Here is a 139,628-nt window from a genome sequence, read left to right on the forward strand (position 1 = left end):
AGCACCCCGTCCCAGGGCAGGGAAGGATGACTCCACGGCCCAAAGGCAGCCCCAGGCTGAGAGCCACAAGCCAAGAGGAGCTGCAAGCCTGTCCCAAGTGGCAGAGAGAAAGGAGTTTGAGTGTAAAGAATGAAGGTGGTAGCTGTGATCCTTCAGCCTCCAGAGGTATTACAGGAGAACAGAAATAGCTGTGAGAAATGATAGGAAAGAGGTAGGGGACCGGGAAAAAGAAAAAGCAATGTTGTCTGAACTCTGTGGACTGGGAGTTCAGTGGGGAATGTTTTTGCTTCTGAGGTGTTCACAGACCTATGCTGGCTCGCAGCTACCAAGCACAGGACCTCTGTTGACCCTACAGCTCCAGGTCAGAGCCAGGGTACAGGACTCTCAGTGGGACGGAACAGATACTGGACTCCATCCTGCAGACCACGTCCCACCCTGTGGCAATGAGCCCCCAGCCTGGGCACAGCAGCATCTTCTCACATCCCCTGCAGCAGCACTGCTGGGGAGCAGGAGTCACTCACCTGTGTTGAAGAGCTCGATTTCCTTCCTGTTGAGAGTTTTGTAGCCAATGGAGCAGATTCCCCTTGCTTTGAACTGAGGGGAGAAAGCAAAGATATCTGTCACGCTGAGCTCCCCTGCCTTTCTCTGAGGCCAAAGCTGGCCTTCCTCCTCACAGAGGAAAGCCTTCCTGCTCCTGATGGCTCCCAGAGAGCAGCCTGCAGCTCCCATTGCTGGACAGAGCAGCTTTATCACCAGCTTTGCACTACACATTGGGATGCCGAGACATTTTTTTGCTCCCTTTCCCCAAGCCAGGGATGCCAATGGATGATAGCTTTGGCTGCCTGCCATATACCAGCTGTGGGGTGGTGCCTCCTCAGACAGGAAGGGTGGTGCAGGGCTTCTCCTACCTTTTGCTTTCCAAGGCAAATGCATCCTCGGGTGCTTGGCGGATGTGGAATTTGAAGTTGAGCATGCCTTTGTTCTTCAGCACAAGAGTCCGGGTCTTCTTGGTGCCCTTGATCATGCTACCAAAGTCGGTGGGTGAGGCAGGCTCAATGCTGTACTTGCTGTACTCAGCTTTTGCTGACACCTTCACTGGGATGTTGGCAACAGCCTGGCCTCCTTCACCTGAGCTGGCATCTATCACCTGTGTCCACAGGAAGGGTGGTAAACAAAGCAAAGAGGCCAGCCTCTACCCCAGCCCCCAGCCTCCATCTGTTTACCCCTCCCTGTTTAAGGACCTCCTCCAGAGTCAGATTCTCAGCTGCACTTAGGAAGCCTCCCAAATGGTTTTGAAAGCCTTTGTTTGTGTACGTAGGAGAGAGGATTCTCCAGTTAAAGCTCTCCTTCCGTTAGACACCTATCCTGTATATGCTCCCAGAACACCGTGTGATAACGCAGCCTGGCCCAGGCAGCTCACCTGGCAGTACAGGATGGGCTTGTTCTTGAGGAGGATTTCACTTGTGGGGTGGAAGAGCATCTCAATATTCACATCAGGCTGGGAGGCAGTCAGCATGCCTGACTGAGGCTCAACAGTGAAGTAGGATGCCACGTTTTGCATCCTGGGACCTGCACCCTTCAGCATGAAACTGGGGAGAAAGGGAAGGAATGGAGATCTCTGCAGTTAAAAGTATAGGTGCCACCAGCACAGCCAGGACTTTGCATAGGACCAGAAAAAAAGAAAAGGGAGAGTCCATCTCTGCTCAGGGAATCCTGGATCTTGACAGAGAGTGCAGACAATCACGAGGTTACTGCAAGAAACCTTGAGACCCAAATTTTTCATTCACTCCTTTACAGAGTCTCAGAAAGAGAAAGGAGGTGACCATCAAAGAAAGGCAATGAATCTCAGCATTTCAGTGGCTGAAATTTCTGGGGCTCTCCTTTGGGCTCCAGCTGAGCTGTGAAGAACTGCTGGTTTGGGGCTAGATTCTCTGGTAGAATAATTGAGATTAGAGAGCCCAGGTTTTGTATTTACCATGAGGTAGCCAGCATGGAAACAGGTTCTAGCCATTGACAGAGGGAGAACACAGGCCTGGGAACCTGAGGAAATGCTCACTACCAGGCAGCTGGACTCACCTGTACTCAATGTTGTATACCCCTTTGTTCTTCAGACTCAGGACCTTCTTCACATTATCCAGGACGTGAATGGTTCCAAATTCCAAGCTTCCATCTGGACCTGCAGAAAACCCACAGACCAAGGTCAAACACAGTTTTTGTGGCATTTGTGAGCTGCTGCAGAATACACCAGGTCACAAGCTACATGGAGGTCTCGGCACAAAACCCTTTTCAGCAAGTTTCCATTCTTGGAAGTGTTTTCCAGCTACTTGTCTGCCCTTTCTCTTCCCACTCAAAATATCTGCAGGCTCAGCAGCTAATGAGCTCGGCTCCCATTTCCTCACTTCCAAGCATAAATCCAATTACTTTATACGCTGTGCTGAGCCTGTGGGGGTTGCCAACTGCCTGTTCACGTCACTGTTGCTTCAAAGCCCCCAAATCCAATCTGCACATGGAGCTGCACACTTCAAAGTTCAGAGGGGAGAGACTTAAGGCTGTCAGTGCACTGACATCCCATCCCATCCCAAGTGCTTTGGTTGCCCACCTCCCAAGGTAATGCAGTGCACCTGGACTGCTTTGTTTGGGAAGTATCCACTGACCTTCAGGCATATCGAGGCTCAGAGAAATGTCATAGACCTCTGCAGAGATTTCGATGTTTTCAGTTTGAACAATCCCCAGGATGTTTTCTGTATCTGAAACCTGAGGCAGCAAGAAACAAAGACTGGTCAGATTATTCTTTTGGTAGACAGCCTGTAAGTCCTTGTCTCTGCTGGCTGCTTCCCCTATGGCCTCCCCGGCTTCACAAGCGTTGGAGGACTCCCAAGCTTTGCTAACCTGTTCATCTCATGGGCTGCCCCAGTGGGATTCTGCTGCAGTAAAAAACCCTATCAACCCAACTCTGCACTCTCACAGCAGGGAATGTTGCTGCTGAAGCATCCTTGAGAGGCACAGGGATGTAAGAACAACCACAAGAAGTGTGAGATGTCTCAGAGCAGGTGGCATTGACAACCCTCTCCAATCACCTAGCACCCTCTCTGAAATGCAGCCCATAAACCATGGGGAACAAAATCCCACAGGGAGAGTTTGTTGCACTGTGCAAGAGCTTCAGACAAAGTCCAGGAGGAATGTAGAGATCACACTGCAGTCTGTACAACCACACAACAACCTTCAACCATTCACAGGGACAAGGTGGTTGTGGTACAGGCTCAGGATGCAGCGTCTGGTTATCTGGGGGGATGTGGATGCACTGCACGTTTTGGCAAACGCTGTGTAGAGGCAGAAGCACCCTTGTGTCTGTCAGGTGCAGCTCTTCCTGACCCTGTCCCTAGGAGCACACGGCTGCTCACTGTGCCCTGCTCTGCTAGGCAGGGCACAGCCCCTCTCACCTCTAGTCGGAGGCTCTTCTTAATGCTGCCAATCTGCCCGGCCTCGAAATGCACTGTCACTTCAAACTCTGAGCGGGGATCGATGGTGCCGTTATCTTGTGACAAGGAGAAGTCCTCAACAAGGTCATCCAGCCCACTGAGCTGCCAGGCCATGGGCAGCAGGGTGTTGTTTCTCAGGACCAAGGTCCTGCTGTCAGTCCTGCAGAGACAGGAAGGCACTTGGCATCAGCTGCTGGATGCTCACACCAGCCTCGCCACTGAATGCACCTTGGAGCAGCTCCATCCGTGCCCTGGAAACCAGAGTCAAACATTTTCTCTTTGTCACAAGTTTTGGAGTGCTTGTGGGATGACTGACCTGTGCAGAAGCAGCTTGTCAAAAGACAGCTCCAGGGGGCTGACGTCCAGCTTCATGTGCACCCCGCGGCAGCACAGGCTGAAGACCACTGGGTCTGGGTTCTTCCCAATGCTGCAGATGAGTCTGTCTTCCAGGAAGCCAGGGGAAGTGGGGTATGCCCAAATGGTCAGCTCCTGGGCCCAGCCACACAGAAAGAAATCAAAAGAGCTCTGTGTGAGAGGAGGGGGAGCAGCCTCTGGGTACTTCTATGGCCCCAGGCCACTGCTCTGCCTGCCCTTCTCCTACCTGCTTCTCCTTTGGTTTCAGTGCCATGCTGGGAGGGTCCAAAAGGAACGTCTCTGCTTCCCCAGCATTCTCAAAGGAGAACTGGACCTCTGCGTCCACAGGGGAGTTGTTGAGGATGGTTATATTCTCTGAGTTGCTGGGACAGTTCTGGGCCTCGTACCTGTCCACAAAAACGGAAAAGGCTGCAGAGCAGACTGTTGCCTTTGCCACACATCAAGGAGAGCACCGTGTGCACCCGAGGAAGTGGTGCTGCAAGACCCTGCTCTAACAAACAAGTGAGGGAAATGGATCCCAGTCAGGGGCATGGGCGTGTGCTCATTCTTGCCTTACTCTGATGCCTTCCCCTGGACTTGGTGCCTCCAGCCCAGAAGCCTGATGATGCTCAGGCCACTTTGAGAGTTTTTAATACAACATAAATTCAAAGGTGCCTAGAAAAATAACAGCACACCAGGCACATGGGTTCTTTCCCCTTCTTTCTTGGGATGCCTTCCCTGCAGGGTATAAAGAAAGGCTTTTGGAAAAAGAGGTTAGCTAATCTTTTTCATAAAAGTCATGAAACTGCTTTGAACTTCATGGGTTAGCTCAAAGTCTGAGAAAGAAATATAAAGCAACAATTCCCAAAAGGATAGCAAAAAGATAACAAATGACTCTTCTCTCAGGTGTGGAAATGACTTTGGAGTGAAAGGGTAAAAGAGGCAAACAGAAATCCCAGACCATCCATCAATCTGGCTAATGATTGTCTGTTTTTTTAAATTATTTTGATTTCATTTCCTTGGGTTGTCAAAATAGACCTAGCCCTCCAGAGCTCCTATAGAGACAAGAACTTAAATATTATTATAAAAACGAGTGACAGTAAAAGTAGAAATACACAATAGCTTCAATGGCAATATGTTTAGGCAGACTTTATCCAGCAGTGAGGATGCAATGTCATTACAGGAAAATGTAATTCCTGCTGTACGTTCCCTCCAATGTCAGAACCCAGAATGTCCCTTGGACACTCTTGGATGTTCCGGGCCCAGGTCAAAAGCATTTGAGACCCTGGAATGCAGCCACAGACCCCTGTGGCTTTGAACCTGATCCATGGAACAATTTACCAACTTTTAAGATAGAACAAGAAATCACAAAAGTTTAGATATTATAGTAGAAGTAGTCACAAAGTGAGAGGAAGAAATTTTGAGTGCTGTACAGGGGGATTTTAGGCCTTGTACAGAGGGGTCTGAGTTTTGTACATGGGGGTCAGAAGTTCTAAGATGGAGGAATTTGGGTGTGCCCTGTCCTCTTTCTTTCTCCTTCCTAACCTCCATGTTCTTGGTGATGTTGGCACTCACAGATTGGTTTAGAGTAGAAAGTCACCGTTCAATATAGGTGATGGGCATTGGGGGAAAACTGTAAACATCTAATACGTAATATATGATATAAAAGAGGGCACCAGCCCCCTGGGTGTCGGAGTGTGCCTTTGCCTGACTGCTGAACGGACCGCAGCAGCTCAGGGAGAAATCTTTTAGATAACATACAATAAACTACCTTGAGACCGGACGACTGAAGACTACTGAGCCTTTCTTTGGAAGCTTGGGTTGGAGGAGAGACTTTTCTACCTTTCCGGGCCATCCCAATCAGGGAGTGAGGCCCGACAACAACAGACCCCCGCACCCCAACACCCATTGGCAGGTCAACCATAAAATCTTATTAATAATTACAGATTAATGAAAGGTTTACAAAACCATCTACAGAATAATTGCTAGATCAGGCTACCTGCAGAGCTCAAAGCACTTCAAAAATCACCAAGTTAATTTCCTAAGGGGTGAAGCTGAGATGTGGAGGGGGACAGAAGGTGCCCCTGAATCACCTTTGGACTGGCAGCAGCATGCGGCTCTGGCCACCAAGGCAGCCACCAAGGCACCCACTGGGCAGGGAGAGCAGCTCCTCCAAGGCTCATTTGCCTCTTATCTGTTCAAGTTCACATCTGTGGTCCTTCAAACCCATGTGTCTCCCAGGACTCTGCCCGGGACTGCCCTGGATGGTGCCACCAGGACAGCCTGTCTCTCCAGGCATGTCCAGAAAAGTACAAGGCCCAGCAGGGAGCACATACCATTCTCTTGATTTCCCACACAGCAGTGGTCCAAAGTGGAATTGCTTTGTGCTCTCAACATATTCCTTGAAGATGATTTCATCTTCCTCCATGGTCTCCCTCCACTGTGGAAACACCACCCTGGGCAGAGAAAGTGGGGAAGGAGGAGCTATGAGATGCTCTGAGTAGGAAATGTAGTCAGAAAGCCATAACCCTTCCTGGTGGCTGAGGTACCATCTGCCTTCCCAGCTCCCAGCACAGGAGGAGGTGCTGGGCGACCTCAGGCAGCACGATCTGCCCAGGCCAGAAGCCCCAAGGGGCAGCCCTGGCTGTGGTTCAGGAGCAGCTGTGGTGTGGGAGGCTGCCAGGGGCCAGCCTTACCGTGGGTTCAGGCTGATGCTGGGGTACAGGCCGGTGCCACTGCAGGGCAGCTCGTACTGGCGCTTCGACTGCACGAGCTCAAACCTCAGTGTCTGCTCAAACATCCTTGGCTTTTTGGCAGAGAAGTGGACCTTCAGGTCCACCTCACCGTGGGCAGGCACTATCCACCGGTACCGTTTCAGCCTGGCAATTAAAGAGGAGGCTTCAGACATTGCTGAGGAGCAAACGAAGCAAGGAGGGTGCACTCGCCATCCCATGGAGGCACTGGCACCGGGTCGCTGTGGAGCTGGGGACGATGGACCTTGTTTGGCAAGAGGACCAAAGAAGCAGAGACATCACCTCCTCCTGTGTGGCTCACCTGAGGAATTCTGTGGGGACTGAGGCACTTTCCAGTGTACTTCTGGATATTGCTGCAGAGGAATCCTGGGGACTTTCTGTTCTCTGTGTGGAGATCTGCTTCTCCTTTGCAGAGCTGTCTCTGCTGGCTGCTTTGCCTGTCTTTGGTTGGCCCTCAGCAGAACTGCCCTTCACATCAGAGGCCTTGGCCTAAGGGGAGAGAGAAAAGGGAGGGAGAGGTGAGCCCTGAGACATCCCCATCCTGGAAAGCAAAATGGGGGTTTCTTCACCAATGGAAGAGAGAATAAATAAATAAGTCCACCTGCCCATGGACTTGGTCTTCCTTATTGGTGCTTGTTTTGCCTAGGACACTCCTTCTCACTCACACCCTCTCCTCAAAGGAAGTTCATGGTTGTAAGTGATTTTTTACCTCTTGTCTTACAGAACTGCTCTGTCTCCAGCAGAGCTGCCTCTTTTGTCCCATCCCTGACAGAAAGGAGACCTGCAGACACGAGGCCCCATCACATCTTCACTACCTCTCCACAATGCTCTCTTTCCATCCAACCTGTGCCCCTTGTCCCCATCTAGCCTGGTCCCTGCCCTGGCACCTTCGGTGCCGGCACCACTGGAGCACCCACCAGATTGTCTTCCACAGCAGCACCTCCCGGTGCCACAATGGTGAAGGGCTCCTCACGCTCTGCAGGGCCCAGCCACTCCTCTGGGTACTCGACTGTGGAGAGCACAGCAGCAGGGGGAAGGGGAGGGCTGTTGGGATGCAGTCCCAGATGTTTCAGCATCTAAAACAGAAGAGAAAATGCTGCTTGTACTTCTGTCACCTTCATCCTCACAACTCCTTTTTTAAAGGCACTGAGCTTTTGGCAATGGGGTTTTTGACCTTTATGAAGTATAAGTGTTTTGTTATGCCCAGTGGGGTGAGCAGGCTCCAGAGCAGAGGCAAGAGCTACAAGCAGGACCGGGAGAGAAACCTCTCCCAAGTGACTCAGCTGAAGAAAACAATGACTATGAGCTGCCCTGTCCTGGAACTGTTTATAATGATTTCCAGGCTGGGAAGCTCTGAACAGATGGGATACTTGTACACAAAGCACTCCCACTTCCTGTCCAGCTGAGGGATGGTGATAACCTCCCCATCCACACAGTTGCTACAGAGTCATTGTGGAACATCATCAGGGGCCAGGACAATGCTCTGAGCCATTATCACCTGGGGGGACACAATGCTCCAGGGCCCACGACCACGGCAAGCTCAAGATCTGAGCCTTGCAGGGTTCTACCTGGTCTTCCGTTGGCAGCTTCCCATCCCACAGGATCTCCCCGATCATGGCCTTCGGATCTGAGACCTGGATGTCCAGGCATGGCACCCCGACATGCTCGTCTCTGACTGCCCCTTCTGCAGCTTCACTTTGCGTCCCCAGCTGAGATGACTGAAGACTCCTTTGGCCTCCATGTTCATGTTCAGGCTTCTTCACCTTCTCCTGAGGCTTACTGGTCTTATTTAGACCTTTGTTTTCACCTGAAGGCTGGGACTTGTGTCCCTTTTGGATCACAGGTAACTGCACGGTACCCCGAACCCTGTCCCAGTAGGAGAAAACCTCTGCGACGTTCTGCTGTGATGACTCATAGATCTGAAACCTCAAGATCAAGTTCTTCTCCATCTCAGCTGGGTCCTCTGGGATTTCAGTTCTCCCTTCCTCTGGGGCTTTCGTTTCCCCCTTCTTTGGGGCTTTAGTTTCTCCCTTCTCTGGGGCTTTGGTTTCCTTCTTCTCTGGTTTTGCAGGCTGCTTCCCCACGGAGACACCCTTCTTTTCCTTCTTCTGCTTCTCTTCCTCCTTCTGCCTCTCTTCCTCCTCTAAAGGTTTTGCCTCCTCTTCAAGCTTTTGGGCCAGCTCCTTCAGCTCCCTTCAGCAAACAAAGTAGAAAACATTGCTGAGAGTCACTGTTGTGGTGTGTTTTTATTTCATAGCTTGTTAGATGAGTTAATATCAATGGTCTGTTCCGGTTCATCCCTGTATTTTACTTTTCCCCAAGTTAGACGGTTCCCAAGTTATATACCTCCCCTTTTTACCCTTCAATCACCGTAATCCCCACCCTGTATTCTAGTGCCTTCCCTATTCATCCCTGTAAACTCTGCCCCTTTTTTAGACCCTTCCCTGTTAGTCTCCTGTAAACCTTTCCCCTGCCAGTTCTGCCCCTCTGGAATTTCCCTAATGTAGGACACCCCATTGGTCCATGTGACCTACCCTCTGCATCCCTTTATTCCCATTGTTCCCTGAATTATATTCCCCTCCTTTCACTCCCCACTCCTTTCACTCCTCCCTCCCAGATTCCCTATTGGTTCAGAAATTGTACCCACCCCCGGTCCTAGTGCTGTACAAAATCCCGAGCACACCAGTGTTAGGGCTCTTTGGTCCCTGTTCCCTTCAAGGAATAAGTCTTCCTCAGAATTACACACCAAAAGCCTCCCTCTCCTCTTTTGTCTGCTCCCTGATGCTGACAACCATTCGAGCTGTAGAGCAGGCGACTCTAAGGTTCAGCTCTCCTCATTTCAGGGGGAGGCTGTTCCCCATTCATGGCACCGCGTTGCCCCTGAGCTAGCTGTGGACTCCACCGCAGTGTCAAGTCACCACCGGAAACTTGGGCTCGCTAGTCCTGGCTGGCCCCGCACTTCATTCCTTGACCCTGAGGCCAGGCAGAACCATGAGACCATTTCCATGAATCTTCCTCAACCCACAGAGGTTGGGAACATCCCAAGTGAGCGCAATGGTGGAAGGGGACCTCCAGGACCAGCCAAACCTAAGCCTTGCCATTGTAAAGTCTTGACTGCAACCTCCCTCTTAAGGCACAGCCAGACACCCCCAGCCCACTGCCAAAGGCTGATCCACCAACTCTGCGCTGATGCCTGAAAATGCTCTTGGTCTCTTGATTTCCCAGTTTAAAGCAGAACACAGATTGCTAACATCTGCTTATCCCTCCTACAATTCTTCCTCTGCTCATTCAGCCCTCTTCTCCCTGGGCATAGCCTGCTCCTTAATGAGAATAATCCTATCAGTCAGAAAGCAAAGGCTGCAGGAACTCCTCTCCTGCAAGACAGGCTCTTGTCAGCCTGATTTCCTGCTGGAACCCAGTTGTGACTGAGCCAAACTAGTGCTATCTGCCATGGAAACAATTTGAAGCAGCCTCATCCATCTCCTCCCCATGAAACCAACTTCAGCCTGGGCTGAAAGAAGTCCTGATGCACAGGCTTGCTTTAAGCAGCCTCCCCTCCCAGCTCCACACTTTGCCTATGTGTCCTGAGCTGGGCTGCCTGGCTGGAGCAGAACTTCTCCTGTGCTTGCCTACTGCTGCAGCTGAAGGGGAGCCTAAAGGACATGAGCTTTTATGGGTGGTGTCCCACCATAAGGAGAACCCTGGCAACTCAGCATTGCAAGGACTTCATCTGTGCCAGGACCAGGACCCAAACCAAGGGTTTGTCTGTGCCCCACACCTGCCCATAGCACAATCCCGCTGTTTTGGGGAAGAAGGGAGATGATGAAGAAGGCACGAATCAGCATAGTGGATTTGAAGAGACTTCTACAGGCAGTGCCAAGGCAAGCCCAGAGCCCAGCTCCCTGCAGGCAGCATCTAAGCTGGGAGGGCTCACCACTAAAATAGAGAAGATGATGTTCTGTCTCAACAGAAGAAGGTCCTTTCTCTCTTAGTAGACAGGGAGCTAAGAGTGGCCATCCTTGTGTTGCTTCTGACCTTTGCTATCCAACACCTCTGAGCTCAGAGTCCTTGGAGCAGGGAGACCCTCTAGGGACCCTGAGCAGTAACCCATGGAAGGCTTACTCACCCCTCTGGCTGTATACTCTTCATTTCCAGTATTATTTTATCCACTTCTGGGTTTTTCTCCTCAGGGAGGATGTCATACTCGTCCTCATCCATTTCCAAGACACGTTCTGTGTTCCTCATAATAGCTTTTTCCTGCAGCGGTTCTTTAGCACAAACCAGAAGAGAAACCATGAGTGACTGCAAGCAGAGCTGGGTGCTCTGGGTGAGCTGTAAGGATTCACAGCTTTTCCTGACCCAGCCTATCATACCAGGAGATATTGGGGAGCTCATATCCCTGCTCCAGAATTCAGACAATCCCCCAAACTATGGCTGGGCAGTGTGGTTCCTGGGCTTTGCCTGGCTTAAGTGCACCAAGGCTGAGGACAGTCGTTTGTCACTGAGCTACAGCAGCTGACACTTGTGCCCAAGATTTAATGTTAGAGATTAAGGTGAGTCTTTAAACCTCAGATCTCCTGCAGCTCTGAGATGAGTGCTGGTTACACTGAGGCAGAAGGTAAACAGATTAATAAAAACATTTCTTACAAGCTCTGCTGCAAATCCAGATACACAGAGATAAGGTTGAGGGCTTGAGAGAGAAGATTTGAGAAGAGATATCTCACCTTCCTTCTCTCTTTCAGCTTCCTTCCTCTTTCTTTCAGCTTCATCCTTGGCTTTCCAAGAAGCATAATCCTGATGCAGGTTCACCATGTAGATATGATGACAATTCTTGACAGCTCTGAGTACACAGAGCAGAGAAGATTCCAGGCTGCTTGCAAAGAGGGTCTCCAAGCCATCAAAGACCACTCCCTTGTAGCAGTCTTTACACTGTGAATAAAGGGAAGAGTAAGTCAGCCACTGCACGCAGGGGGCTCGCAGCTGCACCGTAAACCCAGATGACACCAGCTATCCTTGTTCCAAGTGCAGTAGCTAAGAGCAGCTTGGATCTGTCCTTAGGCTCTGCCAACTAAGGGCAGCTGCAGCTTCCCCCAGGGCTCCCTGCACACAGTCCAGGATCCTCCAGCAGCATGTACAGACCTCCTCCTCCTCCTCTCCAAGTTGTACCCCAGTGCTGTCTCTCCGAAGCAGGAATGTCTCCATTTCCCCCACCCCACACACCTTCAGCCTCTCACAGAGGACGTCCACCAGCAGGTCCTTGGGCAGCACACAGCTCAAGCAGTTCAGCTCTTCCCCATGACTGCTGATGATGTTCAGCTGCTGCGGCGCAGGAGCAGTGGAAACTGTGAACTGCAATGTGAACCATTGTAAGGAAAAGAAACCATGGTGGAAAGCCCTGAACAACTCCCACTGTTGGGCTTGGAGCTGGGGTTCCTCCCTGGTGGAACCTAGAACAACCCTGCAGTGCAGGCTGGGGGCTCCAGGGGATGGTCCTGGAGGGACCATCCCTTGGCCAGCAGACACCCAAGCTTGCAAGCCCCCAGTGCAGCCTCCCAGCACTTTGCTCGCTGCCTGCAGCCACACTAGCCAGGACTGCACTTTGCCAGCAAACCACTGACAACCAGCGGAGCTGTCTGCCAGAGCACATTCCCAGCCCAAGTCACGGCACTATGGACCAGGCACTATACCAGGCCCTGGCTGGCACAGAGCCTCTGCTCATCTCAAAGACAATGCAAAGGTCCCAGGCATCAACCAGGGCAGATCATGTTTACCTTGGTGTCCTTTATGTCGGGTTTGCTGGCTGGCTCCTTCTTTTGTGCTGGAAGGTTCTTGCCTTTGGCATCATTCCTGTTGATCTTTTCCCCAGAGGCTTGTTTATTTTTGGTCTGAGCAGTGAGCTGAGGCTTTTTACCTGCACAGGGGACAGATGGCTCAAAGGAGCTTTGTAAAGCAAATAGGCACCTTTCCCTACAACAGGCATAACCTTGGGCCCTGGAAGGAACACAGCACATTTTCCCCAGTCTGCTGGGCACTGGCAGCACTGTTTCCCAGAAGCATCTCCTTCCCTGCTTCTCCTACCAGCAGGTAAAGCACACCATCCCATATTTGATTTTAAAGCCAGCACCATGTCCTTCCTAACAACTGTGCCCGCAGGTGATGCGGCTCACATGGCAGCTCCCCTGCGGATCAAGCCAAAGATTCGTCCTCCAGGAGTATTGTTTCCATACACTGCACCCATCCAGCATTCTCCTGTGGAGACCTGCAGCCCTGCCCCACTTGCATCACCCATCTCCACTGAAGCTAAATCCTTCTTGTGGGAAAAGCCCAGTTGGGACCCAGACTCTTCTCCCTTCCACCAGCTCCCAGCCCAGCCAGGTTCAAAACTGAGCAATGCAAAACTTCCCCCTGCACTGAGCCAGGTCTGGCCTCACCCTGCAGGGCTCAGGGTACCAACTGCCCAGGAAGTTTCATAGAAGTCTCCAGTCTCACATGGAGAACAGCCCAACGAGCTGTGTAACCTGACAGTGGCCATAGGTAAATCTCTGGAGAAAAGAGCTCATCTGGAGCATGTCTCTCATTGGAAATTCTTCTGGGAGGCTGTCCTTCCCTTCCTCTCGTTTGCAAGGTTACACTCATAGTCAGTCTTCCTGTGGCTTAATGAGCCACTTCAGAAGGCTTTTTCTTTGTTAAAGTGGGCAGCAGTTCTGCCTGCTGCCCATGAGGAGCAAGCTCGATTCAGCTTTGAGGAAATACAAATCCTTGGGAAAGAGACAGGTTCACTACCCCTAGAAAAACAACCATGTGCCAAGAATGGCAGCAAAGGGGGCTACAAAAGAACCCCTGACTAAGCCCTTAAAATTGAATTTTTTTCTTTTTTAGACAAGCCAGAGATGCACTTCAGCCATGTTCCCTAAGAGACCCAAGGACTGAAAAACTGCTGCTGTGAGTAAGCAGAAGTGGACAGTCATGGTGGGTTTCTGAAGCACTGGCTCTGGGTTCTTAGCAGCATTACCTTTGTCTTTGCCTTTTGGCTCCATGGCAGCCTTGGTGCAGAGCTCCCGGGCACAGAGCCCTGCTGGGCTCCCATCGTTGGCCATGGCCTCTTTCACCACGGTGTCAATGGACACGTAAGCAGCATCATAATACTGACACAGGCCTGCTGCTATCTCTGTCTTTCCTGAGAGAGAGAGGGGGACTGCTTGGTGACACTGGCACAGGAGGCACTACAGGGACAGGCCCTGGAAAACTCTCCAACAAGATTTCAAAGTTAAAAGGGCAGTGGGAAAGCAAGTGTCCCTCCAGGGGAGGCCATGGGGGAGGCAGCTGGAGCGTGGGTACAAGCTCTGAATTCTAAAGCCAAGAGGATCTACTCCACCTCCTGTTCAGCTGAGGACTTTGCCTTAAGCACCATGGCCCACCAGGACGCATTCCTCCTGCTTGCCCCTCTCCCTGCAGCCCTGGGCTGCAGCTGACGTACCTGCCCGGGGTGGCCCATGGACGATGACAACAATCCCTCTGTGCTGCTGCGCTTCACGCCTCTCTGAAGATGGGTCAGTGCCCAGGTGGCGCATGACAGCCCGAGAGACAGGACTGCCAGTCACGTTCACCATGGACTCCGTCCTGTGATATGCTGCAGTGCAAAACCAGGGGGAAAAGTCAGCTTCCTGCCTACCTTAGATCCTCACCATTTCCCCCATCTCCTCAGATCCCAGAAAGGAAACTTGGTGAAAGTAACATGTGCTTATTCTTTTGTTGCTAGGAAGGTGCAAATATCAAAGAGCCAGTGATATTAGACCTGGTCCTACTGGCTGAAGAACTCATCCAATCCTGGTCTTTGTGACTAAGGGACACAAGGGAATATCCTGATTATTTGCCCAGTCTGTGGCAGGCAGATAGGAGCTTGTTTTGGCTACACTCAGGGTTGGTAAAGGATGCCACAGCCCCTCACCCAAGAGCTCCTTCACCAAGCTGGGAAACAGGCAGCTGCTAAAAGCATGGGCTTTCCCTGGAGAGCAAGGTGACAGAGAGTTCAGGGTGTGTGGGCTGGAGTCCCAGCTGTGACCACAGTCAAAACAGACACGGCCAAACCCTCACTGTTTTTCTGACCTGCTGCTGCCTCGTCCTTGGCCTCAGCCTCAGCCTCAGTCCTGGCCTTGGCCTCTGCCATGGCCTTGAACTCTGCCTGTTGAGCCTTCAGCCTCTTCTGTGCTTCATGGTCCTCCAGCACCTCTGGTGACAGCGTCTCACCCATAGCACATGGAGGCATTAAAAAGCTCTTTTGGTACTCAGACCCCACTGCCATCCGCAGGATCTGTGTGTGTAGGGAAGAGAAACCATACACAAGATTCCTCTTCTTGCCTTTCATCACACAGACTCAACAAACCCATTTTCTGTCTCCTCCCTTCCTCCCAACAACACAAACTATTTAGGTCCTCCCACAGCATGTCAGCAGAGTTGGCTTTGCCCTGGGGATTGCCTCCATCCCCTGGCACAAGCCTGGGAATGCTGGAGTGCTGTGAAGCTTGGGCAGCATGTACATGGGGACCAGACCTGCCTCCTCACCTCCTCCTCCTCAAGGTACTGCTCATCAAAATCCAGGGAGTAAAACTCAATGGGGAAGTTGCATGGGTTCTTCACCACCACTGTGGCCTCAACCCCATCGCTGTCCACCAGCACCCGTCCCATCTTTAGTGCTGGGGGACTGAACTCCAACCGTGGCTCCAGACTTTGTCCTGACAGGTGCAGGTTTAAGTGATTGCTGCTCCCACGAATGTTAAGCTTCAGCTCATTCTTGTAAGACCTCTGAAAAGAGGAAAGTGCAGGAAACTCATCCATGAAGTTCCAGGTGACTGGACCCCAAATACAACAATGCTTGCCCCACGGTCAGGGTGTTATCAGTCCCTCCAAGGTGAATGGAAACCAGATATTTACTTCTGCTAGGGACTACAGCATCTCTAGTAGTCTGGGTCTGAGTAACTGGGATGAATCCTGGTGTGCACTGTAACTGGGTATTTGGTAGCAGGTGGATGTACAATGGACTGTCGGGTGTTTTCACCTAGTCATGCAGTCCTGGCACTGCTGCATCAGGCAAACACCAGCTCCAGGAGAGAGTCAAATGAGCTCTCGCTGGCTAGAAATAAGGGTCATCTTCTCTGCTTAGTGTTTGGCTCTGGTCCAAGCCAGACACAAGATGGTTATGCCTCTTGAGCAATTAAAAGATCCTTGGGACTGTTTGTGAGCACAGAAGCACTTGTGTCCATGCTGGTACACACTGCCAGTTTCCGAGACCCAGCGGCCACAGGCAAACGACTTTTGGGAATGCTCCATCCTTTAAAAGTTTAATCTCCAGCTGCATGGGAATGTGCAGGCAGGCCAGAGCCCCAGGCACTGCTGGCAGCACACCACTACAGGTGTCTGTCCCGCTGTGCCCAGGAAGGTGTCTGGTGGCTGTTTTGTCTGTCAGTCCTGCAGCAGGATGAGCCTAGACTGGCCATTCCAGGATTATACTCTGCGAGTGGGCGGCTGCTCTGCACTGAGTGTCGCAGCTGCAAATACAGCCAGGCAAGGGGGAGGCTGAGGGGAGTTGGGCACATCCCCCCCATGTGCTGAGAGGCAGCCCTGATGCTCTCTGTGCAAGCTCCCTGTGGGGATTTCAAAGCACATCTCACAGGAGTGCTCTGTGGGGTGAACTGAGCCACGCTGGGTATGGGCCTTGCAGAAAGCTCCCTGTGAAGGCAGAGCTCATACCCCACATTCTCTGCACCAGGCCCTCATTTCCAGATAGCCCTGACAGACCTCCCGGGCTGACACCTGCCAATCTCACCTCCTCCTTGGGTGTAAACCGGATTTGCAAGTTCTGCCACCTTCCTGCACCAAGGGTTCCTTTGGAGGGCGTCACTTCAAAGGGACAGGGCTCATCCTCCAGCGGCTGCCGCTTCTGACGTACGGCTGATGTCATGTATTTGAGGTGATTGTTCTGGGCACAGAAACCAATTGTGTGAGGTCTCCTCATGCTCTGAGACACTGATACGGTGCTGAGAGCACCCACAGCCAAAGCAAGTGTGGCCCCAAAGCCCAGAGCTGGAGGGAAGCCCTGTAGACAAGGCAGGCAGATAGGGAACTACTGTCCTCAGAGGAGGAGGAATGGGTGAAGATGGCAGAAAAGCAAAGCATCAGCTAATGGAACAGGTCCAGGCAAACCAGCCTTGACCCAGACCCTCAGAAGCTTCCTCAAACACGCTGTAGACCCAAGTGCTCAGGCAGCCACAGCAGCAGAAAGGGCAAGAGTCACAAAGAAAACGCAACCAAGAAGTTACATGTTCAATGTCGCCTGTGCTTTACCTTCAGAACAGGCTTGATGGACCATTTGCAGGGTACTCGGAACCAGTTGTAGAGTTGGATTGTCTCAGCCTTGCACTGCCCAACGAGGATGTCAGAGAAGTGCAGTCTGTTCTTGGAGAGTTCGAGCAACAGTTCAGACACAGTGGCATGGAGGCGGATGTTATATGTGGGGCCTTTTGTCAGCTGGAGAAGGACAGAGAATTCAGTGGAGGGTGCAGGTGACATCTGTTGCTGTGCCCAGCCTGCTGGCAGCCCCAAGAGCTGTGGTACCTTTAAGGGCAGCAGCACATCCACATCACCCCGTGGCTGCTGGGCACTTTCAAAGCGCACATCAAACGTCTTGGTGTAGCTGTGGGGCAGGTCCTGCACCTGCTCCATGCTGAAACCTTGAAGAGGTGAAAATAAAGCAGCTGAGATGCATGAGAAACACAAAATGTGTCATAAGCATGTTAAGGCCTTACAGGTGTCCTGGCCGAGAGGTCTGGGGAAAAACCCCATGCCATGCTGTGACCTGGACAAAAACTTAAGAGTGCACCTGAACACCCCTCAGACACAGTGAGCCACTGTGTGATGGAAGTGCAGCCTTGCCTCAAGGCCTCTTTTGGAAGCCTCTTTTGATCCACCAGAGGATCTCACAGGCTGTTTCCTCAATAAAGGCTGAATACAGGAGCTGTGACAGTGTGAACTCCAAACAAAGCACTTCCAAAACACAGCAGACCCCACTGGTTGCCAAAACAAGCCCACGGAGTGCTCATAGAAACTTGATGCTCATGGGAGCCAAGGGCAGAAGATGCTGAGAGGTGACCAGGGTGATGAGCCCATCTGGCCTCTGCACAGAAGCATCAGGGCAGCCACAGGCAGGCCAGGTCCCTGGGCATGGCTGGCCAAATGGAGCCTCTAAAGCTCCCAGCAGGGGCACTGAGAAGAAAAAGCTCAGAAACCTCCCCAAGTTCAGTGGCTTAAGTTAATCTGTCTGAGACACCTCCTTCAAGCCCGCAGGAAGTGTCTCTAGCATGCTTACCTGTGTCCTGCAGGACAGACAGATCAACCTGGAAGGACACTGGGATCTGCTCAGGGTTGGTGATCTCCAGAGTTCTTCTCTCAGTGTAACCTTTATGGACAGCGCCCATGTCCAGGACATACTCGGGCGGCTCAACTCTGCAAGGAGGAGTAAGGACAGTCCTTAAACCACAGCCTGGCTACACATCCAAGTGGATGGAGGATACAAATACAGTGGCTGTTTCTTTATTCACTGCTGCAAAAACTTAGCTCAAACCCATGAAACCCATGGCCTGACCACCTGGCAATGACTTTGGGAAGTAAGGAGGAGTGCAGGTCCTAGGTTTTATCACCTACTAATGGTACCTGAAAATAAAATTAGTTTAAAATGGACACTGGCCACAGCTGCTCTGCCATGAAAAGCCAGTATAGGCGAGTCCACTGGGCTTCCACTGGTCTCAATGAAACTGCTTAGTCTGGTGTACAGCCTGAGCCTGAAATTGCTTTGGGGCCTAGGAACAAGATTTGCCTGCACAGGAAATCTTCATTGCTCTGCAACCAGATCACATGATCTGTTCTGCAGAGCATCTTCTTCCTGAATTGAAGCCTCCCATGTTTGTGCTGCATCATGATGGTGCAAAGAGATGGACCAAGTTACCTAGATAAGCCCTGCCACCCCACCAGGATTCAAACCATCTGATTTTGGGTTTTAGAGGGTTTGCTGACGTGTGCAGTTCCCTTCTGCTTTTGTTTAGTGTACTCTGTTAGTTGGAACCAAGACATCAGCAAGGAGCTGTCTCTTTCAGAGCTAGTCAGCAGGGACAGAATTTATGCTGTCTGGAAGGGCTTGAAGGTCTGCACTGGGTCCCCCAGCTCTAAGGACAGAACCCCACACCTGTGGGGAGCTGAGCAGTCCAAAGCTTCAGCGTGGTGCTGGGGAAGGGAGGACACTCTGCTGCTCCCATGTAGCGTGTCACAGCCACTGGGACCAGACCCTTTCTTGAGTCCAGGCTATTCCCAGCTCTGCAGACACAAGGAGCTCTCAGCAGAAGGGGACATGGCTGGGTGTTCCCCACGGGGCACCTGGAGATGGGGATGGGAGTCCCTACTCACTTGACAAGACTCTGGCACAGCTCCTCATCAGGGAACATGCTCTTTGGGGGATGGCATGTGAGCTTTTGCTGCAGCTCCTGAGAAGCCTTCTCTATCAGCATCCTCACCGTGTTCACCTGCAGCTGAGGGCTTGGCTGAGGAAAGGGAAGAGAGTGGCTGCTTAGCAAAGGTCCTTCCCAAGGCCCAGCTTGCACCTGAGAAAGGATCCCACCCTGCTCTCGTTGAGAGAGGGTGTGGGGTCCTCCTGTCCGACTGCTCAGTGTCTGTGACACCTCCTGCTCTCTTAGGTAGGACCTCATCTCCAGGGAAGTAACTCCAGCACCTTTGCCTGCCCAGACACTGTTAGCAAAGCTGATCTGGCCAGGCAGACAGACCAACCAGGAATCTTCCAGAGCTCCAGAAACTTGCCTGCCTCCAGCCAGTACCAAGGCAGCTTGGACAAAAGCTGTTTTGAAAGGGAACCAGGACCAAGCTGGTGCCTCTTGGAGATGAGCACCACCAGCACAGCCCCAGGGCACAATCAGGCAGCTGCTGATGAGGTCTGTAACTCTGGCAGGGCTTGGGTTGGGACCAACAAACTCCCCAGCAATGACCTGCATCTCCTTCAAAGCACCATCAACTCCAACCTTTGAGCATGGCCTTCAGGACCTCTCCCTGGGGTAGCCAGGAAGCTGGTGCAGCCCCAGAAGAGACCATGACCAGAGTGGCAGCCCTAGGGGCAATGCTGAGGCGACACAAGGTTGTAGGTGGGCAGGGAGGTCCCAGGTGCCATCAGGGCACCGGGGAGGTGCTGTGGGCTGCAAGGGGCTCAGGTGACATGGGGAGGGTGGCATGTGCCAAACGGGGCTGCAGCTGTTCTTACTACAATGCCAGAGCCAAGCACACAGGGCTTCAGGTTCTGAGTCTTCGGAATCAGAGTCTTCAAGGTCTGAGTCGTCGGGGTCTGAGACTTCAAGGTCTTGGTCTTCAGGCTCTGAGTCTTCTTCCGAACAACTGATTTATTCCTCTCATTGTAGAGTTGCCGACGTTTTATGAGCTGTTTCGGAGGTTTCTCATATTTTTCATTTCCTGAAAGAAGAAAACATCCCCAAAGAGAAGTGTGAGCAAAGTGCCAGTCCTATTTCAGCTGGGAAGTCCCCGCCTCCCAAAACTGGTTTCTTCCAGAAAGAAATCCCTCAAGCCCCCTCTGGAAAGTGGATGCTGCTGTTCCTCTCTGAATCTCATCCCCTGCAATGTCACACAAATCCAACCCTGCCTGAAGCCCTGCCAGCCTCTCTTAGAGCTTTCCCAAGCCTTTCACTCTAGCCATCATCCTTCAGGACCCTGCCAGATGTGCTGACAAGCTCTGCAGGATGGTTCCTGGGACAAAGCCCACATGGGATCCTCTGCTCAAGACTCATGAAGCAACCAGGGGGCTTGACTTGGTCTGGGAGTCCCGCAACCCTCCAGGCTTGGTGGAGGTGAGCATGAACTGCCCTATGGGCATATGATAGGGAACAAAACCAGAGGGGCCCTTCCTGGGGGCAGACAGGCAGTGCCCACCTTTGGCGTTCCAGGGCAGGTTCACAGTGATCATGGGACAGGATGCTTCTCCTTTCAGGAGGATATTTTCCAGGTCCAGGTCACCCACTTTAAGCTGGTAAGTCCTGCTGAAGGCTCCTGGTAATCCCGGCATGTAAGAGAATTTCAGCACTTGTTTCTCGCCAGGTGCAATGGAGCCCTGCAGGGACAGGAGAAGAGGGAGGCAATGCATCAGTGTTTGATGGGGGATGGCTCAGGGGACAGACAGGTTCTCATCTAGAAGAAGCCATCGGACCACATCGCCTTCGTGATAAATATATTGCAGTATTGGCTTTCACAATTGTTAAATACTATATGTTCTATAACGTTGACTTTTGTAAAAGAAGTTTTGCTAAAGTTTAGAGTTCTTTTAATGAGAACATTGTGTTGTGATACCAATGTTGGTGAAGAGTTCTTGTAATATTAACATTTAACCAATGAAGGAATGGAAACCTGTTGAATGTGTCGAAGAGTAACAAATGACCATCACTAGGACAACTGCACATGCTCCAAAAAGCTGGGACAGAGGAGGAACTATGTTAAAATATTTCAATATGTATAAGCATTTATAAATATGTATTAGGCTGATGCAATACCCAGGGTATATAAGGGGTCTTGCTGTGTTGACTGGTGTGTGCCTCTGGCTGTGGCTAAGCACCCAAGCGAGGCAGCAAGCACTGTTACTTCTGCTTTGTTGACTTTGTCCCCTATTGTCTCTTATTACATTTTCTTTAAATTTTAACTGAAGAGTGGCCTTTGTTTCTCATGCCTTCTTATTGCAGTATGTTTTAGTATATATTATTATTCCAAATGGTTTGTTCTGTTTCCCCCCCTATACAGCTGGTTTATCCTTAAGCTGTATCCTTCCACCTCCCCTGTCCATCTTATCCCGAACCAGCTTCTTTTCCCAGAATGTTCAACGTTCCTCCTCCCCACACCTGTTAATCCCTCCTCATGCCTATCCCTTTTTCCAGAGACTTCCCTGTCATTTCTGTATCCTTCGAAGCCCCAGTGGTTTGTTGGATCTGTTCCCCTCCCCCCAGTTCTCCCTATTGGTTAGAAGGTTGTAAACCCCATCTTGTGTTTCTCCCCAGCTTTCCCCCAATTGGTTGAAGGTCTGTACCCTCCCCTTGAACCTCCCCCATATATAAGCTCCTGCACAGCTTGAGATTTTGTCTTCTGTCCCTGGACCCTCCTGAGACTAAAGCTCTCTGCAACCCATACAGAAGACCTGTCCCTCATTCTTACCTCCCCCTCGTGCTGGATTACACACCTATGCTGAAGAGCCTTCTCCCCAGCTAAGCTGAACCCTGGATATTAAACTTTTGGGATTCAGCCCACTCCTTGGCCCAGTGCTGTGGAGAAGGCGATGCAGTGCTGCAGGGTTGAGACCAGCACTGTGTCACCTTCCACCTTCCTTGTGCCCAAAAAGTCGAGCCTCTGACCCCAGGGTGCCGTGTGTCGTCCCCAGGGCTCGTAAGGCTGGTGCCCCAGCACAGCCTGATGTGAGCACAGCTCTGCTGCTCTGGCTTTGCCCTCTGCCAGCAAGAGCCCGCCTCATCATAAAAAGGCTCTTCTGCTGCCACTGGGGAAGGGAAGTCCCCGCACTAAGAAGGGCCAGCAGCTCCTCTCGTCCCTTGTAGGAGACAGGCATGAAGAAATGGGAAAGCCAATTAGCTTCCTCTTCCCACTGCAAGGAGGGACGAAGGCAGGAGTGCTGCTTCAGCTCTAAGACATCCAGGCAGGACTGAGAAGCTTGGACTGCAGTGGGATGCTGCTAATTTTTCTCCCTGCTCTTCCAGCCCTGCTGCTCCCTGGCCCCCTCACTGCCCCACAAAGCCGCTGCACAGCAACAAAGCTGGAGGAGGCAGGGACCAGCAAGCCAATGAAACAGAGTGAAAATTTAACAGGGTAGAAATCCATTTGGATTTAGGTGAAATGTGTTGCTTTGAGCTTGCTAGCATAAGTACAATATGCTGTTTAGTCTGGTAACTCTGCAGCACTAGTTAAACTGCCCCAGCTGAAGAGAAAGAATGCGAATTTCTAAGCTGAAGAGATAAGAGAAGCTCCTGGAACCTTGAAACAGACAGGGCAGAGTGACCCAGGAGTTCTTTCTGTACTTTCTGATAAAAAACTAGCTACATATGTAACTAGCTGTAACGCAAAATCAGCAGAATGAATATGCATGAACCTATTATGAAATTCTATGCACATGTAAACTAGTGAAGAAGAATAAAAAGGGATCAGGAGTTCTCAAGGGCATGCATGTCCTTTGAAGGGGAACGATCCCCACATGCGTCCAGCGCTGTAATATACACACCGTCCCTACAAATCTTTATAGGAATTGTGGGGTTGTGATTTTTTGTCCGTGTTTCACCTACGTAAGGGATATGTGATCACACAGGCGGGGTAAGGTGACCCTCAGAAATGCTCCAGTGCCAGCACAGCCTGAGATCTCAGCCGTCGGGGTCCCCAGAGTGACTGTGAGCAACCAATTAAATTTTTAGTTATGCCACAACATACATTATAAAAACACTTTCTGACATGGGGTGAAAAATTACTATAGGGGCTGTAGACATGTAAAGGAGATTGCTGGGAGACAATGCAGGCAGGCTCCGTGTCTGGGGGGCTGCAAGAGACCTCCCCCTTGGAGGCAGGCAGACCCCAAAGCCCAGGAAAATTTTGCCCATGTGACCAATCTTCTAAAAATTTTGCCCGTGTGACCAATAGTCTTCCTAAGAGTTATGGGAGGAATCTTAGCATATACAAGCAGTTAACATTGCCAGTTTTTCCCTGCCATTTTTGGTTTTTTGTTGGGCTGGGAGCACCTGTGAAACATGGGGTCAGAAACTAGAGGATATATATATATTAATCACAGAAATTAGAAGGTATTGATTAAGAGCAGGCACATACATTATGGACATTGCCTAATATTTGCTGCATACTTAGTCACGTGAGAAAGGAAAGGACTAGGTGCAAAACAGCAAGAAAGAATGCAAGGATGCTTGATAAGGGGTAGGATGTTTATCAAGAATAGGATACAGTATGCAAGGATACTGAGATAACGAGGCTCCTTGGGCCCCTGAAACCAGATAAATCTGGACTCCTGGCTTGGACAGCAGCCAAAAGATCAGTAAGCATGCGCAGGGCATCAAGGTCAGAAAGTCAACCCTGAGGAAGACAACTTTACTTCATCCCCTACAACCCCAGAGATGACCACCAGAGACAACTGTGTAGGCACAAAGGACTGATAAGATGATTAGCATACGAAGTGGAGGGGGAGGGGAGCCAGGAAATGATCTATAGTGAAACTTGATACATATGTACCATTCTAGGGGATAAAAAAAAATGTGTGTGTACAAGGGGTACGCATGTCTTTGTGGAGATATCCCCATGGGTCCAGCCGAATAAAAGCATACCTACTTTAAAACTCATTTTGTCTTTGAGTTTTAGAGTCTCCCTCCACGTGTCACCTGGAGGATCCAGCTCCCTGCAAAGCCACTTCTTCCCTGTCTGTCTATGCTGCTGTCGCCGCTTCCCGCTCGGCAACCCAGTGCTCCGCTGCTTCCCCAAGGGAACAGCCGCCGCGCCCCAACCATGACAAGCCGCAGCTGCTGAACCCGGTGGCCACAGCCCGCAGGACAGCTGCAGCGCTGCCACTGCGGATCGCGCCTGCCCCGGTGCAGCCCACGGGACAGCTGGCCCCGTTGCCGGCGGATGGAGCCCGGCCCGCGGGACAGCCGCGCCGCTGCCGGCGGATGGAGCCCGGCCCGCGGGACAGCCGCGCCGCTGCCGCTGCGGATGGTGCCCCTGCACCGCACGCTCGGTGCGGCTGGCAGCACACTTGCTCCACCAGCTGCTGAGCAGGACCCGACAGAGCGGACCAGCATTCTAGCAGTAACGCTCTGCCCCTCTTTCCATTTCTCATTTTCTCTCTCTGCTCTTTTCTATCCCCTTCTGGTTGGGACCGTACCCTTTTTCTTTATCAATAAATAGTTTTCAGATATAACACTTGCTGCATTTGTGCCTTCTTTTCATCTGAGAAATCTATCAAATAGAATTCTCCTCTACAACCCTTACAGTGAGACCAGTGACCAACACACTTGTGCCTCCCACCAGTGACTGCCCTGTGACAGCAGAGCCACCCACCAGTCACGGCCATGGGGGAGTCTATCAGGAGAGCCCTTGTTTGACCTTCTCTGCCCCCAGCAGAAATTGCTTACAGCCCTGTCTCTCTCATGGCTGGGTTTGTGGTTTTCCCCTCTGACTTTTTTCCCCCTTTCTGCCCCACCCCCTCTTTCTTCCCTTTAACACTCCTGGGCCACCTGGCACAGGGCTAGGGTCAGTCATTTGTGCTACTTACAGCTGTGGGCTTGACCAGAAACACACCAGGCAGATGCTGGTCTGCAGTGCTAGGGTTTAGCACCCAGTTGAATTCAATCCTGCAAGTGTTCTCCAGGGTGACTGTGCTGTGACCAATTTCATTAAACATCTGGAGAGAAGAGACAGGAGTGGGAAGTTACAGACCCAGGCCTGCTGCTGGGAATCTCCTTCCTCTCTCCTGGGCTTGGAAGCAGACACATGATGGGAGAAGGGAGCAGGGAGCAGGGAGGAGATGGGGGCACTTGGGAACCTGGGGAACCCCCAGGCACAGGGCACCTGCACAGGACCAGGGAGCTCTGGCAGCACACAGAGGTGTGGTAACAACCATGTGAGGGTCAACAATAAATGAACCAGGGGACACAGGCCCTCTGCACTCTGAGGGGTCACCAAGAGCCAGGAGAAACAGAGACAGCACTGAGGCATTCCAGGAGAAAAGGCACCTGCATGCAAGTATTGGCAAGCAACATACATGCAACAAGGGAGTCCCACAGGGCAACACACACAGGGCCAGCAGCTGGAAATATCTGTGGGCTTTCAACTGGAAAAGAGTGAACTGGGGATTATTCTGGGACAGTCTCTCTAAATATAGTGACTGGAAGCCTAACTTCTTCCCTTGATTGTTGTGTGGATTAAGCAAGAGCTTTTGACAAGAGCATCTCCTTGGAGGTCAGGCTTTAGGTGTGGATCAGCAGAGGGATGTCTCATGGACACACCCCTCAGAGCACCCCCACTGGGACCCTGCCTGCCCCAGGAGGCACTGTTAGGTACCCTGAAAAAGAGGCACTCCCAGCATTTTGGAGAGGGTTGGAGATGGCCATTGTAAACCAGCTTGGATGTCAGATGTGTCTTTCAAAGGTTGGACTTCCAAGCCCCAGGGCCAACAAAGGGGCTGGGAAGGGGAGGGAGCCCTGGACCGAGGTGGGCAGGAAACTGCTGGCCGTGGTCCCAAGGCAAGGAGCTGTGCCAGGGGACATGTGTGGTACCTGAGAGCCACAGTTGATCTCCCGGAGGCTCAGGGAGTAGCTGACACGTGAGGCCTCCCCGGTCACCACCACCTCATAGGTGGGGCCTCCCTCCACGTGGCACAGCGCTCTCACGCTGGTGATGGTGTTGAGGTGGCCAAAGAAGGTGAAGGAGACCTGCTGGCTCTCTCCTGGCTGCAGCACACCTGACACTGGCACAATACTGAAAGCCTGGAGGAGGACAGGAGAGATCGAGGTGTTGAGCATGGAAATGGATGCAGAAGAGCATCTTGGAGCAAAGTGCAGCTGTAGCCGCTGCACAAACATGGCCACAATCACCCTAATCTGATCCTGCATCTGTGCCACTGACCAATGGAGGGACCATAGGGAAAATCTTCTCCCATACTCAGAGATCAATGCATTAATTAATACATTACATTACAGTGAACTGGGATGTCTCCTGGCAGTAGAAATTCTCTCTTCCCTTTAAAAAGCATTTCTTAACTGCTTTTAGAAAAGGAGAAGACTCAGAATGAGAGCTCTTGGAGCTCAGGGAAGGACTCCAGCCCAGCTCATCTGACTCCTGAGGCTTTTCCCCTCTCTCTCTGATTTAAATGCTGCTTTCTCAAGGTGCCTCAGCAAAAGCTTCTGCAAAAATTTCCTATGAGATTAGGTCAAGGGGGAGCAATGCCCTCCACAGGTGCTGCACAGCATCCTTGGGCAGCCCTACAACATGTCCTGCACGGCCCTTCCAAGAACCAGTTGCTTCAGCAGCACTTTGTGATGGGCCTGGAGGGACGTGAGGCCCCTCTGTGGGCAGTGCTGAGGGCCACCAGTGGGACTGGGAGCTACAGCCCTGCTTGCCACACTGACAATGGGCAAGTGAGACAGATTCCCTCTTACCTTCTCTGTTTCAAGGGGAGTGTGAGGTACATCCACGGAGCTCCTGAATCCCGCCAAGCCTAGTGCGAGTTGAGGGTTTTCAGGAGTTTGTGGTGGCACCTGAAAAACAAGCCATTTTCTATGCTAGGAGGAAGAGACAGCCACTTTGCAAAGTCTCAGTTTGTAAGACAGCTTCAGGGCCACCAGTGCAATACCAGCTCTTGGGTGAAAGCAGAGACTTGGAAACAGGTAGTCTGGCTGGGTTGGGAAAAGGGTACATGGAGATCAGCACTCATCACAGCTTGCTATGGGAAGGAAGCTGGAGGTCTTACCATCACGCTGCAGATAAAAGCCTCATCTTACATTGTGAAGGAAACAAGGCAAAACAATCCCACACTCAGTGGAGGCCTGTAGGATCTGACCAAGCTTCTCCAAGGAAAACTCTCCTATTTCTCCCTCTCACACACCTCATTGTCCAGCCACTGGCCCTGCTGCCCGGCCAACTCTCAGAGCACAGGACAGCAGGGCAGCAAAAGGAGAGGTCAGCACGAGTGTGACTTGTTGGTGGCAGGCTGGGGAGGCAACACAAGCACTAGGTGTACAAGAAAATCTACCTCTGCTCCTAAAGATTGAGTAAAATCCTGCACTTCTTTCAGGGCTGTGACTGCCTCCTCCTTTTTAATCTTGAAGTGTCTCCATCGAGATGCCGGGCAATCCAAACAGGTTCTCTTCTCCTTTGGTGGTTGGGGTTTGAATTTAGGTGGGTAAAGCTCATATCTGAAAAACAGCATAACTATGAACAGGGACCGCAGTGGGAAGAAGGGAGGGACACCTGCACGAACAGCTCCTGCTCAGGATGCAGCCCTGGGTGGGTGCTGGCACACTGAACTGAGAAATGGTTTGATCCAGCCCTTCCCAATCCATGCTGGAGCAGGTCCATCCTAAAGGCAGCCCAGGGATGACACTGAGGTAGCAGTAGTGAATGCAGCTGCAACTGCTTGCATTGAGGAACTACAGAGGACAGGGATTAACACCTTGTGGGGATGCAAAAAGCACAGTGGGAGAGGAAAGACAGAGAAGGAAAGCAAAAAGGTGAGATTTGAGACACCGAGGGGCAGACCCAGCCACTGACAAACCAGCACAGCCCCCCGCCAATGCCCAACGCCAGAAACTCTGCAGCTCCACCAGGTATTTATCAGGAATGTTTCCCTGACAGTGTTGGGGGGTTGGTTGATATTTTCCAACACTTCCAGGTGACTCAGGTCACATTCCCCATTTTAAATTGAAGCAGGTGCTCAGGGTAACTCTGCTTGTGTTTCTAATGCCACGTGAGGGACACAGTTGAGCCGTGCCTGCCTGTCACCCTGCTGAGCTGCAAGTGCTCCCCACACAGCCAAACACGACCTGGGTGCTCCATTCCCAGACAGGCATTCCGGGCCTGTAATGACCTGCTCCCCAAAGAATCACTGCCTTTAGCTTTGTAGCTTGTTACCTAAGGCTGGGTTTCATTTCTGGATGAGGGGCTCTCTCATCATAACCCCCAAGAGACCCCTAATCATCTATTCCACTGTCTTTAGTTTTAATGAATGGTTTGAGGCAACTTCCCAGGAGCATGGTGCCCAGACAATTACATTTTTCCCTCTAAAGTAGAAACTCTCTGGGAGGCAGGGATAGGAGATGATGTGATGAACAAATCCTGCTGCCAAGCAGTACAGAACCCATAAGGGACATGTTGCAGAGTGGAAAAGTCAAAATGAGTAACAAGTGTCACAAAAAAAGGGAGTGAAGAATCACTGAAAGCTGACCCCTGGGAAGGAAATCATCCTGGCAGTAAAGGAGTTGTCTCAGAAAAGAAGGAAAGGGAAGGTAACAAGATGTTCAGCATCAGCCCAGGCACTAAGTAACTCTTTCCCTGGTGTTGGGACTTTCTGGGCATCCTCCAGCACAATGCAAGGGAGGAAGGCAAGGAGCAGAGAGCAGCTCCTGCAGAGAGGACCCATCCCAAAGCAGAGGGGCCAGAAGGGCCTCCAGCAGCACTGTGGGAGCTGGGACTAGGAGCCCTTCATCAAGGTGGACATTGCCTCAGGCCACAGAGGTCTGAGAAAGCAGTTTTCACCCCAACTTTCCTTCCCAGGGGAAACCACTATGGGGGCTACACAGCACCAAATTGGTGGAAAACCTATTCCCTGAGCATCCAGCCTGACCACAGCTGGTCAGAGTTATTTGCACAAGAAAAAGTCGGAAGCAGTCTATCAGATCCTAGGCAAACAGCTTTGTTCTTTGCCAAGTACAAACAGGACACCAGCAAGAAGAGCTTCAGGGAGAGGACAAAGGTGCACATACCTCAACTTGTTCACCTGGTTGTCCGAATGGAATGACCAGCGGTACTCGACGGGAAGTGGACTGCAGTTGGTGATCTCCAGAGAACGCACTTCTTCAGTGCCAGCCACAATGCAGCCAAAGTCCAGGGTGCTGGGCTGGATTTGGAGATTTGGGAAGTGGACTTCTCCCCGAAGGGTGATACGCTCCACATAAGGATGGCCCCTGACCATGCCTATCTTCAGAACCTTCTCTGTTTTCCAGCTCTTAAAATCCAGTTCATAGGCTGGATCAAATGCGATGTAGAGATGACAGGTCTCCCCTACATCCACTGTCACAGGCTGCAAGGAGATGAGCAGTAATTATTCACCTGTGAGATGATGTCCCAAGGTCTGACAGCAAAACCAGTAAATGTTCAAAGTGACCCCACCATGTGCTTCTCAGTTCATTTCTTTACAGCAGGGGTCTGACTGCAGGCACCACAGTCTAGTCCAGGATTCCCTCAGGCCATTTCTGTGCTCAGCCCCAATAGAAGGGGGTGGCTTCTGGAGAGCTGGAATGCTTTCCAGGAGAAACCTTTACTGCATGGCTTGCCCAGACCCAGTTGCCTGCTCCCTTCTCCCTGTGCCTTAAAGCCGGGATGGATCTTCTCAATTCAGATAAGATTTCGATTCCTTCAGCAGCTCTGCTGATGCAGCTCAGGCCAGCCCACTGCTGATGCTACAGAATAAACTTCTTGACTCAAGGAGCTCCCAACAGAAAGGCAACACCACATCCCTCCTCTTCAGACCCCACTGCAGGAGTCCAGGGCTGCTCACCTGGCCATCTGGGAGGGGCTTCTGGTCCTCATCACAGACCAGAAATGGCTGCTCCAAGTCCAGCATAAGGTCCAGTGGCAGCAGGCAGGTGTTTTTTAAAGCCAAAGGCTGGTACTGCAGCGTCAGGACATCACTGGGTTTCTATAGAAACAGGAGAGAAGGAAAACAGCCTCAACTAGCTATAGAGCTCCTTCTGCTTCTGCTGCAACTCACATTTTTCAGCCCCAGAAGTGCATACACCTCTATTTACCCTTTCTATTTGTTTCTACCCTTTCAGGAGGTTTTTCTTTATAGCAGATGCTTCTCATGTTTAGAAACCACAGCATCCTCTGGGGGACAGGGAAACACTCCCACGTACAGATGAGGGAATAGGCCCCTGAGAGGAGGTGGCTGCTTGAACAAGATCTAAAGCAGAAAGTGAATCCAGACCATTTGTCTCCAGTTTTGTCCTTCTATTGGGCAGAACAGCACTAGATGGTCTTCACTGGCATACAGTCATTTCTCACAACCTTATTGGCTCTAGCAGCCTCATAAAAGCCTAAGCTCTTCCTTCCTGTCTATGCATTGTGCTGGGCTTCCTGCACGGTTTTAGAGAAACCAGAGATTTGGGAAACTACTTCTGGATGCACTGACATCAAACAGGTGCTGTGCCATAATATGCCATAAATCAGTTTGTGTGAGTGACATCGAGCAGAACCCAGGTAGAACCAGAGACAGCGGAAGAGCTTCTAATTACATCTGAAATGCCTGTTCCAGGGGGGATTCTGTACTTCAGTGGAAGCCTGGGAACCAGAGGAGAGGCCCGAAACTACAGAAACCAAAGGATAAAATGTCTTCTCTTTTTCAGACAACTTGCAGGAGAGGGAAGGATGATGCTGGAGTTGGGATCCAGAGACTAAAGGGCACCTGCTCTGCCTCAGTGTTATCATCACTGCAGCTGCAGGATGTCTGGGGGTCCTTTGAAGCAGGTGAGGCTTAGGAAATGCACAGAGCTGTATCATATGGCTATACCATAAAGCATCCATGCCAACAGCAGAGAAGGCAAAGAGACACAGGAGATGATGGGTTTTTCCTTGTCAGCCTGAGGAATTCACAGGAATCTCCATTTTTCCCAGCTTCCATACAGCATCATTGTACAGACATCACTGTGCTTTGGAGGATCCTCAAAAGCCTCCCTTTACAGTGAGCAGAGAAACTGGCATTTCTCTGGAAGTGCCACGATCCCCCTTGGCAGTGCAGCTGTAACTGCAGTTTTACTTTGGGGAAGTCAAATACCAGTCTCATCTCTAAAAGCATCTTCACTCACTTTACAGAGTGCATCAGGAAGGGTAAAGAGGGGCTTTAACACAAGCACACAGCCCCCTCAGCCATGCTGTTAAATGCCAGGATGCAATCCAGAGACTTACCTTCTCCACATAGAAAGAGAATTGTCTGGCTGATGCTTCTATAGAGGGGTGAATAAACTTGCAGGTAATGGTTGTTTCTATTATCTTCTGTGTCATTCTGCTTGTCCCAATGACAGCTTCACACAACACATAATCCTGCACCTCCTGCATGCAAGAATCACTTGTCACCAGTGGGTGGTGGCAGGGCATCCAGCAAATGCCCTGCATTGGCTCAGCACCCACCACTGGCCTCATTCCTGCCACAGAGTTACGGTCACTGCCCCCTTTTCTTCCTGTGATGCAGCTTATTTATTCTGTGCTCAATTGTCTGCATCACTGCACCCCAATAACCACAAAAGACACTTGTGAGAAACTCCCTCCCTTCACATGGCTTTTGTTTTACTCCATGCTTACCCCAGATAAAACACTTGGCACTTCTTTAATTCTCTTTCTTTTTGGGCTCCTAGTCTAAGTGTAACTTATTTCTCTGCCCTTCTTTGCTGACTAAGCATGCAACAGTGTTTGCCCCAAAAAGTCAATATTTCCTTCCACCCCTACTTTGGGATCAGCACTGGGTTTTGGTAGCTGTGGAATCACAATAAAGTCTTAGCTGGTCTGATGGTGGCCAGCAAGGAAAGCAACTGGTGCTGCCACAGAAACGTGTGGTCTTAAACCAGTTTATTGAAGGCCTCTGCTCATTTCCCCAAGCAAATGTCAAGGGACTGTGGAACAAGCCCAGGGGAGGGGATCTGATGGTTCCCCAGGCTCAGCCCCTGGTGGGCACCTCACCTGCGCGATGCGGGAGAAGCCTCGCAGCACCATGTCCACAGACTCGCCTGGCTGCAGGTCCTTCGACAGTGGCTCCAGCCCAAACACGGGGGTGGCACGTTTGGGGCTTTGGGAATCATCTTTAGGGCTACTGAGGGCTGAGATGCCCTGGCCCTCCTCCTCAGGTGGGCTGCAGCATCCCACGCTCCAAAAGAGCCGATGGAAATGGTGGCCCCCGTTTGTTACTTTGAACCGATGAATACAGGGAAGGAGGCTAGAATAGAAGGCAGGATGGAAAATAATATGGGAATAGCTATTTCCCTGGTCATCAGATTGCTCCCAGTGAGCAACCTGACATGTTAATTGCTTGGAGACTGTCTTAATTTCCAGCTCTTAATGTGGACCAGAAACAGTGTCTGATGAGCTGCCCTTCTGATGTCATTATTGCAAAGGGAAATATGTTTATAATGGTAATGTAGCATTTTCCAGGCGAGGCTAACAGGACCTGGTGTTTTCCTCCAAAATGTTTGTTCTGGGGTGATTCATACTGTTACTGTATTTTGTATTAATCTGTGAAACTGCAACTCAATCTTTGAGATCCTGCACTTGGTGACCTTGTGTGTGGGGGTATGATTGCAGGCATTTCGCAAAGCCGGCTTGGAGGCAGTTTCTGGATGATCCCAGCAAGCTGGTAAAAATTGTCTGCCTGCTCCTGGAGAGGAAACCAGGGCAGCAGGGCCTCTCTTGTTCATAGCAGCCTTGGTTTTGCATTGGTAGCCATTTGTAGAAATTTCATTTTGGAATTAGAAACTGTTTGGAAGTGAACTTTGCAAACTCTGCTGGCAGCAAAATATCGAGCGAGGTCCTGGGCAGAGCAGGGCAGCAGCAGAGCCCACGAGCAGCATGAGGAAGCAGTGACAGTGGCAGTGCAGACCCCGCACAAACAGAGAGTTTCCATCTGCCTCTGGAACTGCTCTGTGGGCTCCTGCCTTCCCGGTAGGGATTGTCACCCTCCTGTCTCTTTGTTCCCGGGGCCCCTGCTTGCCATTTTGGAAGGGAAGGGTGTGATGCCATCTTCCCTTGGTCCCTCAACCACATGGAGGGACCACCTCACCAGGGCACCCTTTTGGGAACCTTTTGTTCTGGGGGAGCCTGCCATCATCACTTGATCATTACTTACTGTCCTGCTGACAGACATTTATGTCTTCACTTGATCAAGTAATGATCAAGACATTAGAACTAAAGACAATTCAATGGCAATTTAGCTACTTGTTTCCCTGTCAGTGGCTTTTGAGGATGCCTAACAACTATCAACTGGCCATCACATGTTTCTAAAGGAATCTCTCTGCCTTCAGGGAAGGAGTCAGGGCTTTGAACACTGAAGGAGACATTGCCTGAAGGACTACAGCAAACCTGCTCCTTGTTGAGACAGGAGGAGAGGTGGGAATGGAGAGATCTCCTACCTGAATTGGTATCCCAGGTTGAGCTCTGGAGCAAATGGCTTGTCTATGACAATTGTGGTGCCAGTGCCCAAAGCCACGAGCCCACAGGCGGTGCGAAGGCTGTTCCCAATGGACAGCTGGATAGCGCTACCAAAAATCTCTGTGTCATCCAGGCTTGCTGTGACAGTCACAGGCACCTCACCCCTAGCGGGGATCACTCCTTCTCTGGGTTCAATGGCATAGCAGTGGGGTTTGCAAAGCTGTAAGACAAGCATAATATGCATTCGGGACAGAAACAATACACCCTGCTCTCTTGTGGGATACAAGAAAAGGAAAGGCTAAAGAGGGGATGATAAAAATCATAAAGGCTTAAAATCCCTAAAATACAGTATCGGGCAACAGCAGAGCTCATACAACCTGTATTTTCCCCTCCTTTAACAGACTCACCTAATTAACCCACTTTTGCCCAACCCAAAGGATGCTTATCCTCAGGAGACTGTTCCTTCCCCAGTCTTTCTCTGGAGTGTGGGCCAAGGAAAGCTGCTTTCTCTCTCCTGGCTTCTCACAAAGGCTCAAGGCCAGAGGAAGCTAGGTCCGCTCAAATCCCACTCCAGATACCACACGGCTGGAGGATACTGCTGAGAACCTGAAGAGTATCTCTGCAAAACCAGTTGTGCAAAACCACAGCACCAAACTATTCTTTCCCAAGGGGCCATCAGTGCTTCTCAACATCCCCTAAAGGACTGAAGCCCTCACTTCCCACCAATCATCAGCTGTAGAGAGGTGCCCCAGTGCCCTCTGCTTTGGAAAAGTCACCTCTAAATGCTTATAGCAGGGCAGGAAAGCAGGAAGCAGAAAGAAAACTGGACAACATGTGCTCTTTGGGCATGGGCCACTCATCTGAAAAACTCTTGTCATCTGTTTTCTCACAGACTTGGGCAAGATGGGGCAAGAGAGCTGGAAGCTGCCCCGAGGAGGGAGGAAAGGCCTTGCACCAGCACAGCTGTACAGCCACAGCTCTGCAGGTCTGGCCCTGGTCCGAGCATGTGAAACCCATCTGTTACACACCACGACCACCCAGCCAAGGTGCACTGCTCTCTGCAGAGGCTGAAAGCAGAATTCCATTGTGGAGTTAGAGAAAGCTGTCCTGGAAAAATCCCTCACTTTGAGGTTACATTTATCCCCCAGACAGCTGGAATAGCAGCAAGAGGAAAATTCACACCCCTCCTGCTTGGCCCAGGAGGCTGTGGCTGGACTCTCCCACACGACCTGATGCTTTACCCACAGCCACAAACAAGTCCTTAATATCAGGTTTTATCCAACTCCACAAGTTCAACACACCCAGCATGAAGAAGAACAAACCTCAAGCCCCTCACAGATCTCCCCTTCCAGCAGACATCCCACCCAGACCCAGGCCCAGCCTGCAAACCCTTCCTGGCTGCACCAGCCCTGCTTCCCCTGCCAGGGGAGCAGCCCCAGCTCCTTCTGCCCTTTGCAGTCTCCGTGGATTAAACGGCCTTTCTCTGCAGCTGGTCCCCAAAGATTCTCTTCAACGGCACAGAGATCACAGGCTGTGGGGGTGCCCACCCCCCCACATCTTTGTGTGGACAGCCCAGCTGGCTTGACCCCCAGGAGGAGTGAAAATTGCCTCCCCACGAGCAGTCTGAGGACAGACCTCACACCCTGCTCTCTACTAGTAACAGCAGTTTGGCACAAAGCAAGTGTAGATGGAACAGGGAAACCATAGGGAAATCCACATTCTCTAGGGAGCAAAGGACCACAGGTTTCTCTTGATCTCAGAGCTCCAAAAATGTGACACGCACTGCTAAAGACCAAAAATAAAATTAAGGGAGAACTTGTCAACACAATCCAGACTAATTTCTGCTCCAACATCTCTGCACCTGATTTCACTGAGGGGTGCCCCAGCTAATACCACTCCAGAGCCAGGTTCCTCTAGTCCCGCTCAGATGGAGTATTGGAGTATCTTGCCTCCTCTCACACAGGGCAATATGGAAATCTTCCATATAAAAACCAAGTCATGGCTGCTACTGACCAGTCAATTTCCCTGGAAAACAGCCCCACAGATACTTACGATCTCTAGCCTGAAGTCTGTAGGGACGAGACTGTTGTTGAAGAGGGTAAAGCTTTGTGAAGTAGGCTGTAGCGCTGGGATCTTGCCAAACTCTATCAGCCTTGGACTTGGGTAGATTTTTGCCAGCCGTCCAGAGCTCCATAATTCTGTTCTCTGTTCCAGGAAGCAGGCAAGAAAGATTTTTTAAAAAACAAAACAAACCACAACAGGGAAAGCTAAAAAAGCTTAAACAGCTCAACTGTGCTCAAGTTATTTCTTTAGGGACAGCTACCACTCTCCAGCTGAAATGCTGGACTTTTGGGGAAAAAAAAATTACATATTCACCTCCAAATTAAAAAGGATTAAGGTACAAGAAACTTTTAAACCACGTATTACTGGCCCAAAGGTAAAAGCTTTGAAAGAAATCTCTAGTTAAGACCAGGTTGACAGTTAAACAACTGGTTATTCTGGTGGGGAGAAACCCTCCTCTTTAAGGTAAGCAGCCTGATTGTTGAAAGCAACTGTTTTGTCAAACTTCAGGCTCCCTGGCACAGCTTGCACTGCCTGTCCGTCCTGTTGACTGATTTACATGCAGTGCCACAATGGCCCAGGTTCAGTGTTTGGTGCCATCCAGGGAATTTGACACCATCATTTCCTTATGTTTTAATATAAGTTAAGGTCCTTGCAACTACTCTTCAGATGCCTGCTCTCCTTTCTTTTACAGAAAGCTCAAGTCTTTTGAGCTTTCTGTAAAAGAAGTCTTCTGACATTCTCTTTTGTGCTCAGAGAGATGACAAGACATTTTAAAACAAGTATTTCCAGTTAATAGCATTTTAAAGATTAATTAACTAAAATTATCCTCGATTCCAGCTTAGATGAGCTACCTTCTGTGTCAGACACTGAGATTACCACCTATAAGGCATGAGCTGTTTGTGCCACCGATCCCTCCTGTCCTTCTCCTCAGCAGCCTGTGTTTCTTTTCCCCGCAAGAATCCCTGTACGCTTTGCAGCCTGCCAGGAGCAGCTGCACAAAGGTACACATCTCCCCTTGCACTCACCAGTGGGTTTCTCTCATCCCCAAACACGCCGATAAGAACGTCGGTGCGATGCTTGACCAGTGTTTGGACTTCAATTATAACCGGAATCTCTGCAACGCTGTGAGGCTGGACAATCCCACAGGGTTTGGGGCTGGAGTAGAACACAGGAGAGTCCTCCTCGCGTTTCTGGAAGGGACAGAATCAAATGCAACTTCAGCGGGACCTCTGAAGAAACTTTAGACTCCTTAACATCCACCGCAACAGCAGCTTACACACATTTTTTAAAAATCCCCAGGACAAAGGTAAGAGGCACAAACAAGATGCAAGAATTGTAGGCTTAGCATTCTCAGGGGGTCCTGCAAAGAGGCTGCCAGCACAGGCGTTGGTGTCTGTGGATGCAGCAGCTTTTCACAACCCTCTAAGATCTCCCACAAGAAAACACCCTGAAGACTAGAACATAAACTCTTTCCTCAGGAAGTTAAACTGCATCCTAAAGTTTACATTCAGGTAGGATCCTGTTCTCAGCAGATCTTAAAGACTGAATAGAAACCAGCAAGGCCTTATCCAAACCCTTTTTTTCCCTAATAATCTCCTCAATAATATTTGAGAGGTGGAAGTGGATGCGATGCCAAACCTGGGGAATAAGCCCATAGCAGCCGGGAAGGTCGGTGTTATTTGCAATAAGGAACTTCCTCTGGTATGGCACCTTCAGCTGGCACTCATCGTAAAACAGGATTCTAGGGTACACTTGCAGCTCAGGAACGAGACACCTGGCCAAAGAGAAGACCCCAAGAGAATCAGAGATACTGAGAGAATGGAGAACGTTTACTCCCAAAGGTTGTGAAATGGAGCATAACACACTTGTCACTGTCAAATGGACATTTAACAGCCCTACAGTGATAAATTGCCTTCAAAGCCTTCCCACTCAAACATGTCTTGTCAAGGAGGGGCAAACCCTGAGAGGCAGCACCCAGAGGCTGCCAGGTGCCCCAGGCAGAGCACTTTGTCCCACAGCTGCCTCAGCTCCTCCTTTACGCGAGAAGGATTTCAAGGACTCCTGTAGCAGTCCCAGTGATCCATGAGCTCCGTGGGAGCCTTCCCAACAGGGATCAGTGCTCACTAGGGCTCAAGGAACACACAACTCTAGTCATAGTCTCAGTAAAAATGACTCCCTTCTCTCCCACGGTGCTGTTGCCCTGCCTGAGAACTCAGCTGTTTGCCCCAGCCTTGGAGGGCACGAGACACCCCCTGCCCTACAGAGTGGGTGATCACCCCCTCCCAGGTCCTACAGCTCCCTCGGTCCTTCACTCCACAGGTCCATGCACTGACTGCCCCCAGTTGCACTTGCTTGACAAAATGGCAGCCCAGGCACTGACTGGATGGCTCTGCCTGGGACAGGGAACAGCACCAGGGAACTGCATCCCTCTTGTCATTAAACTGACACCCACCGCAGCATAGCAGGATGGAATTCTGCTGCAGCAAGAACGACTTTTGCTTTAAGTCTGAGAACGTTAAAGCTCAAAATGGGAAGCAGAGGGAAGGAGAAAAACTAGAGCTGACCGGCCACATCAAGGGCTGTTTTCCCCTTGTAAGATCTTACCCTCACCACTCTTGCTGTGAGCCACTTCCCCCTGTCACATGCCCTCATTAACAGAAGCAGACCCTGACTCCCAGCAGGCTGCTTGGTGTGTCCCAAACCAATGCAGGGTGGTCACAATCCAGCACAACTCCACCTCTTGCAGGAAGAAGGAGAGGAGGCCCTTGGGAAATTTGTTCCAGCTCAAGCACCAAAAGCCAGGCCAATAAATGATATCATTCCTGGTCCCTTTAGAAAAAGGCCCAGGACCGTGCTTGGCTGTGAGCAGGGGTGCTTTTCACCACAGGCTGCTGTCCAAGCACTGCTGTTCTCATGTCCAGCAGGGCACAACATGAGGTCATTAAACAGCACTTCTCCTTGGGAGCTGCAGCCAGCAAACCCTGTGCAAGGCAGTGGCTGGGGGAGGCCAGGGAAGGGCTGGTACCTGGCTGTGATGGTCAGTGATGCCACTCCCTTGCCAATACCCTCCAGGTCCACCAGCATTTTCTGGTAAAATTCCATCACGGTATTGGAACACAGGGTCACCTGTGGAAGAGAAGAGCAGTAAGTTCTTCCTTACAAAAGCCAGTTACCCACGTGTGATATCCTCCAGTTCTTGTATCATGGTAAGGAAAGGGCAGATTTTGCCTTAATTCTTCTGCTGGGCCATGTGTAGAGCACAGTCTCTGAGAGTAGCAAAAGCCTTCTGACAAGACCAGATTTGTTAAACACACCTTGGAATCAGGGCATAGGTCAGCCAAATTGAAACATTAGACTAAAGCTCTACACACCACTGTATTCAAATTAATGGGCCAATTTTTCCTCTGACTGCAATGACATAAATGCAGAGGAAATCTGACTTGAAGAGAATGAGTTCAGCTTTACAGCAGGAAGCTGGGGGCAAAGTGTGACCCAGCAGGTGCTGGGCAGTTCATGGCTGCAGTTTTTTGTCTCCACTGGAGATCCCTGCAGTGAACACAAATCATTCTGCTCCCCAGGAGAGGAGAAATGAGACCAAGAAGAAAAGCTAACTGCTTTTTACAATGACATCCCTCTAACAGCCACCTTCTGTCCTCATCCTTGCTCTGCCCACTTGCAATCAAAGAAATCTCTCTCTAAAACACAAGAAGGGCTTTAGTACTTGACCATATGCTATGTGATCTCAGTGTATGATTTTGGAAACAAAACGGTGCTCCTTGAGGAACGTCCCGAGGAACCCAGCTAGCAGAGGCCTCTCGCCAGTGCAGATCTCTCACTCACACGATGCTCAAAGCTGGCACCAGAGCTAAAGCCCTCCCACGCTCCAGGGAAGCTTCAGCCCTGGTGCTGAAGCGTCTGTGGCTGGGCTCTTCCCATACCTCAATATCCTGGTGTCCCTGGGGGAGGATGGTCCCTTGGCTAGGATTCATTGTAAACTCCCTTGGCTTCACGTAAAAATTAATTCCCTCCCTCCAGGATGGGTCACTGTCGCTGCGTATTTGATCAAAGCTGTTCACAGCAGGCTGCGTGCCCTCGTCCAACATGCGGAGCTTGAACGTCACAGGCACCGGGCAGGTGTTAGTCAGGCGACAGCTCTGGGTGTAGGGAAAGCCTAGGAAAGGACACAAATATCCATTTAGGCACCAATTATGGCACGACTCCTGGTGTGAATATCCTGGTAGGATGAAAGTGTCACGGGAGTTTAGCTCTTTATTATCTGAACTACAGCTCACCGAGAAGCTGCATGAGGAATTAATCGTCACTTAGTTCCCTTAGACACTGATTCCAGACTGCAGCCTTAAAAATGCCCACTCCTAGCCCTGCTGAACACTGCAAGCGTCTCTCCTTCAGATGGCAAGGAGCTTCCTCACCTGGCCCAAACCAGCAGGTTATTTCTCAGTGATGAGTGTGCACCCAGACCGAGCATTTACTCGGGCAATTCAAGCTGTAAAATTCCCTGTTAAGGCTGCCAACACTCCCACCATTTTCAAGATCTATAAACAGTGAGTTGTCATTGAGAAGAAGCTACAGCAAAAGAAAGTGAGGATGGAATCAGGAACTAGAACATGATGCAAAGCACCCTAATGCAATTTCTCTCTGCAGGAACCTTAAGGCAGCTCTTGGTTTGGGCCAAACAGACTGAGCACGTGACAGCTCAGAGCCCACTCAACTGGAGGCAAACCCAAGCCTTGCTTCAAGATTAGCAATTAGGAACCATGTCCCACCTCACCCAACAAATGGGGACATCACAGCCATGCTGCTCACTGTGATTGCAAGGGTTTACCCCACTTGAGCTCTGAGATTTGCTCTCCATACCGGAAAGCCAGAGATACAGCCAGGCATGGTGGGGACGTCCTGCAGAGGCCGAACAGCAGCCACAACCTGCTCTGCAGAGGACATCTGGCTGGGCTGGCCAGCTCTGGGGGGAGGAGAATTCTCCCTGGGCCTGCTCACCAAGAGTCATTGGAAACAGATGGGGAGAAAAAACAACTGCAGGTACAGCCCAGAGCTTCTCTGTGCCCATCAACAGTGACCATTGCCAGCTCCAGCAGTGACTTCAGCAGGGAGGCAAGAGAGGCACAAAAAGGACAAACACAGATGTCAAAACCTCAAATGAGACAGAGGTCACCACATGCAGACAACAATCAATAGTTTAAAAGAAGCAGATACAACAGCTGCCTTCAGCTGAAGAGACTTTAGGAATGAAATCGGATTAAGTAGGATGAATCTCCTGTTTCAGAACCATATTTCTACCTGTTGCCTTTCTTGTTTCATTTATTCAAAAGGCAACTTAACAAGTGTCTCAGTGGTGATGCAGGGTGGGGAAGAAGCAGCTCAGGAAAGGCAATTCGTTTTCTTTAAAAGTTTGTGAACTTCATTGTTATGGGTTTAGGCTTTGTACTGAATTTTCCCCTTGGGCTGGGAAGGGGGATAGGGGTTGTGGGGGGTTTTGGCTGCGGGGGTGGGCTTTTCCATTCGGGGTTTTTGGGAGTTGTGGCGTGATGCCGTGGGCGGCTGTGAGGTCGGACCTGACCTCAGGTTCGGCAGGGAGCGGAGCTTCCCTTCCTCCCGCTCGGGGATCGAAGGGCGGCCGCGTGCTGCTGCGGGAGGTTGTGTGCTTGGCCCCAGGACTGCCCTGGCTGCGGCTCAGCACTGGGATCCAGCCCGCCTGCCTTCCCCGCTCCTGCCTGCTGCTGTTGGGCAGTGCCGAGATCCCCACAGCTCCTCCTGCCTGTGATCATAACTACACCAAAGGGGAAAAACACTATTTGGTGGTCTGGAAACTTCTGTTTATTGTGTTGTTGTTTGTGCTGATATATTCTAGTAAAGAACTGCCATTCCTTTTCCCATATTTTTTTGCCTGGAAGCTGTGTAATTTAAAAGGTAAAATAATTTGGAGGGAGGGGGTCATCTTTCCATTCTAGGAAGACTCCTACCTTCCTTGGCAGACATCTGTCTTTTAAAGCAGGACAGAAACACCAGAAAATACTGACTTTCTATGCCTTGGTTCTGTTTGATCTCACAATGGCAAAAGGCTACCTGAGGCACCAGCAGCCCTGGAGTTCACACCCTGAGGCTGCTGTGGCAGAACGTGAGTGAGGGATGCTTGTATGTTCAAGTGCTCCATTTTGGAACGCACAGATGCCCCACGCTGTGTCCCAGCCCAGGACACTCACCAAAGGAGATGTCCCCGAAGCTGAGCTCATCGACATCGAAGTGTAAAGTTGATCCAGTGACACACCCCCTGCGATGGCGAGACAGAGGAGGAAAAGGCTTGGTTAAAGGGAATTGCAAAGGTCTGGCAGTCGTGGCTTGGGGGCATAAAACCTGGCGTCAGGGCACGGAGGGGCTCAAACCAACACACCGCCATGCGCTCAGCACAGTGCCCATGTGGACAGGAGGCAGCTAAAGCCAAGTGGCCAGCAGCCAACAGCCACTGATGGGGCTTTGGGCACAGGGCAGGCAGGAAAAGCCCCCGGGTTGCTGGTGGTCCCATGAAGGACCCTGAACACACAGCCAGACATGGCTCCGTGCCTCAGTTTCCCCATCTGTAAAGTGATAGATATAAAGGTGTCCCTAGAAACTTCTGTACTTTCCAGCCACAGGTTCCCTGCTTTGCTACTTCTTAGCTGTAACCGCTACTCCCATGGAGGGGCTTTCTCTGGAGACTTTGACCCACACAATCATTACAGAGAGAGTTCTGAGACATGAAGTCAGAGGAGCCCCAAACATCCTCTGAAAAGAGCAGCAACAGTTCTACACAGTGGACAGATGAATCCTAGAGGAAAGGACCAGCTTGTCACCGGTGCACCAGCTGGCACTGCCAAGAGCAATAGCTTAAACAACCAAACAGGGGTGTCCTGAATCTAGCACACCACCTCACGTGTCCTTGAACTCAGCAGACAGACCCCAAAAGTCACCATCTGAAAATCAGCACTTGAAGCTGCACAACACTCACAAGTTTATTTCATGGTTGATGCCAGTCAATGCCCACTCTGCATTTTGGTTAAAAATCAAGGACCTTGATTTTTACTGTGCCTTCTATTGTTTTCACAGAACTGCCCCTGGCTCTGCTCTACACCTCTCAACAGAGACACCTGCCCTTGCTCAAGGAGAAAGCTGCTTATGTAATAAAATTCCATGACAGTCTGGGGAAGGGACAGAGGAGAATCAATTATTTGATGGTAAAAGGTTCCCTCTTGATTTCCAAAATAGAAAAGCAGCACTTTTCCTCCAAAAACAAAGCCAGCATAATTGTTTCTCCACTATGGGCAGACCTACTCACCACTTTTCTCTTGCTAATAACTTTCTTGTTCTTTTTTATCCATCTCCCTTATCTCATTGGTATAACTGACTGCAGATTGCTGTCATTTCTTTACTGCCTCGATTCAGTGCCTCCCAACAGCAGCAGCCTAGCTCCAAAGCTCCAGAGCAGCCAGCATCAGCTCTTCTGCTTACCCTACATTATCCTAGCAGCACATGGCTCAGGCTAGCAGGGACAAGCCCTCATGTGCTGTGGTCCTGAGGACTGAGCTCTGCCTCCCCTATTATCAGCCCTTCTCACTTTTGCTGGGCCAGGATTGTCTCTTGCCGTGGCACCAGCCCACGGGATGACACCCCTGTCCTTGGGACAGTTCCTGCTGCACAGTTCCCTGTCTCCCACATCAGCCCTTTCCCCGCTGTGGAAAGGAGGTAGCGGAGCACTCTGTGCACAGGAGCTGGGAGCACGGCTTGTGCCCCACAGCATGGCCGTGAGAGGTGAGGTGAGGCTGCTGCTGCCCATCTGGGATGGATTATTAATGGAAGTTTTTACAAACACTGCTGCTGGTGCAGAATCACCCAGGCTGGCCCACCTCCAAAGCCCTGGGGACCTTGCTGGCTGTTCAGGTGGGACATCCCAGAGCAGCTACTGCCCAAAGCTGATCCATCCCACTGCCTGCCATGGCCCAAGGCAGAGGGAGATCCCTGCAGGGAGGAGTCATTCCAGCTCCTGGGTACCACACAGGCCAGGAGGCACCCTCACACTAAGGCAATACCAGGATCAGAGCAGAGATTATGACCTCAGGAAACACCTTTTTTCTCTGCTCAACCCCAAAATGAGGTAGGTGGGGGATGTCCTAGAGACAGCTACAGATGTGCCCACCAAGCTCCCACAGTCCTTACTTGATGGTCAGGATTGCAGGCGTAGGAGATCCAGCCACACGGAACTGGAATTCTTCCTCAAACGTCCCCAACACGCTGGCATTGAAGCAGATCTGAATAGTCTGGATCCCACCTGGTGCAATGATGCCTTCCTCGGGTGCAAACTTGAAGCAGTAGCCCGCATTTGTGGTTGAAGGGATATAGGTGAAGGGAGCATCGATAGCTACTTGGTTAATCAGCTTCACCTGCAGCAGCAAGAGAGCAAAATGGAAATACATGTGGAATCTTCCCTTCTTGTGAGTTATTTTCTAATGATGCAATTAACACCCAGGAAAGGCAGAAGATGCTTTGTGCTGCTGAATGGCAGAAGTCAAAAAATACAAGAGGACAAGGTCTGCCTTTGGGTTTTCATGCAAAGCTGTGCTAACTCCACATAACTGCAGTCACCCTGGGGTTGTCCCACGGACACAGAGCAGTCCACCTCTGGTCAGCATCACCAAGCTCATTCAGACCTGGCTCTGAGAGCAACGTGGGGTGATTGCAGCTGCATAGTGCATCACTGTGCCCCAGCTAGCACAGCTCCAGCAGTACCATCTACTCATTCACCTTTTCCCATACCATGAAAACAATACATTGATAATGAGGCACCAGCATCTAAATGCATAGACAGCACCATCTTTTGGTAAGAAAACTCAGTGTGTTTTCCACAGTGTGTTTTCCTTCCCCAGCCAAGCTTTTGTGTCTGGCATGATGTAGTGCCTCATTTTCTACCTCTTTCAGTTGCTCTCTCTTGATTTTTTTTGCAAACTTGACACTTTTGATGGGGGGAGGCAAATAGGTAGAAAAATCCTTTGCTTTATCCCAGGAACACTTTTCTCTTTCTAGAGTCAGAGATACACCAAGGCCGAAGTGTGGTGAGGGTGTGACTGGTCAGCAAGGGAAAGAATTCCCAAGTCCTTTGCAAGGGCCAGCACTGAGCCAGGAGGCTGGATGGCTTTCCTGTGACTTCCAGGAATAAGCAGGAGACACTTGACTGGAAGCTGTTTGCAGTGGACTGAAGCGCAAATGCAGCCAGTGTGTTCCAGCTGCTTCTCAACAGCCCAGTACAAAGGTGCCTTGTGTCTGGCACTGCCACAAAAGCCTCTGAACGTGCAGCTTTTTGACCCACTGTTGCTTTCATATGCCAAGGAAGCAGGAAGCCTCCCAGCTGATCCCTGAGGAAGGCTGCCCAAATGCAGGGACCAGGGCTTCATGAACAATAGAAACACCTTTCTGATTCACCCAGATTTGACCAGGATGTCAAATATTCCCTGCTCACAACTGCCCAGGTTGTCAGGAATTCCACAGCTCCACCAGGCTTGCTGCTGCCTCAGGAGCCATCAGGATCCATCCCAAGCCCTGCTGCTCACCTCATAGACATGGGGGGTGTTGACAAAAACGTTCCCAAGGTTCAGTGTATGACGGCTGAGTTTAACCAAAGGTCCTTGTCCTTCCCCTTTGAGGTGCAGGGGCAGCCTGCTCTCACGGCCTGGGGAGAGATGTCCATTTCAGTACAATAATTCCCTCTGTTACACTGCATTTTCCAGGCTGCCTCAGTGCTAGTCCCTGACTCTGAGCTGGATGCAACCAGCTCCTGATGCTGCAGAAGAAGATATGGACCCTTCTCTTCCCTCAGGAGATATCCCTTGGGGCTGACTTGTAGTTTCTAACCCATTCCTTGGGCTGGTTTCCAATTTTAGCCACCAGTCTGCTGAGGGTAAAACATCTCTGAAGTCCTGTAGTGGCAGGCCAAGGAGTAATGGGTATAAATTGAAAGAAAGGAAATTTAGGTTAGATATTAGGAAGAAATTTGTTACTGTGGGGGTGGTGAGACACTGGAGCAGATTCCCCAGGGGTGTTGTGGAGGTTCCAGCCCCCAAAGTGTTCAAAGCCAGGCTGGATGGGGGTTGGAGCTACCTGGTCTAGTGGGAGGGGACTAGATGATCTTTAAGGTCAATTCCATCCTTAACATACTATGATTCTGTGGTTTCCTTCCCATGCACTTAGAGGAGCTCTGAAATCCATTCAGTGCAGGCACAAAGCTCATGAAGAGTTTGCCAATTACCAAACTACCTGGCCCAGTAGTACATGACTTTGTTGCCAAAATCTTCAACTTCTGGCACTCTGGATTGTGTTCTATTTCCACAGACTGAGCTGCAAGGTGACAATTCCCACACAGGGACAGAAGCAGGTGCTGGCCAAGGGTGCTCCTTCTACAAACACCCTGGGCTCAGTGGGGCTCAGCCACTCTGGTCTGGCGGTGTCTGGGCAGTGGCAGGTGATCCAGGGTCAGGGAGCACATTTCTAACTCAGCTGCTAGCACCTGATGATGGAGCCATGTCAAATGGACCCATCCTGGAGGTCAGTGGTCTCTAGAGGGGCTTAGTGCTTGTTCACTAAAGCTGTTCTGCTCTGTAGCTCTTTGGCCTTTGAGGAAATGCTGGCAAAGCCATGGCATGAAAACCTCTCCCTGCACTGCCTGGGTTGTTCTGGAATCAGTAACCCAGACACAGGATTCTGAGCCCTGCCCTTGCACAGGAGACTCCCTGGAAGCTGCAGGGCCAGTGGGGATGTGCCAGCACTGCCCTGCTGACCAGGGACTCTTCCCAGCAGTTACAGGGGAGCCCAGTGGGCTCAGGCTTGCACTGTGGCTGCACTGAGGGTGAGAGAGGCAGGGGAAAGGAGCTGTACCTGAGATGCTGCAGTAAGCCACACTTTGGTACTCCAGTGCCTCTAGGGGTTTGAAGGTCACCTTGATTTCAGCCCAACTATTTGGCCCAATTTCTCCCTCCTAAAACAGAAAGGGACAGCAAAACATTTCTCTTGAAACTGCACATTTCTTGTTTTCAACCACAGTCCTGTAAGCCTTTACTTAGAGCATCAGTGATGAGTGAACAACACAAGGAGCCCAAGGAAACACTCCAAACCCAGCTCAACACACCACTGGAAGCTCTCAATGCTCAGCTGATCAGCTCCCACTCTCCACAATATTGCTACTGCTCTGACACAAGCCCTTGGTCACATCATGCTGCTGTCAGCTACAGTGGGATGTAACTGCCACTGTGCACTGGTGGCTCTTCACAAGGAGGGAACATGATCCCCTTCCTTGGAAATAAAAATCTTAATTTAACCTGCTTTGAAAGAAAGCAGAGGTTGGGATTATTCTGGGGTTTACTCCAAGATGAGAAGGGATTTTGCACTGTGCAGACACCAGGCATTCACCATCTCTCACAATGCCAGGACTCAGAATCGGGGCTCTGGTTGGTGGGAGGACACGGCAGTTTGTTGCACAAACAGAAAAGGAAAAGGTTTTCTGTCTGTGTGTGCAGGAGAACTCAAAAGGCCCATTTAAACCTTCCACCCTTGTGTCCAGGCTCTCAGATGACACTGGAAGGGACACTCAGAAATAGTGCAAGGCGTGGTTACAGGAGGGGATTGGCATTTCTGTGATTAACCTTGGGCTGAATTTGGCATCCTTTTCCCAGAAAACCATTGCAAGCTTCAGGTCAGTATGTGAACTGGCAGAGCTCCAACACCCTCTGCTGAACCCCAGGCACCACGGGGGAGCCTCTGCCTACAAGAACTGCTCCCTGTGGACACTGCAAGGACACGCACGGAGCGCCCTTGAGTTCGAGCCCTGGCAGCAGAGCTCGGCTTTGTCAGGCTCCCAGCCCTGCCCTGAGCCTGCAGGGCAGAAATGCTTTCAGCAGGGAGCTCTGCAGCCGCACCAGAAACTCCGTATCTTCCCCCTCAGCACATCCAGCCAGCTGAGGATCTGCCGAGTGCCCGCATCTGGGGGAAGGGGGGCGGGAATAGGATGGGTGGGAGAATGAAGAGGAAGAGGAGGAGGAGGAAGAGGAGGAAGAGGAGGAAAATGGGGTTCTCCGCTATCACTTACCACTGGCTCAATGAAAAAAATGTCACTGGAGAACAGCATGGGGTCTTGTTGCATCTTTGCCACCTCCTCTTGGAACATGTTCCTCAGGAGGGCAGTGTGATCTTCACAAGAGCGCTTCTTCTTTATTTTTTTCTTCTCTGTGAAGTTTTCTAGCTGCCGCAAACACTGCCTGCAGCCACAGGGAGAGACAAAGCCAGCAGATCGTTTAATAAGCCACATATTTGCAGAGAGAAGTAGAGAAGTGTGAGTGCAGGAGGGCAAAGCACTTGGGGAGGAGCAGCAGCAGCTCCCCAGCAAAGGCTGACCCCAAGCCGTGGGGTCCCACATGGATCAGAGGATAACTTGCTGCTCACTGGCACAGCAGGTAGTTTTACTTCACACTTGCAAGCTCGGGAGACGTTTCCAAAGCCAGCAGCCCTCAAGAGAACCTCCTGGCTCAAAGGCTCTGCCAAAACTGAGGGAGAATCCACCAGGCACTTCAAGTGAGCTTTTCCTACCACTGAGCTGCCTGGGAGAGGCAGATAAAGATCATAGAGCAGGACTTCCCTGGGAAGGGGAGATGAAGCTGGGCTGCAGCTACATGTTACCAGCATCACTCTTTGTTTCTGCCATTTTGGACCTGCCCTGTTCCCTACTCTGCCTTGCACAAGAGCATCCCAGAGCACTTCCAAAGGAAATTGATGAATTCAGGCACCGCATCCCTACAGTGACAATCAAGGTTTTATATGTAATATGCATGAAAACAGGGGCTCTGAGAGGGGAAGGGGCTTTGTTGTGCCAGAGGGAGACAGCAAACTCCTGGAGAGGCCTTTTCACAATCCAGAGCTTTTTGGGTCCCATCCCAGTGCATGGTAGTAGAATGTCCTGAGAGGGAAAGGGTCCTGCACTATCTCCTCTCATTAAAAAGTCCTCTCTGCTCTGAGATCTCAAAAGCTTCTCTGACAGCAGGACAGTGGCCTTGGAGCTAAAACCATCCCTAAGACTGGAAGTAAGGAAGAACAAAATGTCCTGGTGACAGTCTAGGACACAAACTGGCATGAAAACAGATGTAATTGGAAGAAACCCCACAAAATCAAAACCAGGTTGAAGTTTACTTTGGGGAAACCTAGTTGCTTCTGAGGGAAAAGTGGATCACCTGGGGTCCAGGCTGAGGCAGGCAAGTGGGAAAAAATGGAAATAAACAGCCCGGGCAAGTAGCCAGAGAAGGAATTTCTTTTAACACACAGAGCTTGTATGGAAGTCAGACACTGTGTAAGGAGATAGAGAACAGAGGAAAACCAAGAAGCCCAGGGCACAAAAGGACCCCGTAGCCAGCCATTCAAGCAGGGAGGGTCGATCTCCTGGCCTTTTGCAGGCAATTTAAAATGGCCCTGGGCAGTGCGAGCGACCTGGCCCGCAGCAACCAGGGGCTTGCCACGGCAGTTTTGGCACAGCAGTTTTGGCACAGCATTTTTTCAGTTTTTGCGTGGCAGTTCACGCAAGCAGGCTGAGCAAAAAGGGTGCAGCCAGCCACCCTCCTTGTGTAGTGGGTTGTGTCTTTTGGCTGGTTGTGAGGCGCTTGCCTTTTTTTTTTTTTTTTTCTTTCTTTCTGGGTTGGTTTTTTTTTTTTTTTCCCAGCAATGGTTTACAAATGATGAAAAGCCATTGCTGCTGCTGCTGCCAGCAGGAGTGTACTAACTCAAACAGAACCCTCCAGGGAGGACACAGCTGTCCAGGCCCCTGGCTGCAGGGAGGGTCTGAGCCTGGTGTTAATATCAGAGGACAGTGTGAAAGACACCTGCGTGTGGTGTGAGCAGGTGAATGATCTGCTCTGTCCGGTGGCAGAGCTTAAGGAAGAAGTGGAAAGGCTGAGGAGCATTAGGGAGAGCGAAACAGAAATAAAGTGGTGGAGTTACACCTGCCCAACCCTGAGAGAAGCTCAGCAGGAGCCAGAGGAGCCCTGCCCTTCTTGTGATCAGGCAGAAGGAGGAGACCTAAGGGACAGTGGGGAATGGAAATGGGTCTCTGCTGGGGAGGTAATAAAATTCTGTCCTGACCCCCATCACCTACCCAGGTGTCCTGACAGAATAGGGTATGAGGCCCTGGATCCAGAGGGTCTGGCAGATGATACTAAAGAAAAAATTCTGTCTGGAGAGTCTCCCAGCTGCACTTGGTCTGTCAGACAGATCACTGCCTCAAGTATTAAGAAGAAAAGAAGGGTAGTGGTAGTAAGTGACTCCCTTCTAAGGGGAGCTGAGGGCCCTGTACATTGACTGGATCCATTCCACAGGGAAGTGTGCTGCCTCCCTGGGATCCAGTACTGGATATCACAAGGGGATTCCCTAATAACTAAATGAACTTCATCTGTTCACCACTGTCTGGGGTACAGTGATCATGAAATAATAGAGTTCTCAATATCTGGTGAAACAAGGAGGGGCATCAACAAAACTTCCACTCTGGACTTCTGGAGGGCAGCTTCGGCCTGTTCAAGAGACTGATTTGGAGAGTACCTTGGGAAACAGCACTTAAAAACAAAGGGGTCCAGGAAGGATGGATATACTTCAAGAAAGAAGTCTTGAAGCCACAGGAACAAACTGTCCCTGTGTGCTGAAAGGCAAGCAGATGGGGAAGACAAGTAGTTTGGATGGGCAAGGAGCTCTTGAAGGAACTAAGGGAAAAAAAGAGGGTGTATCACCTTTGGAAAGTGGGGCTAGCAACTCCAGAACTGTTTAAGGATGTCGCCAGATCATGTAGGAAGGCAAAAGCCCAATCAGAACTTGAAATCCAGTCATTGCAATCAACCTTTCCTTCCCAAAATGCCATCCTTGGCTGGAGTATAAATGGAACTGGAATGCTAAGTGCTGAGCTCCTGAAGCCCAGGGACACACACCCTAGTGCCAGGGATGGTTTACTTGGCCTAAACCATTCAAAAGCACCAACACCCCCCTGAGGCCACACGTCAGTTTTAGTCTTGGGCCATGTATCTCACTGAAATGCATCTTTCAAACCAACCTCCTCTTCTCTTCATTCTCGTCTTCCTCAGTAGGAAAAGTCTTCCACTGGAAGTGGGCTGTGATGTTACTCCTGTTTTCGATGAACACGGTTGTGGGGTTTGACATGGTGATGAAAGTCTTCTCAACCTCCACGGAATTTGTGCTCAACCCAATGTTGAGATCTACAGCTTCTCCATGGAGGTTTGTGTGGATACTTTCTTCACCTGGAACAAAGCAAAGAGGAGTCTTTACTCAGCTCACTGGCTGATGGACGCACAAGGAACAGAGCAAACCACAGGTCACAGAAGAAGGTATCACAGTTTTTAGCTGAATGAGCAGTTCCATGGAGCAGTACACTTATCACATCCTGACAGCTCTGTGTGTACAGCGTGAGGATGTCCTGGGCACCTCCTTAAACACCTTATTTCTGAGTGTGTTTCTAGAGATTTGGCCCCAAGGTGACAGTATGTACAGTGAGATTTGTCAATGTGCTCCAGTGACTCACTCAGATCAGAAAGTGGGTCACTCAGGGATTTCTGCATCAAAGTCCTTCAGGTGATGCTGAGGAGCCCTGTTCAGTTCTGGCCCAGAGTCTCCCCTGGGCATCCCACACGACTCGTGCCTCTCCTGATCCCTTGGATCCCTTACTACTGACGAGAACATATGCCTGGGGGCATGTGGGCAGAAAAAGGAGACCCAGAGGAATAAATGAAGGGACAGCCCACAGCAGGAGGGGACACAGGTGAAGAAACACAACTAGCCTGGCTCTGTAATATGACAAACCACTACAAAATGAACACCATGAAAATAATCATCATCATCCTGTCCAAACCCACAGCCACATCAGTCTTGAAGTACTTTATCTTGTTCTGATCTCAAAAACCAAGCTGGAGCATTTCAAATTAAATAAAAAAGGGAAAACAGAAAGATTAGTATGTACAGAGCAGCTTCTCTATGAAGACTGAATGGGATTCCTCAGTCTAGAAATCAAATGGGAGATAGATGTGAGAGGTTTGCAACAGCGTGAACGTCCTTAGAAATGGGGTCGAGGAAAAATTTGTCTTGATTTGTCACCAAACAGGAACTCGAGGGCTTGAAAATGTTACTCGACAGAAACTACATATATGTGTAGAGAGCAACAAGAAAAAGGCTCTGTGACAAGCCAATGGAGAAGCAGCATATGGGATAGAGGTGTGCAAGAAATACATTGCTGTAGAGGAATTTCTCATGGAACAAGGGCATGATATCCTTGATGTTATTTCTTTGCAGGAACTGGACAACCCTGGTCTGCAGATTACAGAGATACTTTAGTTACTTTAGAAGTATTTAGGACATCCTTGAGAAGACAATAAGCTTTGTATGAATACAATAGTCAATGCTGGACGCTGAAAAGTGTCACGTACCATAACCTGATCAGACGCTTGTAGTATAACAGCCAATCAGTAAGTGATCTGTATATGTAATCATATTATGTTAGCCAATGAATGTTAATTAGCTATTGTATTATGTAAGGCAATAAGGTATAAAATATGGATAAATTAGACAATAAAGGAGGATGACATCTAGCCATATTGGTTTGAGTGTCATTACTCTGGCCGGCTCTCCGTGTGGGACCCTCTTCACATTGCATTGGAGAGAGTCTGATGGAAACCTCACACCTCACATACAGCACTACCCAGGAATAAAATAAAACTTCACCCAGGCATAGCCACATGACAGTGGAGAATCAGGGATCCTCCTTCCTCCACTCAGCAACTCCCAGCAAAACAGGAGTCCAAAAATCCCCTGTTAGAGGGGATCCACTTTATCAACCCCTAAACACCAAGGACTTCTCAGTTTTCTCGGGGGTAAAGCTGAACAGGGGAGGTACATCTGGAGGGAACTGAGGGGGACGGGACAACAGGGAGCGACGGTGGAGAACTGTCCTGTGCCCCGTGCAGGGCCGAGCACTCACCTGTGTTGCAGCACAGTGACCCGGAATGGTCACCGGTCGTCAGCGGCTGAAATCCCACTGTCACCCGCATGCTGTCACCAGCGCCCAGAGTTCCCGTGGCCGGAACCACGAAGAAAGGACTGCAACACAGAGAGAGGGATCAGGACTCGGGGGGACACCTGGGGATGATATTCCTTCTGCAGTGCAGCAGCAAACCAACCACGGTCAACAGAAGACAGACAGAACAGACAGGATCAGAAACAGCCACTGACCCACTTCTGAGAAGATCCAGCCCTCACAAGATCCTGCGGGATAAAATTACTTCGTGTCCCCCATACTCTGCATCCAGCCCTCTGCAATGAGACTCAAGGGTCCGACTGCCAGCAATCCCATCAGAGAATGGTTTGTGAAAAGGGTTCAGAGTTATCTGCATGCACAACTTGACACTGGCTGCCTCAGGAATTTCTCTCTACCTGCTGCCTATAAACCTCATCTCAAGAGATGCAAATGTTAGGACGCTACCTGTCCTGTGAGATTACAGCCTAGGAGTCAGACAGGGAGAAGGAGCTTTTCCTTGAAGACCAAGGAATAATTACTGTTGAGTTTGCAGTGTGGTTCTTTGGTTTATTTTACCTTGAAAACGTGCTGTTTTAGCCTAGAAAGGGCACATTTTATCAGCATTTCAATGAAAGCTGCTCTAAGAAAAGGAGCAGCCAAAACTCTGAAAGAGTGCAAATACAGATTAGAGCAACACAGTGACATGGAAACCCAAAAGGAGGATGCCATTTACAGTCTGAAGGATCCAATCCCAGCTAAATGAATCACCATTAGCAGGAGCACATCAAGGAAGCAGAACAGGAGGTTTCTGTGTATTTACCAGCAATGCCATCTGAGACTCTGGGTTGTCCTGCAGGCTGGTAACTGTTTGCTTGGCCCAGCAAAGAAACTCTGTGCAATGTGTTCTATAATTGCAAATAATTATGCAAATGTGTTGGTGCACTTTGGACTTAACAGGAGCAATTCGGATTGGTCACCAGGTAAACAGCTCTTGCCTGACAAACGCAAGACTCCGTGCTTTGATGCTCAGGGACAGCTCAGGGGAAATGTGCTTCTGCCCAGCAGCAGCGGAGCTTCGTGCTCTTCTACAGCCCCACGGAGGAAACAAAAGTTCCTGGCCTTAGTGCTTTGCCGGTGGTCAATCCGTCACTTAAAAGTGTGTTCTGAGGAGTTTGGTGATGAATGCATCACACGCAAAAATAAAGAGAATATCTGGCAAGCTGAACTTTATTCATGTCAGTAGTGACAGCTGATGAACTTGCTTCAGGCTCAGCTCATTAAGGACCTATTGCTGCAATTATGGGCCTGACCTGTTCCCAATACCACTAGTGGGAACATCACTACTGGCTGATGGAGAAGTCTTGGGCCAGCAATGTTTATGTGCTGGACGTGAGACTTTGGAGAGAGGGGAGGAAAGACAAGGCCCCAGCAGCCCCAGAGCCAGATTAGTGTACGTGCTCCTGCGTCTGCCCCAGGGGTGATGCCAGGACTGCTGCAGGTCTCTGCTGGGGCTTGGGGTGATCAGTGCCTGGTGTGGGCAAGGCACAGGATTTTTTTCCTATTCTCTTGCCAGAAATTTCATCAGAACAGAGAAGCTGCCAGTTAAGGGAATCCCTGGCCACACTTCAGCACTACATTCCATTCCATTCCATTCCATTCCATTCCATTCCATTCCATTCCGTTCCATTCCGTTCCGTTCCATTCCCACTGCTGCCCCATGTTACATGCTCATGCCCTCAGATGGCAGGATGGGAATAACACTCCTGGGGGTGACTTCAGGGATTGCCTGAGAAAGAAGGTGTCTTCTTATTTTCAAATTATCAGGAGAAGAGGATCCAGCCAAGTTCAGGACTCAGTTGTCAGGACTGAAAAACTGACTGCAAATCAGCCCCTGCATCTTCTACATCCCTGGGCTGTACCCAGCAGACTCCTCTGTTACTGCTGTAGCAGTCATCTCTCACACAGACCTGGCTCCCCAAGATCCAAGGACGCAAGCTCTACAGCTAAACTTAACTCCTCTGAATTTCAGCCAACACCACTAAGCTGTTCCTTGAGCCCACAGATAGAAGAGCTGTGAAGGAGACATCCCTGACACTGTAATAACCAAATGAAAACCACTGGCAAGAGATGGGGCTGGCAGGCTAATTTTTGGCCTTTTATCTGTAAATTGTCAGCTGTTCCTTAAGACAGTTCTCATCCTATTAGATCTGCCCTTTCAGTGAATCACTGCTGTACCAACAGGCAGAAAAAGATAAGGTATGGAGGGGGTTTTAATAGGTTGCTTTCTTCTGCTTTTTAACTAGGTCCATTTGTATGTTTGTTTCCTTGTATAGCATCTAAAGACAGGTCCAATCCAGATCAGATCTCCCAATGGCACCTTGATCCCCCGACACTGGTCTTGCTTTGAGCACTGTGTCTGCTCAGATGATTTCCAGAGGTCCCCTCCAGCAAAAGTTATTCTAGATTTTTATCTTCTAAATCAGCCCAATTGCTTTTCACATATTCCCTAAATGTCTCCTATTTCCTATAGACCTGTGCATGTACCTATGGGCATGTGGTATATTGACAGGCATTAGAGGAGCTCGACCTTCATGAAAGTTCCCAGTGAAGAATTCAAGATCTTCTGGCAAACATTTAACACAAACCAAAATGAAAAAACAGCAGAAGCAGAGGAACTTCAGAGTATTTAAAAAGAAATCTCAATGAAAGGGGGCACAACCTTATTCAGAGATTTAAATCATCTGTTTGAAAGTTTAAACTGGCTTTCAAAGGTTTATCATGGAACAGAAGAGGTGACTGATGCCCTCAGCTGACAAGGGAAATCAGATCAGCTTTAAGTAACAGGAACTGCACCAGCTGCCTGCAGCACAGCTCAGGTTGGGCATCTGATGCGGGGACCACTGGAAAGCCACGTGCCTGTGGCCTTCCAGAGAACGGCTCTATTTGGCTGACAGTGGTGAGTAAGCATTTCAGAAGCTGCTTGTGCTCAGGAGGGTGCAAGCCAGCTACTAACATGTTCCAGCACCCTCCAGGAAATCTGGGACAGAGAAAGCTCAAAGGCTGCATCCTGCTTAAAACATGAGAATCAACAGCAAACCCCACACATCCTGCCCATTTCCAGCCAGGGCTGCAGGGCAGCAGCTGCAATACTCTGGTTCCTTTGCTCCTCTTTCCCAGCCCTGTTATCACCCAAAGGTGTTTCGGGCTGCCTCACCTCTGGGTGCTCAGCTGGTAACGAGCTGCCCGGTTACCGACATTGCGAACCAGCAGAGTCTTCTGGGTGCTGTACTTGACTGGACACACCGGGAAGTCCAGCTGGTCAGGGAAGTCCAGGATAGCTCGAGCAGCAATGGCCCGAATTGGCACAACTATCCTTTCCTTTGCAATGATGCAGACGAGCTCATGGGAATAATCCTGCAGGAAAAGAAACTAGCTCAGCACAGGACATTTAGTGCCATCCCCATGGCAGAAGAAAAACTGTTTCCTGTAACTCATCAATGGCATCCATTTACCTATTCCTCCCTAAAATGAACACTAAGTTCTACTAATATGTCACATTTTAAAGGCACCAGTGCACATCTGTGTGGCATTAAGCTCTTGTGTCACTTGGGTCATACAGAGAACTGCCCTAGGCCACCATATTTTTTACTCTAAATTTTAATGATGTTAAATAATTCCTAAGTCCCTTCTAAGGAACATGGAGCTAGGGAACACAGGACATTCCTCTTCAGGTTTCTATATTCCTGCTGTCTAAGAATAAGACAAAGTGTTAAACTGACTCTAAACAGCAAAAGGAAGATGAGAAAACAGCTGCACCCAAAGAGCTCCTGCACCTCTGGCCTGGTGTAGAAACATCAGTTGGCTCAGAACTCCCCTCTAACTTTGCCACTTTGCCTCTCCAACCAAGTCAGGAGAAGAACAGTGCTAAGAGGTAGCAGGATGCTGTCGGAAAGAGCCTCTGTTTCCCTGCAAAGCTTCCTCCCTTCCATGCCATGTCCTAAACCCTTCTGTATGAACAAGCCTCCGGATCACAGCACTGAGATCAGACTTGCCAGGGCCCCAGCACTGGTGCTCAAACCTCCCCACAAAAGCAGGTTTGGCACGGAATGGGTGCCAGTTGACAGAGCCACCACAGTGACAGGCATGAAGACAGAGCCACAGCAGCATCACTGCCACAGGCCCTGGGCTCACAGGTCTGCCTGCAGGTTGTATCTGCCCTACATGAGCTCTTCCAGGCAGGTGTCCAAGTCCCCTGCTGTAGCAGCCAGAGGCCCTGCAAGGCCTCTCTAGCGGTCACTTGCCTAAGATAAGAAATGCCTAGTCATGATGACTGGACCAAAGTAGCCCCTCTTCCGCATTCAAACCCTTGTTATCTCTCTGTAAGACCATAGGTCATATTTGCCTCGACCCTTACTATTGGACAATTTCCAAAACCCCTGTACCCTATATAAAACCCCATTTCTGCCCAGTTCGGCAGAAGAGCTGCCACTGAAACCCTTCGCAGGAGCTGCCAATAAAGACACCACTGTGGAACCTCATACAGCCTTCTCCTCTCTCTCCCTACACGTCTGCTGAGGCACTTAGCAAGTAAAGAGCCAAAATCACTAAAGAGCTGAATTCACCAAAGAGCTGATCTCACTTAAGAGCTGAGCTGCTTGCTAAGATTGCCCGTGGCTGGGAGCTTGCCTGAGGGACCTGGACAGGTTGTGCTTATCAGCCCAGTACTATCCGGGACACCTACGGCAGCTGGGGTCAGATGGACCCCAGGAACCCCAGGCCATAAGACCCTGCAGCTCACAAACCTCCTGCTGATTTAAGGGCACCTAGAGCCCAGTGTGCCTGTGCCATCACATCACAGCACATCTTCTGCCCTGGCCCTGCAGCTGTATCATGGTCAGTTGTGCTCTGGGACAGCACAGCTGCAAGGCTGGAGAACACACAATGTGAAAAAGCATCATCTTTGCTCCAGCCCAGGGTGAGGCAGAGAAGCTGTTGCCAGTCAGGAAGAAGGAAAGCTCTCTGACCTCTTAATTCCTCTGGTATTTTCCATAATAATTAAGCTCCTTTCACTGTACCTAGAGATGGCTGAGTATCTTGTCAACACCCCCTTGTCATTTTCATACTGCTCCCTGTGCATCTTCCCTTGGGAATGCTCAGGAATGTGCAGGGAGGGCAAGCAGAGCCTGTCAGGCCTGGGTGCAGCGCACATGCCAAGGTGTGACTGGCGGCAGGCTGCCTGCCCACAGCCTGGAGCCAAGCTCACAGCATGGAATGGGCTGTACCCAGGGAGCAGGGAACAGTGGCTTTGGAGATATTTCTGTGTTTGGGCTCCTCCAGTCTCACCTTGTTCTCATCAGGGGTGAAGCGGATGCGCACAGGGACAGACGTTTCTGGTGGCACGACACGGTACGCATTGTTGGAGCACGCGAGCTGGAAATAAGGTGAGCTCTCCATGGAGACCTTCACCACCTGAGGAATCTGCAGGAAAGACATGAAATGATGATTTTGCCACTTGTGGAAACAGGACGAGAGGAGACCTGTCTGTGACCTGGTGACATCCCTCCTTGACCCCTTTCCAAAGCACTTTCAGCTGTGGAGGCACAGGCACATAATTCACAAGGGTGAACTTGAATCCCTTCTGTCTGGGTCCAGCATTTTGGCCAGCATTGGGGCAGTAGGGCAGTGCCTGGTGGGAAGGAAGGGCCAAGCAGGTCAGCATCAGCAGGATGGAGACAGAGCACCTGAACCAAGTCATCTGCATATTCAACAAGGCCAAAAAACCTGCTGGCTTCTGCCAGCACACAGCCATTCCAGAGGGGGAATGTGCTACCTGAAAGCAAACCAGCACATTATCCTGGGGGAAGGAAGAAAATCGCTTCTAGCAGACCAGGTTTGGGTAGGGCAGTTCTGGGGATACGGACAGGCAGACAGACCAGCAAGAGAGGAGACCAAACACTGTGGCCTTACTGGGAATAAAAGCAAACAAAGGAACACAGCAAGACAATCCCTAAAACAGGGAGATGACAAAGAGAATTTAAATGGGCAGTAAAGCAGCAAGGAAGAATCATAAAACCATGAGAGCAATCAGCTTGCCAAAAGTGACAGAAACACAGACAGGCTGTGCCTATCGACTACGGGCTTTGAAGGCACTTTCTGCCTGGATAAACATGACCAGCACTGACTCACAGTGTGGTTCCAGTATTAAAAGCCAATCTTGGCTCTCCAGCAGTTCTTGCTGCCTGTGCAGGCAAGCTGGGCTGCTGGGCATTCCTGCCTGCAGCCAGCAGGCCAGGTTCTGCCCTCTGGGATACACAGACACAGCAAACATGCATTTTCTAGCACACAGATATCAACCCCTGAGCACCAAAATGCTCTCCAGAAGTCTAAACCAGATGCTTTTGACTGGTTCTGCCCTCTGGGATACACAGACACAGCAAACATGCGTTTTCCAGCACACAGATATCAACCCCTGAGCACCAAAATGCTCTCCAAAAGTCAAAACCACATTATTTTGATTCCCTCCTGTCTCTTCCCACCAGCCCACTCTTGGCACAAGTCTCATTTGAGAAAATGTTTCCCTGACTGAAATTCAATTGGTCTCAGTTTTCCTCTTTACAGTGGAACACAACTGCTGACATTTTTCAACTTTTTCCCTCTCAACTCTCTTGGCAAACGGCAAAACAATCCCAATTTCTTCAAGTGAACATGAAAACCTCCAGGAGCACATGGCTTTGGATGTGCTGTGGTTCTCCAAAGGAAAAGCAGAGCACCATGTTGCTTTTGGAAAACCTGAGCAGAGCTGGATGAAGTTTAGCAGGAGCCTGAAGTGGCACCTAAAGGCCTCCTGATGCTTCTGCTACATCAGCCCGATTCCAGAGCTGTTTCGGAACACATTTCCTGCAGTGCCAAAGCCATTAATAATAAGGGATTCCAGCATAAAGTGGAGAAGGCTCAGCCCCTGAGCTTTGACTGTGAGCTGCACAAAGGGAGACAAACAGGCTGAGAGAAGCAGAGATTCCTACCAATTTTAGGAGCCAAGATTACCCAAGGAGACACAGGATGCGGTACAGACTCAAGGCAAAGCATGAGAGCAGGTAAGAACTGTACAGTTCTCAACATTCCTATCAATCCAGAGCTTTCGAGAGAAGGAAACTCCTTTGAGATAGATACCATCAACGCATGGCCAAAATCAGGGGACAATTCCCAGCACCAGAAGATTTCCAGCATCTTGCAGAACAAAGGTGCTGAGACATTTTCTTCTGCATGTGCTGCAGCAGATAACTTGCTTTGCTGTACACTATGGGAATCACACCACTCTCCTCTTCCAGCACAGTGTTAAAGCTTCACGTCCCAGCACTTACCTTGTCCTTATTAATGAGAGACAGCACCATTTCAGAGACCTCATGGACGACGAAGTTCTGAAATACCACCTCTGGTGAGGAAATCTGAAACAAGTTCTGCTTCAGGGGAGCTGATGGCAGCTGGAGAGGAAAGAGAGAGCAGGGAGAGGTTCAGCTGCTGGGAGGAAGGTTCATGAAGGTCAATTTTACACTGATCCCCAGTGAAGTACAGACTCTGGGTGAGCACATCTGCCAGCCCACACTGGGCAAACAGTAGCTCACCTACCTCTGCTCTGAGCTGACCAAGAGCTGCTGGGCCACACAGAGTAGGTTCAAGGCAAGCTGCTCTTTTGGCATGTATTTCTCCAGGTTTCCTTCTCCAGAATGCCAGGCAGAAATTACCTTAAGCACAGCCCTGTGCCCATGTGGTCACAGAGCTCTGGGGCACTCATGAAGTAAGAAAAACCCATGGATTTACAAGAGACTCCATGGGAAGCAATTCTGGGATGTCCTTTACTCTGAGACAGGGAAACCCAAGGCCCACACAACTACAAATATCTTTTTTGCTCTAGAACTTGGACATCAGAAGAAGAGAACAGTACTAGAGGAGGTGTGAGAGATGAGGTGATATTTTCCTAAAGCCAAAAGGTTATCAAGCAAAAGAATGGAATTTGCTGATTCTATGTGTTGTTTGTAGATTGGATTTGTTCAGGTTGGTTTGCTGGGTGTCGCAGTGAGGAGGATGGGGTTGAAGACCTCACCAAAAGGAAGTAGGATGAGAGGGGAGGGGACAGAAAAGTTGGTGGTCAGTAGAGAATGGAGGCTCCTGAGTACCCATCCAATGGGAAAGGGGACAGGGACTGCCCCAGCTGGGTTTAGAGGGGATAAAAAAGATTGCCATTTTCTCCGAGGGTGTGTTTGCTTGTCTCCAGGGGGAGGTACACACGCCCAGCTCAGCTGAATCATTACTAATAAACAGTTTTCTTTTACTTCAATGATTTTGTCCCCTTTACTTGTACTTAAAAGATAGTGCATTTCAAACAGAGGGAAAGGCAAGAATAAAAAGACAAATGAGGTGAATGCTGAATGAGGATAAGGTTCAGCGGTTTTCTCAGCAACTTGGGTAAAAGTAGAGTTGGTATGTCCTTTTTCCATGTGCTTTAAATGGGTGCTTTCTGGTAATTATTGCTATCTTATTTAATACCATTATAGATGCACATCTAGAATGACACAACAATGGCAAATGTTTCTGGAGCAGAGGCATTGCTTTGAGAAAACTCTCCCCTGCTTTGTCTGCCTTCTCCCGCCACACTGCTGTCACTCCAGAGACACAAGCAGTTCTCCTGTGTGACTTCACGGGAGGCAGAGTCTGCTGATGGGAGTGGCTGCAGCACCCTGTCCCTTAGCTGTGCCCTTCTCTGAGGTGTTCCCAATGCACCTCTCCAGGCCAATCCTTAACCAGCGTGTTACATGTCTCTTGCTGCCAATTTCCTGCTCAACAGCCCACCTCAGTCACCTAACCATTTGGACTGTGCTTTATACTGAGCCAGACCTGCCAGAAAAGCAGCTTTAAACACACCTCTATGTAGGCACTGATCCAGATAAAGCACATCCATTCCCCTCTGCCCAGAGCGAGTCCCCTGTACATCTGGCAGCCTGCAAAATCTAACACCCCGTCAGGGTCCAACACATTGTTCCAACCCAGAGCATAAATGCAATTTGTTTTGTAAAATCTGAAGCAATTACTGCAGGTCCTTGGCCTTCAAAGGCCAACGCTGCCACTCTGGAGGGAATCCTGTGACCCCAAGCATTTCATGGTGACCACACCAAAGCAAGAGGTGGCTATTTCAGTAGGAGAATGGCAAATGGCAATTTTGTGCCTTTGTGTCCCCAGCCTTCCTCCCATGAGCAATGGCAGCTACACTCTAGCACACCCCAGCAGCTTCAGCAGAGGTTATTTGTGTTGGTTAGCGCAGACCAGGACTCCCAGTCCACCACTCCCAGCAGTTTGCAATGACAACAGGACCTGGACACGGAGGTATTTTGCTGAAGGCAAGCCTGTCACAAGCACACACCCTCCTCAAACTTCACATTAAACAGAAAGGAAAAGAGCAGGAAAAGGCTACCTTTCGATGAGGCCCACTCATGTCTAGAAATGCGCCAATTCTGGGCAGAACACTCCCCCCAGTGCTGGCCTTCGTCATGCTGACAAACTTCTCCCTCAGGAACTTCGAGGGAAGCAGCTGAAAGGCAAAAATACACCAGCTAGAGCCTCAGAGATACCCTTGTTCAGAAAGGCTTTTCTTGAACAAGTGGCACTGGTGAATAATTTGTGCTCACAGCCACTAGGACAGTCCTGGAAGTTTCCTGCTGAAATACTTAGCATCAGTAAATTAATAATACAAAGTGGAATACACATATTCCAATCACATGGCTCTGTCCCATTAGCTTCTTCATGACCTGAAGTGACATGTGTGGGGATTTCTGCTCTTTGGGCATTTGTTTCCTCTTTAGTTTCATTGGATTGAAGCAGTGACCTTTCCAGAGAGTGGGGAGGAGCTCTCAGAACTCCCCTAACTCCATCCCTGCACAACACTCAGAACTCACAGCAAGGAGGTAACACTGCTGGATGAGTCCAAGAGAAGCAAGAAAGGAACACTGTACCAAGAGTGAGGTGCACAGGAAGGTGTCCAAATTTTAGTTCTCTCTGTTAATTAGTATTTGTTTTCTCTGTCTGGGCTCACAGGCCCCTCTACAGAAGAAAACAGAGGGTCTCCTTGACAGAGCCTCAGCAGTGGGGCATCTTCAGTCAAGTGAGCTCCAGACACCAAGGGACCTTTGTGGCCCTGACTCCAGTGCTGTCTGCAGGGCTGGATCTGTGCCCACACAGGAGATGAGAGAGAACAGCTGGCTTGGAAGCTCTTCCAGCTGGGACCAGCCGTGTCTCTCAAGGCTTTGGGCAGAGTTTGAGCTTTCCCCCCCTTCTCCCCACCCATGCCCAGGTGCCCAAGGGCAGGTTGGTCAGAGCTGCACAGGTGAGTGCCCAGCCTGACAGGAGGAATTGCTGTGGCAAAGGGAAAGGGACAGAACACACGCTCAGGGCTTCAGCTGCACATTGGTTTCTCTTGGCTCCAGTGGCACAGCCAGGCAGGATGCTGGACTGTCCCTGAAACATCACACATTGTTCCCTACGGCACCAGGACAGCCCCCACCAACAGGAGCAGGGCACAAAGAGGTGGGGAGGGGGTCTGCAGCTTCACAGGCTGCTGACAACAGGGGCAGGGAGAGGAGGGACACGAGGGGAGTTTCCAGCCTTAACACAGCCCCAGTGGGTACTCACAGTAAAAGATTTCAGCATTTCCCGGGACAAAAGACGAGGTGACGGTGTCTTTCTTGGCAATCCAGAAGCCATTTTCAAGGCAGGAGGTGACGGTGTCTTTCTTGGCAATCCAGAAGCCATTTTCAAGGCAGGATGTCACAGATGAGTGACAATGCCTCAACAAAACTGGAAGGAGCATCAATGGAACTCTGAAAATCCAGAACCCAAGTCATGGCAGATTCAAGGGATATACTGGTGCTAAAAATTTTATCTGATTTGAAAGTAGCTGAGTGCTTGTTTGGCGTAAGTACCTAGTATTGTTAGGCCTCTAGTTGGACTATATTTGAACTATATAGCTATGTTGTGCAATTCAAAGATGCATCATACTGAAACCTGGAGCTAAAAAGCTGAATATTAATAATAGTTAGAACAGACAAAGCTGTAGCTTAAATATTACTTAAAAATAGCTCGAGTGGACCTCCTCTTCTTTAGGCTAAACAACCCCTGCTCTCTCAGCTGCTCCTCACAGGACTTGTGAGAGACTGGAATGTTATGGCTAATGGCTTAAATATCATTATGAAGGACTTTTTGCCCATTGTGACAAAACTGCATAAAGAAGCTGCAACCACTGAAGCCCACCCCTCCCTGAAAACACCTCCTGACTGGAACTTGGGACTGTGAGTTAAGCCACCTAAGGGGACTTGAGACAAGATAAAGGTGACACTATTGTCCTCTTATCACGGGTCTAGGGAGAAGCAAACAAGGCTAAGGGAGAAAAATGTATCCACAATAAAGCCAAAACCAGCAGCTGTCCTGAAAATCAGCTCTGTCTGCCTGCAGGCTGGGGAAGTCATAGCCACAGACTCGTCTGCTGAGGCCAGGTTTGCACACAAACCTCCCATCAACAGAGGGGAAGGAGGAAATTTTGGGGGTGCGGCGTAACCTCTGGTAAGAGGCAGTGGACACCCATCCTCCCTCACACAAACTGGCTCAGCTCTCAAACCCCCACCCCCAGAAGGCCACATCCAGGGCACATTCCCATGAGGGGCAGCTGAGGGGCTGTCATAACCCATCAAAGACCTCCAAAGTGCCCCCAGACCCATCCCTGAGGCCTTGCACCAGATGGCTGCATGGCATGCCACGTAACACAACAGACCTGAAAATCCACAACCCAGTTCAAGGCAGACTCCAAGGATATACTGGCGCTCAAGATTTTACATTATTTGAAATTAGCAAGAGACAAAGTCCAACTTGCCCCACCCCAGGGAGGTACCTGGGCAGTCTCACCTTGCCCAAATCTGCATTGATCCATTGGGGTCTTAAGTCTTGCGAGACCTCACCACAGAGAAGACCAGAAGAGGATTTCATGGTTTCCAGTGGGATCCACGCAATGGTGATACTTTCTACTTAATGTGTCACTCTCTTTCTCTCCCTCTCCCAACTGCCTTCTCTATTTCTCTCTCTTTCTTCCTCACATTTACTGTTACATAAAATCTAGACTATTGACTTTGGCATATGGTCTCGTTTGCACCTTAATTCAGGGGCATCTCCCTAATCATTTTAATAACCAAATCATAACAGCCCACTGAAACTTGAACAGAACTCATTCACCTTTAAGCAGTTTAAGTAATCGCTATAGGAAAAGAAATGCATAAAGTAGTAGACTTAGGAAATTTTGCATTTCTTCAGTGAAAAAAACCCACAATCAGTAAACCATATATGGTTCATCCACTCAGCTGTATATGCCACTGAACTGCTGTAGCAGAAGACTGGCATTATCACATCCTGTATTTCCCTTTGGAATTCTCTTTCAGAGCACAATGTGACAAAACCAAAAGTACAACTTTAGTCAATCTTTACCTTCAAACGAAATTCAGGACACCCCCGCAGACACCAATGGTCTGCGAGTTCAGGACTCTCTCGCGGAGAACCAATCTCTGCGAACAATTCACTTGGCGAACCGCCGAGTGCAGCCGCCTGCACGAGCCCAGGCTGAGAACAACCAGCCAGGAGAGCGCTCTGCGGCAACTGAGGTCGCGTCGTTGCCACAGACGCTGCGGGCCCGTTCGCGGTTACCCGGCAACCGCGGCACCCGATTGTCGGGGGCGGTGACGCTGGGCGGGCCTCGGTCCCCGCTCGTTCCAGCCTTGGTGCCCCCTCGGCCGCTGGGCGGAATCCGCTCCGGGGCCCGGAACGTCACGGGCCAGACCCTCGCCCTCAGCTCCGGGCTGCTCCTTCTCAACGGGAAAAACCCAGGGTCTCAACAGTTTGTGTTCAGCGCATAGTAGAAGTGGGAATCAGCCAGCTGCAGGTCCTGGGCGCTAACATTTAGCTTCTCGTTCTTCTTAGGGACACACAGGGAGCAGAAGTGATTTCCTGGTGTAATGGTTTATCACCGAATCAGCAGCCAGGAATTAGTGCTCCAGAAGAGGGACGTTATCACATCCTGTATTTCTCTTTGGCATTCTCTTTCAGAATGCAGATGTGCTAAAAGGAAAAAACAAATCTACAATATTTATCAACCTCTATCTTCAAATGAAATGCAAGACTTTCAGTGGTATTCCCAGCATTGTAATAAAAACACACTAGAATCATAATTGTTGCAAGTTTCCTACTTGCAGTAAACTCAAGATTTCAATATTCTTTCCAAGTTTATCTGTAATATATAGGTTTATATATTCTAAAGAACTTAGGTTTGTTAAATTACTGCATACGCCTTCATGTTGCTGAGCAATAGCACAGTTTGTGTCTTCAGCAGAACTGGTTTGTCTTAGTAAAAAGACTTAGAAGTGAAAAACTTTCCGAGTTAACCAGAATTAAGAAAGTATTTTGAAAACAAAGGAGGGAAAAAAGACCAACCCTATTAGTTTATGATGTTTCTAAGTCTACTACTCTGTGCAGCCTAAGGAAGCTGTAATGGAATAAGGGAAAAGAGATCTTACAGCCATGTTATCCGTAAGTGTTATGGAAAACCTTCACAGAGAGTCCCTGCATGGCCGCTTTAAAGATCTGGTGACAGAAAAGCAACACAGGATTGAACTAAAACAGACAAATATCCAATTAAAGTCAAATTACAAGTTATTTTATTTTCAGATGGGGCCGCAGATTGTATCCTGCTCGCTATCCTGGGGGTTCAGAATGTCCTGCAGCATGGCTGAGCCATGAGACTTGTGGAGCAGAATTATGAAAAGGTGAAGCACAAACATTTCTTATGCACCTATATGGCATTACCAAGTCAATTTACATCTCTGAAGCATTCATTAGAGTCAAGAGCATATCCAACCACAAATTTACCTGGAATTTCAAAGCCTGTGTCTGTAAGAAAACACAGTTCTTTTTATACTTCAGTGGTGTAAGTAGCTTGTAAGAGCACAGGTGGTATTCAACACATACTTGAGCTAAGAGTAATAGGCATCATCGCTTTCAGGGTGCTTCCTTAAGAATCTGAGCTGTAAATTGATGACAGAGGTTAAAATCCAAACCATTCCCATGAGTCAGTAATATAATTAAGGTGTTAAGAGAATGATTCTTATTAACAAAATAATTGTTTAAAACCTAGTTATGAGTTAGTCCTGGGAGAGGAGAAAAGGAGTGAGATTCTACTTGAGTGAAAGTAGATGAACTGTGATTCAGTAGGACTTTGCAGTTTGGATACAAGGCAAGTTTAATAACATGGAGTCAAAACAAATGCCCTCTAGGGTCAAAGCAAAGCAAAACACAGTTAAGGTTCGATCCTGTTTCTGCTATCTAAATAGTTAAATTTGTATATCAAATAGCTAAACCTGCACTCAGGCCAACCAGGGGAAAAAAAGAAGGTGGTCATGAGGTCTCAGGATAGCATAGCTGGTCATTAGCTTTTTATGTAGTTTCTCCCCATTTCTCTTGGCCTTCATGAAACTTAGGTGCCAGCTGTCAGATGTGCTGCCTGTTCAGATTAGCAGTGCTTATAATATATGCAGTATAAATGACATCATTTTTTCTAAAATGCACTTTTTCCAGTTTTCTGCTTTTACTCTGTCATCTCACACACACACAGTTTAATGTATTCTTGTATGGCAAAGTTTTCCTTTGGAAATACAGTATTTTATAATAACCCTGCATTTCTAACTAACAGGTTATCATCTTTTGAAAGTGGACGTTCTGCAGAAATCAGGTAATTCCATGTTACCACTGAGGGGCACTGTCAGTAAAGAATATCCCCTGCTCTGTGTCACTGATCACAGCAAAGCTGATCCAGTTTTCCTAACGAGAGTGGCCAACTTTGCCATCAGCCAACAACTGGCACTAAGACCAAGTAATGTTACTTAGGGCATGAGCACTATAAAACACTCAGCCTCCTGCTGCTCAAGGAGCCACCAAACCATCAGCATTGCTCTGGCAGTACTGATCAAACCAAAGGCTATGAGCAGAGACATATTCCTTACAGTGAGAACTCATTTAAATTCACCAAAGACATTGTCACATTACATGAACCACGTAACCCACAAAACCCCACAGCATTGATTCTTCACAAACCCAACGTGGCAGCCCCTGAGAGCAGAGCAGCAGAGTGACATTCCGCTTTGGAGGCAGAAAGATGCTCCCTCAAACATGCCCCAAGTCCCAAACACAGAAGGCTGATGCAAGCATCACAGCAACCTATTACAAGTTCTCAAAAAATTACTTCGCTCCAGGTAGAAACTTTAAATCAGTGCTGAGTCCAGCTTAATAATGGATTCGTTTTCCTTCTCAAAGTGGAGCAAAGGCTCGAAGCAGAGTCATTGGCATCTTAATGAAGACAGCCAGCCCTGCTTTCTCTTTGGAGCTACTGATCGCCCCCATTCCTTTGCTGCTTCCGTTAGAGAGGGAGAATTGAGAGAGTTCATCTCCCTGCAGCCTTTCAGAAGTGAGAACAGACATGCATTTCATTTTCCTGCAAATCCAACCCTGCCACAACAAGGAAAAGCTTGCGAGCCTTCCTCACCTCTTTTTGTCCTACTGCCACCACCCCGCCAGCTTAAGAAAAAACAAAAGCCACCCAAACAAAAGGAAGGCCGTAAACATGAGTTCACTCTGGAGCTAATTGCATTTCAGGAGAGTTTAATTTAATACATGTTTATACAATTATACAATATAGGAAGCACAAAGGGTTTAAAACTGTATGTATACAAGGACACATCCTGACCTTACTTGATCTTTTTCATTTTTGCAACCTACACAAAATAGTATTTATAAGCCAGCCTACATTAATTAGTTGCAAATACCTCACCTCGGCTGTTGCATCACAGGGCAAGGTGGAAAGATAAGAAACTAGATTTACTTCAACAAACATCGGGCGAATGTTGCATACAAAACTCTTCTCCATCAGTTATGGAAAATAACCCAGTAACATCGCTTCAAACCTCAGAAACCACTCCTGGAGAAGTGCAGATCTGTCCATGTGTGTGCTCAGCAGCGCTAGAGCACATGGCTGGCACGGTCAGACCAGCCAGCCTCGGCGGGACTCATCCTTCGAAACCCAGGGACCAAAGCCCAGAGGGGAGAAGTGCGGGTTGTTAGTGTCCTGTGGAAACCAAACGCCACAGCAGCAGCTGAGGCCGTGAGGACGCTGCGCTGTGGAACAGGACTTGGGAGTGTCCTGGCCTATTTCAGCTCCCTCGCACCCTCCTCCCTCAGATGAGCCGTGTGTGATTTACAGCTCATTATCAGAGCTCCACTTTGAAGTCTTAGCAACCACTCCAGATCAGCCCAAATATAAAAGGGAAAGAACATACGAAAAATTTAAAATAAAAAGGGGGTGGGGGAAGGTAACAGTCTAAAGATGAAACAGCAGCTGCATTCTGTGGGAGGGCTGGGCAGTCCCGAGGGGGGAAATGGGGCACAGCTCACGGGTACCTGAGATCCGGCGGCGCGGGTGGCTCCGGGCAGACCCCAAGGCGAGGCGGGTGCCCCCTGCCGAGCGCTGCCTGGCTGAGGGCTGGGATCTGCGGGCTGAGGGGTTGGATCGCCGGGCTGAGGGATAGGATCGCCGGGCTGAGGGCTGGGATCTGCGGGCTGAGGGGTGGGATCTGCGGGCTGAGGGGTTGGATCGCCGGGCTGAGGGATAGGATCGCCGGGCTGAGGGATAGGATCGCCGGGCTGAGGGATAGGATCGCCGGGCTGAGGGCTGGGATCTGCGGGCTGAGGGGTTGGATCGCCGGGCTGAGGGATAGGATCGCCGGGCTGAGGGCTGGGATCTGCGGACTGAGGGGTTGGATCGCCGGGCTGAGGGGCAGCGGAGGCTCCGCCGGGCTGAGGGGTGGGATCGCCGGGCTGAGGGGTGGGATCTGCGGGCTGAGGGGTGGGATCGCCGGGCTGAGGGGCTGGATCGCCGGGCTGAGGGGTTGGATCGCCAGGCTGAAGGGCAGCGGAGGCTCCGCCGGGCTGAGGGGCTCGATCGCCGGACTGAGGGGTGGGATCTCGCGGAGCTGAGGGCAGCGCCCGGCCCGGCCCCTCAGGAGACGCCGCAGCCGCAGCCGCAGCCGCAGCCGCAGCCGCAGCCGCAGCCGCAGCCGCAGCCGCAGCCGCAGCCGCAGCCGCAGCCGCAGCCGCAGCCGCAGCCGCAGCGTCGCCCGAGCGCCTGAGGACTCGGGACAGCTCCGAGCCTCCCCGTCAGCCAGGCGGGGAGCACTTGGAAGTGTAGAACTGTCAGGGGTGATAGAGATCCTTAAGACCATCCAGTTCAACGTCAGCCCAGTACTGCCGCTGCAAACCCTAAACCACTAAACCATTTCCCAGTGTCAGATCCAGAGGCCTCTTTAACACCTCTAGGGATGGCAACTCCAGCACCTCCCTGGGCAACCTATTCCCAGGCCTGAACACTGGAACAGTGAATTTTTTTATTTTTTTTTCTAAATCTGACCTGAATTTCCTCTCAACGTGAGGCCACTTCCTCTGGTTCTCACTGCAGGCCCAGCAGCAGAGAGCGGCCCCACCTCACTGCACGCTCCTGTCAGGGAGTGTGAGGTCCCTCCCTCTTCTCCAGACTGTACAAAACCAGCGCCCTCAGCTCCTCCTCATGGGGCATGTTTTCTAGACCCTTCGTGAGCCTTGTTGCCCTTCTCTGGACACACTCAGCCCCTCAGTGTCCTTTTTCACGAGGGGCCCAGAGCTGGGCACAGCACTCGAGGTGTGGCCTCAGCAGTGCCCAGCACAGAGGGGCAGGCACTGCCCTGGTCCTGCTGCCCACACTGCTGCTGACACAGGCCAGGTGCCATTGGCCCCTTGCCCCCTTGGGCACACTTTGGCTCACACTGAGGCGGCTGGTGACCTGCAGGATGTGCCACTTGGCCTTGTGGAACCTCACCTCCTTGTCCTTGGCCCAGTGATGGAGTCTGTCCAAGTCTCACTGCAGAGCCTTCCCCTCCTCCAGCAGATCCACACTCCCACCCAACTGGGCATCTGCAAATTTACTGAGGGTGCTCTCAATCCCCACCTCCAGATCATCAATAAAGATGTTAACCAGGACCAGCCCCAAAACTGAGCCCTGGAGAACACCTTTCAATGCAGCTCAATTTGCCTACTCTGCAGCTGGAGGCTGCAATGCCCCCACAACAGAAAGAGCTGCCATCCTTTGGCATTGGCCACACACACAGGTGCAGGAAGAAAGCCTTTTACTAGGTTGTTATAAACGCCAATCACTTGGTTTTTAAAATTTTAAAAGTTTAATAATAATGAAATAATTATAAAAATAGTAATACAATTAGAGTAATGAAAATTTAGAGTTAGGACAATTACAAGACAATAAAAAGCAAAGAATTACGGACGTCCGGCTGCTCTCGGGCACTTAAGCCCAATAAGCATGCCTTGTGAACAAAGGAATAACCTTTAAAAGCAATAGCCTGTTGCATATTCATATATCTCATACATGATGCATAAATTCCTTGCAAATTAAGAACTTTTCTGGTTTTTGTCAACTTCTTCCCTTTAATCCTGGTGGTTCCATAAAGACGAAGAGAAGGTGGAAGAATGTTTGTCTTTTCCGATAAGGAGGCAGTAATTCTTTATGGGCCCCCATCATTGTCATCTCTGTGTGAAGAGTTTCTTCATTATCTCATCTCTTGCTTGAGCTAGTAAAAAAAACCCACATACACAGGTTCTATTTTAACTACAAAACTACATTTACCATACTATTAAAATGTTAATACAACACTTCTAATCAATATAACATAATACATATAGTATTCAATTTAGTATTTGCGAAAAGCCAATCATAAAATATGCAGTTTTCACATAGGTGAATATGGCTGACAGAACTGAGCTTTCAGGCACACACTCCCTTTCCCTAATGACCCTGAACTCATTAAAAGATATTTCACCTTCCAGCTCTTTGCACCATTGGATCCTCAGACCATCAGAGCTCCACCAGCCTCTCTCATTCTTTTGCGCCTTCTCCCCACTCAAGCTGATGAGCAGCTTTTATAAGAAAAAATGCAGTTCTACTGCCAACAAGGTGAGCCAATTTGCAAATGCAACCTGCCAAAAACAGCTACTGCCTTTTTCTTTCAGAAATGAGTCATGAGAAGTAATGAAAATGTGTTGCACTTTAAACCAAAGAGGAAAAGAAAGGAAAGCACTCGCAGAGGATTCAGCAAAGCCAATATGGCTTATCCTGCTGGCTGCTCAGTTATTGCTGCCTGTTACTACCGTTGCTACTTTACCATTTGTCTTGTTTGGAGATTGTGCTCAGATAATTCAGTGATGGGTACAAGAGAAATTAAATAAATCATAGCTGGTCGTGAAATAATGCACCTTAGGAAAATTTAAAGTATTTACATCATGGTGATGACAGTTATCACATAGAGACCAAAATAAGCCCTTTTAACAAAATTTAATTTATATCCTTGTTCCCCAAGCCCTACTATCAATTTGTTTGGCTGATGCTGTATAATGTAAAAATACTGTTCAATATCTTGTACTGTTTATACTTGCCAGCACTTCTGTTGTGTTTTCTAAAAGCTCTGAGTATTTTTTTAGTTTGAAAAAAATATATATTATTTTGGTAGTGACATTGCAGTTCTGTATTTCCTTTTGGTACTCAGCTGAAGAGATAAAGAAAAAAAAAAGAGCAGAAAAAACTGCAGAGGTGTATAGTAGATCACAAGGAGCAAAGTTACAAGAGATGAGTACATTACTAGTGCCACTGCTTAAGAGCATCTCTCACAAAAAGCAGATTGGCTACATTGTCCCCACTCCATCATTTCAACTCTCCATGACTTGTTTCCTGCTTTGTAAAGCTGAGTTGAGCCATTTTTGCCTCATATGAATAACAACTATAATACACACTTACAGTTCTCTTGTATTACTGCACCAGCACTGGGTACCCTTAGAATTTTTCAGGGTATTGGAATGCTATCCTTTAATTTAAACAGGTTCAAGATATTATTTGTAGCTTATTCTTTAATTTGTAGCAAAAGTAAAAAAATCATTGCCCATGGTCAGTAATTGGACTGTTAAGTGTATGGGATGCACGTGATGATTTAAGTACTGCTTCATTCTGTGTGACTCCAGGCTTTGAGAAAGAGTAATCCCACTTGGCATTTTGACTCAATTTGTTCTCAGTAATTATGGATCCAGAGTAACTTGTTAGAAGCTTGTGAAAAAAATGTCTCTGAAGTTTATAGCAGAGCTGAAGTGTAAAAAAGGATGAGAATTCAATGAATAATTCAATGCATACTAAGTTTGAAAAGCATATCCAGTTATCCTACTGGCTATGTCCAATTGTTACCCAATGTTACAGTACAGTGCACAATATCATCAGGAAAATTGTGAATGTCATCTTCAGACCGATCTATTAACACATTTTAGTTTTGATCAAAGTTACATTCTACAAATTATCAAGCTGTTTTGCCTTTTTGAATCTCTCGTTTTTTTCCGTGTTAAGTATTTACATGTATAATACAGGTGGTTGCTGAATCTTCTTGAGGAACCCAAAATGAGCTTTTAGGTTTTCTAAGCTGCAGTCCAGGAATAGTGACAGAAAGGTTGCTGGTCTGGGAGCAGGGATGCTTCTATCTTGAATTTAAACCTGAAGGCATTGTACCAATTTACAGCTCTTACCAGAACTCTGTCACTGCACAGAATTTCCATAGGCATTACAACTCTCCTTCAACAAAGAACTCTCCTTCCCCCCACAAGCTCTTGATGCAGCTTTCTGTGTCACCCTGGTTATGCCCTCTGTGATGGGCCTCTTGCAGAAAGAAGAAGGATACTTTTTAGCATAATTGTGTTTTCTGTGGAGTGTTTTGTCGCTACTGAGTAAGAAACAACACAGACTCTCCAGAAGGCTGGTTTGCATAAAGCACGAATCTTTACTATGGATCCTCTTTTTATACATTGTTCTGATACAGATAGACCTGGTTGGTCAATTAATCAATACTTTTCACCTGATTGGCTAATTAACAAGATGTCTTTCTTATAAACAATCTTTGAGAAAAACAAGAAAACAGAGAGTAGGAAAACACCACCTCCAGGTTGTTTATGATAATAAGCTATCATTGTTTCTCTTCAACTCCCTAAAGTCTCTCAGACCGATTCTGGGAAAATTTATCTAGTTTTCTTGCTCTCTGACCAGGCTGTCACATCCACAGGTCTTTCTTTTTGTTTAAAGGAGGAGGCGGTGTTTGTAATCTCCTGTGAGGATCCTTGCAGAAAGGAGAACAAACACAGCTCCAGAGGTTCCTCTAGCAGTTGCTATTTATCACTGAGAACCTCAATCGGACGCCATTTTGAAATTGTCAGAGAGATCAAATCTTGTGATTCCCTCTTACAAGAAATACACTATTAATCTTAAAATATGTTACCTATTCTAATACAATCTCAATACTAAATCTAATACAGTAACAACTTATCATTAATTTGTTCAAAGAACTGACAGTCTTAGCCTGTCAACAGTCCTTTCTCAGAAACAAAGAAAGGATGGAATGTTCACTCCCCACTCGTGGAGGGGCCATCTGATTGATGGTGGACAAACATCTCGATCATCATTCAGAGGTTGCCTGTTGGCCACATTCTCAGAGCTGGATCTGAGGTGGGCTGGCACCCAGCAGAATTCAGGGTACATGTCATCTGTGGTCGCTGAGCAGAAACATCTGCAGACCAGAAGACTTGTGGGTAGTCCCATGGATTCGAAGCCACCATTCCCACGAGTCCACTGGCAAGTCCTGGGGACACATGACTGAAAAGACACAAGTTAAGCAATCCGAGTCCCTGCTGGAATAGTGACGGGGGGGCGGACGTGGAAATCGTAGCACAAATTTGACCTGAAAAGCCAGAGTTAATGACACCTGGGTGAACAAAGATTCCTTGGTGGGTGACACTAGATCTTCCCACCAGCAGTGCACCCAGTCCTTGTCCCAAAGGTCTGAACATATCCAAAGGAACCTTATGTTCATGACAGGATTCTAAGGTGACCATGGACACAGTATGTACATCTACCCTGGTGGAGCCATGGGTGCTGCCTCCGAGCTGGCTGGGCAGACCTGAGCCAGTGCCGTGCCCTGAGGAATCACTTGTGTCAGAACGCAATTCCCCTGTGTGTTCATCCGCCCATTTCCCCAGACCTACCAAAGATTAGCCATTAGTATGGTACTTAGACTTATATTGGTTTGCATAGTGACCTGCCTTTAGGCATCTAGAGCACAAGGAATTGGTATTGGGCCTGTTCACTTGTGCGTTCCTTGCTTTTTCTTGCCCTTATTTTTGCTCTTCTTCTGTTGTCCACCCCCTGAGGATTTCTGGCCTGGATGTAAAGCAACTGTCAGAGCAGACACTTTGTGGTCTACAGCACCTATTTTGGCACATGCGTTGACCATGTCTGTTAGTGTTGGGTCACCTGGAAGAGCATCTATGATCTTCCAGCACTTACTGTTTGCATTGTCCCGAGCTATCTGCTTGCATAAAACCTGTCTCAAGTCACCATCCTCAACCTGTTTCTCCAGGGCAGCTGTAGGCTTCTCGACAAATGGCAAAAAAGGTTCATCTGCTCCTTGAGTATATCGTGGCTTGGGGGAGGCCATCTCAATAGTTGTTAGCAATACATTAAATCCTACCTTTTGACTCTGCTTGAGAACAGCAGACTCCTAGGCAGCCTGAAAATCAAGATTGGAAAAGGCCTGCTCTCCAAGGAGAGCACCCATCCCCACACAAAACTTAGGATCCTCCTTGAGGCAAATGCCTGTTGCCTGCTGCGACCCTTTCAGCGGCCTGCCCCCAGTTGTCCAGAAAAACCCTAAAATGTACAGGTTGGAACAGTGCTGGAGCTGTATGTCTAATATCAAATGGAGCAAGCAGGTCTGTGTTTAGCACCCTGAGAACGTGCATAACTTGTACGGAGCCAAGGCCATATTCTGCAAACTTATCTTGCAGATCTTGGGCCACCCGCTAGGCAATCACATCATGCCTGTCAGCATGTCCGGAGTTTGGGACAGCTTTATACATGGGATAAGCTTAAACCTCGCCTTGTGGCGGAACTGTCTTCCTGAACCACCTGTGTCTTCTCCACTGATGCTAGATTAACTATCTGACCAGCATATGTGGCTCCTTCCCTCGAACCTAGTGTGGTGTCAGCTTCACACTTCAGCATCCCCACCTTGTCCAACAGGTCCCAACCCCCAGTTTCTGAAGCTCGCATCTTAACTGCTTCCCAAAAGCGGCGAGGGTTCTTAGGGCACATGGTCACCCAACAGGGGGGCAAAGTCCAGCGATTACTCAGGGATGATGATGCCGGCTGTCAGTGCTGGCATTCTGCTGCCAGGGCAGACCCCCGCCAGGGGACTGGCCGTTGGCATTCATTGCTGTCGCTGTCCCCATGCAGGGATGGGGAGCAGAGCCTGCAGGCAGCAGGGAGTGGTGGGCTGGCCGAAGGCTCCGAAGTTGAGGGGCCAACTGCGGACTGCGGAGCTGAGGGGCTGGTTACAAGCCCAGACGCAGGGGTGGCCGGGGGCCCAGCCACAGATGACTTGGCTGGAGGCGTGGCGGCGGGCAGCGTGGCCGCGGCTGGCGACACTGCTGCCGTCACTGCAGGCTGCAATGGCGAAGCTGCAAAAGGGATAACATCCCCAAATCTACCCCAAGAGTCCTGCTATCTCTGTGTTGCAGCACTTTCTCTGTCCTTCCGGCCACGGGAGCTCTGGGTGTCAGTGACACCATGCAGGTGACAGTGGGATTTCAGCCACTGCAGACTGGTGATGGTTCCAGGTCCCTTGTCATGCACTTCGACACAGGTGAGTGCTGGGCACTGCACAGGGCACTCTTTGCATCCCTCAGAGCAGAGCCCTTTCGAAGCAGAAAGGCTGCTGTGGCCATGGGTTTAAAGAGGGAGATGATGATAGTTTTCATGGTGTTCATTTTGGAGTCATCTAGTTTGTAGCCATGTAGTTTGTCATCTTGATCACTGTAGAGCTCCTTATAAATGCCATTTCTAAGAGAGCATGTCTGGTATTTGTTGTTTGCATCCCACCTGGGAAACGCTCACCTGCAACAGGAATGGTGAGCTTGAAGTCTGAGCCCAGATGAATCCCAGAAGTTGGTCGGGAATAATGGAGCTTTGAAAGCTCTGGAAATGAGGGAGCCTTTGGTAGGGGTCTGTTCTAGAGGGTGAAATGCTGGCAGGTTGTCCAGGACATCGTCATGCTGTGCACATGCAGCTCTCAGCTTGTGATAAATGTACTAATCCAAGGAACTGCTCATTCAGCTAAAAGCTGTGACACTTTCTTCTGTTATTTGTGGTTTGCTTTGTTCCAAGTGAAGACACCCACACAAGCCTTCATGCAAGAGCTGTGGATGCCCACATCCGGCTGGACAGGAGTACTGTGACCCTTGAGAAGACATACAGCACCATGTCAAACCACACAGCTGTGCTCATCCACAACCACAGTAATATCACAGCCCACTTCCAGTGGAAGGCTGTTGATACTGGGGAAGAGGAGGATCAGCTGGAGCTGAGGTAGGTTTGAAAGATCCATTTCAGTGACATATCTTGCCCAAGGGTAAAACAAATGTATGGCTTCAGGAGATACTGGTGCTTTTGAATGGCTTAAGGTAAGTAAACCATCCCATCTCTAGCTGCCTCCCCCAAGCAGTTCTGTTTCAGAAAAAGCTGCCTGAGGTGGCTGGTGGATTCTCCCTCAGCTGTGGCAGAGGCTTTGAGCCAGGAGGTTCTCTTGAGGGCTGCTGGCTTTAGAAACCTTTCCTGAGTTTGCAAGTGTGGAGTGAACAAGTGATTCTCTGATCCATTTGGGACCCCATGTCTCAGGGTCAGCTCTTTGCTGTGGAGCTGATCCTGCACTTCCACTTCTCTCTGCAAAGATGTGGGACTTATTAAACAGCCTGCTGGGTTTGTCTCTCCTGTGGCTGCAGGCTGTGTCAGGAGGAAAAGGACAAGTTGTCTGATTTTCTGAAGGAGTGCAGAGTGGACATCACTCGCCGAGAACGCTTTGTGCTTCCCACCTGCAGCCTCCAGAGTGAGAGGGCAAAGGTGCGAGGAGATCCCATGCTGTTCTACAATGACATTTTCTCCCTTGAGCCAAAGGGAAATGATGGCTGAGAACCTCTCTTCCTGCTTCTCTTCTTCCTCTTCCTCCTCATCCCTGAATAAGGTCACTTGACTGATCTCTGCCTCAGCTGGCTTTGTGTGCCAAGAGAGAAGTAATCTGCATTCTGGTGAGGTCAGAGAGCTGGTTGCAAAAAGCGGTTCTGCCCTGTGGGCTCCTGGCAGGCAGCAGGAGCCTGACTAAAGCTTCCAAACTCTGTTCTCAGTGTTATTGGTGAGTGTTACTCACTCCTTGCTTGTCACTGATGCTCTAAAGAACGGCTTACAGGACCGTGGTTGAACCCAAGAAAATGTGATGTCTGAAGAGAAATGTTTTGCCGTCTCCTTCTGCTTTAGGAGGGCGAGATCGGGCCGAATCGTTCGGCTGAGATCAGCGTGTCCTTCAAGTCCCAGTAAGCCCGGGTCTATGAGCGAGCAGTTTACTGTGACATCTCAGGTACGGCTCCTTCCCCTGCCTCTCTCACCACAGTGAAGGTGAGGTGCAAATTATCCCCCAGCTCACTGGGCTCCTGTGTCATTGCTGGCAAGGGTCCGTGGTCAGCAGGGCAGTGCTGGCACATGCCCACTGTCCCTGCAGCTTCCAGGGCATCTCCTCTAGTTTGACTTCTTTCCTTGTAGGCTGTTCTGAATGCTGCCTGTATTTAGTGTGCTCCTCCTCCCTTGGGAAAAACACTCACTCCTCCCAGAAGGAGGAAGAACAAATTTTTCTGGCATTTCCTTCAGTTCTACTATCTCCAAAGTTCCACGTGATTTCCAAATGGCCTTACTCATAATAGTTCTCATTTACTTTTCTTATTGGTGTGTGATTCCATTAAACATTTCTCTCCCGTTCTGGATTACAGACGTTAAACAGAAAAATTTGTTCTTTAAAAAAAAACCCCACAACTTTGCCTATTTCTATAGCTGTATGAAGGGAATGATGTGGTTTCTTCTCCAGTGATACTGCTGACCTTGCGAATTCAGCTGAGGATAAAGAAACTGAATCATTCATATATTCTTCAGAAGAAAAACCTTGAGAAGTTCAGTCCTGAAATTCTTTCTGAAACTGGGACACTCTTTGAAGAACCTACTGAGGGATAAGAACCTTGAGGATTGGCATTGGCACAGCTTGTTTACCAATAAAGCAGGGAAACTAATGTCCCATGTGAAGAAATCTGTGAAGGCTGAGCACTCTACCCAGGTATGGTGCTAATTTCATGAGATCCTGCACAGTCTTTTCCCAGATGACGCTTTTCAGGACAGAGAACTGGGTTCAGTCCACCTCTGTCGAGCACCTGGAGCTTTTATAGCCAGCCTTAACCACTACTTGAAGTCCCACCATGTCCCTTTGCCACTGGAATTGGATAGCTAATACTCTAAATCCATATCATGAAGGCAATGACAGCCTTATAATAATCATGGATGACAGTCTGATAGCAAACGCATTACCTTGGTGGTACTTTGGCCCAGATAACACTGGGGATTATAGTGGCAGACTTATAGAGAGAAGACTCTTGGTCAGGTGTGAGATGTGTGACACTGATGATGTGGAACATTATGACTAAACGTATTGCTAATACAGTAGTTACATATTGTCAATGCAATAATGTGGTAGTGTGTTTCCGAGGTTTATTTGTTTAAGAGATGGTCTGATGTTTTTGTAATGGTTTGTTCCTTTGTACCCCAGTTTTCATAAAAATGGTTTAGTCCTATGTTAAATCCTTCCCCTATACCTACCCATCAGCCCAAGTACCCACCCCCTTTTCCAGCTTCTTCAATGTCAGTCCATGAAACCCTGCCCCTACTCCCTGTCCATCATTGTAAACCCTTCCCCTTTCTCCAGAACGTACCCTATCAGTCATGTAATTCCTAGATTCCCACTGGTTGTACAAGGATATTCTCCTCCCCTTTATCCCCTTATTGGTCACTGTGGATTTTAGTCACACCTTGTGCTCCTCCCCTGAGACTCCCTGGTTCGTCTGTGTGTAATCCCCTCCCCTGTTACCTCCTCCCTTTATAAATTGCTGTACAGCCAGTTTGAGGCCCCGATCTCTGCCTCCCTCCGAGTGTGCCTCTGTCTGTTACAGTGTGTCATCTTCTCTCTCTCCCCCTGTTCGGGGATGGAATAAAGGCAGCTTGGAGACACAGACAATGGCCCTTCTCTTTTCCTTTACCACAACCCTTGGTGTGAATTGCTTCATCAGCCAACTTCGGCAATAAGGGATCCCGACTTGTGGATGAACCGCTGGGAGTGGCCACTTGTGACAGGTGTCTGAGGGAGGAAGCACTGGAGCTAGCCGGCTGGAAGGCTTCCTACCCCGGGATCAGACGCAGTGTCACAGTAAAAAATATAAATAGGTCTAAAGGGCTATAATATGAGCAGGTTTGGCTAGAAACCTACAGGTTTACAGTTTTTGGCACGGCAGAAACTCACAGGGACAAAGCTACAAAGCTCCTATGGAGCTACTTCAGGATTTTATCTCCAGACATGACTGGATCTTAGTTGGATCTGCAGTCAGAGGCACCAGGAAGCCTGCTGGGGCATGCAAGGAGCTCAAGTGACCCAGGGGGAGGGTGTCATGATGTTGTCAGTCACTCCTTACACCGGACGCTAATTGAATAGAGGGTGTCAGTCTCTTACCTAAAAACTTTCATGCCTTTCCCCTGACTGCCAGTGGACTCAAAAGGCTGGCACCGAAGACGGTAGCAAACATCAGCAGTGTATTAAAGCCTTCTGCCTTTTCTCTGCTGCAATCCCACAAGCAGCACCACACAATACAGACCCCTTCTTCTCACAGCACGACCTGCTAGCTCCAACACCACCACCTCTCTCCTCCTAGCTCTTTATACCTTTTCTCTCACATGCATAACACGTGTGTGCCCCTTTACTCTTTTGTGGTTGAACTGAGGGGCCTAGAACTGGACACAGTACTCCAGGCTCTGGCAGACCTGTGATCCTATTTATCTCACTGCAAGCAAGGAAATCTTCAAGCTTTTGAACAAAGCACACTTTTGCTCAGAATAAATCTAGAATTCACCATGTCTACTTTTCTAATGGACAACTTAACACAGCAGTGTCTGTATCTCTGGAACTGATTTCCACCAGCTGCAGATCTGATTCACAGTGCCCAAATCTAAATGAAATGTCTTTATATCCTGAGCTCCACAACCAGCACACATCTCCAGCAACCATAGGACTGCCCAGAAAATTGTGAACCATCTCCCTGCCCTGCTTAATAAGCCTTAATGTTTAGTAAGTAAATGAAGTATTTAACATTTACAGAAATCAGGCTGCACCACTGCCAAATGCAAAATGGCCAACAGAGTGTGCACAGCTGCATTTCTGCCTCTGTAGATGGAGCTGAGGAACTCTCTGATGCCAGACGCTTTCCGCAATCAGTATTTCTTAATGAGCAACCTTCATGAGCAGAAAGTCAAAACTAGGATAAATACCACAGCAAATTCTAATCATTAAAATTATGTTATAGATTTAAATGACAGGAATATATTTGGAAGACAGCTCTAAGAGCAAAGAGATCTAAGTAGCTGTCACCTTTACTTTGCAGCCCTGCAGAGCTCCTTCCGGCTAAGAGGCTCTCACAGATCCAGAGGTCTTAATGCATTTTAGCCCTTTTTAGCCTGACAATTGTAGAGAATGTGCTTCATCCCCTGTACGCACCTTATTTCTTTTCCTAAGGTAAGGAGCCGGTTGATGCCAGCCATATAACATCAATTTCCGTTCTTTTAACAGTATTCCACACACTGATGAGTCTTCATTTACATATATTGTTCATTCATCAATTGCTGCATTACTAATTTAATAGTTAATAGCTGAGGTCCACTCAGCTATTCATGCATTTTGTAGGACTTCCATTTTTATCACTGAAACCTGGCAATAAACCATAGCAATCCAATTTTAATAAGTTTGCTTCCCATAAATGCTGCAAGTCAGTACTGTGGGTGATCTAGAAAGATGTTGCTTTTAGATTTAAAGTTACATGCCAATAATTTTAAGAACAATTAAGAATATAGTCTAAGCTTTAAGGTCACTTCCCATCCAAACCATTCTGTGAGTCTGTGATCTTCAGTACAAGTTATGTTCAAATGTAATAGAGTGGAGAGCAAGAGACACAGGCCAATAAATAGTCATCATGGGACACTCTAAATGATTACAGATCCCAAGACCAGAAGAGGCAAATATGCCCAAAATAAAAATTCTGTTGCTACTCAGAGAACAGTGGTTCCCCTTGCGGCACATTCTGAAAAACAGGATGATTATTCTTCATTAATGTTTCATTAATACTTATATATCTTCCTTCCAAGTAATTGTATTTATATTTTGAAGAGAAAACAAAACCTACATGGAGTCTGAAATGCTAAGTAACAGGCAATTACATAACACAGTACATTTAATTAACATCACAACACATAAAGAAATGTATGTTGAAACTCAGAATCACATACACTGACCATTCTGACCACAGAATGACAGATTCTACAAGGGATCAGAACCAAATAAGGTTCCTTTTTTCTTTTATTTCTTCAATTACATTTTGCAAGAGGCAAGGTTAGAGGGATAGAGGGGGTTACCTAATGGCCCTTTTTACCATAACTACTTTTTTTTTTTTTTTTAAATTGGAGATGATTTAACATGTACTGCTGTAAGAGCTGCATTGCTAAGGCAGCTTTCTAAAAAAAAAAAAAAAAAATACTGTAAGGTGCATCACACACATATTGACCTGGAAGCAGTCATATGAATTTCTTAATGAGAAACAGAAACATCTCCAGATTTTTTTGTTTCATATACGTGAATTAAGGCACAGGCTGAATCAAAGTAATTTCCTTTCTTAAATATATCGTCACCTACCTCTAATTTCTCTAAGCCGTGACTCAACAGTTTGGTGCCAGCCCGGCCCCATGGCAGTGGCCCGCTGGGCACCGCGGGGCCCTCACGGCTGTGGCGGGAGCTCCTCGCTCAGAAATAGATTTTAGTAAATAGATTTAGTAGTATTCAGATATAATTGAAGGAGTAGTAAGAGAGACCCCTTTGAAGTTTACTTTGGTTAGGAGAGGTGCTCAGGTTGAAGGATTAATGTTCTCCTTCCTGGCCCAAAAACCGTGGAAGTATTTTATCCGAAGATTGCCCAAGGAAAGAATTTCCCATGAGTAAATGTGTGACTTGCAGAATTGCAGTTTTACTTACAAACACTTAAATTATTTTTGTGCTCAAAGTAGTTTTTTGGGCACTCAAATCCCAGATAGATATCTAAATAAAGAATGAGTGTTTTGAGTTAAAAAAGTGCTTTCGATATATCCAAACTAATGTCAATAACATTGTGTAGGATGCACAATGACAAGCACGAAGCCACAGTGGTTTTATTGAAAATCACTCTGCTAACTTCTGTTTTTCAACTGGTCCAAATGGTTGATTGGATTAAAAAATGAAGACTATTTACATTTGCTAAAAGGAGCAATGTGGGAGACAGTCTTGGGGAAGACAGGGTCAGGATGCCTTGGGAAAGTAACATCATTTAACATAGGGTGAGAGACTGGTGCAACTTCCCACAATTCCCTGCTTTTTCAGGCAAATGTATGGTTGTCAGTCACCAGTCATTCACTCCCCGGATCTCGAAAATACTGTATCCCCTGTCCCCCCCATTGGTCCTCCCTGGAAAAACACTCCCTCCTCACTTCCCCATTGGTACAGTTCAAGTCACCCCACTCCAACTCCTCCCTGACTCCTCTCCCCATTGGATTATTTGTATCCTGCCCCTTCCCACCTCCCCTCAGTTATACACCCTAACTCCTCCCCTGTTCCTGGCTCTTTGGCACAAGTTCTCTTCAGCAGAGATTGTGTTCCTGCCCCACGTGCTCCTGCTTCTACCCTGTCTCCATGGATTTTACCCACTCCTACCCTGCCTGGACCCTCGGATTTCTCCTTAATAAACCCCTGCTGGATTTTGCCACTGTCGTGGTTTGACATGGAAGTGAATTCTTTCAGGAAGTTGGGTCAAACCAATCAGTGGTCAAGTTTGGATATTGGCACCTGAAGTGACCACTGAGGATAGGGATATGCCTCTGAGAACACAGGAGGTTAAAAGCAGGAACTCCCAAGAGCTCGCTCTCTTTGGTTCCTGTCAGGGTGCAGTGCAGAGCTCCCCTGCCCAGCCATGGGGCTGGGTGGGGGAGGGGAAGCCATGAGGCCTGGTCGAGGTGAGCCGAGGGGTAGAAGGACTGGAACGGAGCCAGCTCCTGTGGATGGAAGGGTGGAGAGAAGCCGAGATGCCTTTGTCATCCCCCCCCAGAGGGTTGAGACAGAGAGTCCGGACGGCACCTGTAACTTTGCCAGCGCGGAGGAGAAGGAAGGGGGGGAAGGCGCCCAGCCTTGGCCTTGGGAATCGGCTGCTGGGCAGAGATATCAGCTGTCCAGGGAGTCTGAGCTTTTAACCCTTTCCTGAGAAATGAAGGCTTTGTAAAATATTACTCCTCCTTGATTTGAAGTAGAAGAGAGACAGTCTGGGATTTGAGATGATGGAAGAATAAATTGTTGAGTTAGAAGGAGATGATGGAGTGGCTTGTGGCTGGACTTTTCTTGTTAGCCATAGACTAAACCAAATTCTCCTGACAGAGGCTGCACTTAGGGGGGTGCGTTGGTGAACCAAGAGACCTGTTTCAGTGATTACCAACAGAAGAGTGGAGAGAACAGAGGAGAGTTGAAGAAGGTGTGGAGAAGCCCTCTGTCTTCAAAGAAGAAGAAGAAGAAGAAGAAGAAGAAGAAGAGAAGAAGACCTCTGTTCTTGGACCCTCAGCCCCAGGGGAAAATGGTGGGGGGGACTGTAGTCCCAAGATGAGAAACTGAACTGTTGTCTCTTTTGGTCCATGGCAAAGCATCCTTAAAGGAGCCCTATGAGCAGTCTGTCCATGCACGGTGGTGGGAGCACTGTGACATGGAAAGGAGAGTGTCACCATGGCAGATTTTCTCTGAGCAGTTGCCATGTGTGACATGGAAACACAAGGGTGGCAATTGTGTTCCCTGGGGGGTCTATGGCACAGAAGAGACTCCTGTCTCCCTTGAAGGACTGAGTATTTGATGAAAGGTAGCAACTTGATCAGGATCCCGGGTGGTGTCTCACTATTGAGTTTGTTTGGAAGTTAGGTGGGAGGAGGAGGGGTGTTTTGGAAGGTCTTCATCCAGGATTTAGTGTTTGCAGGTTTCATAGTAGTAGTAGTTTAATAAAGTTATTTTCTTTGTTATTAAGCTTGGGCCTGCTCTGCTCTGTTCCTGATCACATCTCACAGCAGTTATTCAGAAAAGTACATTTTCATGGGGGCGCTGGCATCGTGCCAGTGTCAAACCATGACAGCCACGTGAAGAGCCCTCTCGTCATTCTGGTGGGGCTTTCATTGCACCATCTGGGCTCGGGCGTCTGGTGGGCTGGGGGAGTTGCCAACCCAGGCCGAAGCGGGGATGCTCTCGGTGCCGCAGGCACCCCGACAGCACCTGCCCGGCCTGGGGAAACTACCTTAAGCCACCCACAGAGCAACAGTTGAACTGCTGCTGCTGTGCTGACAGTTCCCACCTGATAATGTTTAAAGTAGGGTATTAAAGCCAAATAGCAGTTTGAATTTACAATATGTACAATTTCTGTGCAGATCAGGTTGAGAAATGAAAAAGCTGGGAGCAGAGTATGTTAATAATTGGTCTCTTGGTACCTGTTTTGTTTAACAATGAAAGGTCTAATTGTTTTATTTTAGTTTAAAATATTCTTATTTTAATTACTTACTTTTCCTGCATACATTAGCAGTGGGAGAAAGCATTGAGGGTGCACCTAATATATGATGAAGAGTTTAAAGTCAAGTTTCTAAAACTTTGCTTTAATAATTTCACAAGCACTTAATAATGAAAATCCCCCCCTGTTCTTCATACATGTGGCTTCTACTTCTCCAAGGATTTTATCCTAGCCAAAGCAACCAGGTCTTCTTTTCTTTTAACTTAAAAAGTCCACTGATATCAAACATAATGAATGCAGGATATTAACAACATAACATTAGCCAAGAGAGCTCATACAGGAATAGGAAAGGTTTGATGGCAGGCACTGCACGTGCACAGGAACTGCCATCAGCTTTTCTTTATTACTTTTGCATCTGTTAGTGACTGAAGCAGGGGCAGCACAAGTGCCAAAAGCCACAGGAACAGCTGAGGGTTTTCCTTTATCTTACTCGAGCCTTGCCCTAGGGCCCAAGATTCTGAGAGACACCGAATGCATTCAGCTCACCATGGGATTCAGATCAGCTGTTCAGGCTGAGTGACACCTGGAGCTGTGCAGCAGCTCTCAAATCCAGACTAAAGTACTTGAGCTTTTAAAAACATCACCATTTGCAGTAAAGTCCTGAGCACTGTGAATGAGCTGCTAGTTCAGCAGCAAAGAGGGAACAAGGATTTCCAGCACAAGGAGCACCACGTGTCTGACGCTGCCAGGGTTCCTGCTCAACTGCACATAAGCATTTTTGTCCTTGTGAATCCTCACCTCCACTTTTCTGTCCTGGAGAACACTCCTGCCACCAGCTGAGTGAGGTTTGATAAGAAGACAGTGAGGGACAAACTTTAGTCCTGTTGCCAGTATCCTAAGTTTTCCATAGCCTACAGAATTGCCTTGTGAGAAATGTTAAATTAACCAGGATTAACTGCACATTTTAACCCATCCTCTTCCCTCCACAAGCCCAAGCAAAACAAAACAAGATTGTGAAAGCACCTGAAACCTTTTGTATTTTTATTGTGCCTTCTGTAAGTGCTTAAAGATACCACACAAGACTGTATGGATCACATTGTCCATGTATGGCACGTGCAAGAGGCAGACAGATCCCCAGAAGTTTTCATAGGTTAACTCAAACTGGCACAAATTACATCAAGTAGTATTCTCTCATTATAGACAAGGCAAAACACAGAAACACACAGAACAAGGCACTGAAACTGAGAAGGAACTGAAACAGACCTTTTGAAAGTCTGTTTCACAAAAATATTGTGTGCCTCTCGCAGCTCTTGAAAGAGATAAAAAAATCTATTAATCTAGGTAGGGATTGTCAACTTGAAGTTCCCAATTCAGAAGAAACTCAAGTGTAGCTTTCAAAAAAGTAGGTACAAAGGAAATAAACCAACCTCCTTTTTCCTCTTTCAAAATAAATTAATTGCCAGACCAAGTTGTCACCGATTACTCTTCTTTCTTTCATATATAGATGCATACAAATTAATGAAGTTTTTCTTGGAGGATGAAATTAAGTTGTCAAGATCATAATCCACTTCAAAGGTACGTCTCTCTCCAAAAATTACAAGAGCAAGAAATACAGCAAAGTGGGCAGTCAGTCTCCACATCCTGAATGCCCTTTTATGTTCCTGGTCATCCTATGTAAAGCAGTGTATCTGAGTTAAGTAACCTGAGGAGGTTTTATAAGCAAAGGTGTTGTAATTTAAGGGCTTGACAAAGTACTCCAAAGGCACAACAAAAACCTCGCTCACTTCATCTGGATTAGGAGTGACCTGGAATGTATCTTCCACAAATCCTACAACTGGTGTCACCAAGTTACTCATCTAAAAAGAAGAAAAAACCCAATAAAGAAGTAAATTTTAAAATATCAACAAAACCCTCAAACACTTAGGTTTGTACCAAGTAAAAATGTTCATTATTAAAAAAAAAAATTCATTGTTGCAAAATGAGTAGAAGGTGGCTAAGAACTATTTTCAACTGCAGTGCAATTTAGTCCCCCTAATGGCAAGCTGTTTAATTTGACTTGAAAAATTTGAAATCATATTTTTGTATTTGTCAAAATTGATTTTACAAATATCCTGTTCATCCTGTATAATCACAGAGCAGCTAAAAAGGCTTGCCAGTTTGCTAGAGAAGTAAAAAAGCACGCGTGCTTTCTCATGGGTTGTATCTGCGCGCTGCGGTCACAGGGAAGATGTTCTCCAGCCAGCTCACTCCCCAAAACTGATGTGCAGTCATGAGAGCGGCCGCCCCCGGATCTCTACTGAGACCCGCCCGGGTGGTGGTGCTTACAGGGCCTCGCAGCTTCCTGCAGCAGATGGCTGTGGCGTGGGTGACACAGCAGCAACCCAATACCAGGGACCAAGGCAAAGGAATAGAGAGGGATCACCTGTCTGAGTTCCAAGGAAGGTTTATTTCCCCAGAGGATCCAGGAACAAGCTGACGATAGCTGAGGGCAAACAAACTGCTTTTAAGGAGGGGCGGGGATAAGGGAAGGGCACAACCTTTTACCAGCAGGAAGGCATTAGGGGAAGAATGCAGGGTAAGGGCTATCCAATAGAAGCCAACAAGGGGAAGGAGCAAACCTTGCAATCCAATCTTGCTTCAAGGAAGGGATGAAGGACAGGGAACATTCCAGAAAGGAACTAGGGAGGTACAAGGAGATTGACAGGTGGATTGACAGACACTTGGTGGGAAAATCTTGGGGTAAACAACTCAGGAATGAACCATTACATTAGGGAAGCCAAATGGGGTACATGGAATGAACCATTGAAAACTTTTAACAAGGAATATTTAAAACCTACTACAGAAGAACAAACTGTAAAATATCAGACTACCACAATGGGTCTTCCTTATTTACTTTTTAAAATTCTGATTTTAATCCAGATTTTCCATATCCTTCATCATATTTCTGTATGGTTTTCCCAGGATACATATGAATTTTCCAGAATATGGAAGTATTTTTCTGTAGGTGTAGAAATATTATTGCAGTATATTTAGCCATAAAATGTAACACTTTTTGAAGCACTTTATTTATGGACATTTTAATTTTAAATGTAATCCCTTCTTATTAAGTGAGGTCACCACGTGTCACACGGGGTCAGTGGTTTGAGACAGCGACGACACAAACTCTCAGAGCTCCATGCAACAACATTGAGTTTTATTGTTCGAACTCACTTTATGTAGGGGGTCTGAAACGCCCTGGTCTAAACCACTGATTGGTCTGATTTTCACATAGCCCAGCTCTTTGAGCTGTGAGATGCCTGCAGCTTAGGATGGAACACGATTGTGGGTGAAGTCTCTGTTTAGGTTTGCCTGTATCCTATCCTTATTCACCCAGGGACCAGTTTATGGAACCGGGCTGGTTTCTTATTTATTGCCAAATTAATTGCCAGACTAGCTGTGACACTGTAGTGGTTTTGGCTCGCCAATTTAAGATTTTCCCAATTTTGAGATTTTCCCAGCCAACGCACCAAAGAATGTGGCGAGTTTGGTGCTGGCCAATCACCGATGCACTCACTTCCTGCTGTGAGATAGGATTAGGAGAAAGGCAAAGCAGGCTCAAAACTTTAAAAGGGTATAAAGAAAATGTTGTTATAAGTAACTAGAAGGAAAAAAAAGTAGTAACAATCAAAACAAACCCTTCAGAACACTTCTCCTCCCCCCACAACCTTTTCTTTCCCACTGACAATGTAAAGAAACCATACCTAAGATTTCCAGTCAGTTTACCACCTCTAAAATAGTCTTTCTTCAGTTCACTGAGGGAGAGAAGTCCCTCTTGTTTAGGTTATGGAGACTTCTCCACAACTGGAAAAAACAGTTCTCTCGTGGTTCTCAATGTTGTCACAAATAGCAGCCGCCCAGGGAACCCTGCCATTGTGAAACCCTTCCCATGTCCACAAGCCTTCCCACAGCTTGTCAATGGGCCATGTCGACTTACGGAGTATTGTTTTAAATATGAGCTGTTCAAAGGCAAAAGTTCTCATTGTCTGTTTCTAAAATCATCTTCATCCCTGGGAACAGAGATCTTCTCTGGGAAACACAGGACTGCCCGCTTTCTCAGTTCAAACTTCTCATGGGATCACAGCTATTTCACCATCTGCTTATCTTAGCATGGAGGCTTTTGCTCAATATCAGTTTGAACACTTTCACCTCCCCATAGTTTTGTTATAGATGGATAATGAGATGATTGGATCTTACAATTAAGGAATAACTATTGTGTGACGAGTAAGAGAAGCTTTATTGATGTATAATTACGTTATTGTAGTTTAGATGTCCTCTGTCCTCCCCATAGTCCCCTTTCCCCCCCCCCGTATTGTTCCCACCAGACAGCCTGGGTTGTCTAGGACGGGTAGAAAGAAGGTGAGCACATGTGCCCCTTCCACTGGGCAGCTGGGAATGGAAGAGCTTGTTGCTCAGGGGGTGCGGCATGACAACACCTGACCTCCAAGCAAGTTACAAGAAAGCAATCTCCACTGATAAATGGCAAAGAGCTGCCTGACAGACGTCAGGAGGGGCCAGGCTTGGCTGGTGCAACCCCCAGGGGTATAAAAGACTGAGCATCCATCTTGAAGATGAACTGACCACGTGGTGTCCACGAGGGCAGTTCCCAGCGCTGCAAATTTTTCCTTATGTAGTCCTTTTGTTGTATTTTTGTTAAAGTTTAATAAACCTTTTACATTTTTCAAAGCGAGCAGTTGTTTCTCACAGTTTCATGTGTTATAAGGAAAAAAGAGTCTTTTCTCCATAGCTTACAAGAGGATTTCAGCTCCAAAGCAAGCCTGTCCTCATCCCTCCCATCTGGGACTTAACTCCTTCGTCACTGACCACGACGTCTTCATGCTGTTCTTGTTCTTCATCTTGTTCTTTTCTCTCAGTCGAGGAAGGATTGAATCACTGAAAGGGTTAACATCCCCCCTGAGTCCTACCTGACCGGCCTCAAAGTTGGTCTTTGGTTTTCTGCACGGGCTGCAGACGTCTCTGGTCTCAGCCGCGCTGGGGGAAGGGGGTCTGATGATCGTCACAACCGCAGCCAGCCTGGCTCTGGCCAGGGCTCCGCAGCCTCCCCCGCCTTCCTGCCCGGCAGCTGCTGGGGCCCGGCCCGGCCAGACTGGCGAGCGGCCCGGGGGAAGGCAGGGAAAGGGGCCCGGCCCACGGCAGGACCGCCCGGCGCAGCGTGGCCGAGACGGAGGGCCGGTGCCGGCCGGGGGCCCGCCACCTCCTCAGCGACCGCAAAGGAAAGAGACAGGTCCCGGCTATTTTGTCTTCAACATGTGTGTTTCACAGAGGAGTGTCCGGCTTCTCAGTGGTTCAACAGACTGGCAGTTACACAAAAAAGCTTTGCATCACTTCCCTGCATTTCCTCCCATTACCAAACCAGGACAGACACCTTCTTCCACAGGAAGGCAAAATCTACTGAAATCATAGTTTGTATCAAAATTCTTTAGGATACATTGCTAGTTCTGTTTATTCACACTAACAAAGACTGTTGTTGTGTAGAAAAGAGGAAGAGCAAAACAGTGTTTGTGGTATTTGATTCAAGTCTGGAAAGACTCCGTCCAAGTCAGAAGCACCTGGAACGTATATATTGAGGAGCCAGAGTGTGGGAATCCTTAAAATTAGAGGGTTTTGGGCACGTTGCAAAAGGCAGGCCTCAGAGACAGCAGAACTGCAATTAGAGCTAAGCAGTAGCCGTAAGATTTGTCAGCAGAAAAATTATATAAGAAGTAGAAAAGTAAGGATAAATAGAACAATGGTCAGTGTATTAACACTTGGCTAGAATAACTCCCTAAGCTACAGAAAAGTATATCTAGCGAGATATTAGGAAGTTCTAAGCTTAATAATGGAGCTCTGTGCATTGTATCTTAAGGCTTACAAACAGGTATTGTATTGGAAATAAGCGAGCATTGTTTTAACTAAAGGTACGTGTGCTCATAGTGGTTGGATGGAACTACTGTCAATATGCTTTTGCTTTGTGTGATTGGTCAAAAAGCTTTTAAAGTAAGTTGTAACATTGAGTTCCGTAACATTGAGTTCCTTGTCTGCTGCCGGGGATGTGAGCTGCTGGCATCTTCCCGTTGTCATAACCATATAATGAGGCTGATGCTGGAAAATAAACAGCTCGAGATGTGTTCCTCAGCAGTCTCATCCTGTTCGTGTTTTGTACACAGTCCCCTGGTTGGCGATACCAGAGTATCATCTGACGTGTGATATTCGTGGTTTGAAACCCACATCATGTCTCCTGACGTAATTGGCTGGAAAACAGGGAAAATTTGATCCTTTTTACACACTGCCTCTGAACTATGTGGCTTTAAGGTTATCTGTACAGAAATTATAATTTAAGAAGTTAATTAAAGCTTTTTGCAATACATTTTCAGAAGTAGTTCTTTCCTTTTTTCATGGAGAGAGGCTATTTCTTTATTTGTAGGGTGGCTTGTTGTCTTAGGGGTTCTTTGTAGGTAATTCTTGTTACTAGCTCTTATGGGAGTTTCATCTTTGCTTATTAGGTGAGGTAATCTTCTTCTTGTATAGTCCACCATTTTAGTAGGAGCAGCAGGGGTAATACCTGATGGTAAGGGGATTTAATTAACAATGGAATTATTGAACAAACAACCACTTTGTAACTGACATTGGAACTTCACATAATGATAGAGTATCTAACAGGTAATTAATATTGAAACTTTATATCGACTCTCTTAACAATGTATTATGTATTCTCTACAATGGGAGTGTAAAAATAGCTGGCTATGCCTTTCGGAACAAAGGGCAGGACTGAGGATGTGCAGGTGCCAAGAGGGTGCACACCAATGGTTCCCCGGGAAGGATCGAGCCCCTCGGAGCCCCCCCGGTACCTGCATGGAGCGGACGGTGAGCAGCAGGTGCAGCCGCCCCCCTCGCACCACAAGCGGCAGCAGCACGGTGGCTCTGGGCAGCGTCAAGCAGGAGAACTTGTCCCTGACATAGAACTCCCTCAGGCGGTGTTGGGCATTCTCCATTACCCCCTGCTTAGGAGTGGGCAGAGCGGAGCACCGGCACCCTCTGACCATACCCCGCTCATCCCCCGTGACCCCTGGGCAGGGACAGGGACAGGGGCCTGGCTCCTCTTCCCGCTCTGCCGCCATCTCTGGCACCGCCAGCGGCTGCGCCCTGCCCGGCCCCCGCCCTGAGCACCGACGTGACTGACTCTGCCAGTCAGTGCTCGATCGTTCCCTTTCCCTTTTCTTTTCCCTTTCCCACACCCGGGTGCGTCCCTGGGCTGGGAGCCAAGGGGCCGCTGGCTTCCTGGCCAACGCGGGGCCCCCACTGCCCCAGACATGTGGTGGTTCCATTGATTCCATCCAGTCCTGCCTGAACTCCAGGACCAGAGGAGCTTGCGGTGGGAGAAGGACCGTGAAAGTGCTGCATTTGTGCCCAGTCACAGAATCATAGAACATGGAAGGGACCTTAAAGATCACCTTTTTCCTCCTCCATGGTGCTAGAACTGCACTAACTTTTAGATACAATTCAATGGGAACAAATTGATGAAGCAACACAAAACTCTTTTATTAGTAACGATTCTGCTGAGCCAGCTGTTGGCCTCCCTTCCCCAAGAGACGAACACACACCCCCTCTGAGAAAATGGTTTCTTTTTATATCCTTTCCTGGCTGGGGTGGTCCCTGTCCCCTTTCCCATTGGATGGGTACGCGGGAACTTCCATTCTCTCCCAACTGCCAAATTTTCACAGAATCACAGAATGAATTATGTTGGAAAAGATCTTTAAGATCATCTAGTACAACCTATGACCTAACACCTTCTCACCAACTAAACCATGGCACTGAGTGCCATGTCCAGTCTTTTTTTAAACATGTCCAGGGTTGGCAACTCCATCACCTCCCTGGGCAGGCAATTCCAGCATGCAGTCACTCTTTCAGTTTTTTTTCTAATGTCTAACCTAAACTTCCCCTGGCACAGCTTAAGACTGTGTCCTCTTGTTCTGTCAGTTGTTGCCTGGGAGCAGAGACCGACCCCCACCTGACTACAACCACCTTTCAGGGAGTTGTAGAGAGTGATGAGGTCACTCTGAGTCTCCTTTTCTCCAGGCTGAACAACCCCAGCTCCCTCAGTCGTTCCTCACAGGACTCGTGTTCCAAGCCCCTCACGAGCCTTGTTGTCTCCTCTGGATGCGCTCAAGAGTCTCAACGTTCTTCCCAAACTGAGGGGCCAGAATTGGACACAGCACCCAAGGTGTGGCCTCACCAGTGCCAAGCATAACGAAAGAATGACCTCCCTGCTGCTGCTGGCCACACTATTCCTGATCCAGGCCAGGAGCCATTGGCCTTCTTGGCCACCAGGGCACACTGCTGGCTCATGTTCAGCTGGCTGTCGGCCAGTATCCCCTGGTGCCTTTCTGCCTGGGCACTGTCCAGCCACTCTGTCCCCAGTCAACGTGCAAGCCAATGTGAAGGACTCGGCACTTGGACTTGATAAACTCCATCTCAGCCCATCTATCCAGCCTGTTCAGGTCCCTCTGCAGAGCCCTCCTACCCTTCAGCAGATTGACATATGCTCCCACCTTGGTGTCATCTGCAAATTTATGGTCCCCTCCTGTGGCAGCCACTCTCTGGCCACAGAGAGCACCACTTACCCAGGCATTGTCCTGGGGAAGGCTGTGAGAAGAACAGAGAAAAGAATGAGAAACAATTCTTATCTTCACTTGCTGCACCTGTTGTTGTGAACATGTGGAATATGTTATGGAGATTTTTTTACCAAAGGGCGATTTCATAATTGGCCAATGGTGATGGTGTTTGGAATCAAGGACCAATGAGGTCAAACTGTATCGGACTGTCTGTAAGGGCTATGGGTTTCTTAATAAGTATAGTATAATAAAGCAATTGATCAGCCTTCTGGAATCATGAAATCAATGCTCATTATTACCCGGCCAGGGACACTGTGCTACGACACCCTCCCATCTCCTACTTCTTTTTTAGTCACTTCTTCAACTCTGCCCCTCTCTCAGCTCATGGCAACACTCAGCAAATCAACCAGAAAAAATCCAAACAATCCAAACAACAACACATAGGACCAACAACTTTCATTCTTTAACCTAATAACCTTTTGGCTTCAGCAAAATATCACCTCATTTCTCACAATCCACCCTTTCCTTTTATTATCCTTTCTAGCTGAAGCACTTGATTTAATTATCCTGTCTGGTCAGCACAAACTGACTCCTTTTGTGAAGTAGTTATAAAGAAGATTAATCAGTCTTTATCAGGTCGGTGTTAAATTCAGTCTATTTAAAAGTTCCTGATTTGTCAGTTTACGTTGCTGTCCATAGTTCTCCTCCAACTCAAGTAAAATAAGTTGTAGATACACTTGTGTGCAGTGCCTCCCATCAGCAGTTCCATCCCTGCTTGCTCGGACGATGCAGACCTCAGAGTGTAACTGCAGCATCAAAGATTACCTTCTGTGTTACCCATACCTGCTTCCTGTTCTTCTAGATCTGTGCACTAGAACAGCACACTGCAGGATGTAGAGGTGAAGCACAGAAGCTGTGATCCTCCATCCAGCAATTTCCAGTGTCTTAGAACATAATTTCCTATTCCTCTTTTATCAAGGTCTGGTTTGATTTATATTCTTACTGCTTAACACCTGAGGTATTGCAGCCCACACTGGAGCAAAAGTCTCTCTGGTGGCAAATACAGAGGTCAGTCCAGTCGTGCCCATGACTGTCTACTATTAAATCATCTTTTGAGTATTAACTTTAAAGGGTCACTTCCTTGTACCACTGCCCAAGTTTGGGGAGGAGCTTCCACTGGTCCTTTGACTTGAGAGGCGTGAGACCGACCACTCCTTTTCTGCAGTCCTGGTAACTGTTTCAGTTGTTAAAAGTACCTGAAAGGGACCTTCCCATGCTGCTGTTAAGGTATCATCTTTCCAGGATTTTATTAGAACCAAATCTCCTGGTTTTACCTGGTGTATAGGAAGGTCTAGAGGTGATGTTTGGGGTAACAACTCTTTTATTCTAAGATCCATGAGAGAAAGTCTAATTGCCTGCAAATAATTTCTGAGATTAGTTTCAACCATAAGAATTTCTGAGAATAGTTTCAGCCATAGGCTGTCGGTGCTGGGATGCTGTAAGAGACAGTCCGAAGTTCCCCTCATTTTTGCCTCACGTTTGCTGCAATGGCAGAGACTGAGATCCTGGAGACCTCGACTGGAATTCTGGCTTGGATGAGGTGGTTGGCAGGTGTGTTTGCTGTGCCACCATGGAACACTGCTTCGAGCAGGGCCTGGCAAGGACCTGGCAAGGAGCAGCTTGTTCTACATGCTTACACCTGCTACATGATACCTGCTCAACCCACGAATTTTCCCACCTCTTGGCCAAATAACTTTCTGGGGTAACTCTGGTGATCTCCCATGGAAGACCCCTCATGTGCCTCATGACCACTGTGATGGACAGAGATTGAAGCCCCTCCCAAGGACTGAGACTGAGACCCCGATCACAGGGAGGAGGGCTGGCCTGATCAATGCGAGATGTTTGCCCGGATGTGGTTGTTGGACCAAGAAGACAATAGCTCTCGCTCACTGCTGATAACATGACCTGTTCCCCCTCAACGATTTCAATAGACTTTCATTGTCTTTTGCCGGTCACCCCCCTCGACAGAGGACTATAAAAGACCCCTGAGTTAACCAAGACTTCAGGATTCTCCCTGATTCGACAAGACGGATCTCCATTGTCCGGACCAATGAGGATTTTGTCTGTGTTGGTAGCCTTACCCTTTCCCCCTCTTTCTCTCTACCTTTTATCTCCTTTTCTAATCCCTCTATCACATTTGCTGTTGGCCCTTAATAAAGGTGCATTTGTCATGATTAAACTGATGGTCCCCTGCTGTTTGCCTTTTGCACTTTTGGGATCGGTAAACGAACCATCATGACACCCCGCTTGTTCTAGTGGGTGGTGACAGATGCCTGACACGGGAAGAATGATGTCTGAACTCCAATGATTTCAGAAGGCTAATGAAATACTTTATTACACTACATTATACTATAACTATATTACACTAACAAGAACTATCACTAACTACCTAACTCGAAAACCCGTGACTCTCTCCTGAGAGTCCCGACACACATGTGGACCCAATTGGTCAATGAATCCAAAACACCATCACCAGTGTCCAATTAAGCAATGACCTTGGGTAAACAATCTCCATACCACATTCCACATGGGCACAAACACGGGAGCAGTAAATGAGATAAGAATTGTTTTGATGCTCTTTTCTCTCCTTCTCTCACAGCTTCTTGCAGGAGAAATCCTGAGAAAGCTAAGTCTCTCTCTGTTCAGAGGGTATGTGAACACCACAACAGGCAACCCCTCCTCACTTCCCAGATAAGGTAACCCAAGTAGCATTTCATAGGGAGAAACTCCTATGTACTTTCTTGGAACAGTTCTGATCCGTAATAATGCTAATCTGCTTTCAGTCATGGATTTGGCAGTATGGTTCTTCAGGATAGCATTCATTCTCTCCACACATCCAGAGCTTTGAGGGTGCCACAGGGTATGAAATTTCCAATTTATTCTATACAACACATAGAATGTAAATTTTTTGAAGTAAAGTGTGTTCCCTTATCTGAGTCCATTCTTTCAATTGTCCCATATCTGGGAATGATTTGTTCTAATAGCATCTTAGCCACTTTGGAGGTAGTTGCAGTTGAGGTAAGAAAGGCTTCTGCCCAGTGGGTGAGGTGATCAACTGTTCCAAGAAGATATTTCCATCTCTGTATTTTGGGGAACTCAGTTTAATCTATTTGCATATTTTGAAAGGGTCTAAGGACTAGGGCTCTTCCCTCACTAGGGTATTTTCTCATCACTTTCTTATTTATCTTTTAGAAACTCAAACATTGTTCAGTCACTATTTGGCTGCTGTGTAGACTCCCTCACAGCAGTAAATTCTTCAGAATTGATCACACAGTGCTTGAGCTCTCCAGTGTACTCCTTGGTGTAGCTTAATTAAAATTTCTCTAGCAATTGCTTTATTCATTATTTGCCTCCCTTCCCTGCCTGGCTGTGACCAGAACTACACTGAAGGGGAAGGGCCTGCAGCTGAGGGAAGGCTGTGGTCGGGTAACTGGTTCTGTTTGTTGTTGCTGCCAGTGTTGTTGTTTGTTTGCCTTGTTGTACATAGTGGCAAAGAACTGTTACTCCTTTTCCCATATCTTTGCCTGAAAGCCCCTTAATTTTGAAGTTACAGTAATTTGGAGGGAAGGGGGTGACATTCTCCATTCCAGAGAGGTCCTGCAAACACCTGTCTTTCAAACCAAGACAAGCTGACACGTAGGGATTTATTAATGATTGTTTATCAACAATTAACAATTAATTGACAATTATTAATTAACTGTCAATTAACTATCAATCTAATGAACAAGTAGGTAATTAAAAGATGAGCTAGAGGTGTTCACTGGAGCTTGGCAGGGTAGCTGCAGAGGTCTCTGGTGTAGGGTGGGAGACCATCAGCAGCAGAAGGTACGATGTTGCCAGCTCCTGCCAGATGCTCCAGCTGACACAAATGCTCTCTCTCGGGTGTTGGTTTTCAGAGCACCTCCTTCTTGGGTCCCTGGCCTTTCCCTGTCTGCTGTAATGGTTCACGAAGACTCTTCTGCTCCAAGGCTCTGCCTTTCAAAATCACCTGCCCCATCTTCTGAGCCGGATTCAGGTTAGGAATCCTAGGAAGAAAGGAACTGGTATTAACCAGATGAACATTCCCAGCCAGCTGCTTTTTTCTCTCCTTGCAGAGCACGCAGTGTTGCATCCTCCCTCTGTGCAAGCAGCAAGCAGCAAATTAAATAACTGCACTCGCTGCACAGAGGCTGCAGAGGTACAAGGACAGGAACATGACCAGTTAAGTGCCTGGGGACCAACGACAGCACACGGGGTTCCATGTAGAGAAGCAGGCCTTGCTTGTTCCAAAAGGAAGCAGAGCTAGGGACTGGCTGGTCCCCAGACCTCTCGTTCCAGATTTTGCAACCCTCCAGGAGACTGATGCTTCATACAGTGTCTTTTCCCAGTGTCTCCCTACCAAGGCCAGGTGATGATCTTTCTGTGCTCCTGTGGGTGTTTCTGCCGTCTCTGGGGCTGCCTGTCTGCAGGCCCACCTCCCCATCCCAGTCAGAGGGACTGATGGGAGGGTGTTAGGGGATGAAGCAGGCTGTGCTTGGTGATGCCCAGCAATAGGATGAGAGGCAATGGGCAGAACCTGAACAGGAAATGCCACCTGAACCTGAGGAAGAACTTTCCTGTGTAGGTGACAGCTTGCCCAGAGAGGGTGTGGAGTGTCCCTCACTGAAATTATTCCAGAGCCCTCTGGACACAACCCTGTGCCATGTGCTCTGGGATGACCCCGCTTGAGCAGGGAAGTAGGGCCAGATGACCTACTGTGGTCCCTTCCACCCAGTCCCACCCTGTGATCACCCAGTGATACCCATCAGAAGCATGAGTTGGCAAGTGTGTAGACATTTCCCACCTGCACAGTATGGTGGTCTGAAACATCCCCGCGCACTTTGGGGAGAACTGCACGTGAAAGGTCTGCTTCTGGCCAGGAGCAAGGATGCCATGGTAGGGGTTGATGGAGAATAGTGGCAGGTCATGGATGACATCTGCGAAGATTTCCAGGGAGGAACCGACATGCTTTGAATAGAACAGGTTCTTGGAACAGTCCTGCTGCTCAGGCTGCTGCAGCTGCTGCTTGGAATCCTGCTGCTGCTTGGCAAGCTGCTGCAGCTGCCGCAGCTCAGAAGGATGAGTTTCAAAAGGATGCTTCTTCTGCCACCCAAAACGATGCAGCAGCTTTATGCAACGCCTTACAGCAGCAGAGAGGAACTGACCTGCAGAGAGGAAGAGGACACCTTTCAATGACAAAATCCTGTGTTCCCAGCAACTCTGCCTCCTGTGCAGGTAGGTGGAAGAGAGCTAGGATGCACTTGGAGCATCCCTGGCCAAGTACTTTTAGCAGGAAATAGAGCGTCTGGGAGCAGAGTCTCTGCCTGCAGCACACACTCCTGCATCAAAGCACAGGAGAGTTGGTTTTAGACAGTGACTTTGCATTTGCCCTGGAGTGGGGAACTGCACACAGACAGTGGCTACAGGTCAGCTCACTTGTTACACCATTGTTTTTCCCAGTCTCAGACTTCTCAAAGGGATGACATGACGTCCCCCTTCCCAGTCCTGACCCAGCACATGGCTCTCCCCAGAGCCTGGCTCAGTCCTTTGCAGAGCAGAAGTGGCAGAGCAAGAACAGAAGGGGCTGAAAGGCAGATGGGGACAAGGAGAAAACTCTCCAGCTGCAGCTGGGAAGATGCTGATGAAAGTGGATGTGTGGACAAGGATGAAAAAGCAATTCATATTTTGGAGTGAAGTGGCAGAGTCTTCTCCCCAGGCCCTCAGCTACCAAGTGAAATGCCCTTACTTGTCAGAGCCGTTGAGGATGACTCCTTCACTGCTTCACTGTCTGCAGCTTTCTCCCAGGAGTATTCCAGGGCTACCTTCCCCGTGTTGCATAGTCTGAAACTGAAAAGCAAGAAGGAGGAATAACAAAAAATATCCAATAAATATAAACAAATAGTACAGTAACATTGTCTGATGGACTCCTGGTACCACTTTCTGCTGAGGAGCATCTTCTTCCCCAGGCAACTCTGCCATGCTCAGACTGCTGTCCTGGGTGGCCCAAGAAAGTATTTCAAAGTCCGGCAGTTTAAGAGGAAGGGGCCAACATGGTGCCCAGGACATCAAAGCTAAGGGGCTTACTCTGGACTTTAGGTCTTGGTTTGACTGCAGACACATTCTTGAGCAGATGAGGACAGGTGACATGCAGTGAAAGCAAACCCATGGCTGTTCTCAGCAGAAAGGTATGGCAGCATTGAGCCTCTCCTGCCCACCATCTCCCGCTTGGCTTTGCGTGCACGTAAAAGGGCCTGTGCCGCTTTGGGCTGGGGGAGAGTTCTGGGAAGCAGGCACTGGGCCAGCCCTGGGCAAAGCCAGCTCCCGCTCGCAGGGCCCTGCTTGGCCTCCAGCACTCACATGGCTGTCCTTGTCTGGAAGGGCGAGGTATCACCGAACTGAACCATGGTCGTGTTCAGCTCGAACTGGGCGTAGGTAACAACGGCACTGAGGTACACCTCGACCTCCTGGCTGCTCTCCTCCATCACAGTGTGAGCCGGTTCTGGGGCTATCTTGACCACCTGCAAACAGAGAAGGGAGGAATCACTGAGCAGAGCCCAGAAGGTCAGGCTGAGAAGGGAATCTTCTGGCCTCCAAGATCAGCCTCATAGAGGGACTAGAAAGGACCATTCACTTTTACTTCCCTGGAAAGATGACAAAATTGGGACTGCTCTGCTACAGTAGTTGTTTCTACCCACTGATCAAAGCAGAAAAGAAGAGACAGAGTGCAGCAGACTTAACTCCTTGTTGGTGAAAAGGCACCAAATGAGGTGAAGAGATTCCTAACACCATAAAATGGGATAAAATAATAAAACATTGCCCCCCATTCAACATGGGCTGCAACACTTGTGCTTGTGGCACAGACTGATGGTTTGTGCGTGGCTAAAGGTCTCTTGTCAAAAGGCTTCCCCCTCTCTTGTGTGAGTGTATCTGGTCACTGTGCATCCACCTCTCCCCTGGAATGCACTGCTGGTGAACCTCACAGCTGTCCAGTGTCCACAGGAAGCAGGAGCTGCTCAGCCAGCAGTGATGGTGTTCTGGTGGTTCTTTTTGTAAAAGCTGGATTGGCTTTTTTTTTGCCATTTTGCTTCTTACCTTCTCTTTTTTAGGCCACCTGGCTGCCGGGTCTTTCCTGGTGGTATCCTTCCACGTGACAATGCACATTTGGTCATCCCAGTCAGGAACCTTCTTTCGTGGCAGCTCAAAGTTGATCCTGGTCACTTTACATTTCACAAGGTGCCCCCTGAAGGTGGCTGAGTCATCTGATTTCAAGATCACTGTGATGTTCTTGGCACAGCCAGGATGGAGGTGTCCCACCTAGGGAGAATCAGGGAGTCAAGACCAAACTGGAAGCGCTGCCAAGGCCAAGACTGTCAGCAAAAGGGATTGATGTGGTGAGCAGCTGTGCCAGGAATCTGCACCTCAGAGTGGATTTATGTGAAGTTTGATAGACAGAAGTATGAACAGAAGGTGCCACCTCCCATAACATGAAGCCTTTTCTGCAAGGCTGGCAACCTTGGCCCAGCCAAGCCAGGGGCTGCATTTCCTACGTGGCACTGCAACGGGCTATCACTGGTATGTGAGGGTTCCCTGTCAGCTCCCGGGAACACCAGGGCAGGGCTTGAGACACGGGAAAAGGCAGAGCAGTCCACGCTCACCTTGGGGGAGAACTGGAATGGGGCGTCTGCCTCCCACTCAAAGCGCATGACCTTTGTACGGGTGTGGTTGGTGATGGTGAAGGTCCTGCGGCAGGGCTTCCCGATATGACAGTGCCCAAACTGGATGTGATTCACTCTGACAGCTGTTAAGGAGGAGAGCAAGAGATCTCAGCATTCAGGGAGCTCCACCTGCTCCCCTCATGTGCACAGACACCTACATGTTCAAAGCTTCCTTGCTCCAAGCCTTCCTCCCTCTGGAGGGAGTTCCCCAGGCAGTTCCCCATCCCACCACTTCCAGGAAAACACCCTGACACATCCCTAAGCCAGTGACATGCAGCACAGCACACACTGCTCTGCATGCATGGCTGCCACCCCCACAGGCCACCAAGTCCCGTGGGTGACAGCCCAGGCCTGGCTAGAGGGAGGACACACATGATCAGACATTTTCCTCTTCCTTGCTACACCTTGGCAGCCTCTCCTCTCTTACCGTCAATGATGTCTTTCTTCAGACTGCTCTTAGCATTCCTCTCCTGGGTGTCTTCCTCTAATCCACTGAGGGTGAATTCATCCTTGTGGCCTTCACCAACCAGCTCTATTAGGGTCATGCAGATGTCCCCCACTAACAGACAAATCTTCCCTTCCAGACGTTGAGCCAGGGTGGGTTTGAAAATGACATCAAACTTTGTTGATTGCCCGTGACGCAGAAAGAAGAAAGACTTCTTTGTGGGCTTGCTCTCTGCACAGCAATGGAAATCAGAGTTAAGTGATACAGCTGCACAGAGGAAATATTTCCATAGGATAGATGAGGAATAAGAGGTTGAAACCCGCTGCCTTCTAAGCACAGGTTCTACCCCCAGTGGCTCCAGACCTTCTTCCTATGTTCACAAGACTGCCACCTCCAGACACAGCACCACTTAAGCAGCTTAACCTCAGGCTGATGCCCAGCCCTCATTCCATCTGCTTCCAGCCAGCTCCAGCCATATGCAAAGCTGAGCCAAAGAGTGCTTTTGGTTTCTGCTGGCTGGCTGTGTGCTTAAGGGCTGTGTCTGTTCAGGCTGGTACCTTCCCACATGCAGCAAATACCTCAGAGGGTCCACTGAGGTAGTGACAGTCCCCCACAACTCAACCCACCATGTCTAGAAGAACAGAACTTCCTACAGCTTGCTCGGAGGAGACCCTGCAAAAAGTCCCCAAGAAAAGCTTGGGAGACAGAGAGCCCAAGAAAAGAAACTGTGCCTAACATCTGGCTGCTGCTCAGAGAAGCCAAGAGCAGGGCCCACATTTTCCCTCTGTGCATGATCACACTTCATGGTTAATGAATTTACCGTTTCCAATGGAGTCCTCCTCTTCCACATCTCCAGTGTGGAATATCCTCTGTGTGGAGGTCCTGCCTTTCAAGAAGAACGCTCCATGCTCATCCTCCAGGTGTAACATAAACTGAGAAAAGGGAACCCAGAGCACAACGATACTGGTGAGTACAGGATGGCACAGGAACTGACACCGCAGTGCTGCTGGTCCCACATGGGAACCCAGCACCTCTTCCACTACAAGCAGCACTTAGCACAGAAGTTAAATCAAACCAGCCTGGAAAAAAGGGTGTTCAGAGGCATCTGGATAGAACTGATACACAAGCAAACAGGACAGAAAGTAATGAGCAGAATGTAACCACATGAACGAAACCACATCTAAGTCTACTTAAAATGTAGGAAACGGGGATCAAATACAATCTAGTGGAACTGGGAAATCACACATGTCCATGAGAACAGAAGGAGACCTGAGAGACGGGGGAAAATACTCCACCACCTTTCTTGTGTTCAACTTAAAGAAGAAAGACTGGATGGAAAATTTCCAAGAACTCCCTTCTTGGAGAACAGATGTCAGTTACTCGCTTAAAAAGAATTTCTGACACCTCTTCCCAGCTCTGTCATGTTTTTTGGGACCCTTCCCCTGTGCCACAAGCACTTGTTCCCAAACCAGACCATTCCTTGAGCAGGTCCTCCTCACCTTGACAGGTATGATGCCATTGTTACGGACGACCAGGGGCAGCGTCTCTGAATCCCCCAGCCGGAGCCTCTTGAAGCGCAGCACGGCGTTTCCCCTCTTGCTGCGAGCACTCGGGCACACGACTGTCAGCTGCGGCTCGTGCCCCTTCCCGCTGATGGTGAAGGTCAGGATTTTGGGTTTAATTTCCGCAGAGCTGCAGGAGAGGCACAGAAACAATTTCAGCTGGCACTAACCCATTTCTCACTGGGCAAGTGAAGCAGCAAGGGCCACCCACAGTGTTTTCCCTGCCTGGTGCTCCTGTACCCCACAACACAGCCCCCCCACCAGCCTCTTCCCAATCCGCTCAGGGCCATTCACAAGAGGAATCTGCTCCAAAGAGCCAGAGCCTTCCACAATAACCGTTAAAAATAATTTCACTTAATTGAATCATGCAGTACAGCAGGTAAATAGTGAGGCACCAGATGAGATATGGCAAATCTCTTGGCTGCAGCCAGGAGAGACTTATGCAACAAGCAAAAGTACAGCATGAAACCAGTACAAAAGCAAGAAGGCAAAAATAAATCATCGTCACCATCAGTAAAGATCATTTCCAAGAACAGTAAAAAAGCAATTGCTTATTAGCAATTAGACTTCTCTTGTTCCAATTCAGCCACTAAAGTGTTGATGAAGGGCAAGTCAAAGCCCCAGTACACAGGTCCCAGGGCAGAGGAACTAGGCTCCTCTTTCATACCAGCTCCAATCACTGACATAAAACAGCTCAATGAATGCCAGGGAATCACAAAGGATCACTTAATTTTACAGAAACAAAGAGGAAAATGTGCCTGCTGACTTGCTGGCACAGAAACTGCTTCATCTAAGCCTTTGTCCTTGGAAACGCCCAGCTCAGCTGCAGCACATCTCAGTAACTTCCAACTGGCTACCTAGTATTTCCCTGTCTTCATAGTTTCTCATACAGAATAAACCATCAGCCTCATTTTTCTGCTCTATCTAAGAGTTACTCCCAGATCATCTCATGCCAAGTACTCTGCCTAAGGCTACTGAAAGCATTAGAGCTAACAAGAGGTCTGTGCCTTCCCAGTGGAGAGGCAGCTATCAGTGAGGCCTCCCCCATTATTTCACAGGGTCAGTTACCCATTTGGGATGTCAAGGGAAGCCGTGAAAGTGCAGTTGTAGTTCTGCTCGTCTGGTGGGGTGAAGGTCACCCTCGCAACAGCACAGGATGAGCCAGGAACGGACGCCTTGACTGGATCCAACTTGAAAATGTTGTTGATAGGGCTCTTTTCCTTGGGGGAACCCAGAGAGCAGTGTTAGGAGAAAACACCTTTCAACATGACACAGTTTTATACATAAATGCATTACTGAGAACAGCCCCAGACACTGTGTCTTCCTTCCTGCTTCCCTGGGCAGGCTCTCTCCCTCCCAGGAGATGCTAAAGCATTGTGTGTTTTGAGTGTTGGCAGCTGCCCTAGCCTATATGGGAGGTGGGCACTGCATGGAAGACCCTGCAATAACCTAGAACTGGCCTTCAAGGAGAAGGAAAAGCCAGGGAGCCTGAGGAAATGCTCTGCTTTGAGCCCTGACATGTCAATTCATAACAGCCCCTCTCCGAGTGTGCTTCCAAGAGAGGTTCTGAAGGATTCACTTCTCCCACCGAAGACCCAGAGGTGTGAGCCAAAACCTTGCCCGAGACATGCAGAATTCCACACAACTGTTCCCTGGCTCTGCTGCTCTCTCCTGCAGTTCGACCTGCACTGAGCTAGCCTAGTCTGGGCCACAGGAAGCAATGCATCTGGAGAACAAAGCAGGCTCTCACACAGCCTTTAGAGGGCAACCATCACCTTGGCCTCCTGTTCTTACCTCTCCAGGCAGGGGTTTGATGGAGAAGACCACGTCACATGGCAGATGGCTTGCATTGTAGATCCTGAAATGAGCTTCAGCCTCTTGCCCAACCAGAACCTTGTTGAAGATGAATCTGTTCTCATCTCTGACGAACAGGCCGGTGCCTTTCACCGACTGCAGCTTGTGGCTGAGGTCGGTGCTGCTGCAGATCAGGTACTCCTTGAAGATTAACGTGACATCTTCAACAAGTGCTGTGGACAGACCAGAGGGATGAGCATGGAGAAGCCTCCCTGATGAATTTGTCTGGACCCTGCTGGCCTCTCAGAAGGCTTGATAAGCCCTTTCTGCCTGGGTGACTGCTAAACCCAGCCTTGGGTGGGGGAGCTGGCTGTGAGGATGGAGCTCAGTCAACCTCAGCCTTAGAGAGCATTGCTTTCCTTTTATCCTTCCATGCATCCCTCTCAGCCTGGGAGGGATGAGTCCACTGGTGGACCTGAAGAGGGCTGGAACCTCTGAGGATTTTAAGGTGGGACACCAGGGCTAGCATGCCTCTCTATCCAAGCAGCAAGTTTAGGTGCTGATCAGCAGCAGGTGTGACCAAGGGAACTGTGGGCAGTAGGTACCTGGGAGGCAGGACTCGGCAATCAGGGTAAAGGGAATGCCGAGGGGATTGTCCTTGGGGTCTCTGCCCGTGATGTCAATGTAGAGCTGCTCCTCACATGTCCCCTCCTGCCCTGCGAGGCATTCCACTTTGATCATCTGCTGGCCCCACGGACCAATGGAGCCGGAGCAGGGGGAAACCGTGAACATGCCAAGATTGAGGTGACCCTGCAGAAGAAGTTCCAGGAGAGGCTGATGGCTAATAGCTGTGCCTTGAGCACCCCAGCAAGGAGTATGTCCTGCCTTGGCCTCCAGCTGGGCCCAAGCACCCCGTCCCAGGGCAGGGAAGGATGACTCCACGGCCCAAAGGCAGCCCCAGGCTGAGAGCCACAAGCCAAGAGGAGCTGCAAGCCTGTCCCAAGTGGCAGAGAGAAAGGAGTTTGAGTGTAAAGAATGAAGGTGGTAGCTGTGATCCTTCAGCCTCCAGAGGTATTACAGGAGAACAGAAATAGCTGTGAGAAATGATAGGAAAGAGGTAGGGGACCGGGAAAAAGAAAAAGCAATGTTGTCTGAACTCTGTGGACTGGGAGTTCAGTGGGGAATGTTTTTGCTTCTGAGGTGTTCACAGACCTATGCTGGCTCGCAGCTACCAAGCACAGGACCTCTGTTGACCCTACAGCTCCAGGTCAGAGCCAGGGTACAGGACTCTCAGTGGGACGGAACAGATACTGGACTCCATCCTGCAGACCACGTCCCACCCTGTGGCAATGAGCCCCCAGCCTGGGCACAGCAGCATCTTCTCACATCCCCTGCAGCAGCACTGCTGGGGAGCAGGAGTCACTCACCTGTGTTGAAGAGCTCGATTTCCTTCCTGTTGAGAGTTTTGTAGCCAATGGAGCAGATTCCCCTTGCTTTGAACTGAGGGGAGAAAGCAAAGATATCTGTCACGCTGAGCTCCCCTGCCTTTCTCTGAGGCCAAAGCTGGCCTTCCTCCTCACAGAGGAAAGCCTTCCTGCTCCTGATGGCTCCCAGAGAGCAGCCTGCAGCTCCCATTGCTGGACAGAGCAGCTTTATCACCAGCTTTGCACTACACATGGGGATGCCGAGACATTTTTTTGCTCCCTTTCCCCAAGCCAGGGATGCCAATGGATGATAGCTTTGGCTGCCTGCCATATACCAGCTGTGGGGTGGTGCCTCCTCAGACAGGAAGGGTGGTGCAGGGCTTCTCCTACCTTTTGCTTTCCAAGGCAAATGCATCCTCGGGTGCTTGGCGGATGTGGAATTTGAAGTTGACCGTGCCTTTGTTCTTCAGCACAAGAGTCCGGGTCTTCTTGGTGCCCTTGATCATGCTACCAAAGTCGGTGGGTGAGGCAGGCTCAATGCTGTACTTGCTGTACTCAGCTTTTGCTGACACCTTCACTGGGATGTTGGCAACAACCTGGCCTCCTTCACCTGAGCTGGCATCTATCACCTGTGTCCACAGGAAGGGTGGTAAACAAAGCAAAGAGGCCAGCCTCTACCCCAGCCCCCAGCCTCCATCTGTTTACCCCTCCCTGTTTAAGGACCTCCTCCAGAGTCAGATTCTCAGCTGCACTTAGGAAGCCTCCCAAATGGTTTTGAAAGCCTTTGTTTGTGTACGTAGGAGAGAGGATTCTCCAGTTAAAGCTCTCCTTCCGTTAGACACCTATCCTGTATATGCTCCCAGAACACCGTGTGATAACGCAGCCTGGCCCAGGCAGCTCACCTGGCAGTACAGGATGGGCTTGTTCTTGAGGAGGATTTCACTTGTGGGGTGGAAGAGCATCTCAATATTCACATCAGGCTGGGAGGCAGTCAGCATGCCTGACTGAGGCTCAACAGTGAAGTAGGATGCCACGTTTTGCATCCTGGGACCTGCACCCTTCAGCATGAAACTGGGGAGAAAGGGAAGGAATGGAGATCTCTGCAGTTAAAAGTATAGGTGCCACCAGCACAGCCAGGACTTTGCATAGGACCAGAAAAAAAGAAAAGGGAGAGTCCATCTCTGCTCAGGGAATCCTGGATCTTGACAGAGAGTGCAGACAATCACGAGGTTACTGCAAGAAACCTTGAGACCCAAATTTTTCATTCACTCCTTTACAGAGTCTCAGAAAGAGAAAGGAGGTGACCATCAAAGAAAGGCAATGAATCTCAGCATTTCAGTGGCTGAAATTTCTGGGGCTCTCCTTTGGGCTCCAGCTGAGCTGTGAAAAACTGCTGGTTTGGGGCTAGATTCTCTGGTAGAATAATTGAGATTAGAGAGCCCAGGTTTTGTATTTACCATGAGGTAGCCAGCATGGAAACAGGTTCTAGCCATTGACAGAGGGAGAACACAGGCCTGGGAACCTGAGGAAATGCTCACTACCAGGCAGCTGGACTCACCTGTACTCAATGTTGTATACCCCTTTGTTCTTCAGACTCAGGACCTTCTTCACATTATCCAGGACATGAATGGTTCCAAATTCCAAGCTTCCATCTGGACCTGCAGAAAACCCACAGACCAAGGTCAAACACAGTTTTTGTGGCATTTGTGAGCTGCTGCAGAATACACCAGGTCACAAGCTACATGGAGGTCTCGGCACAAAACCCTTTTCAGCAAGTTTCCATTCTTGGAAGTGTTTTCCAGCTACTTGTCTGCCCTTTCTCTTCCCACTCAAAATATCTGCAGGCTCAGCAGCTAATGAGCTCGGCTCCCATTTCCTCACTTCCAAGCATAAATCCAATTACTTTATACGCTGTGCTGAGCCTGTGGGGGTTGCCAACTGCCTGTTCACGTCACTGTTGTTTCAAAGCCCCCAAATCCAATCTGCACATGGAGCTGCACACTTCAAAGTTCAGAGGGGAGAGACTTAAGGCTGTCAGTGCACTGACATCCCATCCCATCCCAAGTGCTTTGGTTGCCCACCTCCCAAGGTAATGCAGTGCACCTGGACTGCTTTGTTTGGGAAGTATCCACTGACCTTCAGGCATATCGAGGCTCAGAGAAATGTCATAGACCTCTGCAGAGATTTCGATGTTTTCAGTTTGAACAATCCCCAGGATGTTTTCTGTATCTGAAACCTGAGGCAGCAAGAAACAAAGACTGGTCAGATTATTCTTTTGGTAGACAGCCTGTAAGTCCTTGTCTCTGCTGGCTGCTTCCCCTATGGCCTCCCCGGCTTCACAAGCGTTGGAGGACTCCCAAGCTTTGCTAACCTGTTCATCTCATGGGCTGCCCCAGTGGGATTCTGCTGCAGTAAAAAACCCTATCAACCCAACTCTGCACTCTCACAGCAGGGAATGTTGCTGCTGAAGCATCCTTGAGAGGCACAGGGATGTAAGAACAACCACAAGAAGTGTGAGATGTCTCAGAGCAGGTGGCATTGACAACCCTCTCCAATCACCTAGCACCCTCTCTGAAATGCAGCCCATAAACCATGGGGAACAAAATCCCACAGGGAGAGTTTGTTGCACTGTGCAAGAGCTTCAGACAAAGTCCAGGAGGAATGTAGAGATCACACTGCAGTCTGTACAACCACACAACAACCTTCAACCATTCACAGGGACAAGGTGGTTGTGGTACAGGCTCAGGATGCAGCGTCTGGTTATCTGGGGGGATGTGGATGCACTGCACGTTTTGGCAAACGCTGTGTAGAGGCAGAAGCACCCTTGTGTCTGTCAGGTGCAGCTCTTCCTGACCCTGTCCCTAGGAGCACACGGCTGCTCACTGTGCCCTGCTCTGCTAGGCAGGGCACAGCCCCTCTCACCTCTAGTCGGAGGCTCTTCTTAATGCTGCCAATCTGCCCGGCCTCGAAATGCACTGTCACTTCAAACTCTGAGCGGGGATCGATGGTGCCGTTATCTTGTGACAAGGAGAAGTCCTCAACAAGGTCATCCAGCCCACTGAGCTGCCAGGCCATGGGCAGCAGGGTGTTGTTTCTCAGGACCAAGGTCCTGCTGTCAGTCCTGCAGAGACAGGAAGGCACTTGGCATCAGCTGCTGGATGCTCACACCAGCCTCGCCACTGAATGCACCTTGGAGCAGCTCCATCCGTGCCCTGGAAACCAGAGTCAAACATTTTCTCTTTGTCACAAGTTTTGGAGTGCTTGTGGGATGACTGACCTGTGCAGAAGCAGCTTGTCAAAAGACAGCTCCAGGGGGCTGACGTCCAGCTTCATGTGCACCCCGCGGCAGCACAGGCTGAAGACCACTGGGTCTGGGTTCTTCCCAATGCTGCAGATGAGTCTGTCTTCCAGGAAGCCAGGGGAAGTGGGGTATGCCCAAATGGTCAGCTCCTGGGCCCAGCCACACAGAAAGAAATCAAAAGAGCTCTGTGTGAGAGGAGGGGGAGCAGCCTCTGGGTACTTCTATGGCCCCAGGCCACTGCTCTGCCTGCCCTTCTCCTACCTGCTTCTCCTTTGGTTTCAGTGCCATGCTGGGAGGGTCCAAAAGGAACGTCTCTGCTTCCCCAGCATTCTCAAAGGAGAACTGGACCTCTGCGTCCACAGGGGAGTTGTTGAGGATGGTTATATTCTCTGAGTTGCTGGGACAGTTCTGGGCCTCGTACCTGTCCACAAAAACGGAAAAGGCTGCAGAGCAGACTGTTGCCTTTGCCACACATCAAGGAGAGCACCGTGTGCACCCGAGGAAGTGGTGCTGCAAGACCCTGCTCTAACAAACAAGTGAGGGAAATGGATCCCAGTCAGGGGCATGGGCGTGTGCTCATTCTTGCCTTACTCTGATGCCTTCCCCTGGACTTGGTGCCTCCAGCCCAGAAGCCTGATGATGCTCAGGCCACTTTGAGAGTTTTTAATACAACATAAATTCAAAGGTGCCTAGAAAAATAACAGCACACCAGGCACATGGGTTCTTTCCCCTTCTTTCTTGGGATGCCTTCCCTGCAGGGTATAAAGAAAGGCTTTTGGAAAAAGAGGTTAGCTAATCTTTTTCATAAAAGTCATGAAACTGCTTTGAACTTCATGGGTTAGCTCAAAGTCTGAGAAAGAAATATAAAGCAACAATTCCCAAAAGGATAGCAAAAAGATAACAAATGACTCTTCTCTCAGGTGTGGAAATGACTTTGGAGTGAAAGGGTAAAAGAGGCAAACAGAAATCCCAGACCATCCATCAATCTGGCTAATGATTGTCTGTTTTTTTAAATTATTTTGATTTCATTTCCTTGGGTTGTCAAAATAGACCTAGCCCTCCAGAGCTCCTATAGAGACAAGAACTTAAATATTATTATAAAAACGAGTGACAGTAAAAGTAGAAATACACAATAGCTTCAATGGCAATATGTTTAGGCAGACTTTATCCAGCAGTGAGGATGCAATGTCATTACAGGAAAATGTAATTCCTGCTGTACGTTCCCTCCAATGTCAGAACCCAGAATGTCCCTTGGACACTCTTGGATGTTCCGGGCCCAGGTCAAAAGCATTTGAGACCCTGGAATGCAGCCACAGACCCCTGTGGCTTTGAACCTGATCCATGGAACAATTTACCAACTTTTAAGGTAGAACAAGAAATCACAAAAGTTTAGATATTATAGTAGAAGTAGTCACAAAGTGAGAGGAAGAAATTTTGAGTGCTGTACAGGGGGATTTTAGGCCTTGTACAGAGGGGTCTGAGTTTTGTACATGGGGGTCAGAAGTTCTAAGATGGAGGAATTTGGGTGTGCCCTGTCCTCTTTCTTTCTCCTTCCTAACCTCCATGTTCTTGGTGATGTTGGCACTCACAGATTGGTTTAGAGTAGAAAGTCACCGTTCAATATAGGTGATGGGCATTGGGGGAAAACTGTAAACATCTAATACGTAATATATGATATAAAAGAGGGCACCAGCCCCCTGGGTGTCGGAGTGTGCCTTTGCCTGACTGCTGAACGGACCGCAGCAGCTCAGGGAGAAATCTTTTAGATAACATACAATAAACTACCTTGAGACCGGACGACTGAAGACTACTGAGCCTTTCTTTGGAAGCTTGGGTTGGAGGAGAGACTTTTCTACCTTTCCGGGCCATCCCAATCAGGGAGTGAGGCCCGACAACAACAGACCCCCGCACCCCAACACCCATTGGCAGGTCAACCATAAAATCTTATTAATAATTACAGATTAATGAAAGGTTTACAAAACCATCTACAGAATAATTGCTAGATCAGGCTACCTGCAGAGCTCAAAGCACTTCAAAAATCACCAAGTTAATTTCCTAAGGGGTGAAGCTGAGATGTGGAGGGGGACAGAAGGTGCCCCTGAATCACCTTTGGACTGGCAGCAGCATGCGGCTCTGGCCACCAAGGCAGCCACCAAGGCACCCACTGGGCAGGGAGAGCAGCTCCTCCAAGGCTCATTTGCCTCTTATCTGTTCAAGTTCACATCTGTGGTCCTTCAAACCCATGTGTCTCCCAGGACTCTGCCCGGGACTGCCCTGGATGGTGCCACCAGGACAGCCTGTCTCTCCAGGCATGTCCAGAAAAGTACAAGGCCCAGCAGGGAGCACATACCATTCTCTTGATTTCCCACACAGCAGTGGTCCAAAGTGGAATTGCTTTGTGCTCTCAACATATTCCTTGAAGATGATTTCATCTTCCTCCATGGTCTCCCTCCACTGTGGAAACACCACCCTGGGCAGAGAAAGTGGGGAAGGAGGAGCTATGAGATGCTCTGAGTAGGAAATGTAGTCAGAAAGCCATAACCCTTCCTGGTGGCTGAGGTACCATCTGCCTTCCCAGCTCCCAGCACAGGAGGAGGTGCTGGGCGACCTCAGGCAGCACGATCTGCCCAGGCCAGAAGCCCCAAGGGGCAGCCCTGGCTGTGGTTCAGGAGCAGCTGTGGTGTGGGAGGCTGCCAGGGGCCAGCCTTACCGTGGGTTCAGGCTGATGCTGGGGTACAGGCCGGTGCCACTGCAGGGCAGCTCGTACTGGCGCTTCGACTGCACGAGCTCAAACCTCAGTGTCTGCTCAAACATCCTTGGCTTTTTGGCAGAGAAGTGGACCTTCAGGTCCACCTCACCGTGGGCAGGCACTATCCACCGGTACCGTTTCAGCCTGGCAATTAAAGAGGAGGCTTCAGACATTGCCGAGGAGCAAACGAAGCGAGGAGGGTGCACTCGCCATCCCATGGAGGCACTGGCACCGGGTCGCTGTGGAGCTGGGGACGATGGACCTTGTTTGGCAAGAGGACCAAAGAAGCAGAGACATCACCTCCTCCTGTGTGGCTCACCTGAGGAATTCTGTGGGGACTGAGGCACTTTCCAGTGTACTTCTGGATATTGCTGCAGAGGAATCCTGGGGACTTTCTGTTCTCTGTGTGGAGATCTGCTTCTCCTTTGCAGAGCTGTCTCTGCTGGCTGCTTTGCCTGTCTTTGGTTGGCCCTCAGCAGAACTGCCCTTCACATCAGAGGCCTTGGCCTAAGGGGAGAGAGAAAAGGGAGGGAGAGGTGAGCCCTGAGACATCCCCATCCTGGAAAGCAAAATGGGGGTTTCTTCACCAATGGAAGAGAGAATAAATAAATAAGTCCACCTGCCCATGGACTTGGTCTTCCTTATTGGTGCTTGTTTTGCCTAGGACACTCCTTCTCACTCACACCCTCTCCTCAAAGGAAGTTCATGGTTGTAAGTGATTTTTTACCTCTTGTCTTACAGAACTGCTCTGTCTCCAGCAGAGCTGCCTCTTTTGTCCCATCCCTGACAGAAAGGAGACCTGCAGACACGAGGCCCCATCACATCTTCACTACCTCTCCACAGTGCTCTCTTTCCATCCAACCTGTGCCCCTTGTCCCCATCTAGCCTGGTCCCTGCCCTGGCACCTTCGGTGCCGGCACCACTGGAGCACCCACCAGATTGTCTTCCACAGCAGCACCTCCCGGTGCCACAATGGTGAAGGGCTCCTCACGCTCTGCAGGGCCCAGCCACTCCTCTGGGTACTCGACTGTGGAGAGCACAGCAGCAGGGGGAAGGGGAGGGCTGTTGGGATGCAGTCCCAGATGTTTCAGCATCTAAAACAGAAGAGAAAATGCTGCTTGTACTTCTGTCACCTTCATCCTCACAACTCCTTCTTTAAAGGCACTGAGCTTTTGGCAATGGGGTTTTTGACCTTTATGAAGTATAAGTGTTTTGTTATGCCCAGTGGGGTGAGCAGGCTCCAGAGCAGAGGCAAGAGCTACAAGCAGGACCGGGAGAGAAACCTCTCCCAAGTGACTCAGCTGAAGAAAACAATGACTATGAGCTGCCCTGTCCTGGAACTGTTTATAATGATTTCCAGGCTGGGAAGCTCTGAACAGATGGGATACTTGTACACAAAGCACTCCCACTTCCTGTCCAGCTGAGGGATGGTGATAACCTCCCCATCCACACAGTTGCTACAGAGTCATTGTGGAACATCATCAGGGGCCAGGACAATGCTCTGAGCCATTATCACCTGGGGGGACACAATGCTCCAGGGCCCACGACCACGGCAAGCTCAAGATCTGAGCCTTGCAGGGTTCTACCTGGTCTTCCGTTGGCAGCTTCCCATCCCACAGGATCTCCCCGATCATGGCCTTCGGATCTGAGACCTGGATGTCCAGGCATGGCACCCCGACATGCTCGTCTCTGACTGCCCCTTCTGCAGCTTCACTTTGCGTCCCCAGCTGAGATGACTGAAGACTCCTTTGGCCTCCATGTTCATGTTCAGGCTTCTTCACCTTCTCCTGAGGCTTACTGGTCTTATTTAGACCTTTGTTTTCACCTGAAGGCTGGGACTTGTGTCCCTTTTGGATCACAGGTAACTGCACGGTACCCCGAACCCTGTCCCAGTAGGAGAAAACCTCTGCGACGTTCTGCTGTGATGACTCATAGATCTGAAACCTCAAGATCAAGTTCTTCTCCATCTCAGCTGGGTCCTCTGGGATTTCAGTTCTCCCTTCCTCTGGGGCTTTCGTTTCCCCCTTCTTTGGGGCTTTAGTTTCTCCCTTCTCTGGGGCTTTGGTTTCCTTCTTCTCTGGTTTTGCAGGCTGCTTCCCCACGGAGACACCCTTCTTTTCCTTCTTCTGCTTCTCTTCCTCCTTCTGCCTCTCTTCCTCCTCTAAAGGTTTTGCCTCCTCTTCAAGCTTTTGGGCCAGCTCCTTCAGCTCCCTTCAGCAAACAAAGTAGAAAACATTGCTGAGAGTCACTGTTGTGGTGTGTTTTTATTTCATAGCTTGTTAGATGAGTTAATATCAATGGTCTGTTCCGGTTCATCCCTGTATTTTACTTTTCCCCAAGTTAGACGGTTCCCAAGTTATATACCTCCCCTTTTTACCCTTCAATCACCGTAATCCCCACCCTGTATTCTAGTGCCTTCCCTATTCATCCCTGTAAACTCTGCCCCTTTTTTAGACCCTTCCCTGTTAGTCTCCTGTAAACCTTTCCCCTGCCAGTTCTGCCCCTCTGGAATTTCCCTAATGTAGGACACCCCATTGGTCCATGTGACCTACCCTCTGCATCCCTTTATTCCCATTGTTCCCTGAATTATATTCCCCTCCTTTCACTCCCCACTCCTTTCACTCCTCCCTCCCAGATTCCCTATTGGTTCAGAAATTGTACCCACCCCCGGTCCTAGTGCTGTACAAAATCCCGAGCACACCAGTGTTAGGGCTCTTTGGTCCCTGTTCCCTTCAAGGAATAAGTCTTCCTCAGAATTACACACCAAAAGCCTCCCTCTCCTCTTTTGTCTGCTCCCTGATGCTGACAACCATTCGAGCTGTAGAGCAGGCGACTCTAAGGTTCAGCTCTCCTCATTTCAGGGGGAGGCTGTTCCCCATTCATGGCACCGCGTTGCCCCTGAGCTAGCTGTGGACTCCACCGCAGTGTCAAGTCACCACCGGAAACTTGGGCTCGCTAGTCCTGGCTGGCCCCGCACTTCATTCCTTGACCCTGAGGCCAGGCAGAACCATGAGACCATTTCCATGAATCTTCCTCAACCCACAGAGGTTGGGAACATCCCAAGTGAGCGCAATGGTGGAAGGGGACCTCCAGGACCAGCCAAACCTAAGCCTTGCCATTGTAAAGTCTTGACTGCAACCTCCCTCTTAAGGCACAGCCAGACACCCCCAGCCCACTGCCAAAGCCTGATCCACCAACTCTGCGCTGATGCCTGAAAATGCTCTTGGTCTCTTGATTTCCCAGTTTAAAGCAGAACACAGATTGCTAACATCTGCTTATCCCTCCTACAATTCTTCCTCTGCTCATTCAGCCCTCTTCTCCCTGGGCATAGCCTGCTCCTTAATGAGAATAATCCTATCAGTCAGAAAGCAAAGGCTGCAGGAACTCCTCTCCTGCAAGACAGGCTCTTGTCAGCCTGATTTCCTGCTGGAACCCAGCTGTGACTGAGCCAAACTAGTGCTATCTGCCATGGAAACGATTTGAAGCAGCCTCATCCATCTCCTCCCCATGAAACCAACTTCAGCCTGGGCTGAAAGAAGTCCTGATGCACAGGCTTGCTTTAAGCAGCCTCCCCTCCCAGCTCCACACTTTGCCTATGTGTCCTGAGCTGGGCTGCCTGGCTGGAGCAGAACTTCTCCTGTGCTTGCCTACTGCTGCAGCTGAAGGGGAGCCTAAAGGACATGAGCTTTTATGGGTGGTGTCCCACCATAAGGAGAACCCTGGCAACTCAGCATTGCAAGGACTTCATCTGTGCCAGGACCAGGACCCAAACCAAGGGTTTGTCTGTGCCCCACACCTGCCCATAGCACAATCCCGCTGTTTTGGGGAAGAAGGGAGATGATGAAGAAGGCACGAATCAGCATAGTGGATTTGAAGAGACTTCTACAGGCAGTGCCAAGGCAAGCCCAGAGCCCAGCTCCCTGCAGGCAGCATCTAAGCTGGGAGGGCTCACCACTAAAATAGAGAAGATGATGTTCTGTCTCAACAGAAGAAGGTCCTTTCTCTCTTAGTAGACAGGGAGCTAAGAGTGGCCATCCTTGTGTTGCTTCTGACCTTTGCTATCCAACACCTCTGAGCTCAGAGTCCTTGGAGCAGGGAGACCCTCTAGGGACCCTGAGCAGTAACCCATGGAAGGCTTACTCACCCCTCTGGCTGTATACTCTTCATTTCCAGTATTATTTTATCCACTTCTGGGTTTTTCTCCTCAGGGAGGATGTCATACTCGTCCTCATCCATTTCCAAGACACGTTCTGTGTTCCTCATAATAGCTTTTTCCTGCAGCGGTTCTTTAGCACAAACCAGAAGAGAAACCATGAGTGACTGCAAGCAGAGCTGGGTGCTCTGGGTGAGCTGTAAGGATTCACAGCTTTTCCTGACCCAGCCTATCATACCAGGAGATATTGGGGAGCTCATATCCCTGCTCCAGAATTCAGACAATCCCCCAAACTATGGCTGGGCAGTGTGGTTCCTGGGCTTTGCCTGGCTTAAGTGCACCAAGGCTGAGGACAGTCGTTTGTCACTGAGCTACAGCAGCTGACACTTGTGCCCAAGATTTAATGTTAGAGATTAAGGTGAGTCTTTAAACCTCAGATCTCCTGCAGCTCTGAGATGAGTGCTGGTTACACTGAGGCAGAAGGTAAACAGATTAATAAAAACATTTCTTACAAGCTCTGCTGCAAATCCAGATACACAGAGATAAGGTTGAGGGCTTGAGAGAGAAGATTTGAGAAGAGATATCTCACCTTCCTTCTCTCTTTCAGCTTCCTTCCTCTTTCTTTCAGCTTCATCCTTGGCTTTCCAAGAAGCATAATCCTGATGCAGGTTCACCATGTAGATATGATGACAATTCTTGACAGCTCTGAGTACACAGAGCAGAGAAGATTCCAGGCTGCTTGCAAAGAGGGTCTCCAAGCCATCAAAGACCACTCCCTTGTAGCAGTCTTTACACTGTGAATAAAGGGAAGAGTAAGTCAGCCACTGCACGCAGGGGGCTCGCAGCTGCACCGTAAACCCAGATGACACCAGCTATCCTTGTTCCAAGTGCAGTAGCTAAGAGCAGCTTGGATCTGTCCTTAGGCTCTGCCAACTAAGGGCAGCTGCAGCTTCCCCCAGGGCTCCCTGCACACAGTCCAGGATCCTCCAGCAGCATGTACAGACCTCCTCCTCCTCCTCCTCTCCAAGTTGTACCCCAGTGCTGTCTCTCCGAAGCAGGAATGTCTCCATTTCCCCCACCCCACACACCTTCAGCCTCTCACAGAGGACGTCCACCAGCAGGTCCTTGGGCAGCACACAGCTCAAGCAGTTCAGCTCTTCCCCATGACTGCTGATGATGTTCAGCTGCTGCGGCGCAGGAGCAGTGGAAACTGTGAACTGCAATGTGAACCATTGTAAGGAAAAGAAACCATGGTGGAAAGCCCTGAACAACTCCCACTGTTGGGCTTGGAGCTGGGGTTCCTCCCTGGTGGAACCTAGAACAACCCTGCAGTGCAGGCTGGGGGCTCCAGGGGATGGTCCTGGAGGGACCATCCCTTGGCCAGCAGACACCCAAGCTTGCAAGCCCCCTGTGCAGCCTCCCAGCACTTTGCTCGCTGCCTGCAGCCACACTAGCCAGGACTGCACTTTGCCAGCAAACCACTGACAACCAGCGGAGCTGTCTGCCAGAGCACATTCCCAGCCCAAGTCACGGCACTATGGACCAGGCACTATACCAGGCCCTGGCTGGCACAGAGCCTCTGCTCATCTCAAAGACAATGCAAAGGTCCCAGGCATCAACCAGGGCAGATCATGTTTACCTTGGTGTCCTTTATGTCGGGTTTGCTGGCTGGCTCCTTCTTTTGTGCTGGAAGGTTCTTGCCTTTGGCATCATTCCTGTTGATCTTTTCCCCAGAGGCTTGTTTATTTTTGGTCTGAGCAGTGAGCTGAGGCTTTTTACCTGCACAGGGGACAGATGGCTCAAGGGAGCTTTGTAAAGCAAATAGGCACCTTTCCCTACAACAGGCATAACCTTGGGCCCTGGAAGGAACACAGCACATTTTTCCCAGTCTTCTGGGCACTGGCAGCACTGTTTCCCAGAAGCATCTCCTTCCCTGCTTCTCCTACCAGCAGGTAAAGCACACCATCCCATATTTGATTTTAAAGCCAGCACCATGTCCTTCCTAACAACTGTGCCCGCAGGTGATGCGGCTCGCATGGCAGCTCCCCTGCGGATCAAGCCAAAGATTCGTCCTCCAGGAGTATTGTTTCCATACACTGCACCCATCCAGCATTCTCCTGTGGAGACCTGCAGCCCTGCCCCACTTGCATCACCCATCTCCACTGAAGCTAAATCCTTCTTGTGGGAAAAGCCCAGTTGGGACCCAGACTCTTCTCCCTTCCACCAGCTCCCAGCCCAGCCAGGTTCAAAACTGAGCAATGCAAAACTTCCCCCTGCACCGAGCCAGGTCTGGCCTCACCCTGCGGAGCTCAGGGTACCAACTGCCCAGGAAGTTTCATAGAAGTCTCCAGTCTCACATGGAGAACAGCCCAACGAGCTGTGTAACCTGACAGTGGCCATAGGTAAATCTCTGGAGAAAAGAGCTCATCTGGAGCATGTCTCTCATTGGAAATTCCTCTGGGAGGCTGTCCTTCCCTTCCTCTCGTTTGCAAGGTTACACTCATAGTCAGTCTTCCTGTGGCTTAATGAGCCACTTCAGAAGGCTTTTTCTTTGTTAAAGTGGGCAGCAGTTCTGCCTGCTGCCCATGAGGAGCAAGCTCGATTCAGCTTTCAGGAAATACAAATCCTTGGGAAAGAGACAGGTTCACTACCCCTAGAAAAACAAACATGTGCCAAGAATGGCAGCAAAGGGGGCTACAAAAGAACCCCTGACTGAGCCCTTAAAATTGAATTTTTTTCTTTTTTAGACAAGCCAGAGATGCACTTCAGCCATGTTCCCTAAGAGACCCAAGGACTGAAAAACTGCTGCTGTGAGTAAGCAGAAGTGGACAGTCATGGTGGGTTTCTGAAGCACTGGCTCTGGGTTCTTAGCAGAATTACCTTTGTCTTTGCCTTTTGGCTCCATGGCAGCCTTGGTGCAGAGCTCCCGGGCACAGAGCCCTGCTGGGCTCCCATCGTTGGCCATGGCCTCTTTCACCACGGTGTCAATGGACACGTAAGCAGCATCATAATACTGACACAGGCCTGCTGCTATCTCTGTCTTTCCTGAGAGAGAGAGGGGGACTGCTTGGTGACACTGGCACAGGAGGCACTACAGGGACAGGCCCTGGAAAACTCTCCAACAAGATTTCAAAGTTAAAAGGGCAGTGGGAAAGCAAGTGTCCCTCCAGGGGAGGCCATGGGGGAGGCAGCTGGAGTGCGGGTACAAGCTCTGAATTCTAAAGCCAAGAGGATCTACTCCACCTCCTGTTCAGCTGAGGACTTTGCCTTAAGCACCATGGCCCACCAGGACGCATTCCTCCTGCTTGCCCCTCTCCCTGCAGCCCTGGGCTGCAGCTGACGTACCTGCCCGGGGTGGCCCATGGACGATGACAACAATCCCTCTGTGCTGCTGCGCTTCACGCCTCTCTGAAGATGGGTCAGTGCCCAGGTGGCGCATGACAGCCCGAGAGACAGGACTGCCAGTCACGTTCACCATGGACTCCGTCCTGTGATATGCTGCAGTGCAAAACCAGGGGGAAAAGTCAGCTTCCTGCCTACCTTAGATCCTCACCATTTCCCCCATCTCCTCAGATCCCAGAAAGGAAACTTGGTGAAAGTAACATGTGCTTATTCTTTTGTTGCTAGGAAGGTGCAAATATCAAAGAGCCAGTGATATTAGACCTGGTCCTACTGGCTGAAGAACTCATCCAATCCTGGTCTTTGTGGCTAAGGGACACAAGGGAATATCCTGATTATTTGCCCAGTCTGTGGCAGGCAGATAGGAGCTTGTTTTGGCTACACTCAGGGTTGGTAAAGGATGCCACAGCCCCTCACCCAAGAGCTCCTTCACCAAGCTGGGAAACAGGCAGCTGCTAAAAGCATGGGCTTTCCCTGGAGAGCAAGGTGACAGAGAGTTCAGGGTGTGTGGGCTGGAGTCCCAGCTGTGACCACAGTCAAAACAGACACGGCCAAACCCTCACTGTTTTTCTGACCTGCTGCTGCCTCGTCCTTGGCCTCAGCCTCAGCCTCAGTCCTGGCCTTGGCCTCTGCCATGGCCTTGAACTCTGCCTGTTGAGCCTTCAGCCTCTTCTGTGCTTCATGGTCCTCCAGCACCTCTGGTGACAGCGTCTCACCCATAGCACATGGAGGCATTAAAAAGCTCTTTTGGTACTCAGACCCCACTGCCATCCGCAGGATCTGTGTGTGTAGGGAAGAGAAACCATACACAAGATTCCTCTTCTTGCCTTTCATCACACAGACTCAACAAACCCATTTTCTGTCTCCTCCCTTCCTCCCAACAACACAAACTATTTAGGTCCTCCCACAGCATGTCAGCAGAGTTGGCTTTGCCCTGGGGATTGCCTCCATCCCCTGGCACAAGCCTGGGAATGCTGGAGTGCTGTGAAGCTTGGGCAGCATGTACATGGGGACCAGACCTGCCTCCTCACCTCCTCCTCCTCAAGGTACTGCTCATCAAAATCCAGGGAGTAAAACTCAATGGGGAAGTTGCATGGGTTCTTCACCACCACTGTGGCCTCGACCCCATCGCTGTCCACCAGCACCCGTCCCATCTTTAGTGCTGGGGGGCTGAACTCCAACCGTGGCTCCAGACTTTGTCCTGACAGGTGCAGGTTTAAGTGATTGCTGCTCCCACGAATGTTAAGCTTCAGCTCATTCTTGTAAGACCTCTGAAAAGAGGAAAGTGCAGGAAACTCATCCATGAAGTTCCAGGTGACTGGACCCCAAATACAACAATGCTTGCCCCACGGTCAGGGTGTTATCAGTCCCTCCAAGGTGAATGGAAACCAGATATTTACTTCTGCTAGGGACTACAGCATCTCTAGTAGTCTGGGTCTGAGTGACTGGGATGAATCCTGGTGTGCACTGTAACTGGGTATTTGGTAGCAGGTGGATGTACAATGGACTGTCGGGTGTTTTCACCTAGTCATGCAGTCCTGGCACTGCTGCATCAGGCAAACACCAGCTCCAGGAGAGAGTCAAATGAGCTCTCGCTGGCTAGAAATAAGGGTCATCTTCTCTGCTTAGTGTTTGGCTCTGGTCCAAGCCAGACACAAGATCGTTACGCCTCTTGAGCAATTAAAAGATCCTTGGGACTGTTTGTGAGCACAGAAGCACTTGTGTCCATGCTGGTACACACTGCCAGTTTCCGAGACCCAGCGGCCACAGGCAAACTACTTTTGGGAATGCTCCATCCTTTAAAAGTTTAATCTCCAGCTGCATGGGAATGTGCAGGCAGGCCAGAGCCCCAGGCACTGCTGGCAGCACACCACTACAGGTGTCTGTCCCGCTGTGCCCAGGAAGGTGTCTGGTGGCTGTTTTGTCTGTCAGTCCTGCAGCAGGATGAGCCTAGACTGGCCATTCCAGGATTATACTCTGCGAGTGGGCGGCTGCTCTGCACTGAGTGTCGCAGCTGCAAATACAGCCAGGCAAGGGGGAGGCTGAGGGGAGTTGGGCACATCCCCCCCATGTGCTGAGAGGCAGCCCTGATGCTCTCTGTGCAAGCTCCCTGTGGGGATTTCAAAGCACATCTCACAGGAGTGCTCTGTGGGGTGAACTGAGCCACGCTGGGTATGGGCCTTGCAGAAAGCTCCCTGTGAAGGCAGAGCTCATACCCCACACTCTCTGCACCAGGCCCTCATTTCCAGATAGCCCTGACAGACCTCCCGGGCTGACACCTGCCAATCTCACCTCCTCCTTGGGTGTAAACCGGATTTGCAAGTTCTGCCACCTTCCTGCACCAAGGGTTCCTTTGGAGGGCGTCACTTCAAAGGGACAGGGCTCATCCTCCAGCGGCTGCTGCTTCTGACGTACGGCTGATGTCATGTATTTGAGGTGATTGTTCTGGGCACAGAAACCAATTGTGTGAGGTCTCCTCATGCTCTGAGACACTGATACGGTGCTGAGAGCACCCACAGCCAAAGCAAGTGTGGCCCCAAAGCCCAGAGCTGGAGGGAAGCCCTGTAGACAAGGCAGGCAGATAGGGAACTACTGTCCTCAGAGGAGGAGGAATGGGTGAAGATGGCAGAAAAGCAAAGCATCAGCTAATGGAACAGGTCCAGGCAAACCAGCCTTGACCCAGACCCTCAGAAGCTTCCTCAAACACGCTGTAGACCCAAGTGCTCAGGCAGCCACAGCAGCAGAAAGGGCAAGAGTCACAAAGAAAACGCAACCGAGAAGTTACATGTTCAATGTCGCCTGTGCTTTACCTTCAGAACAGGCTTGATGGACCATTTGCAGGGTACTCGGAACCAGTTGTAGAGTTGGATTGTCTCAGCCTTGCACTGCCCAACGAGGATGTCAGAGAAGTGCAGTCTGTTCTTGGAGAGTTCGAGCAACAGTTCAGACACAGTGGCATGGAGGCGGATGTTATATGTGGGGCCTTTTGTCAGCTGGAGAAGGACAGAGAATTCAGTGGAGGGTGCAGGTGACATCTGTTGCTGTGCCCAGCCTGCTGGCAGCCCCAAGAGCTGTGGTACCTTTAAGGGCAGCAGCACATCCACATCACCCCGTGGCTGCTGGGCACTTTCAAAGCGCACATCAAACGTCTTGGTGTAGCTGTGGGGCAGGTCCTGCACCTGCTCCATGCTGAAACCTTGAAGAGGTGAAAATAAAGCAGCTGAGATGCATGAGAAACACAAAATGTGTCATAAGCATGTTAAGGCCTTACAGGTGTCCTGGCCGAGAGGTCTGGGGAAAAACCCCATGCCATGCTGTGACCTGGACAAAAACTTAAGAGTGCACCTGAACACCCCTCAGACACAGTGAGCCACTGTGTGATGGAAGTGCAGCCTTGCCTCAAGGCCTCTTTTGGAAGCCTCTTTTGATCCACCAGAGGATCTCACAGGCTGTTTCCTCAATAAAGGCTGAATACAGGAGCTGTGACAGTGTGAACTCCAAACAAAGCACTTCCAAAACACAGCAGACCCCACTGGTTGCCAAAACAAGCCCACGGAGTGCTCATAGAAACTTGATGCTCACGGGAGCCAAGGGCAGAAGATGCTGAGAGGTGACCAGGGTGATGAGCCCATCTGGCCTCTGCACAGAAGCATCAGGGCAGCCACAGGCAGGCCAGGTCCCTGGGCATGGCTGGCCAAATGGAGCCTCTAAAGCTCCCAGCAGGGGCACTGAGAAGAAAAAGCTCAGAAACCTCCCCAAGTTCAGTGGCTTAAGTTAATCTGTCTGAGACACCTCCTTCAAGCCCGCAGGAAGTGTCTCTAGCATGCTTACCTGTGTCCTGCAGGACAGACAGATCAACCTGGAAGGACACTGGGATCTGCTCAGGGTTGGTGATCTCCAGAGTTCTTCTCTCAGTGTAACCTTTATGGACAGCGCCCATGTCCAGGACATACTCGGGCGGCTCAACTCTGCAAGGAGGAGTAAGGACAGTCCTTAAACCACAGCCTGGCTACACATCCAAGTGGATGGAGGATACAAATACAGTGGCTGTTTCTTTATTCACTGCTGCAAAAACTTAGCTCAAACCCATGAAACCCATGGCCTGACCACCTGGCAATGACTTTGGGAAGTAAGGAGGAGTGCAGGTCCTAGGTTTTATCACCTACTAATGGTACCTGAAAATAAAATTAGTTTAAAATGGACACTGGCCACAGCTGCTCTGCCATGAAAAGCCAGTATAGGCGAGTCCACTGGGCTTCCACTGGTCTCAATGAAACTGCTTAGTCTGGTGTACAGCCTGAGCCTGAAATTGCTTTGGGGCCTAGGAACAAGATTTGCCTGCACAGGAAATCTTCATTGCTCTGCAACCAGATCACATGATCTGTTCTGCAGAGCATCTTCTTCCTGAATTGAAGCCTCCCATGTTTGTGCTGCATCATGATGGTGCAAAGAGATGGACCAAGTTACCTAGATAAGCCCTGCCACCCCACCAGGATTCAAACCATCTGATTTTGGGTTTTAGAGGGTTTGCTGACGTGTGCAGTTCCCTTCTGCTTTTGTTTAGTGTACTCTGTTAGTTGGAACCAAGACATCAGCAAGGAGCTGTCTCTTTCAGAGCTAGTCAGCAGGGACAGAATTTATGCTGTCTGGAAGGGCTTGAAGGTCTGCACTGGGTCCCCCAGCTCTAAGGACAGAACCCCACACCTGTGGGGAGCTGAGCAGTCCAAAGCTTCAGCGTGGTGCTGGGGAAGGGAGGACACTCTGCTGCTCCCATGTAGCGTGTCACAGCCACTGGGACCAGACCCTTTCTTGAGTCCAGGCTATTCCCAGCTCTGCAGACACAAGGAGCTCTCAGCAGAAGGGGACATGGCTGGGTGTTCCCCACGGGGCACCTGGAGATGGGGATGGGAGTCCCTACTCACTTGACAAGACTCTGGCACAGCTCCTCATCAGGGAACATGCTCTTTGGGGGATGGCATGTGAGCTTTTGCTGCAGCTCCTGAGAAGCCTTCTCTATCAGCATCCTCACCGTGTTCACCTGCAGCTGAGGGCTTGGCTGAGGAAAGGGAAGAGAGTGGCTGCTTAGCAAAGGTCCTTCCCAAGGCCCAGCTTGCACCTGAGAAAGGATCCCACCCTGCTCTCGTTGAGAGAGGGTGTGGGGTCCTCCTGTCCGACTGCTCAGTGTCTGTGACACCTCCTGCTCTCTTAGGTAGGACCTCATCTCCAGGGAAGTAACTCCAGCACCTTTGCCTGCCCAGACACTGTTAGCAAAGCTGATCTGGCCAGGCAGACAGACCAACCAGGAACCTTCCAGAGCTCCAGAAACTTGCCTGCCCCCAGCCAGTACCAAGGCAGCTTGGACAAAAGCTGTTTTGAAAGGGAACCAGGACCAAGCTGGTGCCTCTTGGAGATGAGCACCACCAGCACAGCCCCAGGGCACAATCAGGCAGCTGCTGATGAGGTCTGTAACTCTGGCAGGGCTTGGGTTTGGACCAACAAACTCCCCAGCAATGACCTGCATCTCCTTCAAAGCACCATCAACTCCATCCTTTGAGCATGGCCTTCAGGACCTCTCCCTGGGGTAGCCAGGAAGCTGGTGCAGCCCCAGAAGAGACCATGACCAGAGTGGCAGCCCTAGGGGCAATGCTGAGGCGACACAAGGTTGTAGGTGGGCAGGGAGGTCCCAGGTGCCATCAGGGCACCGGGGAGGTGCTGTGGGCTGCAAGGGGCTCAGGTGACATGGGGAGGGTGGCATGTGCCAAACGGGGCTGCAGCTGTTCTTACTACAATGCCAGAGCCAAGCACACAGGGCTTCAGGTTCTGAGTCTTCGGAATCAGAGTCTTCAAGGTCTGAGTCGTCGGGGTCTGAGACTTCAAGGTCTTGGTCTTCAGGCTCTGAGTCTTCTTCCGAACAACTGATTTATTCCTCTCATTGTAGAGTTGCCGACGTTTTATGAGCTGTTTTGGAGGTTTCTCATATTTTTCATTTCCTGAAGGAAGAAAACATCCCCAAAGAGAAGTGTGAGCAAAGTGCCAGTCCTATTTCAGCTGGGAAGTCCCCGCCTCCCAAAACTGGTTTCTTCCAGAAAGAAATCCCTCAAGCCCCCTCTGGAAAGTGGATGCTGCTGTTCCTCTCTGAATCTCATCCCCTGCAATGTCACACAAATCCAACCCTGCCTGAAGCCCTGCCAGCCTCTCTTAGAGCTTTCCCAAGCCTTTCACTCTAGCCATCATCCTTCAGGACCCTGCCAGATGTGCTGGCAAGCTCTGCAGGATGGTTCCTGGGACAAAGCCCACATGGGATCCTCTGCTCAAGACTCATGAAGCAACCAGGGGGCTTGACTTGGTCTGGGAGTCCCGCAACCCTCCAGGCTTGGTGGAGGTGAGCATGAACTGCCCTATGGGCATATGATAGGGAACAAAACCAGAGGGGCCCTTCCTGGGGGCAGACAGGCAGTGCCCACCTTTGGCGTTCCAGGGCAGGTTCACAGTGATCATGGGACAGGATGCTTCTCCTTTCAGGAGGATATTTTCCAGGTCCAGGTCACCCACTTTAAGCTGGTAAGTCCTGCTGAAGGCTCCTGGTAATCCTGGCATGTAAGAGAATTTCAGCACTTGTTTCTCGCCAGGTGCAATGGAGCCCTGCAGGGACAGGAGAAGAGGGAGGCAATGCATCAGTGTTTGATGGGGGATGGCTCAGGGGACAGACAGATTCGCATCTGGAAGAAGCCATCGGACCACATCGCCTTCGTGATAAATATATTGCAGTATTGGCTTTCACAATTGTTAAATACTATATGTTCTATAACGTTGACTTTTGTAAAAGAAGTTTTGCTAAAGTTTAGAGTTCTTTTAATGAGAACATTGTGTTGTGATACCAATGTTGGTGAAGAGTTCTTGTAATATTAACATTTAACCAATGAAGGAATGGAAACCTGTTGAATGTGTCGAAGAGTAACAAATGACCATCACTAGGACAACTGCACATGCTCCAAAAAGCTGGGACAGAGGAGGAACTATGTTAAAATATTTCAATATGTATAAGCATTTATAAATATGTATTAGGCTGATGCAATACCCAGGGTATATAAGGGGTCTTGCTGTGTTGACTGGTGTGTGCCTCTGGCTGTGGCTAAGCACCCAAGCGAGGCAGCAAGCACTGTTACTTCTGCTTTGTTGACTTTGTCCCCTATTGTCTCTTATTACATTTTCTTTAAATTTTAACTGAAGAGTGGCCTTTGTTTCTCATGCCTTCTTATTGCAGTATGTTTTAGTATATATTATTATTCCAAATGGTTTGTTCTGTTTCCCCCCCTATACAGCTGGTTTATCCTTAAGCTGTATCCTTCCACCTCCCCTGTCCATCTTATCCCGAACCAGCTTCTTTTCCCAGAATGTTCAACGTTCCTCCTCCCCACACCTGTTAATCCCTCCTCATGCCTATCCCTTTTTCCAGAGACTTCCCTGTCATTTCTGTATCCTTCGAAGCCCCAGTGGTTTGTTGGATCTGTTCCCCTCCCCCCAGTTCTCCCTATTGGTTAGAAGGTTGTAAACCCCATCTTGTGTTTCTCCCCAGCTTTCCCCCAATTGGTTGAAGGTCTGTACCCTCCCCTTGAACCTCCCCCATATATAAGCTCCTGCACAGCTTGAGATTTTGTCTTCTGTCCCTGGACCCTCCTGAGACTAAAGCTCTCTGCAACCCATACAGAAGACCTGTCCCTCATTCTTACCTCCCCCTCGTGCTGGATTACACACCTATGCTGAAGAGCCTTCTCCCCAGCTAAGCTGAACCCTGGATATTAAACTTTTGGGATTCAGCCCACTCCTTGGCCCAGTGCTGTGGAGAAGGCGATGCAGTGCTGCAGGGTTGAGACCAGCACTGTGTCACCTTCCACCTTCCTTGTGCCCAAAAAGTCGAGCCTCTGACCCCAGGGTGCCGTGTGTCGTCCCCAGGGCTCGTAAGGCTGGTGCCCCAGCACAGCCTGATGTGAGCACAGCTCTGCTGCTCTGGCTTTGCCCTCTGCCAGCAAGAGCCCGCCTCATCATAAAAAGGCTCTTCTGCTGCCACTGGGGAAGGGAAGTCCCCACACTAAGAAGGGCCAGCAGCTCCTCTCGTCCCTTGTAGGAGACAGGCATGAAGAAATGGGAAAGCCAATTAGCTTCCTCTTCCCACTGCAAGGAGGGACGAAGGCAGGAGTGCTGCTTCAGCTCTAAGACATCCAGGCAGGACTGAGAAGCTTGGACTGCAGTGGGATGCTGCTAATTTTTCTCCCTGCTCTTCCAGCCCTGCTGCTCCCTGGCCCCCTCACTGCCCCACAAAGCCGCTGCACAGCAACAAAGCTGGAGGAGGCAGGGACCAGCAAGCCAATGAAACAGAGTGAAAATTTAACAGGGTAGAAATCCATTTGGATTTAGGTGAAATGTGTTGCTTTGAGCTTGCTAGCATAAGGACAATATGCTGTTTAGTCTGGTAACTCTGCAGCACTAGTTAAACTGCCCCAGCTGAAGAGAAAGAATGCGAATTTCTAAGCTGAAGAGATAAGAGAAGCTCCTGGAACCTTGAAACAGACAGGGCAGAGTGACCCAGGAGTTCTTTCTGTACTTTCTGATAAAAAACTAGCTACATATGTAACTAGCTGTAACGCAAAATCAGCAGAATGAATATGCATGAACCTATTATGAAATTCTATGCACATGTAAACTAGTGAAGAAGAATAAAAAGGGATCAGGAGTTCTCAAGGGCATGCATGTCCTTTGAAGGGGAACGATCCCCACATGCGTCCAGCGCTGTAATATACACACCGTCCCTACAAATCTTTATAGGAATTGTGGGGTTGTGATTTTTTGTCCGTGTTTCACCTACGTAAGGGATATGTGATCACACAGGCGGGGTAAGGTGACCCTCAGAAATGCTCCAGTGCCAGCACAGCCTGAGATCTCAGCCGTCGGGGTCCCCAGAGTGACTGTGAGCAACCAATTAAATTTTTAGTTATGCCACAACATACATTATAAAAACACTTTCTGACATGGGGTGAAAAATTACTATAGGGCCTGTAGACATGTAAAGGAGATTGCTGGGAGACAATGCAGGCAGGCTCCGTGTCTGGGGGGCTGCAAGAGACCTCCCCCTTGGAGGCAGGCAGACCCCAAAGCCCAGGAAAATTTTGCCCATGTGACCAATCTTCTAAAAATTTTGCCCGTGTGACCAATAGTCTTCCTAAGAGTTATGGGAGGAATCTTAGCATATACAAGCAGTTAACATTGCCAGTTTTTCCCTGCCATTTTTGGTTTTTTGTTGGGCTGGGAGCACCTGTGAAACATGGGGTCAGAAACTAGAGGATATATATATTAATCACAGAAATTAGAAGGTATTGATTAAGAGCAGGCACATACATTATGGACATTGCCTAATATTTGCTGCATACTTAGTCACGTGAGAAAGGAAAGGACTAGGTGCAAAACAGCAAGAAAGAATGCAAGGATGCTTGATAAGGGGTAGGATGTTTATCAAGAATAGGATACAGTATGCAAGGATACTGAGATAACGAGGCTCCTTGGGCCCCCGAAACCAGATAAATCTGGACTCCTGGCTTGGACAGCAGCCAAAAGATCAGTAAGCATGCGCAGGGCATCAAGGTCAGAAAGTCAACCCTGAGGAAGACAACTTTACTTCATCCCCTACAACCCCAGAGACGACCACCAGAGACAACTGTGTAGGCACAAAGGACTGATAAGATGATTAGCATACGAAGTGGAGGGGGAGGGGAGCCAGGAAATGATCTATAGTGAAACTTGATGCCTATGTACCATTCTAGGGGATAAAAAAAAAAATGTGTGTGTACAAGGGGTACGCATGTCTTTGTGGAGATATCCCCATGGGTCCAGCCGAATAAAAGCATACCTACTTTAAAACTCATTTTGTCTTTGAGTTTTAGAGTCTCCCTCCACGTGTCACCTGGAGGATCCAGCTCCCTGCAGAGCCACTTCTTCCCTGTCTGTCTATGCTGCTGTCGCCGCTTCCCGCTCGGCAACCCAGTGCTCCGCTGCTTCCCCAAGGGAACAGCCGCCGCGCCCCAACCATGACAAGCCGCAGCTGCTGAACCTGGTGGCCGCAGCCCGCAGGACAGCTGCAGCGCTGCCACTGCGGATCGCGCCTGCCCCGGTGCAGCCCACGGGACAGCTGGCCCCGTTGCCGGCGGATGGAGCCCGGCCCGCGGGACAGCCGCGCCGCTGCCAGCGGATGGAGCCCGGCCCGCGGGACAGCCGCGCCGCTGCCGCTGCGGATGGTGCCCCTGCACCGCACGCTCGGTGCGGCTGGCAGCACACTTGCTCCACCAGCTGCTGAGCAGGACCCGACAGAGCGGACCAGCATTCTAGCAGTAACGCTCTGCCCCTCTTTCCATTTCTCATTTTCTCTCTCTGCTCTTTTCTATCCCCTTCTGGTTGGGACCGTACCCTTTTTCTTTATCAATAAATAGTTTTCAGATATAACACTTGCTGCATTTGTGCCTTCTTTTCATCTGAGAAATCTATCAAATAGAATTCTCCTCTACAACCCTTACAGTGAGACCAGTGACCAACACACTTGTGCCTCCCACCAGTGACTGCCCTGTGACAGCAGAGCCACCCACCAGGCAAGGCCGTGGGGGAGTCTATCAGGAGAGCCCTTGTTTGACCTTCTCTGCCCCCAGCAGAAATTGCTTACAGCCCTGTCTCTCTCATGGCTGGGTTTGTGGTTTTCCCCTCTGACTTTTTTCCCCCTTTCTGCCCCACCCCCTCTTTCTTCCCTTTAACACTCCTGGGCCACCTGGCACAGGGCTAGGGTCAGTCATTTGTGCTACTTACAGCTGTGGGCTTGACCAGAAACACACCAGGCAGATGCTGGTCTGCAGTGCTAGGGTTTAGCACCCAGTTGAATTCAATCCTGCAAGTGTTCTCCAGGGTGACTGTGCTGTGACCAATTTCATTAAACATCTGGAGAGAAGAGACAGGAGTGGGAAGTTACAGACCCAGGCCTGCTGCTGGGAATCTCCTTCCTCTCTCCTGGGCTTGAAAGCAGACACATGATGGGAGAAGGGAGCAGGGAGCAGGGAGGAGATGGGGGCACTTGGGAACCTGGGGAACCCCCAGGCACAGGGCACCTGCACAGGACCAGGGAGCTCTGGCAGCACACAGAGGTGTGGTAACAACCATGTGAGGGTCAACAATAAATGAACCAGGGGACACAGGCCCTCTGCATTCTGAGGGGTCACCAAGAGCCAGGAGAAACAGAGACAGCACTGAGGCATTCCAGGAGAAAAGGCACCTGCATGCAAGTACTGGCAAGCAACATACATGCAACAAGGGAGTCCCACAGGGAAACACACACAGGGCCAGCAGCTGGAAATATCTGTGGGCTTTCAACTGGAAAAGAGTGAACTGGGGATTATTCTGGGACAGTCTCTCTAAATATAGTGACTGGAAGCCTAACTTCTTCCCTTGATTGTTGTGTGGATTAAGCAAGACTTTTGACAAGAGCATCTCCTTGGAGGTCAGGCTTTAGGTGTGGATCAGCAGAGGGATGTCTCATGGACACACCCCTCAGAGCACCCCCACTGGGACCCTGCCTGCCCCAGGAGGCACTGTTAGGTACCCTGAAAAAGAGGCACTCCCAGCATTTTGGAGAGGGTTGGAGATGGCCATTGTAAACCAGCTTGGATGTCAGATGTGTCTTTCAAAGGTTGGACTTCCAAGCCCCAGGGCCAACAAAGGGGCTGGGAAGGGGAGGGAGCCCTGGACCGAGGTGGGCAGGAAACTGCTGGCCGTGGTCCCAAGGCAAGGAGCTGTGCCAGGGGACATGTGTGGTACCTGAGAGCCACAGTTGATCTCCCGGAGGCTCAGGGAGTAGCTGACACGTGAGGCCTCCCCGGTCACCACCACCTCATAGGTGGGGCCTCCCTCCACGTGGCACAGTGCTCTCACGCTGGTGATGGTGTTGAGGTGGCCAAAGAAGGTGAAGGAGACCTGCTGGCTCTCTCCTGGCTGCAGCACACCTGACACTGGCACAATACTGAAAGCCTGGAGGAGGACAGGAGAGATCGAGGTGTTGAGCATGGAAATGGATGCAGAAGAGCATCTTGGAACAAAGTGCAGCTGTAGCCGCTGCACAAACATGGCCACAATCACCCTAATCTGATCCTGCATCTGTGCCACTGACCAATGGAGGGACCATAGGGAAAATCTTCTCCCATACTCAGAGATCAATGCATTAATTAATACATTACATTACAGTGAACTGGGATGTCTCCTAGCAGTAGAAATTCTCTCTTCCCTTTAAAAAGCATTTCTTAACTGCTTTTAGAAAAGGAGAAGACTCAGAATGAGAGCTCTTGGAGCTCAGGGAAGGACTCCAGCCCAGCTCATCTGACTCCTGAGGCTTTTCCCCTCTCTCTCTGATTTATATGCTGCTTTCTCAAGGTGCCTCAGCAAAAGCTTCTGCAAAAATTTCCTATGAGATTAGGTCAAGGGGGAGCAATGCCCTCCACAGGTGCTGCACAGCATCCTTGGGCAGCCCTACAACATGTCCTGCACGGCCCTTCCAAGAACCAGTTGCTTCAGCAGCACTTTGTGATGGGCCTGGAGGGACGTGAGGCCCCTCTGTGGGCAGTGCTGAGGGCCACCAGTGGGACTGGGAGCTACAGCCCTGCTTGCCACACTGACAATGGGCAAGTGAGACAGATTCCCTCTTACCTTCTCTGTTTCAAGGGGAGTGTGAGGTACATCCACGGAGCTCCTGAATCCCTCCAAGCCTAGTGCGAGTTGAGGGTTTTCAGGAGTTTGTGGTGGCACCTGAAAAATAAGCCATTTTCTATGCTAGGAGGAAGAGACAGCCACTTTGCAAAGTCTCAGTTTGTAAGACAGCTTCAGGGCCACCAGTGCAATACCAGCTCTTGGGTGAAAGCAGAGACTTGGAAACAGGTAGTCTGGCTGGGTTGGGAAAAGGGTACATGGAGATCAGCACTCATCACAGCTTGCTATGGGAAGGAACCTGGAGGTCTTACCATCACGCTGCAGATAAAAGCCTCATCTTACATTGTGAAGGAAACAAGGCAAAACAATCCCACACTCAGTGGAGGCCTGTAGGATCTGACCAAGCTTCTCCAAGGAAAACTCTCCTATTTCTCCCTCTCACACACCTCATTGTCCAGCCACTGGCCCTGCTGCCCGGCCAACTCTCAGAGCACAGGACAGCAGGGCAGCAAAAGGAGAGGTCAGCACGAGTGTGACTTGTTGGTGGCAGGCTGGGGAGGCAACACAAGCACTAGGTGTACAAGAAAATCTACCTCTGCTCCTAAAGATTGAGTAAAATCCTGCACTTCTTTCAGGGCTGTGACTGCCTCCTCCTTTTTAATCTTGAAGTGTCTCCATCGAGATGCCGGGCAATCCAAACAGGTTCTCTTCTCCTTTGGTGGTTGGGGTTTGAATTTAGGTGGGTAAAGCTCATATCTGAAAAACAGCATAACTATGAACAGGGACCGCAGTGGGAAGAAGGGAGGGACACCTGCACGAACAGCTCCTGCTCAGGATGCAGCCCTGGGTGGGTGCTGGCACACTGAACTGAGAAATGGTTTGATCCAGCCCTTCCCAATCCATGCTGGAGCAGGTCCATCCTAAAGGCAGCCCAGGGATGACACTGAGGTAGCAGTAGTGAAGGCAGCTGCAACTGCTTGCATTGAGGAACTACAGAGGACAGGGATTAACACCTTGTGGGGATGCAAAAAGCACAGTGGGAGAGGAAAGACAGAGAAGGAAAGCAAAAAGGTGAGATTTGAGACACCGAGGGGCAGACCCGGCCACTGACGAACCAGCACAGCCCCCCGCCAATGCCCAACGCCAGAAACTCTGCAGCTCCACCAGGTGTTTATCAGGAATGTTTCCCTGGCAGTGTTGGGGGGGGTTGGTTGATATTTTCCAACACTTCCAGGTGACTCGGGTCACATTCCCCATTTTAAATTGAAGCAGGTGCTCAGGGTAACTCTGCTTGTGTTTCTAATGCCACGTGAGGGACACAGTTGAGCCGTGCCTGCCTGTCACCCTGCTGAGCTGCAAGTGCTCCCCACACAGTCAAACACGACCTGGGTGCTCCATTTCCAGACAAGCATTCCGGGCCTGTAATGACCTGCTCCCCAAAGAATCACTGCCTTTAGCTTTGTAGCTTGTTACCTAAGGCTGGGTTTCATTTCTGGATGAGGGGCTCTCTCATCATAACCCCCAAGAGACCCCTAATCATCTATTCCACTGTCTTTAGTTTTAATGAATGGTTTGAGGCAACTTCCCAGGACCATGGTGCCCAGACAATGACATTTTTCACCCTAAAGTAGAAACTCTCTGGGAGGCAGGGATAGGAGATGATGTGATGAACAAATCCTGCTGCCAAGCAGTACAGAACCCATAAGGGACATGTTGCAGAGTGGAAAAGTCAAAATGAGTAACAAGTGTCACAAAAAAAGGGAGTGAAGAATCACTGAAAGCTGACCCCTGGGAAGGAAATCATCCTGGCAGTAAAGGAGTTGTCTCAGAAAAGAAGGAAAGGGAAGGTAACAAGATGTTCAGCATCAGCCCAGGCACTAAGTAACTCTTTCCCTGGTGTTGGGACTTTCTGGGCATCCTCCAGCACAATGCAAGGGAGGAAGGCAAGGAGCAGAGAGCAGCTCCTGCAGAGAGGACCCATCCCAAAGCAGAGGGGCCAGAAGGGCCTCCAGCAGCACTGTGGGAGCTGGGACTAGGAGCCCTTCATCAAGGTGGACATTGCCTCAGGCCACAGAGGTCTGAGAAAGCAGTTTTCACCCCAACTTTCCTTCCCAGGGGAAACCACTATGGGGGCTACACAGCACCAAATTGGTGGAAAACCTATTCCCTGAGCATCCAGCCTGACCACAGCTGGTCAGAGTTATTTGCACAAGAAAAAGTCGGAAGCAGTCTATCAGATCCTAGGCAAACAGCTTTGTTCTTTGCCAAGTACAAACAGGACACCAGCAAGAAGAGCTTCAGGGAGAGGACAAAGGTGCACATACCTCAACTTGTTCACCTGGTTGTCCGAATGGAATGACCAGCGGTACTCGACGGGAAGTGGGCTGCAGTTGGTGATCTCCAGAGAACGCACTTCTTCAGTGCCAGCCACAATGCAGCCAAAGTCCAGGGTGCTGGGCTGGATTTGGAGATTTGGGAAGTGGACTTCTCCCCGAAGGGTGATACGCTCCACATAAGGATGGCCCCTGACCATGCCTATCTTCAGAACCTTCTCTGTTTTCCAGCTCTTAAAATCCAGTTCATAGGCTGGATCAAATGCGATGTAGAGATGACAGGTCTCCCCTACATCCACTGTCACAGGCTGCAAGGAGATGAGCAGTAATTATTCACCTGTGAGATGATGTCCCAAGGTCTGACAGCAAAACCAGTAAATGTTCAAAGTGACCCCACCATGTGCTTCTCAGTTCATTTCTTTACAGCAGGGGTCTGACTGCAGGCACCACAGTCTAGTCCAGGATTCCCTCAGGCCATTTCTGTGCTCAGCCCCAATAGAAGGGGGTGGCTTCTGGAGAGCTGGAATGCTTTCCAGGAGAAACCTTTACTGCATGGCTTGCCCAGACCCAGTTGCCTGCTCCCTTCTCCCTGTGCCTTAAAGCCGGGATGGATCTTCTCAATTCAGATAAGATTTCGATTCCTTCAGCAGCTCTGCTGATGCAGCTCAGGCCAGCCCACTGCTAATGCTACAGAATAAACTTCTTGACTCAAGGAGCTCCCAACAGAAAGGCAACACCACATCCCTCCTCTTCAGACCCCACTGCAGGAGTCCAGGGCTGCTCACCTGGCCATCTGGGAGGGGCTTCTGGTCCTCATCACAGACCAGAAATGGCTGCTCCAAGTCCAGCATAAGGTCCAGTGGCAGCAGGCAGGTGTTTTTTAAAGCCAAAGGCTGGTACTGCAGCGTCAGGACATCACTGGGTTTCTATAGAAACAGGAGAGAAGGAAAACAGCCTCAACTAGCTATAGAGCTCCTTCTGCTTCTGCTGCAACTCACATTTTTCAGCCCCAGAAGTGCATACACCTCTATTTACCCTTTCTATTTGTTTCTACCCTTTCAGGAGGTTTTTCTTTATAGCAGATGCTTCTCATGTTTAGAAACCACAGCATCCTCTGGGGGACAGGGAAACACTCCCACATACAGATGAGGGAATAGGCCCCTGAGAGGAGGTGGCTGCTTGAACAAGATCTAAAGCAGAAAGTGAATCCAGACCATTTGTCTCCAGTTTTGTCCTTCTATTGGGCAGAACAGCACTAGATGGTCTTCACTGGCATACAGTCATTTCTCACAACCTTATTGGCTCTAGCAGCCTCATAAAAGCCTAAGCTCTTCCTTCCTGTCTATGCATTGTGCTGGGCTTCCTGCACGGTTTTAGAGAAACCAGAGATTTGGGAAACTACTTCTGGATGCACTGACATCAAACAGGTGCTGTGCCATAATATGCCATAAATCAGTTTGTGTGAGTGGCATCGAGCAGAACCCAGGTAGAACCAGAGACAGCGGAAGAGCTTCTAATTACATCTGAAATGCCTGTTCCAGGGGGGATTCTGTACTTCAGTGGAAGCCTGGGAACCAGAGGAGAGGCCCGAAACTACAGAAACCAAAGGATAAAATGTCTTCTCTTTTTCAGACAACTTGCAGGAGAGGGAAGGATGATGCTGGAGTTGGGATCCAGAGACTAAAGGGCACCTGCTCTGCCTCAGTGTTATCATCACTGCAGCTGCAGGATGTCTGGGGGTCCTTTGAAGCAGGTGAGGCTTAGGAAATGCACAGAGCTGTATCATATGGCCATACCATAAAGCATCCATACCAACAGCAGAGAAGGCAAAGAGACACAGGAGATGATGGGTTTTTCCTTGTCAGCCTGAGGAATTCACAGGAATCTCCATTTTTCCCAGCTTCCATACAGCATCATTGTACAGACATCACTGTGCTTTGGAGGATCCTCAAAAGCCTCCCTTTACAGTGAGCAGAGAAACTGGCATTTCTCTGGAAGTGCCACGATCCCCCTTGGCAGTGCAGATGTAACTGCAGTTTTACTTTGGGGAAGTCAAATACCAGTCTCATCTCTAAAAGCATCTTCACTCACTTTACAGAGTGCATCAGGAAGGGTAAAGAGGGGCTTTAACACAAGCACACAGCCCCCTCAGCCATGCTGTTAAATGCCAGGATGCAATCCAGAGACTTACCTTCTCCACATAGAAAGAGAATTGTCTGGCTGATGCTTCTATAGAGGGGTGAATAAACTTGCAGGTAATGGTTGTTTCTATTATCTTCTGTGTCATTCTGCTTGTCCCAATGACAGCTTCACACAACACATAATCCTGCACCTCCTGCATGCAAGAATCACTTGTCACCAGTGGGTGGTGGCAGGGCATCCAGCAAATGCCCTGCATTGGCTCAGCACCCAGCACTGGCCTCATTCCTGCCACAGAGTTACGGTCACTGCCCCCTTTTCTTCCTGTGATGCAGCTTATTTATTCTGTGCTCAATTGTCTGCATCACTGCACCCCAATAACCACAAAAGACACTTGTGAGAAACTCCCTCCCTTCACATGGCTTTTGTTTTACTCCATGCTTACCCCAGATAAAACACTTGGCACTTGTTTAATTCTCTTTCTTTTTGGGCTCCTAGTCTAAGTGTAACTTATTTCTCTGCCCTTCTTTGCTGACTAAGCATGCAACAGTGTTTGCCCCAAAAAGTCAATATTTCCTTCCACCCCTACTTTGGGATCAGCACTGGGTTTTGGTAGCTGTGGAATCACAATAAAGTCTTAGCTGGTCTGATGGTGGCCAGCAAGGAAAGCAACTGGTGCTGCCACAGAAACGTGTGGTCTTAAACCAGTTTATTGAAGGCCTCTGCTCATTTCCCCAAGCAAATGTCAAGGGACTGTGGAACAAGCCCAGGGGAGGGGATCTGATGGTTCCCCAGGCTCAGCCCCTGGTGGGCACCTCACCTGCGCGATGCGGGAGAAGCCTCGCAGCACTATGTCCACAGACTCGCCTGGCTGCAGGTCCTTCGACAGTGGCTCCAGCCCAAACACGGGGGTGGCACGTTTGGGGCTCTGGGAATCATCTTTAGGGCTACTGAGGGCTGAGATGCCCTGGCCCTCCTCCTCAGGTGGGCTGCAGCATCCCACGCTCCAAAAGAGCCGATGGAAATGGTGGCCCCCGTTTGTTACTTTGAACCGATGAATACAGGGAAGGAGGCTAGAATAGAAGGCAGGATGGAAAATAATATGGGAATAGCTATTTCCCTGGTCATCAGATTGCTCCCAGTGAGCAACCTGACATGTTAATTGCTTGGAGACTGTCTTAATTTCCAGCTCTTAATGTGGACCAGAAACAGTGTCTGATGAGCTGCCCTTCTGATGTCATTATTGCAAAGGGAAATATGTTTATAATGGTAATGTAGCATTTTCCAGGCGAGGCTAACAGGACCTGGTGTTTTCCTCCAAAATGTTTGTTCTGGGGTGATTCATACTGTTACTGTATTTTGTATTAATCTGTGAAACTGCAACTCAATCTTTGAGATCCTGCACTTGGTGACCTTGTGTGTGGGGGTATGATTGCAGGCATTTCACAAAGCCGGCTTG

The 139,628-nt window shown here is 49.5% G+C and overlaps 2 protein-coding genes and 4 long non-coding RNA genes across 6 annotated transcripts in view; 2 read left to right on the forward strand and 4 right to left on the reverse strand.

Moving 5' to 3' along the window:
* Positions 1-63: 63 nt before the first annotated feature.
* Positions 64-62,322, reverse strand: LOC137467924 (hydrocephalus-inducing protein homolog). The gene is made up of 51 exons (XM_068179334.1): positions 62,230-62,322; positions 60,125-60,244; positions 58,107-58,241; positions 55,978-56,177; positions 52,728-52,846; positions 50,784-50,997; positions 47,802-47,970; positions 46,595-46,694; positions 45,274-45,392; positions 43,886-44,109; positions 41,899-41,966; positions 39,601-39,833; positions 38,688-38,788; positions 37,301-37,436; positions 36,688-36,852; positions 35,651-35,803; positions 33,580-33,818; positions 32,138-32,390; positions 31,370-31,513; positions 29,964-30,104; positions 29,170-29,486; positions 27,441-27,603; positions 26,848-26,946; positions 25,966-26,175; positions 24,963-25,091; positions 20,582-20,759; positions 19,857-20,107; positions 19,040-19,173; positions 17,949-18,085; positions 17,198-17,313; positions 16,928-17,110; positions 16,410-16,562; positions 15,149-15,388; positions 14,619-14,897; positions 12,358-12,660; positions 11,807-11,935; positions 11,311-11,515; positions 10,713-10,854; positions 8,155-8,779; positions 7,504-7,662; positions 6,888-7,075; positions 6,530-6,712; positions 6,170-6,289; positions 4,081-4,240; positions 3,796-3,968; positions 3,441-3,639; positions 2,655-2,754; positions 2,077-2,176; positions 1,421-1,589; positions 909-1,147; positions 64-594 (listed from the first exon to the last, which is right to left on the reverse strand). Exons 1-51 carry the CDS (start codon positions 62,305-62,307, stop codon positions 477-479), a joined length of 9,012 nt encoding a protein of 3,003 aa, XP_068035435.1. The 5' UTR covers positions 62,308-62,322; the 3' UTR covers positions 64-476.
* On the reverse strand, positions 13,676-14,202 carry LOC137467922 (uncharacterized). Its single transcript, XR_010995666.1, has 2 exons — positions 14,064-14,202; positions 13,676-13,763 (listed from the first exon to the last, which is right to left on the reverse strand). It is a non-coding gene; the product is annotated as an uncharacterized lncRNA (long non-coding RNA).
* Positions 44,991-47,167, forward strand: LOC137467923 (uncharacterized). The gene is made up of 2 exons (XR_010995667.1): positions 44,991-45,758; positions 46,052-47,167. It is a non-coding gene; the product is annotated as an uncharacterized lncRNA (long non-coding RNA).
* Positions 62,323-65,524: 3,202 nt separating the features above from the next.
* LOC137467917 (uncharacterized) lies at positions 65,525-66,764 on the forward strand. The gene is made up of 2 exons (XR_010995661.1): positions 65,525-65,572; positions 66,406-66,764. It is a non-coding gene; the product is annotated as an uncharacterized lncRNA (long non-coding RNA).
* A 32,672-nt stretch (positions 66,765-99,436) lies between these two features.
* The window catches only part of LOC137467911 (hydrocephalus-inducing protein homolog), a gene marked incomplete at both ends in the record, with an annotated part of 67,649 nt that continues 27,457 nt past the window's right edge, over positions 99,437-139,628 (reverse strand). Inside the window, 45 exons of the mRNA XM_068179329.1 lie at positions 99,437-99,591; positions 100,173-100,273; positions 100,784-100,944; positions 101,519-101,740; positions 102,082-102,224; positions 102,569-102,956; positions 103,387-103,518; positions 104,086-104,278; positions 105,217-105,368; positions 105,943-106,175; positions 106,548-106,752; positions 107,370-107,442; positions 107,757-107,995; positions 108,269-108,437; positions 108,925-109,024; positions 109,503-109,602; positions 110,289-110,487; positions 110,644-110,816; positions 110,929-111,088; positions 113,018-113,137; positions 113,378-113,560; positions 113,736-113,923; positions 114,352-114,510; positions 115,003-115,627; positions 117,561-117,702; positions 118,159-118,363; positions 118,658-118,786; positions 119,209-119,348; positions 121,469-121,748; positions 122,000-122,239; positions 123,261-123,413; positions 123,779-123,961; positions 124,049-124,164; positions 124,800-124,936; positions 125,891-126,024; positions 126,708-126,958; positions 127,433-127,610; positions 131,814-131,942; positions 132,816-133,025; positions 133,698-133,796; positions 134,291-134,453; positions 136,022-136,338; positions 136,816-136,956; positions 138,222-138,365; positions 138,990-139,242. Of these exons, the coding sequence (XP_068035430.1) occupies positions 99,437-99,591; positions 100,173-100,273; positions 100,784-100,944; positions 101,519-101,740; positions 102,082-102,224; positions 102,569-102,956; positions 103,387-103,518; positions 104,086-104,278; positions 105,217-105,368; positions 105,943-106,175; positions 106,548-106,752; positions 107,370-107,442; positions 107,757-107,995; positions 108,269-108,437; positions 108,925-109,024; positions 109,503-109,602; positions 110,289-110,487; positions 110,644-110,816; positions 110,929-111,088; positions 113,018-113,137; positions 113,378-113,560; positions 113,736-113,923; positions 114,352-114,510; positions 115,003-115,627; positions 117,561-117,702; positions 118,159-118,363; positions 118,658-118,786; positions 119,209-119,348; positions 121,469-121,748; positions 122,000-122,239; positions 123,261-123,413; positions 123,779-123,961; positions 124,049-124,164; positions 124,800-124,936; positions 125,891-126,024; positions 126,708-126,958; positions 127,433-127,610; positions 131,814-131,942; positions 132,816-133,025; positions 133,698-133,796; positions 134,291-134,453; positions 136,022-136,338; positions 136,816-136,956; positions 138,222-138,365; positions 138,990-139,242 (8,317 nt within the window). The remainder of the gene's footprint in view (positions 99,592-100,172; positions 100,274-100,783; positions 100,945-101,518; positions 101,741-102,081; positions 102,225-102,568; positions 102,957-103,386; positions 103,519-104,085; positions 104,279-105,216; positions 105,369-105,942; positions 106,176-106,547; positions 106,753-107,369; positions 107,443-107,756; positions 107,996-108,268; positions 108,438-108,924; positions 109,025-109,502; positions 109,603-110,288; positions 110,488-110,643; positions 110,817-110,928; positions 111,089-113,017; positions 113,138-113,377; positions 113,561-113,735; positions 113,924-114,351; positions 114,511-115,002; positions 115,628-117,560; positions 117,703-118,158; positions 118,364-118,657; positions 118,787-119,208; positions 119,349-121,468; positions 121,749-121,999; positions 122,240-123,260; positions 123,414-123,778; positions 123,962-124,048; positions 124,165-124,799; positions 124,937-125,890; positions 126,025-126,707; positions 126,959-127,432; positions 127,611-131,813; positions 131,943-132,815; positions 133,026-133,697; positions 133,797-134,290; positions 134,454-136,021; positions 136,339-136,815; positions 136,957-138,221; positions 138,366-138,989; positions 139,243-139,628) is intronic.
* LOC137467920 (uncharacterized) lies at positions 120,527-121,053 on the reverse strand. The gene is made up of 2 exons (XR_010995664.1): positions 120,915-121,053; positions 120,527-120,614 (listed from the first exon to the last, which is right to left on the reverse strand). It is a non-coding gene; the product is annotated as an uncharacterized lncRNA (long non-coding RNA).

This window comes from Anomalospiza imberbis, unplaced genomic scaffold (genome assembly GCF_031753505.1).
Source record: "Anomalospiza imberbis isolate Cuckoo-Finch-1a 21T00152 unplaced genomic scaffold, ASM3175350v1 scaffold_87, whole genome shotgun sequence".
Classification (NCBI taxonomy): domain Eukaryota; kingdom Metazoa; phylum Chordata; class Aves; order Passeriformes; family Viduidae; genus Anomalospiza; species Anomalospiza imberbis.

Excerpts from the sequence above, each read along its gene's own strand:
- LOC137467924 (XM_068179334.1), bottom strand. The coding sequence starts at position 62,307 with ATGACGAAGGCCAGCACTGGGGGGAGTGTTCTGCCCAGAATTGGCGCA. Across the intron at positions 44,110-45,273 it reads ACACCCCCCATGTCTATGAG|GTGAAGCTGATTAACCAAGT; the intron begins GTGAGCAGCAGG and ends TTGCTGCTGCAG. Across the intron at positions 27,604-29,169 it reads AACCAGGTGAACAAGTTGAG|ATATGAGCTTTACCCACCTA; the intron begins GTATGTGCACCT and ends GCTGTTTTTCAG.